Source organism: Astatotilapia calliptera, chromosome 18, assembly GCF_900246225.1.
Source record: "Astatotilapia calliptera chromosome 18, fAstCal1.2, whole genome shotgun sequence".
Taxonomy (NCBI): domain Eukaryota; kingdom Metazoa; phylum Chordata; class Actinopteri; order Cichliformes; family Cichlidae; genus Astatotilapia; species Astatotilapia calliptera.
The window spans coordinates 23,345,341-23,489,519 of record NC_039319.1 but is presented as its reverse complement, the minus strand read 5'-3'; the positions used below and the strand labels follow the sequence as shown (position 1 = coordinate 23,489,519).

General features: G+C 39.9%; 6 protein-coding genes and 1 non-coding gene across 23 annotated transcripts; 2 read left to right on the top strand and 5 right to left on the bottom strand.

Annotated features, from left to right (window-relative positions):
- Positions 1 to 1,969: 1,969 nt before the first annotated feature.
- Positions 1,970 to 53,182, bottom strand: st3gal3b (ST3 beta-galactoside alpha-2,3-sialyltransferase 3b). 11 transcript variants are annotated; one of them, XM_026150917.1, is made up of 14 exons: positions 39,175 to 39,594; positions 39,039 to 39,068; positions 37,237 to 37,384; positions 31,830 to 31,916; positions 31,326 to 31,367; positions 30,056 to 30,098; positions 28,716 to 28,808; positions 25,383 to 25,477; positions 20,370 to 20,433; positions 20,178 to 20,273; positions 19,224 to 19,410; positions 8,359 to 8,505; positions 6,343 to 6,489; positions 1,970 to 3,524 (listed from the first exon to the last, which is right to left on the bottom strand). In XM_026150917.1, the coding sequence occupies exons 3-14, from the start codon at positions 37,343 to 37,345 to the stop codon at positions 3,435 to 3,437; spliced, it is 1,200 nt and encodes a 399-aa protein (XP_026006702.1). In that variant the 5' UTR covers positions 37,346 to 37,384; positions 39,039 to 39,068; positions 39,175 to 39,594; the 3' UTR covers positions 1,970 to 3,434. The 11 variants fall into 11 exon arrangements, with proteins under 11 accessions (XP_026006702.1, XP_026006705.1, XP_026006706.1 ...); XM_026150920.1 differs by lacking the exons at positions 39,039 to 39,068; positions 39,175 to 39,594 and adding an exon at positions 53,127 to 53,182; XM_026150921.1 differs by lacking the exons at positions 39,039 to 39,068; positions 39,175 to 39,594 and adding an exon at positions 53,103 to 53,144.
- Positions 53,183 to 76,498: 23,316 nt separating this feature from the next.
- kdm4ab (lysine (K)-specific demethylase 4A, genome duplicate b) lies at positions 76,499 to 101,114 on the bottom strand. Of its 4 annotated transcripts, none has more exons than XM_026149432.1 (23): positions 100,917 to 101,114; positions 95,922 to 96,066; positions 95,649 to 95,824; positions 95,382 to 95,496; positions 95,064 to 95,257; positions 94,626 to 94,675; positions 94,394 to 94,497; positions 94,161 to 94,298; positions 93,822 to 94,048; positions 92,696 to 92,862; positions 91,910 to 92,577; positions 88,634 to 88,741; positions 88,321 to 88,432; positions 87,866 to 88,041; positions 87,222 to 87,435; positions 86,624 to 86,703; positions 84,436 to 84,491; positions 83,145 to 83,253; positions 82,105 to 82,296; positions 80,366 to 80,536; positions 80,139 to 80,258; positions 79,334 to 79,426; positions 76,499 to 77,989 (listed from the first exon to the last, which is right to left on the bottom strand). In XM_026149432.1, the coding sequence occupies exons 2-23, from the start codon at positions 96,042 to 96,044 to the stop codon at positions 77,852 to 77,854; spliced, it is 3,531 nt and encodes a 1,176-aa protein (XP_026005217.1). In that variant the 5' UTR covers positions 96,045 to 96,066; positions 100,917 to 101,114; the 3' UTR covers positions 76,499 to 77,851. The 4 variants fall into 4 exon arrangements, with proteins under 4 accessions (XP_026005217.1, XP_026005219.1, XP_026005218.1 ...); XM_026149434.1 differs by having other exon boundaries at positions 88,321 to 88,429; XM_026149433.1 differs by having other exon boundaries at positions 100,921 to 101,114.
- Positions 101,115 to 104,338: 3,224 nt separating this feature from the next.
- abhd8a (abhydrolase domain containing 8a) lies at positions 104,339 to 110,611 on the bottom strand. Its single transcript, XM_026150792.1, has 5 exons — positions 110,233 to 110,611; positions 106,828 to 107,657; positions 106,558 to 106,728; positions 106,189 to 106,405; positions 104,339 to 106,074 (listed from the first exon to the last, which is right to left on the bottom strand). The coding sequence occupies exons 2-5, from the start codon at positions 107,646 to 107,648 to the stop codon at positions 105,862 to 105,864; spliced, it is 1,422 nt and encodes a 473-aa protein (XP_026006577.1). The 5' UTR covers positions 107,649 to 107,657; positions 110,233 to 110,611; the 3' UTR covers positions 104,339 to 105,861.
- Positions 110,612 to 112,763: 2,152 nt separating this feature from the next.
- Positions 112,764 to 114,568, top strand: mrpl34 (mitochondrial ribosomal protein L34). The gene is made up of 2 exons (XM_026149669.1): positions 112,764 to 112,946; positions 113,961 to 114,568. Exons 1-2 carry the CDS (start codon positions 112,891 to 112,893, stop codon positions 114,274 to 114,276), a joined length of 372 nt encoding a protein of 123 aa, XP_026005454.1. The 5' UTR covers positions 112,764 to 112,890; the 3' UTR covers positions 114,277 to 114,568.
- A 4,236-nt stretch (positions 114,569 to 118,804) lies between these two features.
- Positions 118,805 to 123,681, top strand: LOC113010154 (DET1- and DDB1-associated protein 1-like). Its single transcript, XM_026149071.1, has 5 exons — positions 118,805 to 119,155; positions 119,401 to 119,481; positions 119,646 to 119,697; positions 121,366 to 121,427; positions 121,553 to 123,681. Exons 1-5 carry the CDS (start codon positions 119,147 to 119,149, stop codon positions 121,655 to 121,657), a joined length of 309 nt encoding a protein of 102 aa, XP_026004856.1. The 5' UTR covers positions 118,805 to 119,146; the 3' UTR covers positions 121,658 to 123,681.
- On the bottom strand, positions 123,666 to 143,894 carry ano8a (anoctamin 8a). 4 transcript variants are annotated; one of them, XM_026149067.1, is made up of 18 exons: positions 142,923 to 143,894; positions 140,262 to 140,372; positions 137,143 to 137,275; positions 134,191 to 134,329; positions 133,987 to 134,083; positions 133,579 to 133,695; positions 133,303 to 133,430; positions 131,301 to 131,462; positions 130,450 to 130,602; positions 129,898 to 130,024; positions 129,667 to 129,722; positions 129,489 to 129,563; positions 127,310 to 127,807; positions 126,917 to 127,072; positions 126,647 to 126,838; positions 126,408 to 126,539; positions 126,087 to 126,197; positions 123,666 to 125,677 (listed from the first exon to the last, which is right to left on the bottom strand). In XM_026149067.1, exons 1-18 carry the CDS (start codon positions 143,119 to 143,121, stop codon positions 125,015 to 125,017), a joined length of 3,249 nt encoding a protein of 1,082 aa, XP_026004852.1. In that variant the 5' UTR covers positions 143,122 to 143,894; the 3' UTR covers positions 123,666 to 125,014. The 4 variants fall into 4 exon arrangements, with proteins under 4 accessions (XP_026004852.1, XP_026004853.1, XP_026004854.1 ...); XM_026149068.1 differs by having other exon boundaries at positions 126,917 to 127,069; XM_026149069.1 differs by lacking the exon at positions 126,087 to 126,197.
- On the bottom strand, positions 130,839 to 130,911 carry trnak-cuu (transfer RNA lysine (anticodon CUU)). The gene has a single exon. It is a non-coding gene; the product is annotated as a tRNA-Lys (tRNA).
- Positions 143,895 to 144,179: the final 285 nt, after the last annotated feature.

Below are 144,179 nucleotides of genomic sequence, written 5' to 3'. Positions count from 1 at the left end.
TGGAGGCGCTTTAAGGGCCCTCGGCGTCTTGTCTTCCTTCACCTCACAGCTGTGGTTTATGATCACGTTTGTAGGGAAGTGAAAGTTTGTGTGCGGCAGCTGAATAGTACCGTGTATTCATTGTGTGTCTCAAATGAGTCCCTCGTGACTTCCAGTGAAATTTGATCCCTGTTAGCAACGAGCAGGTGAAGAGGGAGAAGTGAACAGTGCAGCAGAGCACAACATGGGAAACGAGTAACAGAGGGAGCGAGATAAACACACAAGAGAAAAAGGAGTGAATTAGAGAGGAAGCCTGGTCGCTGGAGGATTGAAAAATGATTTCCCCTGGCTCTGCAGGTTGGAGATACAGAGCACAGATCAGCGGAGGAAATCCCCTTCTCCGCACTGCTCCATCCCATCCCTCCTTCATCTCCACTGGGTTTCCTGCACTCTGTATCCCCTGAAACGGGAGGAGGCAGACGGTGTTCCAACCTGCTGCACATTTCATGAGGACTGCTCCACTATCAGCATGCCAGACTAAGACACCGAGGGCCACGCCGCAGACATATTTGAGCCCAGAGCTGGCACTTTGTGATAAAAGCTAGATTAAAAGCAGAAGGTGGACCAACCACATCAAATTAATTTCCTGCACAAACAATCAGTTTGGACACTCATGCATGTCTCCAATAAGGTCATTTACAATAAAATGAAAAGACCACACGCACAAAGTTCCATTACAAACCTTTTTATTAGGTAACAGAAAGCCTTTTGTAACTGTGTGTGTGTGTGCGCGTGTGTGTAAAAAAAAGAATTAACACGTTCAATCACTTTGACCTCCTGTTAATGCTTCAAAATTAAAGATTTATAAATACCACGAACAACAAAAGCAAATACATTCTGCTTTATTTTGAACAGATTAGAAGAAAAGAAAAAAGGCAATTTGGACGTAACACATGTGAACTTATCCAGCATTCGTTTAAAAATTAAAATTAAAAACCTAAAAAGTAAGACAGAAATGGGCTCCTTTCCAATTAAGGATCTGCTTAGACTGGTAGCTTTGAAGACTATACTAGTAGTTTTCTGTGTTTTAGGGTTCAAACAGCAAATATTTGATTTTTTTTTTTTTAAATCATAGTTTTCAAATGATTTAATGTAAGTAGCCATCTTGTTTATTAAAGTACAATATATACATCATTTCCCCCTAAAACACAAAACAAAACAGTATAGGGCTTCAACTTGACCTTGGATTGTATACAATGTACATACAGTACATACATGAAGTGGACCGGTCCCAAACCCCAGGAATGAGACCTGTCCTGACCCGGAGCTGGAGCTGCGCCTACATACCGGAATCAGCTGCCTTTGTTCTCTTTCACAGCAGTCACACTCCTCGCTACAGCTTCCAGGTGATGAGGTGTAAGGCACTGACAGTGCCTCATGATAGTGCAATGCTCAGATGTTCCCTGTACCTTTTGCTCTCAGACAAAGGCCCAAACGGGGCCCAGTTTTCCAAAAAAGAAAAAAGTATCCATTTTCAAACCCAGGAGAACCATTCCGAAAGGAACTGTGCATGGCGTGACGATGCACGACCCTGGCAGCGTGTGGAAACTAATGAGCATGAAGGAAACAAAAATAGCAATGCATCACGCGCGTGTGTGTATGTGTATACAATCTACACTTCCAATAGAAGAGTTAAAAAGACAGAAAACTGGAGAAAACCCTATTCACAAAAAAAGTAAAATAAACCCTGCTTTGGTAAAGCAGTTTTTAAAATGCACCATCACTATATAAAGCTGATTATCGCATTCATATAATATGATGAACATATGCATCTTCTCGCTCTCCCTCACTGTTTGAAGGAGATTGCGCGCGTGTGTGTGTGTGTGTGTGTGAGAGATCACGAATATGTTCAATGTTAAAATACAGAGAAGCCTGCAACAGGATCTCCATGTGAGAAGTGCAAAGGCCTCAGCAGCACATTAATTTCAAACTGAAGGTGGCATTTATCACCTGTGGAACTTTTTTTTTCCTTTCCTTCTTAACGCCCGCTGTCACAGAAGGTCACATGTGTTGTGTTAACAAACGCTGCATAAAACAAAGAAAATGAAGAGGTGCAGACATTTAACACCCATCCAGTTTAAAGCAGATTCAGCCGCACGGTTACTTCTGCCACAAGCCTAGATGATGCTGCAGTCTCTGGGGAAGCACATGGTGCTGAAGTTTAAAGCACAAATGCAAACTTTTGTTTAGAACAGAAAGCAGGCCTGCCTGTGACCAAAACACTGGGACTTTGGAACAAAATAAATAAACAAAAAACAATAATATATATTCCACAATCTAAGAGTTCACCATTTAGTGAAGAACAAAACCTCTGCAGCAACAGGAGAATGGAAAAGGGATGCCATAAAACACCCTGGATCACTTTATGTCTCATGAACAAAGATAGGATTAAGTAAGAGGAGACTGCAGTGTCTTACTTTCTCTCTTACAGGTGGTCAACTTTAAAAACTACAAAAGATAGCATCTTTATTGAAAAAAAGAAGATGTAGAGTTTTAAAATACCTCACATAAACTTCAATTTTAAATACCTCAAAGAGCTTCAGTCTTCATTAATATTTAGCTTTTTGGTGGCTTCTTACCTGATGCAAACAGCATGAGGAGCCGCAAGCTTATATTAGTGTGTCAAAGCAACACCAGTCTTTGTGACAGGTGGGGGGTGTCAGGGATCATCTGGTGGAGCACGTGTTAGTTTTTAAGTCAGGACAGAATGGGGGGAAAAAAATGAATGACTGAAGTAGTGACAGACGAGAATCAGGGCAGCTGCTGCAGCGCTTTAAAAAGCACAGTAAAAATTATTTTTGATATTTACAATGAGGAACAAGAATACATTCAGGCAGCAGAAGGAGAGGGGGGTGGCCTCTTCTCTCTACGAGGTACATTTGGCACTGCTAATATTCAACCATCCCCACACATTCTAATAGTCCTTCTCCATCCCTTTGTCTTCTGTCTCTTCACCAGACTGACCGGAACATCAAGCTAAACTCTGACTTCTGTGGGTCATAAAGTGTCACCTCTGCTCTTACTGTTCATTCATGTAATACTCGGGGCTTTGAAGTGGTAAACACTGCAGTGTGGGGCCGGCGGAGCGTTCCTGCGAATGTCTTTTGATAAGACGCAAAACTATGCAGATCCAGTGCTCCCCCCATGCTCGTTTCCCCCCGCTTCAATCAGCAAGAGTCTTTGGTTCAGAAGGCACGTGTGTGCGCGTCTCTCCACAGAATCCCTCCTGTATTTTATTCTTTTTTAAATATCCTTTGATATAAAAACCCCGGCAGTGTGCAGGCCACCCGGACTCGAGGGTTTTTTTTTCCTTCTTCAAAAAGTCAATCCATTTCCCAGCTTCCTGCTAGTAGTCTTTTGGGAATGGCGGAGGGAGACTGTGGGCGGGTGTAAACTTAGATACCATTGGTCAGATCTTTGATGACGTTTGCCTTCACCAGCTTACGAAGGAACTCCTTTTCCTTGGATATGTTGTGTGTCCATGACTGCAGGATAATCAAAGGAAAGGACATGTTCAGAAAGATACAACATCACAGATGAAACACGAGGATAAGTGGTGGGAGGAGGCATATTAAACAGCACATTTTCCAACAGTGCCAGACAAAACTGTATGTTAAGTTTAGGGTTACTATATCCCCAGTGTCTATACATGTGGGTGTTCAAGTGTACAACAATGGAGCATGTGTTAAGCCATGGTGGTCAGTCTTCTGTCCTGCTGTGCTATAAGAATTCAGTCCAGTGGGATAGTTAGGGATAAAAGGAGAAGGAATATATAGAGAAAGGAGGCACAGGGTGGAGGAAGAGACCTATGAGAGAGAATGAAAAAAAGTGGAGAGCTTCAAGACTCTCTTATAAGGTCTGGCTGTGTGTCTGTCTGGGTCAAGCCTCCTACAATTACATGATGGGAAACGCCACAGCCTGAAAGAACAATAACCTGCAGTTTTCGCAGAAGTCAACAGCAAAATTACAATGACATTTAAAATACAATAACAACAATAACAACCTGCTGGCAACCACTGGTTGGGAGAGAAAAGCGTGTATTCCGCGACCAGTTGGCAAATATTTACTTAAGGTTACGTGCAATCGCTAGCATTAAAAAGGTCCACCATGAAAAGCTCCTTCCAGCTGCTTTGGTCGCTAGCAGATTTGGTTGCCAGTAATTTGTGAATATTTGCACACAAGTTGGCGTTTTTCATGTAAACTACTCAGAGGTAGCGAAACTGAAAAGTGCACCTTGTGGGGTCGTCATCTAATATGGAATCCAGCATGTAAGCACTCGAGACAGTTTGCTCTATTTGCTTTTAGCTTCCACTCTGGCTGGTTTTATGGTGTTTCATTAGCTTTAATGACAATCCGCTGTGGTGACCCCTATAGGAAGCAGCTAAAAGACGAGGAGGAGCAGGGTAGAAAAAAACCCCAATGCCTTCCCAGCTTCACTAAAAGTCTGTCCGTATCCACTTTGCACACATGACACGGGACAGACAGGGCAACATATGCATTGGTTGCAATCATGTCTTTGGGTAACTTCCAAATAATAACTGTAAGACTTTATTCCTCTTCGACTTCTTTCTTTAGTGAAACTCCACATGACAAAAATGTTAAAGTTGCGACCATAAAATCAAAACTGGAAGATGAGCAGAAAGATGCCAATGGCTCCACAGCCTCAGGTCATCATTCTCTGTGGGTTTTCACAGTCATTTCATCAACTATTGATCCGATCAGTTTAAATTAGATCATTTCCAAGCACAGCTTTGAGATGACAAAAATGAGGATGCATAGATAGACATGTATTGTGGATTTTAATCCTCCACCCAGACAGTTAAAGAACAGGCCTAAGTTCTAAAGTTCCAGAAAAATCAAAACCTCAGGCGCTGGTTAAGCTTTCCAAACAACAGAGATAAAAAAAATGAAAGGCTAAAAACATTAACATTAATTAGCCATGTATGGCTGATGATGACAATGCTGATGAAGATGATGACAATAAATGCCAAAGGTTTACTGGGAGTTTAGACAAAGGTTATCATCATACTGAGCTCATGGTTTACACATGTCAGCGCAGGGGTGACATCTCTGATTCAGCTCGGTTTCAGTGTAAACACAGAGATCCAGACGTGATGGAGCAGAGAGAGCTCCGTCATGAGGACGTTTAGAAAACGATCGTTTAAGTGACTGATGAAAGACCGTTCCCACTTCAATCTAAAAATTTAGTTCGACGATTTTCATTTTTCATCTTTCATGAATTTATGTTTTAATTTATCAGGAAGTTTCACCAATCTTTCATTTTGTTTATGGTTTAATATACGTACGGGTTTGTTTCCCTTTTTTTTTCCCCCAGACATTTTCTCTGGTTTCCACTAATCTGTGCTCTTAATCTTTCATGAAAGCAGCTCTGACTTAATTTTCCAAGTCAAATGGGACGTAAAGTTACAGACAGGTGACAAATTAAGAGAATTGCCTGAGCTCTTAAACCTCAGTATCGAGGTGGCCGTTACTCTCTTGTGGCCATGTGGCTGGCATGCTTTTCCTCTTTGAAGCATCACTCCACAACAAGCTGTTTAGTGATTGCTTTCATCTTACAATGTAGCATTTCCTGATTCTGATGGGCGTAGTCTACATCCATCTGAAGGGCACGAGGGGTCACTGAATGGTTTAAAAAGTATTGAAATACTGTGTATTGCATACTATGGCATTTACACATCTTAACTATAGAAGATATTGGATCAGTGAAGGGATATTTTTTGGAAAGTTAATCCTTTCACAAAACATCCAGAGACTTTGAGCTGATGGCGCAGTTATCAGACAAAATGTTCCTGACACCTCTGCAGCTTTAACAGTCCCTTGTAATCTTAAATATTTGTAGAACAACCATTAGCTAACTGCAAAGAGCTGTTTAGCACTCCGGAGCACCTCCAAGCATTTTTTCTTCCCATAAGCTCATAACGGTTATAATTTTGGCTTTAAAGAAGAAAAAAAATGGGAGAAGTTCAACCCCAAAAGAATTCTTGGACTAATATTACCATAAGTCCAAACAGTGACTGCTTTGTAGTGAATGTATTTTGGCTGTAGGCCAGTTCACGTCCCCCTCGCACTCCTTCACAGGAGTGGTGGTCCCTCCTAATCAAAGTCTACAGTTGTTACTTTGGTTATTCTACTGTGGCCAAAGGGTAAGGAGCAGCTAGAATATATTGTTCTCATTAGGAATGAGCCCACGTCGTTCCGCATTTCATTTAAAGAAATCTTAAAGAGTGCCTCCAATGCTGGATTACCCTGTAGTGAAATAAGTGCTGATGTGCGAACGCTCACCTCTTTAATGGCGGACATCTTGACAGACTCGTAGTAGTGCAGAGGTGCGTAGGGCTTGTTCATGTCGTAACCAAAACCAGCCACCGCCACCTCGTCGCAGTTGTGCAGTGCCATTGTTATAGCAACAGTCCCCAAAGTTGGAATGTTCTGTGGCAGAAACACAGGTGTGGGCAACACACACACACACACACACACACACACACACACACACACACACACACACACACACACACACACACACACACACACACACACACACACACACACACACACACACACACACACACACACTATTAAAATGAAAAACAGGTATGACAAAAGAAAATCTACCCAATTATTATTATAATTTTCTCATTGCATCTGACACAGATGTATTCTACCACTCTCGTATCTGCTTCCCTCCCTCCGTCTTCGGTACTTCTGTCTTTGTTCTACTTCACTGCTGCTAACTGACTCTGAACACTTGGTGATTAACTATTACCTTTGAGATGTGATGCCTGTAAACCCCTGCTACGACACGCTGAGCTACAGGGTTGAAGCTGTGCTTCCTAACCGCCCTGGGGTGCCAGAGATCTGGGATTTGGGGGGGTAGGTAAAAGGGCCTCTGTGTGTTTGATTGTGTGTGAGGATGTTGCAGAACAACAGAGGGTGTGTGTGTGTGTGTGTGTGTGTGTGGGGGGGGGGAATGCAGGGTGCAGAAGAAAGCAGAGGGAGGGAGGCCCTATTTAAATCATTACCCTGATTTGCAGCCCTCAGGGTAGGTGGAGCTGAACCAGCAGCTGGCCAACCCCCCACTGCATGTTCTAATAAGAGATTATTTTACACACATGCAGCCACACACACTCAACATAAACACCAGTATAACAAATAGTCCTCCTCATTAATTTCCATGTACATAAACATACACTGTGATGGTCAGAGGAGAAACGGTAAAGTGTTTCTAGGGAAAGAATGTGCCAAATCATACAACTCTGCAGCCAGACAGCCCTGCAAACACCCAGACACAAACACAAACGTGCACACAGATCATCATGCACTCGCTCTCTTACGCACAAACACACACATATATAATGTGATGCCCACATGTTCAACACATGTTGCAGAGCTGAGTTCATGCAGGGGTGTTCTTGGTGGCCCCCAGAGGGTGGTGTTAGGGTGATACACTCCTCATGTCCCCTCCAATTCCCCCTATCCCCCCTTTACTTGCCAAGTGTACACAGACACATACACACACACACTATATACACTTGCACACCAGTATTTAATTTCAAACAGTCTGATGTTTAGTTTGTAATTTTTCTGCTCTGCAATCGATTTGATAGCCACCAATTTAAATTTCATCACTTTACTTCTTAAACAAAATATTCTCTGGTTAAAGGGATGACACGGCAGAGGGATCCACCCTGGCGCCGGGTTACAGCGAGTATTCACTAGTTTTTAATGTACCGAAGTAAAATGCAGTGAAAGATCGGAACGCTTTAGATCCGTGGCTCCCTAATCGCAGCTCCTGTTCCAAGAATGAACTCTGCTCATAACTTACAGCAAAATAAGCCCCTAAATGGCTCCAGAATCAGCAGATTATATAACATGTGTATATTTTCTTCAATTAGTTACTTAAAAAAGAAAAAGGAAAAAGACTCTTGTGTAAGCAGGGCGCAGACGAGTGGGACTGTAATTATTCTGCATTTCATTTGGAAACACAGTCCAATCCCCTCCCCATTCTTTCTGGATATCGAGCTCTCATTCTCTTACAAAAACAGATGAACGTCTCATCTATGCATACAAAGTCGATATCTGATGTAGCCTACGTAACTGGCCGACGCCGTTGCCAGCATTTATCCTTGTCTGGACTGCACAGTTACATTTCAAGGGGGGTGCACATCAGGTTACACCACTGGACACAGTGCAGGTTTTTTTTTTTTTTTGTTTGTTTGTTTTTTTTTTAAGAAGGGTGTGCAGTTACAACATACCTACAGTGAAGGTTTAAAACAAAAGTAAAGTTCCACTGTTACTTACTCCTTTGCCCATTAGGCCATTGTTGAATGGCAGGCCAATGAACTGGAAGGCAGCCTCCTGGATGAAGTAGGGGTTGAGGATTCTCATCTCTGTCGGCTCCCGAGGCACAGACTGAGCCACAGACTTCCAAAAGCCATCTGTGCCCCTCTGAAAAGTAAAAAGATGGAGGACAGCAGAAAAAGGTCAGTTTGTGTATGGTAAAGAATTTATTTTACACTGTCAGATTAGAGACATGTCACAGAGGCACAAATGGGAAAAAACAAAAAACAACAACTAAAGGTTTCAATTGATGGCATTGGTGATAGGCAACTAAAATTTACCAACCAAACATCAACAAAAGATTATCCTCCTTAAACAAAGAAGCAAACCAGAAGCCAGGCTCCGTCTACCACTGATTGGGGAAATTACTTCTGGACCTTTAATGAATGAAGGGGAGGTTGGGGGTTGCTGTTTGCAGGACACCAGCAATTTTGACCCATCAGAAGGAAAGTCTAGCAGTTTGTGAGAGATGCAGTTGCCCTAGAGTGGTAACGAGAGGCTGCACTAAAGTCCTCATCAAAGTTTTAGAAGATTTAGATAAGACAATAGTGCGACACACAGTTGAACCTTTAAGGCTTTAGTGCCATTTTCCTTCTGAGAAAGAATACTTCATAAAGTGAACACCAAATAAGGAGAATGATTATAGGTGCTGATAATAGTGCTGCCGTGTTAATATGCACTGACTCTGGAGCAAAACTGCTCCATTACCGTGCGGAGACTTTCTGTTTCCTACAATTTTCTCAGGCTTCTGGAAATATCAATATTAGTGAAATAATTGATTTTGACAAAAAATCTTTTGTAGACCCACTTTTGTCTGAAGTCAGACACCCTGCTGGGAACCTATCCATACTCAACATCTCTGGGTAAATATTGCATTAGAAAGAAAATCACAAAATCACACCTTGACCCGAGGGTGTTCCGAGAGACCTCGGGTCTTTTTACACAAGGCAATCTTCATCAGTCGCAAGCACAACCCGTCAGACATGCTAGTAACACCACCTGAATAAAATTATGCAACTCTAATGAAAGGCACTTGCCCAACTTGGTCCTTCCAGAACAGCCGACTGATATTAATAAACTGAGACAGACAAAAAGCTCCCCCTTGGAGAAGTTTATACATAATGCAAGTGAATCCTGAGTCCTAGCTTCCTTTACTGCATTCAATTCAAATGTTACACTAAATTAACAAGTAACAAATTAACAGTGTGTGATTGACTTGTCTCCTCAGATCCATGAAGCCAATGTGAATCACCTGTTCAAACAGTCAAACACTCGCCTGGGTGCCTTTGATACAGCAATGTGTGTGTGTGTGTGTTTGTGTGTTGGCAGAGGCAGTAGCAACAAGTCTGATGGCTTTGTGGGTTCAACAGTGGCGGCTCTTTTTGAACGCAGGCCCAGCTCTGTGCCCTCGGCAAGCCGCGACAGGAACAGCAGCTCATCTCTCCTGTCAACACAGCTTGTGTTTGCCAGAAATCTATTTAGCCGAGCTGTTTGGATGTGTGCAGGTCTGTGTATGCTGAATAAAGAGTGATGCATTTTTTTCTTTATTCTAGGAAGGAGAGCAGCTAATGACACAACACACACACACACACACACACACACACACACACACACACACAAATGTCACAGGGTGGGGATCTCTTTGAAGATCAGACAAGTACAGGTGGTTTTGAGAAATGTATGAGCAATTAGTATGTAAGGATTTGGGATTGTTAGGAAGGATGGGAACGGTGGGTATGTTTATGAGTTCAGGAATGTGGGAAGCTGCTCACAACCCTGTTTTCCAAAACGCTGTAACACTTTGTAACATGTAAACAAAAAACAGACAGCAATGATTTACTTGATCCCAAACTTTGAGAAGGAAAGATATGGTGGATTTCAAAATGCTGTGAAAACTTGGTGAGCAAATGGTTTAGAAAAAAAAAACAACAAAACAAAACATAAAACTACAAATGTTTTAGTGATCATAAAAAATATTCAGAGAATTCAGTGGGATTCCTGTGCACAAGAACAAGACTGAAAACAAGTCATGAATGGCTGTGATGTTCAGCCTCGGGCTGCACTGCATTAAAACCAGACAGTTCTGTACAGAGTCAACGCACAGGCTCAGGAACACATCACAGGAGCAGGAAATAAATGTTAAAATACCAAAAGAAAATTATTAATTCCACAGACTTCCTTGTACCTGAGAGATAATTTAAGGTGAATTAAGGGGAAGTGGAAAACTGATCTATTTTTATGGCCAACTTGCGCTTCTACAGAGGCACATTTAGGGCTTGAACATTATATACAGTTTACCAAACCACATCCTGCATGTACTACATTAATATGGCTTTGTAGCAAAATAATCTTGGTGCTTAACTAGCTAGCGTGCAGTAAACACCTGCCACCCACTGGAAACATTTGGTACATTACAAATGAAACATATGCGAGAAGGACGACAAACCGCTGAGCAGAATGAGAAAGAACTTCACTTTCAAACAATAAGCCCTGTTTTGGATGTGTCATTGAAGGTTAAACACACAGCAAAGAACAATGAACATCAAAATGACATAAGATAGGTATCCAGTAAATAAAGAGTAAAAGAAACTGCTTTAAAGCAGCACTGAAAAGGCTGCACTTCCAGCGATGAGTAGCGTACAATCTGTACTTAAAGCTCCTACAAATAGCCTTAAGGGAACAGGATGTGGCTCCCACTGTGGACTAACTGCTAACCTCTGTGTGAGCACGCATTTGTTTCTCAAAACAAAGCGCTGTAACTTTGCCCTAGACACGATAGGAAGCTACGGAAAGAGTCTTTCACACCACTTGCTAATGACGGACGCACACATGCTCAAAGGTGAACACACGTGTACTGCATTGGCTGGCTGGGCTGTCACTGAGCTGTGTTCAAAGAGGAAATGACTGTTTCCGTTCTCCTGTGACAGCTTTATGGTTAAATTGGTTTAGATTATTAGATTTAAGTGTGTGCACAAGGCAGTGCGCTCCAATAAAGCACCTGTTAAAACAAACCTGAACTGGGTGAGTTAATTATTTGCAATGCAAGGAGATAGATCCTAGAGGGGGTCAACATTACTTAGTTACAAAAACTTAAAAATCAGCTTAGTGCCAGTCAACCGTGTTGAGGAAAAGATGATACAACTCCTTGCCGTCTTGTCAGAAGGTGGATCTCAAAGCATAACGAGCCTGAACTGAGCGCAGATGAGCAGAAATGATGAGTTCACAGATTCAACAATTCTCCAAATAACAGGAACAGCAAGCTTATACAGCTACATCAAAGCACAGCATACAGCTCGGGCTGGCTTAACCTCAAACTCTGAATTACACACATTTGTCCACTACAGCCAACATTCATGGCATTTCTTGAGAGCTAATTATAAACATTGTTTACCACACAGTGCAGAGAGCTGGAAATGCAGTTCTAAATGTATGCACTGTGTGAGACAATCCCCAGCACTATATCAATGCAGTGATGTTGCGATAATATCTGTGCAATACTGATTTTTCTGTGCTGAGGATGAAGAGGATGTACCAACAGAGCAGTAAGGCTGTTGAGATTAGAAAAGGACTATTATTGATTCCTCGGAAACCACAAACAAAAGCATGTACGATTAAAGTAGATGGCAGAGTACAGGTAACTTGTCAGCTTGAGCTGAAGCCTTACAAAGGCTAAGTGTATTTGTTTTGTGATTTCAAAGCTGCTGGAAAAAAAAAAATCACAATTACATAAACCATTAAAGAAGAAAAAAAAAAAAAAGGGATCTTGAATCAGAGGATTAAAGCGTGCCACAGGATGAGGAGAAGTCCTACTGTAAGCCTAAAGATGGAAAGGATCAAACAAATGGAAAAAGTGAAGCAAAAAGGAATGGTACAAGGAAAAAGGTCGTTAAAATCTCGAAAAAGGTAACTAAGATCATGTGCTGGTGAGATACCTAAATTAGACTGTCCATAAACATAATGGTATGTATCCTGTGTCCTTGCATAAAAAGGCTCAAATAAGCAACAGCTTTGGTTTAGAGCCTTGCATTGAGAGTTTTTAGCGTGCTTTGGTTTCATTGTGGTTTCCAGCCCAAACCAAAACTGAACTCACCTTAAAACTAAAGTGGTCCGCTGTGTTAAGTGAAACAGCCAGCTCAGTCTATAGCTTCTGGGGGTCCGAGCAAAAAGTGCAGACACACGGAACAACAATGAAATATGGGGGATAAAGGGAAAAAGGTTTCACATTTGCAGGATTACTACAAGTGGCTTTAAATGCCTTCAGCGTAAACCATCTGCCACAAGCAGTGAAACCAAACAATCTCGTCACCAGAAGCGGTTTTCAGTTTTAGCTTACATGTGACTACTCTTCAGATTGATCTCAGAGTATTGCTTCAATAGCAACGAATGGCCTTACTTCCCTGATTGACAACCGTAACACTTTTTGGAGTTTTTCAATCCTGTAAACTTACCGAGCGAGAATGTGGTTGCGTTTGATGTTTGTGCCGTGGAGCTGCACGGCTCAGACGAGGTGGACCGAATTTCCGGAGGGCCGACTTAAAGCAATTTTGAAAACGAAACGGCAGCCCCAAACTGCGAACAATCACAATTACAGCTGCCTGGAGGTCATTAGCACTGTGTACATGTCAGGTCTCTGAGTTTACAAGTGGTAGTGTCTTACCACTTAAGTGCTCCTCTGAAGAGGAGCCATTTGTGCAAGAATGTCTGAATGGAGGGAGGTAGCAGTAAAACTTGGAGGTGCGCAGCAGGGGATTACAGTTACTAAAGGTCCACTTATAATATTCCCCCTCTTTGTTTTTAGGAGGGAATCTGAAGCGGTCCCCGATTTGTGTTTTTTGTTTTCTTGACACATACCACAACCTCTCCTCCCATTGAGGTCACAGTGATTGATCGATTCCTGGTCTCTCTGAGGTTATTCGGTATGGGAAGCACAAATCTTCAAACTTCCACGATTGCAAAGATGAAAATCGTGCCAATGCTTCACCGCTTCACAACACTACAACCTTTAAAACCAGCAGGTGCAGCAAAGTCTCTGGGAAATAACAGGTGACGTGTTGAAAGATCACAAGCAGTGTCACAAGGATCTGCTTGTATCTCATTATATATATATATTAAAAAAACAACAACAAATGAATAAAAAACTAAACAAAAACACAACAACACAAACATTGGTTCTTTTGGTGACCTTTTGACAATTAATAGGTCGCCTTAAACTCTCATAAATACATCATTAATCAACATCCACTCTATTGGAACACAGCACCAAAGGAACCCAGTGTACAGGTCCCAGTGTAAATCACAGCAGGCTATGTAGGTGAAGCACTTCTGAAACACAACACTCGTGGCAATCAGTGACATCCGGACACCACGTTAGTCACTTGGTTCACGTTCAGAATCCATGTTTACAAGTATGTAAATGTTTATGAATGCATGTATGCATGCAACTGGGGGATTCTCCACAGATGTTTGGGCTTAAAAGAAGAGCCATATACCTTCCTGCAGTTCATCCACAGTGAAAGGGTTGCAATAAACTTTTTTGGGATAAAATGACAAGTATGTAAACCCAAAAATCTGGGCACCACACGGGGTGACACAGCTCACTGGCTCACACCAGTATTCCAGCCATCGGGAATTTACATTTAAATTTCTCAATAATGTGGAGACCCTTGCCATTCTAGAGACTCGATATTTTAGCTACACTCGATCTTTTTGGCATTACCAAAAGACAGAAATATTGGCTACACTATAGTATTTTGTTACTTTGGAATAAGAACCCCTGGCGGCATTTCTATTAAAGGAGAAGTACTTTCTTCGACAAATTGTCTGCATCCATCATTTATCTCTCTGCCCTGCAGCCAGCAGCGAAAGCTCCTGTAAACAAACAGGAGAGATAGAACACCGACACTCCACCTTCAAACCCCGTGTTTACCACCGGCTGTATATCTTTCACTGGATCTGTTTAAAAATATCCCCACATATACAAACACATGCAGGCTGTGTGTGCATGAACTGTGAGTGCACACTGTGCATGAAGGAGAAAAAAAAAATTTGCAAATTAGACCCAGGAGAGAAAAAAAACTATATCAGCAATCGTGGAAATCGCGTTTGAGCACATGTGTAAACAGCATGTAATGTGGCAATCAACCAGCCTGTTGCCGTTGTGGGGTCCAATTTTAAGGCAGAGTGAGAAAGTTAGCTTGTAATCAGGTAGACAATGAGGGATAAGGGAAATTGGAAGCTTTGTGATGCTTTGGGACTGTGTATGTATTAAAAAGGACAGGCACAATTAGGAAGAAGGATTAGATGTGATCACGACTGGATTTCTTTGCGTGAGTCTGCGTGTTTGTGGAAGTGTCCGAAACTCTAAATAACAGATTGGGAAACTGTCTTGCTAATTTGTATTCTGGCCAGCTTTCCAAGACTGCACTCTAGGCTCATGAAAATCTGCAATAAATGAAGGATAGTCCGGCACATTTACCACCGGCTAGCTGAGTCATTCGGAACTGCGCAAGTGTGTACCACCCACTAACCTTTCAGGGAAAAAAAAAAATTACACTTGCTTTCATAACCACAGAAGGCAAGTAAAAAAGGTTTTTCATCCCTTCCAGCTCCAAGTATGCAGGTTACACAAAGAAATTCCCGGCCGTGAAAGCTCCCGAAGGACAACTGTCCAGAGTTACATTATGTTACCCTCTAGCACGAACAAAATGGATCGAGTAAAGGGGTGCAGGGGGGGGGGGGGGGCTTGCTGCTACATGATGAGGATTTCCTGCAAATAGTTCTTTACCAAAAGTATGATTGTTTTATTCCATTAAATACCTGTTTGTGTGGTAAGAAGTAAAGGAAAATAGTTTTAAAATAATGAGCACGCATATATTTAAAAAAATTCATTATTACAATTATTTTTTTTAGGAACGTTTTTCCTGAGATCACGGGAGGTGAAATCAAACGTGCAGATAAAAACATCTTGGTGTTTACTCTGCATTTTTCCTGCTGCTAGTGAATGAGATACAATGAAGACAGGATATCAGTCTTTTGACGGGTTTCTTTCATGTTGCTGCCAAGGCAGAAAATCCAACAGCAAACAGATATTGCTCTCCTAGTAACACAAGCAGCTTCATGCTTCACTAAAGGTATATGCTGCATCTTCTTACCAAATAGTTTAATGTGAGCAAACAAATTAAATGCCTGTGTGATGCATTTTTAAATAAGCACATAAAAGCTCGCTGCAGACAGTTCATTTATCATTTAAACCAACGTGACGTGCTACTTATTATACACAACTTTCGAAACTAGTGTCAAATTAAAGCATTCCCTAAACACATCGGCTTACAGTCATAACAACACCTACCACCACTGAGACTTTACCGGGGAGCAACGGTCAGCACTAATGAGGAAGGCAGCCCATTTAACATCTGGACCAAAGCAGTTTAAACCGACAGATTGCACAACTGACCGACTCTGCTATTCTAGGACTGTAGACTCTTAGCAACAAGCCTGAACAGTTAGAGGGGCTTTTTTTTTGGATTGTAATTCTATAAACCACCTCACTACACTGATATCCATTAATGGATTACTTTTACACTGAAAGAGTTTCAAGGGCACAAGCTGCCAAAATAAAAATGGAGCAAACTGTTTAGAATAGCAGTACAGATGAATTGCATTCGATTTCCTGCCATATAAATAGCGTGTCCCATTATGTTCCTGTTTTCTGGAGGTCAAACCTGGGTGTCTGCACATGTGTCAGTTTTATTCTGCCATGCTGTCATCGAGCCTCAAAACAGAAGACACTGATGATATTTCTGTTTCCTGATAATTAACGCATGAGTTGCATTCCTCCTTCCTCAGCAGATCAAAGAGGACTGAGTCAGACGCCGGGGGCCAGATCAATTATCCAGGCAGCCATTTTCACTGTCCTCTCCATCTGACACGCCACAAAAATCTGGGCACTATCAAAGGCTGAAGACGCCATAAGCCAGCCAAGAAAGCAGTTTTATTTTATTTTACCGTCAACTTCCACTACTCACTCTTTCCTCAGCTGTTAACCCTTTACTCCATTTGACATTATCCTTTCCACCTATCCATTTTCTTTTGTCCTTTAACCAAAATTCACACTACTACTTTGTTTCAGTTTGTTATGCCATACCCTAACTGTATTGTCCATTCCCACCCACCCACCCTTATTCTGTTTTTTTCCACTTGTGACTTTCTATTTTGACAAAAGCCGCCTTGTAAAAATTCCAGCTGGGATACGGTCTCTGAAATTCACTCGGCTGTGTCAGAAAATAAAGCAGGTTTCCCAAATCCTGTGTTTTCTGATGAGACTTTTTTCCCAAAACAAAACAAAACAACAAAAATAAATGATTATTCTGCCTGCTTAAAAATACACTCCCTACTCTGATTTTTAATAAAATTACAAATGTGAGTTTTACAACACCAACATTAACAACAACAAAAAACCAAAACCCACACAAACAAACATCTGCTTTAAATTCAACACTCCTCCCCACGCAGGAGACCTCTGTGTGCACCTTTGCACCACTTCCTGTGTTCACAGTTTGATTGCTCACTGGAAATCCAAATATGACCACCTGCATGTGCTCTTTTTAGATTTCACCACAGACAAACATCAACTTCTGTGTCAAACTGATGCAGCTTTCATGTCGAGGATGATCACTGGAGCCAGACACTAAAGCTACGACCTGAACACCAAACTGTAGTTTAGAGAAAGCACACAGAGTCCAAACCCAAAGGTCAGTAGTGTGACCAGAAGCATGCTAACCACTCACACCTCTGTATGTCTGTCCTTTCTCACAAATCCATTTAAATTTTACTTATTCAGCGCCAAAATCTCAACAACAGTTGCCTCAAGACGCTTTGTATTGTAAGGTAAAGACCCTACAATAAAAGAGAATAGAACCCCCAAAGTGAGACCAGGCAGGGAGACACGATAAAAGGCACACTGTGGAAGAAAGCCATGGATTAATAATAACTAATGACTATTTTCAAAGTGGTGTATAAGCACCACTTTGGAAATTCCAAGTGGAAGTGTTGCTGTTTTGACAACTGAAATTTCAGTGTGCATGCAAGTGGCCAGGGAGCGATTCAAACCTAGGAAGAGTGCTCGAAGTGATGCAACGGTGCACAGAATGGCCTTAAAGGGGAAATCGTCCAAATTTAAAATCAAGTCAAGTTATTGCCCTTTATGGGTGAATTTGTGACCTCCACTCACAGAAGGAGGGAGGACTGGTTTTGCTTAACACTGCATATGTTGAGCTTTATAGAAGCACTCAGCAATAATGTAAATCCATAAAGATATAAAACATGCTACAACTTAAAAAAAAAAAAAAAAGGGGGGGGGGGGGGGGGGGGGGAAGGGGGAAAAAAAAAAAAAGGAAAAGAAAGGGAGGCTCTAGTATGTTCCCTTAAATACTTTGAGGCAGGCCCTTTGACCTTAAGCTAAGTGGATTCAAAATAATCCCAGTCAAAGATATATTATAGACTGCTCAACAAGAACAGAATGAAAGTGCCAAGAGAGCTTTTTTCTAACAAAAGGACAAAACGAGAAGAGGAGGTATTAAAAGACTGCCATGTTCGGTAATACTTTCATAGATAACGTAGACACAATTGGGCCATTCAGTCTGACCCTGTGAGATTAATAGGGCAACTCATAACCTGTCAATTAACTGTGCCAATACTAATATTCCATGGGACATGTGATAGGCTTGTTACATGGCAAAGCAAAGGGAAAAAATAAGGTCATTTTTCCTTGAATGTCCTTTCCACATTAAGCATTTAAATCAAATTCAAATTTTATTTGTCACGTACACAGTCATACACAGTACGATATGTAGTGAAATGCTTGGACAACTGCTCGTGACCTAAAGAAAACAAAAAAGGAAAGGCTATGAATAAGATAGGAAATAAATATGAAAAATTAAAAAGGGTAAATTTAACTAGGAAGGAATAAAATATAAATTAAGGTTAAAAATGAAATAACTGTACAACACAAATTAGAATGAAGGGTAAATTTAACTGGGAAGAATAAGATAAAATATATAAATTAAAGTTGAAAATAAAATAACTGTACAACAAAATACACAATACACAATATAGAACTATATAAGAATGTATGAAGAAATCTAAATATAAATAAATATATACACAATAACAGCAGCTGTACAAGTATTAACCGACAATGAAGAATATATCATTCATCTAAAACATTCCCAATATTAATTTAGTATATGGCATAGTTCTGTGTATTCTTATTTATTCTTTTACAAAGTGGTTTAGATTTCCACAGAAGGTAATCAGGAGGATGTGATTATAGATTATACTGCTCTGATATAGATGTTCAAAGGAGGACAAAATTGTTGCGCAATAATTCAGCTGAGTGCTGATCAAACCAACAAATACAGAGTGAGGAATGTAAGTTCATACATTCTTATATAGTTCTATATTGTGTATTTGGTTGTACAGTTATTTTATTTTCAACTTTAATTTATATATTTTATCTTATTCTTTCCCAGTTAAATTTACCCTTCATTCTAATTTGTGTTGTACAGTTATTTCATTTTTAACCTTAATTTATTTGAATGTAAGTGAATGCAAGCATAAGCAGGAATCTTGTTCTATGAAAACTGCTTGCATTTTGGATCCATTTATATTTTAATACTCAAGTAGTTCAAATATCTTCCAGGTTTTGTGTTTGTAAGTTCAAGATTTCAACCTTCATTCATTGGAAGAAAAAACAAAAACAAACAAACAAACAAAAAAAAAAACACCAAAAAACAAAACAACCCACCCCCCTTCAAATATGTCCTTACCATTTTCTCCTTGTAGACCATTTGTCTGAGCCACTTGAAATCAAGTGGTTTGAAAGCAGATAGAACAAAAAGTGAGTCTTGTTCGTAGTTTTCTGGGTTCTGGATCGCACCCTCTGGATATGTAATCCTTATGGTGGTTTTGGTTCCTACATCTTTTCCATAACCTTTTACTAGAGCTTCATTCAACCTGTCAACGCAAGAAAGACAACAAAGGGTGGAATCAGGAATTTAAGAAAAGCATAGTGAAAAGCACAGGATTATTATTTTCGATATTTAGATAAAACAGCACGTCTGCAAACAGAAAGACAAAGCAAAACCTCCACATGAAGGTTCAGCTGAAGCATAAGCTGGGTCTATGCATAAAGACTGGCCAGAGGAAAACCCAGCTTGCAACCTCATCACAAGAGCTAACATCTGACAACATCTGGGTAAGCCACAGTCATTCTGGAAACGAGTGGAATGTTAAGTGAGCTCTCAGACACAGTCACTAAAGGTAACAGTACATCCAGTTTTATTTTGGAGTTTCCCGTTTTCATCTTTAGCTCGTTTAGTTGAATAGTGGGCTGCTGTGCTCGCCTGTGGGCTGATGAGAGTTCACAGTCCGCTCCACTCCAGGGAATGCCCGTCTGCCTGCAGTGAGCTCTGATGTCAGGTGGAGGCAGTGTATAAAGTATGCATAACAAAAGGTCATAACAAAGTATGTTACTGAGTCCCCCCCAAATAACAAAAAACAGAACCAGAGACTTCTCGATATTCCACAATACCGATTCCCAGCTCACTGAAGCAACCATGCATTCCTATTTGGTCACGTGTTGATGATGCAGAAGACATTTTCTTCCCCTCAACTAAAAATTCAAGCTGTCCAAGCCCCCCCCCCCCAAAAAAAACTTCACACTATTTAACTTATACAGAACACTGCTGTTATACAGAATCCCTTTTATTTTGGTATCTTACCTGACCACCACATCGTATTCGTCTATTCGGGACCCCAGAGACTTGTTGGATAAGATCCCACCATTACCCACGACGATGCATCGTTTACAGCTGAGACTGGAAGGCAGGACAGCCAGACATTAGTCATATTAAGAAGAAACAAAGAAGCAAAAAGAGACTTCATGTTGACGCTGACGAGTAGGGTGCAGGTACCTGTCAAGCTCCTCTCCCAGCCCGTAATTTTTTGTTATAGTCAAAATGCTGTCTATTATTCTCTCTGCAGAGAAAGAAGAAAACAAAACAGGATTTTAAAGACAGGACAGAACCTCCATACTACAATAAATCCCCATTAAAAATTCATCCACAAGTACATTAAATGCAAAATGTGGGTGAAATTCATTGCCAAGCTTATAATTTTTACCTCGGCAGTGAATGATGCTCCAAGTATCAAACATTAAAATACTCCATCTACTAATCTGGCACTAGAAATGGAGCTCTGTCATCAGAGTCAGTCACTTTAAGCGCTCAGAACGTCCCTTTAGCTCCAAAGACGAGTTGATGTTCTCAAATAATGAAAATGACATATTTGAAAAGCTCAAACTGGGGGAAATCACACTTTTAAAGGCCAAACAGACTGCCAAAGATTTCAACATACCACCCGAGATATAACAATCTAGGTGGTCTTCAAACAGGAAGAGAGAACACCACCCTCCGTTTATTCACTCATAGATAAGGAGTGACCAGTGAACCTCAGGAATAGTGGTGATGGGGATTACAGGAGGGGAAGCTGTTGTATTCTGGAGAGGAGTGAATCTGAGAGAAACACCCATACGGAGTTAAGGATGGTATGCGTGTGTATGTAAAAACTCTGCCATAAAAGCACTCAGAGTGGAATGCTGTTTTCAAACAATCACATTCTCCTGGTTAAGTGGCCGGTGTTGTACTCGTCTCCTTGCATGGCTAGCACCCCTCTGATCACAGGTTGAGAAACGGCGATGTTTAGCCATAGCGTGCATTCCTGCCATGTTCTACGGACTATTGTGCTGGAGTCATAGCTCCAGCATTAGATCTTGCATGCATTTCTTCCTCCTGACCATTTTTAGACCTCTTATATTTATAACTCATCTTCTTCAACATCCCAAATGTGCAGATTCCATTAGAGTTGCACCTATTTTTGTTCCATCTTACATTTGCAGGAATTTGTAACTACGTGGATTTAACAGCTGTGATTTAAAATAAATAAATAAATAAATAAATAAAATCCTCAATTTGCATCTCCATCGTTTAAATTTTTTTTTAAAAGACACACAAAAAGTCTGGCATTATTTTATAGCATTCTATTTCATTTATTATATTCATAATGCAGCACACCGTCTGCCTTTACTCTCACTCTTGTTGTTTCTCTTGGCCTCTTTTTGCAGACTGAGCGTTTAGACTGGGGCCTCAAACCAGGTTGTAAGACATATTATAGTCCATCCACCCTGTCTAACAATCCTAATGATTAACCTAGTGAAGAGAGGCGAGCAGAGCCACAGCTTATTGTTTGGATGTGGTGTCAATGTCTGGCGTCAAGTATCACCCTGAGCAGCATAAACACAAGGCCGAGGACCACACCTGGATCCGAGCGGGTGAAAAATGAAAAATCACAATGGGTAGTGTGCTCTTTCAGAGGACAACATGGAAGCTAATTGCTCTAAGTACCTGCGGTAAACCCTTTCAGCAAAGCATGTCTTGTGGTAGTGCCAAAAGACAAATTGCTGCAAGTGCAGACATTAGTCCAATGTGGAACTCTTGAAATGTTAAAAATCTTTACTGGCAACACCGGCGAATAGCAGAAGCATCACATAACACATAAACACAGACACTTTGCTGGAAAGAGTGGAGACTAAACACTACAACAAATCCTGTGATGAAAGAAAGATGATTGCAAAAAACAAAAAGGCCAAAAATTTATCTGCAGTACAAAGATAAAGTATCACTATCCTTGATAAATTAGTTAACAACTGTGAAAAAAAAGAAGAAAAAAAAACTGCTAATGACTGCAAATGTGAGATGTGTTCAAGTCTTTGGCAGCAGCTCACAGTCTGGCTGCCTTAATTGTGCTTCCTCCTAACTAAGTGTAAAGTTGCATAACGGTCGGTGTGATTTCATTTGGTGGACATGCTGAGAATGAAAACAGCATCAATAGTGCAGGGACATCACTCCTTTACTTGTAAAACTGTGGAGCTGCCTGATGAGGACACAGTTTTTAAATAGTCTGCTGTAGCTTTCTAACCCTGGATCAGTATTTGCAAAGATAGATTAGCTTCTCTGATCAAAAAGTTCATCCCTACACACATACACAAAAAAAAAAAAGTTAATGCCCCAAACTAAATATAACAGCTGGAAACAAGCATGGATACGTACAGAAGCAACTAACAACAAATCACATCCTTTCCTCCCAACAGGTTCTCCAAAAATAGCACTGCAAAGAATTTATAAACTTATGGTTCAACACCCTCACACCACAAAATTCCTCCAGTCTGTTAACAGTTTAAAAAGAAGTCCACTTTAGACTGCAGGAATAAGATATTTAAAACGATTTTCATTTAAAATTTAAATTAATCCTGAATTTTGAGCGATCACTGGCAGCGTAGCTTTATTCCCCCCGGAAACCAAATCAGGGCAGCTTAACGTTTACTTTTCCTTCTTCAGGCTATAGCTGATGTGTCCCAAAGATACTTCTTGGCAGAATAAAAAGTAAAAATAAAACTCCCACCCACCAGCGCTACTCCGTGGTCTCAATTTGGAATCCTTTGTGGAGTTCTATTCAAGATCCACACGTATCATCTCTCCACATGAATACCACTAAAAGGGAAACCCCACTGCCATCACAGTCCGTGGAGAAAACAGAAACCAGGTGTAACACTCACACAGGGAGCGCTCTATTGATAGCCGTGGCTGTGTGTGTACATGAGTACACGTTTAATTGACGGTGGAGAACTTGCCAGAGCACAAAGGTAACATTCCCTTTACCTTCTGCTTGTAAGTATTGGAAAATGTGACAGAGCATGCCAGTGAAGACAGATTAATGTTATCTCTTAGGTTCCCATGGTACTGTGTACTTGTTCGATATCTGAAGTGCTGGAGTGTGTTAAGGTCAGTTAACAAGTGCAAACACTGTGTGCGGACATGCTAACGTTGGAGTGTTAGAAGACATCAAATTTTCCGGTCCCAAGATAGAGTTCATCCAGCAAATAAATGTAAATCACTTGAAAGGTTACGACAAACACAGAAGTCTGCGGAGGTTGGACTGACTGCCTGAGAATACTTAAAAAAGTTAATTAATTAAAAAAATCTATCCTATACTTATGAATGTTATACCGTGAGAGCATTACCAGTATTACCATGTTGTGCTTCGCTGGCTGTGAAGGCAGTAAAGCAAGTATTCTTTAATTTCAGGGTATAGGTACTAGACTTTCCCAGCTGTCAGGGGGCAAAAAGTGGGGTACATCCTGGACAGGTTGCCAGTCCATTTCAGGGCAAAAACCTAGGGATAGCAACCATTCAGTCACATTTACACCTACAGACAATTTAGAATCACCAGGTAAATAACCAAGTCTGTGGACTGTTAGCTAGAGTGCTGGGAGAGAACCCATGTAGGTAGAGTCAAATTTTGGATTTGATTGGCAATTCCATAACTACAGCTTGGTGAGTGCAGTTTTGACACACTCTCCACCTCCGGCAATGGCTCAGAAGGTAGAGTTGGCCATCTGTCAGTCGGAAGGTTGTTGGTTTCCTTCACTCCAGTCTGCATGTCAAAGTATCCTTGGGCATTATGTTAAAGTTGTCCTGATGCATCCATCAGAGAGACAGGTCGGCATAGAAAGAAAAAAAAAAAACTGCCTGTGATTGGGTGAAAGAGGCTTGTAGTAAAAGACTTTCGAGTGCTTCGAATAGAAAAGCACTTTATACGTGCCAGTCTATTTATAGGGGCTTGGTCTCAAATTAACTGTCCATCTACATCTGCAAGCTAGAAGACTTGCTTCCAAAAAGACTTTAATCACTCAAAGTGATTAAAGTGACCAGTTACATATTTTTTCACCTTCAAGAGAAAGAAGACTGTTGTTGGAGATTAGCTTTAACTAAACAAAGGTTGATATGAGACCAATTAGCATCAGAGCTAAAAGCATGACCTGGGAGCCCCAAATAATTTCTGTCAGTTTCTTGTGTCTATTGTAAATGAACTTCTGCAACCCTTTTGGGAATTTGTAAACACTCTGTGCTTGCATTATTATTTGGAGACTATAATTATTAATAATTATCCATTTTTCAAAAAATAATATGCAACAAACAAACATGCAAAGGAAAAATACATTATTTCCATATTATATATATATTATGTCCAAAATACAAACTTTGCAACAAATGGCAAAAAGAAATTCTTTAAGTCACAGAGGAAATAATGAGCCTTATTTTTCTTAGATCTCAGATTTTCTCAACAACTCATACAAAACAAACCAAGTGGAAATTCAGTCTGAACTGTTAAAATAACTTCTTAGGAGACATTTTGAAATTGTTGGTTGGTATGTACTGACTGTAGCCAAGTACAAACAGTATGAGGAGCCAAGTGATAAAACCCCGATAAATAAAGAATGCCATTGCTTCTACTGAACAAAATAAAATATTGGCAAGCTAGAATATGATGTTGATTAATACTGAAAACACGCAAAGCTTGTTGGCTCATATCTGAGATACCAGGCACTACAGGCACAAAACTGCACTACATCAGGCATCAATCTCCCACACAGCCTCTAAACGTAACAGTGGCAAACGAACACATGCTCAGTCTTACTTTAAATGAGCACTCCACCAATCTTTATGGCTTAAGCTTGGTGTCTAATTTAAAGAGGGGGGGGAAACATGTGAAAATAGCTGTCCTGTGTGGCTTTGCCCCCCCCCCCCCCACACACACACACACACAAAACAAAGAAATAGAAAATTACACCAAAACTTGTAGAGCTAGAAATGAAGATATTTAGAAGACAATGGTCTAATGAAGGACTGACATGCATCAGGGAAAACATGAGAGAAGCATGAACCACAAAAAAAAAAAAAAAGTCGGGATCTCGAAGCTTCTTTCTGTTTTTATGGGCAACTCCTTCTAAAACCCCAGAACATATAATTACTATAATCCACAATAAACATACAAACTAGTGGAGGGTGAACTGTGATGAATGGCTTTACCTTGCGTTTTAAAGCCGAATGGAGGTAAGTAGTTGTTGACTTTTGATAGCCGTTTGAAGTTTCGATCAAGAAACATTGGCGCCAATTTCGTAAACCTGTAAGAGAGATGAAACAAAAGTGGAGATGGTTCTCATTAGCCGAGATACAGAAGATAAAAACACCAATGCTGTAATATCCAGTATTCTTAGTATAACAGCTCCTGTTACAAACTTTCAACAATTACTTATTGTGTGCTGAATCTATCCCGGCAGGTTCTCGTAAAGTTTATGTTACCAAGGAGGTGATAACTGAATTTTTATGTCCCATCATCATTAAACCTAGCATCCCCACACCCTGTAAAAGCTTCCTAAAATGAGCAAAGCCTCCACACACCTTAGCACAACAGCTCAAATCTAAGCAGGTGATAGAAATTAAGAGGTTGCAGTGCATAACCCGTCAACATAACCTCTCCTCCAGGGCCTAAATCACATCTGACACATGAGGTTGTCTGAAACAACACTCATGTCACAATGTTTTTTTCCTCTAACGATCTGAAGCAAGACTGAATTAGAGTGGAGGATGTTGTTCTCAATGAAGAGACACGATAAAACTTCAGGGGTTGATAAAAAAGTTTTTTACCCACGACAGAATACACAGTTGAAATGGCTAGAACAAAATGTCAGTCCCATTAGAAAACAAATTAGGCCTGATAGTCAAAAACACCACAGTGGCCAATGTTTTTAATGGCCCACGACCCGCTACTTCCGCCATCGCCTCTTCCTTATCCTGTGTGGCTATAGAAGTGTGCGTGTGTGTCTCTCTTTGATTAACTGCAGCTCCGATATCAAAAAGGAGTCATTTCCTCTTAGTAACGCCTGTGACCCTAGCGCTGGGTTATGTGCCACTTCTGCAAGTGTAGCTTCGGGATGGATGTGTGTTTTTATAACCCTCTGTCAAGCTCGAGGGATGCGAGGCAAGAGGGAAAAAGGAGCAAGGAGCCGTTCGTGTCGTTTCTCCTCTGATGTTTACATGGATGGAGCTCTATGGATGTGCTGTTCTTTAACAAGCTGCCTAACATTTTGTGTCTAACTTAAAAGCATCGTGACACCCCTACAGAAAAGACAAAGTTAAGGAGATTTATCAAACTGGTGTACATCTTTAGTTAATTTCTAAAGAAATACAGAGATTACATTACAGAGTGCTTATTGCACCCCTTCCCTAGAACTAGACCACCAGCAATATAAGTGTTGCATTTTGCTGATGCACCTGTCCAATAAACACACAGAGCTGCAAATTATTCCTCCTGCAGCCGACAAACAGCATTCAAACTATGGAAGCACGAAAAGACTCACAAGCTCGATTACACCTCTGTTTCTCAGCAGGACCCTTGAATGCTTGTTCCCATAACATAACACTGCCACTGGTTGACAAGAAATATGTGAGACACAATGACCAAACATGGCTGACATTATTGGGAGACCTTCCGGTTAAGCTTCAGCCTCTTCCAAGCACGGTAATCATTCTTTGAAATCCTCATTATTCTCCAGCGAGCGACTAGAGGTAGTTATGTATGGCTCTCTCTCCACCTTGACTCACCTCGCCTGACAGGGGCATGCACACTCAGAGACTTGTGTCCAGGCAAAACAAATGGAGATTCATTAAACCTGGGCCTTCTGAGGCCACATGGGGCTATAAATAACACGGGACCATTACAAGTCAGTGAGCCCTGACCAACAGTCAGTCACTGACATCCTGACCAAGCAGAGAGACAGGGGGCTGCTTGTTGTTAAATAAGTAGTGAGGGCTCCCAAAAACAGCCAACAGGCAGGGATGCATTGTGCTCATTTCCTTTGCTGGGTCCATCTCTCACAGGCAATATTTTCATAACCGTGCCACTTCGAGTTCACTGCCAACACTTGATTTAGGGCTCTAATACAAACAGTTTTGGGGGAAAGGAGAGGGTGAGGGGAGGGGCGTAAAATAAATTGGAGACTGCAGGGCAAGGAGCTTCAGAAGAAGACAAACATGGAGGAAGCAGATGATGATTAGATGGAGAGCCATAGGACCTCACTGCTAGAGGTTAAGTAGGTTTTCTTTAACTGTCGAACTGTCGTCCACACCAATTCACACAAACTGTTAACGAGAATATTTTAATGGTAAATGTACAAAGCAGGCAGAAATAAAGAACGCTAACAGATAAGATGTTAAACAGCCGACTTCCCTTCCACACAGGAGACAAATCACGACCAAACACACACACAGCACAACTGTGTACATTTGGCTGTACACTTACACTTATTTATACAAATGAGCATACAGACAAACTTATACTAAGTGCAGCATTAATTGTGCTTATTGACCTGTGAGAGACTGGGTTGAAGGTGGTAGTAATCAGTGGGCTCCCAGGGGTTTTCTGTGTTGAACAGAACTTTGATCCGACACGTGCGGCTGATGAGAGGAAGTCATTACCAGGGAGGACATTGCTAAATCATAGCCTCTCATATAGGTAGAGGGCAGTGGCACAAAGTGCTTTGTCCATCTTATTTAAAAAAAAAAAAAAAAAGTTGCACTTTATAGTCCACAGGGCAGCTGATAGTGTTATTTAGAGCATTTGGAGCCACTGTAGGTCATATACCTTTAATAGACTCAATTAAATACTACTACTTTTAATTTAAAATTTAAAACTTGGTGCTTCAGGCGATACATAAAGGAGGTTCAATATATTCCTTTGCCCAATAGCTAGGTCAAGTAGTTACTTTAGTGTCACAGCCTATTATTTAGCAACATGAAAACTACCCTTGCGCAAGAACGCTAAAAGGACAATGTCCAATAGACTAAGCTGAAACGGACGACAAAGTGGAGACAGTGAAAAATCAAAAGAACCAATGACATCAGGAGGACTGTTGGGGATTGTATAGACTGTGTAGGCTGGGTATTAGAGACCCCTTGATGAGTCAAGGCAGGAAGCTGGTTGGTGGCGTTCGCAGAACGCCTCTAAGGCTCTTTAACACGATAGGGAAGTGATGTGAGACCTTCTACTCAGGCGACAAAAGTTCTTTTGTGTAATGGGGGATCACAAGGACACAGTTGAGGTTTTGTGGTGGGGAGAAGATGATAGAAACATGATTGAAACTGGGGGAGACTGTATAGGAATGTAGGGGCTTCTCTGTTACTGACTCAAAACCCTTAAGGCCTAGTTGGTTTGAGGAGTGACATCATGCAAGTTTGCATGCTTGAGTAAAAGCTTTTCTCTTGCTGACATCCAGTTAACATTATCTATGCGTAAAGATCTTGATTTTGCATTAAAAGTTAGTTCTTCACATGCAAAAAAAAAGTCCAAAAGAAATGTCTCACTTAGGATAGATGGTGGCCATCTTAGCTGCTGCATATCCTGGCTTGCACACTCCTTCGCTGAGGTTGCCATACTTGTATTCTAACTCCTGCGATCTGTACATTAAAAAGAAGAAAGCGAGAGCTTAATTAGACACATCGTGATAACTGATTGCCAATTAAAATGACAAATTCAAAGCTTCAAAAACTTTGTTTGACAAACAATCTGCAGGAGAGATGGGGCTGTGGAATTAGCTGGGAACTCGGCAACAAGTCAGCATATCACCTGTGTGTGTGGCAAGACGAAGCAGAGAAGCCTTGTTTAAATAATCATGCTGGCAGTGGTAAAGCTTGAACCTCCCGATTACTACCAGGATCATTAATAATGTGATGTATGCCATGATTCTACTTCAAATAAACAACGGGAAAAGAGAGGGGGGCCCGTGTCTTTGCACTATGTGAGGTCCAAAAATCAAAGTTGGCTGGAGAAACTGTTTGACTGGGGCCTTCTTGCACATAATCTGAAGCTCATCTATGCTAACAGACTTTATTTCAATCCTCTTCAATCACTTGCAGTAGAGTGGAATTAAAATCTCTGGGGTATTTCCATCAGTTTGCCTACCCCGCATTAAGATATGACCCGAGTCACAAAACTAATTCTGAGCTACAAGATGAATTGCAATAAAATAAAGAAAGCGGCTGCATTACATGAAGTGATCCCGTGTGAATTCCACTTTAAAGCATGTGCTGACATTATGGTTGCAGTGGATGTGGACTGTGATGGCAGCATCTCATTCATTCCTGTGCGGTAACGTAGGGCCAGAGAAAAGGACCTTGCCATGGTGGTTTAGAGCCAATGTGTCAAACCAATTCAGGGAATTATACACACATCAACAAACACAGTGACACAATGACAGCTGCATAATGATCTATTGTAACATGTTCTTACTCTGACAAACCACAGCCAGTCTAAACACAAAACACTAACTGACCTACATCTCAAGTCACACTTGTTTCAAAAGTTATTACTCAGACCACCTATCGTATCTGTGCTCGTGTCACCATCTGTGTTTCCTACACTGTGTGTTTATTTAAAAAGAGGAGGGGGGAGGGGGAAAGAAATAAGGCTAGATTAATTAGCCAAACGTTTACATTTTCATGTTTCGTGTTTTCCCATTGATCAAGCCTGACTGCAGTATTCTGTGATAACAGATGTAAAACACGGCTGAATTAATGGAGTCAAAGTCTAAAAGGGAATTCGGTTTTGGGAATCCATCATGTGTAATGTGGCAAACGATGATGGAGAATAGCTAAATGTGTTATAATAGATGACATAAGTGTTTACTAGAAAGAGATGTACTCACAATTTTGTGTCCAGCTGTAGCAGAAAGCCCTGCTTATCATACACTGGGGACAGAGATGGAAAAAGAAATGGAAATTATCCATCACCACAAGAGCCCACAAACCACTTTGATTTAAGAAAAAACACAAAAAAACAAAAAACAAAAAAAACAAAACAAAACAGAACAACAACAAAGGTATGGCATCTTAATGCAGTCATCCAGCTATTCAACTAACAGCTCAGCAGCTGTAGTTGTAAACAACCTGTGTGGCTTTCACGGGGGAAACAATATGGCAGATGTAAACATAAGCATTAGGATCAAGGACTTGTGACAAACAAGCAAGGTTAGGGAGAAGCCAGCCAAAACAATCTGTTGAGTTTAAAATAAAAGTTAGAAAAACAAGTCAGAGATCACCTATGGACAACCAAAGGGACAGCCAGTAGGTGCCTAGTGAAGCGTTGAGGTAGAAAAGAGAGAGAGAGCACAGAAAACCAGGAGGAACATATTTAAGGTGAAATGGGAGCTTTGTTTCCATTGCAGGCCGACTCTTTGCAATAAAGCTGATTGGGTCTGCAAAATACTTGCTATGATCATTTCTGGCCAAAAACATAAATAAATAAAAATCTGTAACTACATTAGCATGGAGGAAATTAGGAATAGTGCAGCATTACACCTGCAGTTGTGGATCTTGTCAAAGAGAAGCTGGAGAATAAAAGAAAATAAAGATAAAGAAAAAGGGTAATGGGAATGTCTGACAGTTTGAAAGGGAAGGATCCAAGCACTGCCCAGGAGGAAGGGAACTTAGCCTTAGCAGCCAAGATGGGTGACACATCTGTAGAATAGCAGCCAGAGGGCAGAGTCAAAGCAACTTAGTGGTTTATCTTAACCTGCAGTAAGTAAATCTTACGTCTTCTAACCCTTTACACCAAAATTCCTTTACACCACCAAAATTCATGCAGACCGTTTCACTGCTGTTTGTTACCAAACTGAGACAACAGAGGGCAGTGTTGTATTGTCCTTCATAAGAGAATGATGGCTGAGCACATGTTCATTTCCCCTGCAGTTGTTATGAGTGTTTCATCAATTTAGCAAAGATACTTCTAAAATCAAAGTACTTTTTTTGTCAGGAATAGATCAGACTGGAAAAAGCAAACAAAGCTCTCTGACTTCTTTGAAAATGCCACGTGTTTCCCAACCTAACAGGGCTGTTGGTTCCCAGGGTTTTCTTTAAAATGGTGTCTGGGACAACAATGATGGGTAAAAGTTTGGGCTGGGGGGGCTGCAGCTGTACCTGAGCCTACTATTTGTCCCACGTTGTTGTCCATTTCCAACTCTGAAACAGAAAAGGGTCAGTTAGCACCTTTTGAAGTCATTCTGTCATGGCAGCATTGGACTTGAAAATAAAGCCAAGTAGAATTGTCAGAAGTTACGGAGTAAGAAAGAGGAGGGGTTAGTGGCTTTAATCCCAGTGGGCTGAATTATGACTGTGAATTCCAATCTTTATTCAAAAGACAGAAAGCCCAGTGAAGTAGAAAATTAAAAGCAAGACTCCATTGTGGTTATATGACCGTTTGGACACTGGAACATTGAGAGTATGATGAATGAATAAGCACAAACGGTTTAAAACCGTTTTGAGACATAAAAAAGGGTTATGGAAAGCGATGTGAAGTTAGCAGATATTTATATTCAAACCCCTCAACAACTCAACCATTAAGAACAAAAAAAAAGAGAAATAGAAAAAAAATGCTTCATAACTGTAACCCAGTATATGTGGGCAGAGTCCCAGTGCCTCTACCTGTAATTCTTTTCACTTCAGCACCTTTAGTCTGGGCTCTACTGTGGGCTCTAGTCTGGGCTAGAGTCGGCTCTTCTGCATCTTTGTCTGTAAACAAAAGGGGTTAAACTGAAATAAGATCATGAGGATAAAGCTGTGAAGGCAACTATTAACCAAACAACCAATATACAAGGTCCTAAATATTTATTAATAAATGCTTTTACTTCAGCAGAAAAGACAACAGTGGCCACAAACAAGAACAGATGCGCACAAACAAGAGGCAGCGACAGAAATGAAAGGAAACGGAAATATAACCCGGTCCTTCAGTAGTGGCTTACACGGAATATAGATAAGAATATAAATAGGTTTTAAGGAAGTTTACTTTAAAGACGGGGCTTGCAATATTGATAAGCCTGCAGTGAAGATCACTTTGACTTTAATATACTTTCACATTTCTTCCTCTTACAGAAAAGTGATTTCAATCTGTTTGGCAGATCAGATAAAGTCTGAGGACCTTTAACAAGGTTTTCAACCAAACAGAAGTAAACTGCTGCGCAGAAATGTTTTCTTTTACGAAACAGGCTGTATGCAAAACCGAGCTGCTGCCTTTCACGACTGTTCAGACTCGCCAATTAGTGAATTTCAGGCTCTGTTCCGGCTGAAACTGTATAGGTGTATCACTATAGCGCTGAGACAAGAGAAGTTGATCTCTGAGGCTGAAAATCAAGCTGGGGATATTTAGAGCATGCTCTTTGAGCTGCTGTTGAGCTCAATGTTAATGAAGCACTGAGAGTGACAGAGAGAATCCCATTTTAAAATAAATATACTGGACTGCCTTTTGCCATCTGAACTGCCACGTTCACCTCTCTTCTCCATTCTGATGCTCAGTTTGAATTCTTCTTGACCACATCTACTACATGTGTAGTGATTAATTTTATATTGAACAGGTGAGTGCATGGGTTTACAGATTTGTGAGCAAAGTTTAAAGAAATTCTTATGAATGCCTCGGACAAACAGGGTTAAATTCAAGACAACATTTTCAATTCATCTAATGGAGTTTAGGCTTTAAGTAATCTGGATTAAAAGCTGTGGCATGTTGGCTACCGCAATTACAGAGAAACTGTTAGCAGCTCAGTTGGTGCTGTACACATTCTTTTCTCACCCTACAGACGTTAATTTCAAGTGTGATTTAGCACCCTAAAGTAGTGTTTTTGTTACTAGCAAGGAACCCAATAATAAGTGACCCTGCTGTTGGTAAGCTTGAAAACAAAGTTGGCTGTAAGTAGATTATCCATAAAATTGAGATAAGTTTAGCATGAACACTCTTAGAGGGACAGTCTCTTTTCAATTCCTGTTAGAAAACAGGTGGACAACTGAGTGTAAAATGTCATGCTGACCCTCTGCAGTCTGCATACTGACTACGTTGGGGAATGGATGGGCGCTTACTCCCATCTATATAGTAACAGCTTCTTTGTTTTCTCAAGTGCATTTAAGACTACTCAGCCACTGCTATTGAGAAATAAATGTTAGGAAATGTCAGTGAACGTGTCCACCATCTCATTCATTACAGACTACATGACAGGTGGCGATGTGCGAGACTGGTTTGGTGGTGTGCAGTATAGGATTTCCACAGGGGACTGATGTCTCTGTTCAGACGGTCAGTACAATGCCTGCCGATGGTATCCACAGAAATGCACTGTGGAGTGGTTGGAACTTGGATGTGTTAGTGATAGCCGTGCTCTTCCTTCTGAAGTCTACAGACCTGTGTCTATCCCGGGACAGGATGGGTAAAAAAAATACCTGAGCAAATGAACATTTTCTAGCACTCAGCTGTGGTGAGTGCAGTGTACTTTGCGGTAGTCTGTAAGGGGAGCGGCATCAGAGCTGATGGCTTAAGCAGACTACACAAAGTGATTAGCACAGCTGGCTCTGTGATTGGCTGCAAACTGGACACTTTGGAGGCTGTGGTGAAGAAGGGGTATTTGAATAACCCGTTATCCATCAGGGATAATCTGGGTACCCTCTGTGCCATTTTCTGGACAGGCAGCAATGTACCTCCTCTAAGAGACTAAATCAACCCCACTGCTGCAAGAACAGATACAAGAATTCAAACAGAGGACACAAACTTTTGGATTTCCACAGAGCGCCACAATTACAAGCATAACAAGGTGATAAAGCTATGGTTACTGGCTCTGCTGCAGACCTAACCTGCTCTGATGAAGGTGACGCTCAAGTAAACAGATCCACGTGTACAAAACTACCACCTAATGAACTATTTTGTGAACATAAGTATTACTTGCAAGCCATCATTAACCTTTGTGCAGTTATTGAGTATTACAAATTTATGGGAGCAGCTTTATTATTTTACTTTGTAATCGCTAGATGTGCTACCAAATGCCATTTTACTGTTTTATAACCTTTAATACAAATTCCCAAGATAGAACACGCAAGCCTTGTGCTTCTCTGACATATGCAAAACAAAGAGTTTAGAAATAGGCCTGCTGTTTGATATGGGGTTTTTTTTTTAAGTTCTTTACCTTGTCTGGAATTGGAACTGAAAAAAAATACAGCTAAAATGCTTGCAAATTATTATGTAACAGAACACACAGGTATAAATAGCAGTTAGACCTCACTATCTCTTGCCATTAGGGCTGTGACACTGACAGTCTTAACAGAAAACCTTTTCATTTCCTTCCTGGTTTCAGATAGACCTCAGCGCTTTTCCAGTCTTACTGATCACACAAAGCACACAACATATATTCATACAGTCCTTTTTAATATGTTTATTAAGCCTTTAATGTTTCTGTATTCTTCTAATATACGAATAACATTTCTAATATTTCTCAGATTGTATTTGTGTCCTGGTTTGTCAAATATGCTGCTCTCTTTGCCAATCCACCCTTCTGCTTGTGGTTGCCTATATGCTTTTTTTATATTTTTGCATGCATAACTAGGTAGAACAGCTCTGTGCTGACTTACTAAGTTAAATACACCATTATGTGACCACTTAGGGATCGTGCATGCTTGGATAAGTGAAACCAGACAAGGAAAAGCTTTCCCTGCTTTATGAACCTCAATTACCAGTACAGGCTCCACCTCAGCTGAAGAAGCGTGTTAAAATACCGACTAGAAACCATCTCACAATAGAAGCACATGAGCTGACATAAAAAGAAATTGAATACAATGATCACACACCCATGTTCAAAACCAGCCTTCACTTTGATTTCAAATTCCCACGGTCAAAACAGCAGAGGCAAACTGGTAAAAGAACAGATTCTTAATAAATGTAAACAAATGTAACCAATAAAAATTTCCCAGTATTTCCCAGCTGAAATCCCAAAAAGAGTGCACAGCAATGCCACAAATCAGTGAATGCATGACACTGTACAATAAACAAACAAAATAAATGATGGTATTAATGATGTTTATAATCAAGTCTCCATATAACACTTGCCCCTGGAGCACTAAGTCCTGCACTGTAAGACAATAATGGTGAAGAGAGAGATCACTCTTGCGACAGCACAGCTTAGCTGACCAGGCCAGAGGGCGGGAGGGACAAGCCACATGTTCTTCTTTCCCCTTTGACCTTCTTTAAGCCAAACATCTGGTATCACAGCACTACGGAAAGCCAATATTTCCCCCTGCAATCTTCTTTTGGTGTGCTGCTGAAGTGTGTTCACTCTCTTCACATCATGCACCCTTATATGTAACCTATTAGAGGACACTGCTGCTGTACAATTTCAAACCTACAAAGGTAACTGTACAAAGCTGAACGCCTTTGTATTTCACACTTTAAGATGATGAATGTTGAATTTCAAGAAAATGTGAGATGTTGCAACAGAACACAAGAGCCTGGTTAAAAAAGAGGGAGCAAAAAGCACTGTGACAACCAGGACCATTGACTGATCACGTGATCTGTCAGTAATGAAACATAAGAGAGATGAGTTTTTTACTTTTATTTAAAGTTATTACTTTTAAGTCATATTTGGACTCAGGGAGTTAGCCACTGTCACATGGCAACTAGACAAACTTAAAAAAAGAAAAGCAGAGGTACCAAACAAGGTTCAGACCATTAAAAAAACAAAACAAAAAAAAGGTTGTATCATCAATGATTCACGGACAAGACATTGATAGTGAGAGTGCTGAGTGATCCAAGAACAAACAAGGCCAAGTTAAAACAATGAGGGCAAGGCAAGAAATTAGGTCATAATGTATGAAAAATGTGAACAGAATCTATGCGTGGCTTCCTACTGAAACACTTTCCTTTTGGAATCAGTACAAAAACAAATTTAGCTGCATGGCTAGAAACATGGCACAAATGTCAGGGGAAAAGCTGATGCCCTTTTTGTTACTCACCATTTCTTTAGGAGGGCAATTCTGGGGAATGGTGATAAGTTAAAAAAAAAATGAAGGAAATAAAAAGATTATTCTCTCACTTCTGCTACAGGGTTTTTAAGCAGTTTGCTGCACTGTAGTTAGTTAATGGGATCAATTATTGAGGTAAACAGTTTTATCTTGATGGGAATAAAAGCAGAGTGCATCAGTTAATAGCTTGTAATGATAAAGAGCTGCAAACTAACTGGAAAAAACTTACACTTGTGGTTTCTGTGTCAAAACACTGCTCCCTGAGAAACCCTTCTTCAGAAAACTTCCAACTTTCTACCAGAAATCTTCTAGCCCCCTCTGCTGGACACAAGCAGCTGTGTTTTGGAGAGGCCAGGGGCTTTAACAAGTTGGTTGTTAAGCACTTAGCCAAACAGAAATTGGTTTTCATCATTACTTCTCTAAATAAATACAATTCAATTTACAAATGCCTACTCATGACCAACACCCAGCAGGTGTGCTCTCTGTCTACATTATTATGTGCTAATTTTAACTAACTAATTTTCAGTTTCAGTGGCCGGTGCAGTCGTACTGTGAAACTAACTGCCAGCCTCATGTCAAAAGCATAAAGGAAAAGGGGTGAGGCCACTTGATCAGTTGTACACAAAGTTTGTTTTGTTTTTTAAACTGTAGTCTAGGTGGAGGCAGTTAAATATCCATTTCTGAGACAATCCACATGGGTGTGTCCACTGCTTTTATACTTGATGTACAAGCAGATCCAATTAAAATGTCCCCTCCACATTCAGTGCTCCTCTGAAGTAAATGAAAAACTAACTTTCACATCACAAAGTTTTGAGACATAAACACAAAGCTTGGCCTTCTGGCCTGTCAAATAAATAAGAAAAACAAAAACAAAAAAATGAGCATGCAACTAGCTGACAGTGAGCGCAGAGAAGCAGACAGAAAAACAGATTTAAAAAAATAAAAAATAAAAAAGACTTGCTCTCTCTAAAAACAGATAAAACATGCAATGTTTCGAACAGCTACGACAGATGGACGATGAGGTGATGGAATAAATGTTAGTCATACTGGAGATGTCACTTACGAGACTTCTGTCCCCACATGGGTAGATGCAGCTTCCCGGAGGAGTAGTAAATAAAGCCCAGGACCAGCATGGGGCACAGGATGAACAGCAGCTTGTGTGCAGGCTTCATTGTCTTCAGTCATTCACATGGCACTATTCAGGTCATCACCTGGAATCACAGGAGGAGAGTGGGATATTTTATTTACACATCTGTAAAGACTAAAGAAATCTGTCAGCAGCACAAGAAAAAAAAAACTGATACAAACAAAACACAGTGATTAGAGGAGGGGGGAAATGAGGCATAGCAAAAGATCGGCTGGCAAGAAAGATAAGAAGAAGAAGAAAAAAAAGAGGGTAAAAATGTTTTTTTTAGGTCAAATGTGTGGGATGAAAGGTAGTTTTATCAAGACAGATCTTAGATTTCTCATTTAACTCTACAGAATTGTGATTGTTGATCTCTTCTGTTGGTTACAACAGGAAAATAAAAGTCACTAAAAATAAGAAGAAGAAAAACACATTGATTTGATTCATGCAGGGAACCTTGACAAGAATTCCAAATGCAAGAAGTTACAATAACTGAGAGGCAGAAGAAGTCATTTTGTTTTTTAGCACGTCTTTAAGACATGAGTACAGCAATACTGAAATGTATCAGCATGTGCTGCTAAAGGCCTCACTCAAGCAAACTTTTTCTATAGTTTAACAGGAAACCCCACGCCCTGTGTTCATGGTTTGACACCTGCAGAGCGCTCATAATCTGGGCTCCCTGTTTAAAACGAACAAAAACTAAGTTACTGCTGTATTTAGTCACTGTTATAGCTCAGTTAACCTCGATCTACTTGCCTCAGGCAAACAAACGTGAATCAACATGCCATAATGCAGTGAATTATGCAGTCTAGAGGTTACCTGGCAGAAGACAAAACAACCCAGTCAGTGATCTGTGTGACCTTGTCCCTGATTGGAACAAACTGCTAAATACAGGTCTGTTGTCTACAGATTCTTTCAACCCCTGACACCATTGGAGATTTTAGTTCGGTCTTTGGGTGCCTAGAAAAGCGCTATATAAATGCAATCCATTATTTAAAAAATATATAAATAAAAAAAATTAAAATATGAGGAGACCCTGCTGAAAAAGCATGCTGCAGAAATTCTCAGATCTGACATGCTTCAAAATATTGATATCAAATATCAAGTGGACTGTCTCTGATCCTGGAAATTGAAGGCAAACTGCCGAGAAGGACTCAGCAGCTTTAGCACAGGGAGGTGGCGAAGCACAGCTGAGCACAGAAAAGAGTAATGCCTCTGCCTGACACTTTAACAAAAAAAAAAAGAAAAAAGTTAATAATATGCATGAGCCAACAGATGTTGTCCTCTATATTTAAAACGCAAGCACCAACCTGCGCAGTTGTTGACACTGCGCTGACCATCTCGCGTAAAAATGAACTTATTCATCCAGTTTTGTTGTTGCCTGCAATCTGTGAAAAGTTTGCCCAATAGACAGTTAGGCAGACACACTCCTCGGTCGGTGCCTTTGACTACAGACTCGCAAACAAAACGCAGACACCTAATTTTAAAAGAAAAAAGATTTAAACATAATAAAAATAAAGAGTAGGTAGGTAGGCCGAAAAGGGTAACCGCTGCAGCAGAAACGAACCCGAGGCGGTTGGAAGGTATCACAGGGTACAAGTCTAGAAGCAACAGTCGCTCACCTCACCTCACCTCACCTCACTGCTCATTTCATACACACGGTTCCTAAAGTGTTGTATCAGAGGCCACATTTAAGGTCAGGTCTCTATATTCAGGTGTAAGTCACGTTATTCGCCTACCTTCAGCTGAGACCGCAGGGAGGTCCTTGGCTAGCAAGAACAAACATAACGGAACTTTGAGTGGTCAAAAGTTGTGTCCCAGTCTTTCATAAAACGGCCGTTTTAACAAGGGTTTGCCTTAGTCAAGTCCGCTTACCCTGACGTCGTCGTAGCAAATGATTACCCAGATATTTACTGAGAGAGAGTGAGAGAGAGCTGTGGAAAAGACGACAGATGACATGAACGGCTAGCTATTGTAGCCTCGGCTAGCCACTCGTTATGCTAACAACGCTGCGTTGGCACAGGGGGAGTTTTGCCTTCATCCTGTCGGCAGGCCTACAGTTTAGCGCGGCGCTGCTCCAGACATTTTTGAGGTACAACAGCGAGCTTGGTGAAACGGTCCACGGAGGCAGTACGGATAAAAAGGCTCATAACAACAGCGAGTATGCCAGAGCCCGCAGTACAATACTGCGATAATACAGCTGTTGGTGGTAGAATGAGAGACTACCAGTTTGGCTGAATTACCCACCGCGATCACAGCCGAATAAAGAAAACACGGTTTAGCCACGTCTCATTGCCATTCCCAGCGGACTGTTATAAATTTAGTCTTTACCTTTTCTGTTTCCTTCCGAGTCCCCCCGTGAGAAACAGTACCTCTCTTAGAATAAACAGAGGTTTGGCCGATAAAATGACAGTGTTCTCCCTCCTCTCCAAGCCATCTTGATAAAATCTGCGAAAGTCAGTGGATCAGTAAGCAGAAGACGAACGGCTCGAGTCTGTGTGTGTGTGTGTGTGTGTGGCTGCTGAGACAGGAGAGCTCCCTGCCTCCCCGGGCTCTAGTGTGCATCAAGAGTGACTAAAGAAAAACGCACTCCCTCCATCAACATGATGATGATCAACAGCGGCTTGCTTGTCCACAGCAACACAGTTTGCCTGCAACGGTCACATGAGGCTTTCAGTGAATTACGATGCCCCCGCTTCCTGTTTTAGTAGGGCCAGGATGAATGCACCTTTTCATGTGGATCTTCACGTGGTGCTTCTCTTTGCTTTTCTGCTGTTGTAGTACTGTTGTAGCTGGGTTTCCATCAATAGCTCACATATACACGAACCGTCCTTGTTCTGCAGCAATAATAGAGATCCTGTAACGCACAGAGCATGTTGTCCTGCCTGTCCTGTTAGTGTAATGCTATGTGCTTGGCCAGCACAGCTTTAATTGGGGAGTATGTTTTGATCCCACAGTTGGGAGGATTAGTATTAGTTGACTTGAAGCCATTTTTGTTTTCCCTTTAGGAGGATTTTGTAGGAAGCCTTTGAGGAGAACATTCTCCTTCAGTCAATCCTGTCTTACTCGATTAGACACAGATAATGAGACGATCAGTTGTATGGGCAGAAATCTGTGCCATCAGAAACTGAATTTGAATAAGTTAAATTCGAATCTGAATTGTAACTTAAATAAATGCTTTTAAAAACTGAATATGAATTATCCTAATTTGAAATTCAATTTATTGGTTTGAAAATGATCATCACTAAATAGAAATTGAATTTTATATTTTGAAAATGAATTAATTTTCTTTGAAACCGTATTTTATCCTTTAAAAGTTTAGCTCTCGAATAATTTCAGATTCACTTCTCACCATTCAATTTCAGTTCTACAATTCAATTTCAGTTCTACAATTCAATTTCAGTTCCAAAATTCAGTTTTTGGGGACTTACGTCCAGTTCAAGAGTAATCGAGCGCAGATTAATAGAACTACGTTTTACTAGCGGACCGAAAGTGTTACTGACTGGAATCTACAGCATCTTGAGCTGAATTAAGACTTCAGAAGTCATTCGTCATGTCGAATCACCAGCGGATAAACTCTCAGGTTGGTAATAAATGTATAACATGTATAAGAACAAGTCAAAGGAGCTTGCAAAGAAAAGCGTCTGGACTTCTTTAAGTTGCTTGAAGACGTTTCACCTCTCTTCCGAGAAGCTTCTTCAGTTCTAAGGTCAAATGGTGGGGAGTCCCAGATTTAAACCTAGTGGGAGAATATCCCCCCACAGAGGGACAAAAGGACCCCCTGATGATCCTCTAATCACATGAGCCAAGGTATGAAAATGGGTGTGGGTCCCAATCAGCCAGGGTTTCGGGTGAGCTCATTGTGAAACCTGGCCCCACCTTATCACGCGAATTCCTGAGGTCAGATGGCCCAGGATGTGAGTGGGCGTTCAGGGGTCCTTTTGTCCCTCTGTGAGGGGATATTCTCCCACTAGGTTTAAATCTGGGACTCCCCACCATTTGACCTTAGAACTGAAGAAGCTTCTCGGATGAGAGGTGAAATGTCTTCAAGCAACTTAAAGAAGTCCAGACGCTTTTCTTTGCAAGCTCCTTTGACTACGATGACCTGGATGACTGAGAACCTTCACAGACAAAAATAGGAAATACTTCCTTTTAAAACTACACATATAATACATTCATCACTTCAGTATTCGTAAAGAGGAGGTAATAATATGCAAAGGTAACCCAACCATTGTGTCAACTTCAACCAGTTTTTAAAAAAGAAGAAGATTGCACTGTATTGTGCAAGTCTTGGACCGCCCTAGATTTCTTCATATTTTCCTTACAAGAAGCGAGACTATCTAGTAACTGTTTGATCTTGAGCGTTAACATTTAGATTTCTGAATTTGTGATTTGTGTTAAGCTACTTAACACTGACCAAACTGCATGCATTAAAAAAGGCACCTAACCCAGGGGATGAACATGTGTTGTGTCTACACATAAAGGACTACTTAGCACAAAGCTAATTTTAAACTGTATCTTCAGGCCCTTTGTTACTAGCTACAGGCATAAATTAGTATTTTTGCAACAACAACAATGCAATTCCCAAGGCTATTAAAAAATTACTAACAAAAAAACAAAACAAATAAGCAAAATCTTAAGTCAAGTCCTTGAAATAGAAAAGAAAAATCAGCAAAGACCTGATGCAGGACCAGAGAGATATATCTGCATTTGCATTTGAAATGCAAACTATCATCAGTATGTATGGGAGAGGTCAGTTGAGAGGTACAACTTGGTGTCTTTTTTTTGTTTTAGATTACATTTTTACACTCCGACCCTTAAACCGCACAGAGTATGGAGCTGAGAATTAAAAGTAAAACTATCGGGAGCAGGTTGTACTCCAACTTTGGGCGGTACATTACCAGAACCACAGAATGAAGATCACAGTGTGCACTGCATTACCGCAGATATGTGTGTTTTCATTTGGTTATTTAGAAAATCCATAAATTTTTGTTACACTTCATTCTAATCTGCTGCCAAATCTTTTTTTACTAACTGCAATTACACAGAACACACCAAGAATACCTGTTAAATTAATTTCACTTGTATCTGCTGGCATACCAAAGCTATTTCCACACCTCCTTTATTAGGCTGTGAGACTGTAAGCTTTAATGTTTAAACAAAACCAGTTTACTGTCACCCTAAAAATAAACGGCAGCTCTGAGAGCGCACTCAGTGATTAAACTAAATTTGAATTAAACTGCATCTACAGTTCACCAAATTCATAGAATTAAAAAAAAAGTAGTATTAATTGCGTGTCCTTTTTGCAAAAGTTTGTTATTTATTTTAGATTTTTAATCATCATGTCTGATAAAGTCTCTGGAGTAGGGGGTGATGATGACAATAATTCTGTGGAAGAAGAGTCACATGACATGTGAAACTTCCTTTTCAGATTAGTCAAATGCTGCTAACACCATGCCTTATATGAAAAGGAAACTCTGGGTTAACTTGGACAGCTGATTCATGTAACTGCTTATACCAACTATATATGTTGGAATAAGTGAATCCAGATAGCAGAAAGGTATTCTGGTTGAACTTGCTTTGTAGTATAGGGATCGGATCTGAGCTCTATCCTTAACATAAAATGGTTTGTCTTTAAATGGTTGACTTACTCTACATGGTGTAAGTATGATTGATTATGAGATAACGACACACTTTAGATTTAGTTCTCCAGGCTTTCTGAAGGTTATTGACTGCTGTTCAATACTTTTCACTCCAGTCCTTGTACCTGACACTTTTCAGAAATTTTTTTTTTTTAACTTTTATTTAACTTTTTTCCCCAACAAATATAAGACTGGTTCACATCCAAAATAATAACACTACACAGCACTAGAATATTACAACATTATGTCCATAACTGTTGTCCACTAGGATCCAGTTTACAGGTTACTCCCAGTGCTTCCAGTGGTTTCTTCCATTTGTTCACAAAAATTCGGGAGCTCCCATCAATATAGTGTCCCGGCCTGATCAGAGTCATAACTTCAATGATGAGCGACTTCCATAGAGAAATGGAGGGAGGCTCAGCCCCCACCCATCTCAACATAATGTTTTTCCTGGCCAACATTAACAGTGACTGAATTACATGCTCATGTTGTACCAGTGAGACAGGAATATATCCCAATATACACATTAATGGGTTTTCTGTCACCTGATGACCAATGGCTGTACTAATATTGGCGCAGACCTCTTTCCAAAATGACTGGATAATAGCACATTCCCACAAGCAGTGGAATCTAGTGCCCACTCTGACCTTACACTTGAGACAGTTTGGAGATGTTCCCATATAATACTTATTATAAATATACAGAGAAATATACACGTTGTGCAAAATTTAGTACTGTAGTTCTTTAAATCAGTTACAAACAGAGATTTTAGATGGAAGGAGCAAGATTTTGTCCCATCCTTGTATATCTATTTCACATTTAAGCAGCGTCCCCCAATATTTTCTCAATCATGCCAGTTTATCCACAATTAGGGCATAAATCTCGGAATAAAACTTTGATACAAAATGTTTATGCTCCCTATTATCCAGAAAAAAATTCTCCAACCGAAAAGAGGCAGTTGAGATTTGTAATGATTTAGCATTTTTTAACACATAATTTCTCAATTGCAAATACTTATAAAACTCAGTCTTTGACATAGAATACTGGGACTTCAAGGATTCAAATGATTTAAACTCACCATGTTTAAAGAGGTCATAAAACCTCTTTACACCTACTTTATGCCATCCCACAAAGCTTGACCCTATGTTTTGCGGCAGAAGGTCTGGATTATTTATAAACGTTGACAAGATATTAAACGGAAGACTACTGTTAAAAATTTTCTCAGTTTTCCCCACGTCCACATAGCATTATATATCAGTGGGTTATGCTTTATTACGTGAGGTAAGTCATTTAGATGTTTCCCTAAAAAGTTAACAGGTGAGGATGGTTTACATAATACTTCCTCAATATTTAGCCATGGCAGATCAGAATGTTCATGTATCCAGGAAGAAAGAATCCTCACTTGTATTGAGAGGACATAATTTTCTATGTTTGGCACTCCCCACCCGCCCAGATCTTTCGGTAACTGTAGTGTCTCCAATTTAATTTTGGGTTTTCTTCCTGCCCAAATGAAATCCACCATAGCCTTGTTAATTACTTTAATATCTTCTGATTTCAAAATTGCAAACAACATGCCTGTGGGATATAATATTTTTGGTAGGATTACCATTTTAATGAGATTTATTCTTCCCAAAAATTATATCGGAAGTGACCTCCATCTTGTCAGCATCTCTCGAAGATCTTGAACCATTCCATTAATATTTTCTCTATATACAGTGATCAACATTTGGTGTAACTTTAACTCCCAAATATACAAAACCTGATGGTGCCCAATGAAAGGGTTTAACATGTAAAGGTTCATTATCCCCTCCACTACACAAAGTCATTATAACAGATTTATCAAAATTTACTTTGTATCCAGATATAAGATCAAAGTCCTTGATAGACCTAGTAAGAACGGGTAAAGAGTTAACCGGGTCAGTCAGTGTCAGAAGAATATCGTCTGCATAGAGCAGAATTTTATGTTGTCTAACCCCAATTTTAACTCCAGGAACACTTGGATTTTGTCTAATGGCCATGGCCAAAGGCTCGATGGCCAAAGCAAATAATAGTGGTGACAATGGGCTACCTTGTGCTGTACCTCTGCTCAATAAAAATGGGGAAGATAACAAGCCGTTAGTTAACACAGATGCTATTGGTGATTTGTATATAATTTTGATCCACCCCAGAAAGTTTTTTCCAAACCCAAATCTTCTCATTATTTCAAACATATATTCCCATTCAATTCTATCGAATGCCTTTTCAGCATCCATAGAAACAACAACCCCAGGGATCTGATGAAAATTTAAAAAATGAATAATATTAAATAGGCGTCGAGTATTATTATAAGAATTCCTCCCCTTAATAAAGCCTGTCTGATCAGCATGCACGATAGAGCACATTACTTTTTCTAGCCTAAGAGCCAGTATCTTTGAAAGTATTTTATTATCAGCACCAAGAAGGCTAATAGGCCTGTAAGATGAGCATGACTCCGGATTTTTATCTTTTTTAGCTATCAATGTTATATTAGCCTGGTACATAGATTCTGGGAGTTTCGATTCTTCAAATGCTTTATTAAAAACCCTTAATAATAAACTATTTAACTTCATTTTCATTACCTTAAAAAATTCTACTGGGAAGCCATCTGCCCCAGGACATTTCCCTGACTGGAGTGCAGATATAGCTTTATCCACCTATATCAATGTTACGGGTGACTCCAGCAGGCTAACCTGATCTTCAGAAAGCTGAGGGAATACTAAGTCGTTTAGGAAAAAGCCTGAGTTAAGCCTTGTTATGTCCATCTCAGATTGATATAAGTTTGTATAGAATTCTCTGAAGCACTCATTAATCTGACGGTTTCCTACTTGTCTTTCACCATTCACATCCACAATAGCTGTGATAAAGGAACTTGATGGAGTATTCCTTGCAAGACGAGCCAGAAAGCGGTTAAGATAAGATAAGATAAGATAACTCTTTATTGTCATTGCACAGTCATACATAGTACAGTAGTACAATGAAATTGGAAAAACTGTCCTACGTCGGCACTACATATAACACAACACGACACGATATGACACATCACAACGTAACAAACAACACAACACAGTATATTAACTTAGTATAAAAAAGAAGAATAAGTGTATGTGTATTGCACACTGTTATTATTGCACATTAATTATTAGTGCACCTTGTTATAAATATAAATATTATTGTTATTGTTTTAAACATTGTTACCTCCCCCTAAAAAGTCCAGGGAGGTATCCAGTCAGGTCAGCTATTTACATTGATCAGGGCTATTGCCCTGTTGTAAAAGCTGTCCTTGAGTCTATTTGTTCGGGACCTCAGCAGCCTGAACCTCCTGCCAGACGGCAGCAGCTTAAACACCCGGTGTCCTGGGTGTGTGCAGTCCCGTAGGATGCTGCGTGCCCTCTTGAGACAGCGAGTGCTGTACAGGTCCTTCAGGGAGGGAAGAGGATGTCCAATGATTTTTTTGGGCCATGTTGATGACCCTCTGGAGTGCCTTTCTGTGTGCTGTGGTGCAGCTGGAGAACCACACACCGATGCAATATGTCAGCACACTTTCAATGGAGCAGCGGTAGAAGACGGTCAGCAGCTCCTTCTTCAGGTCCATTTTTCTGAGGATTCTCAGAAAGTGGAGACGCTGTTGGGCCTTCTTTAAGACCGCAGAGGTGTTAGAGCTCCATTGGAGGTCTGTGTCTATGTGCACACCCAGAAACTTGAAACTGGAGACCCTTTCCACGCACTCCCCGTTGATGCTGACAGGCTGCAGCTCGGACTTCCTCCTTCTGAAGTCAACTACCAGTTCTTTTGTTTTGGTGGTATTGAGGTCCAGGTTGTTGTCTGCACACCAATCTGACAGCCTCTGAACTTCAGCTCTGTATGCAGTCTCATCTCCCCCTGAGATGAGCCCCACCACAGTGGTATCATCTGCAAACTTGATGACTGTGTTGTCTGGGTGGGAACTAACACAGTCATGTGTGTACAGAGTGTACAGTAGGGGACTCAGTACACAGCCTTGTGGAGAGCCGGTGTTGAGGCTGAGGGCTGAGGAAAGATGAGGCCCCACTCTAACTCTCTGTACACGGTCTGAGAGGAAGTCTCTGATCCAGCGGCAGGTGGTGGAAGGAAGTCCAATTTCCAGCAGTTTTGGGCTTACTAGCTGATTCAAAAAGCCGTCGTCTAGCAAGAAGGACATCTCTTTCAGCCTTTCGCATTATCAAATTACACAAAGATGTCCTGGCAATATTAAGCTCACTTAATGTTTCAGCTGATTTTGTTACATAGTATTGTTTCTCCAGCTTTTTTATATTATTCTCGATCTCTAACTGCCTTGTTAATCGTTGCTTCCTTTTATGACTTGTGTATGAAATAATCATCCCTCTCATGTAAGCCTTATAGCTATCCCATAAAGTTCTCGTGTCTATCTCCTCTTTATCATTTATTTCTAAGAATACTGTTGTTTGCTCTGTTATGAAATGTATAAATTTCTCATCCAAAAGAGACGGTGTACTCATCTTCCAAGACCTAAAGCGCTCAATATGTCTCATGGGTTGAATGGTTAAGACCACAGGAGCATGGTCAGAGAGACCTATATGACCAATATTTACCTGCTGAACTAAGAATATTTTTCATTTTTAATTTATTTTTTTGCTTGAGCCACTTAATACTGACTTAATACTTCAGTATTCAAACATAAAAAGGCATCGAACTCAAGTTAAGCTGTTTATCATTTGGTCTCATTGTTTTAGTTAAATCTACAAAAGGCCAAAGATTAAGTCTGACAAGCATAAAATGCTGTATTTGCACTAACAAAGAGCTATTAGCTGAAAGTGTGGCATATCATAGCATGGTGTGTAGTGTCCTTAAAAAATCTGAAGTAAGTGGACAGTGGAGAAAAGAAGCAATGTGAGGCCTAACTTATCCACAGCAGATGAACAGTATCTGAAAGTTAAGACCTTAAGAAATAAGACAAAAATCCAGCAGATACAAAATAGTTTTAGTGGAAGGGTGGCTGTCAAGGAGCCATTCTTAAGGATGGGAAATGCAGAGAAAGGGGTGAGGTATGCTGAACTACACAAGAACTGGAATGAAAGATCAGAGAAAAACAAAGGTCTGGGAAGCTTAATCTAAAAATTGAAATGTTTTGTTTTAAATCTTCAATATGTAAGTAGGAGGACAGGAGAGGGGTATAGCAGTGAGACTGCACAGCCATCTGTAAAACACAGTGGAGGCTGTGTCATGATTTGGGGCTGAATTTCAGTCAGGGGTGTCGGAGATCTTGTTAAAATTAATAAAATGCAGAAAAGCACCATCAGATTTTGATTCACCATTGAGTACTCTTTGAAAACCATCTGTTCCAACTTCTGCAATCTGGTAGAAGGTTCTGCATCTTCTGGGCAAGGACAGAGAGACTCAAGAGGAGCTTCTATCCCCAAGCCATCCGTGCCCTAAACATACACACCCGCCCTCTCACATCATCTATAATTGACTGAGACAGGACTCTCTTCCAAACACTCTAAACCAAGGCACAATGTACATTTCAAATTCCTTTAATTTTAAATATGCTTATATTGTCTATCCTGTAAAATAGTCAGATGTCTATTCATATTAATGTACAGAATTCACCTGCTTGCTGCTACTACTGCACATTCACCCAGTGTATATACTATATGTAGATATATATAATGTTCTTCCTCTACCCCCCCCCAATTTTTGCACATGTCGAGGAGCGTGTCAGGCTACATTTCACTGTGTGTTATACTTGTATAACTATGCATGTGACAAATAAAGAACCTTGAACCTTGAACCTGAATCTAATTGGCAACAGCTTCATTTTTCAGAATGACAATGATCCGGCACACACTGCCAGTGCAGCAAAAGCATTCATGGATAGAAAAACACACAATGGATCCCTATCAGTCCCGATTGGCCTCCCCAGAGCCGGACTCAACATTATTGAAGCTATGTAGATCATGTTGACAGAGAACAGAACAAAAGGCAGCCAACATCCAAAGAAGATCTTTGAATGTTCTCGAAGAAGCCTGGAGAACTCTTCCTGAAGACTACTTAAAGAAACAAGAAGAAAGCTGCCTGAGAGAGCTCAAGCTATGAGGGTTTTTACCTTATATATGCATGTTTGCATGCGTCTTTATAATCCACTGCACCTGTTTCCTAGCTAAATGTAAAGAAAAGATAAATTGCTCAAGACTTTTCCACAGTACTGTATACTTAGCATATAAATAAGTAAATAAAATTTCTCAGTTCCAACAGTTGATATGTCGATTTTGGATTAAATTCAAGTGAACACAACAAACTATTTGCAAATTGTGTTGATTCCTGGACATAGACCCGTATCATCCTCTGCATCAGCATGGCCCCTGTAGACTTTGTATGCTGTATGCTTTCAATCCCAGCTAGACTTTTACCCCATCACATAGCTGCTTACAGCACATTATGTTGCAGTAAATCCATAGTCCTGTCCTTCTCACCTGCTCAGGTTACTCACTTTATTCAGTTTTCCTTGTGCTTCTTGTTTCTTATTTATGACACGACATTCACATGGTCTCATTTCCTACATAACCAGTTGTTGGGCTGAGAGCCAAGGCAGGAGGCAGCAGTCTTCCGTTTTTTGCCCAGCAAAGAGTGTGGCAGAGTAGCACACCGATCTATTAATATTGAATCAAGCAGGAAATAGAATCTGCTCACCCACTGTTCTCCATCTGGGGTCAGGAGATTAGCAGGAGCCAGGAGAAAAAAACACGAGCAAACTCACGCACGCACACACTTACCCTATTGAGAATCACAAGCCCTTTCAAGAGCTGGTGTGGGATTCCCTTATGAGTTGGCACGGGAGTCATTCATTGCTATGGTCTTGCAAGAAGGAAGAATCAAGAATTTTTCAGATCTCTAACCACATCTGTGTAGTGCACCATTATTTATTCGTCTGGCTTACTGAAGGGAAAATGTACCATTTCTCCTATACAATTCTGTTCTGTCTATCCCAAGTTCAGTCCCTGAGATGAAAGCACGTGGAAATTAATTTGATCATTTGGGGGTTGTGGCTTAGCACTTTTACAGCTGTGGTTTCCCTCCTTCTACTGATACACTCCACTGCTCTGATGAATTATTTTCAGACTTGCAAACAAGAACAAACCAGAGCAGTATAGCCTTGACTGACTATTTGGTCATGTTAACAGAAATACACGTGCTGGTGAAAATGCTATCCTACTCCCTGCTTCTTAATTGCTTTCTATTAGCAGTGATACCATCCGGTTACAGATATTTAAGTTTTCTCTCCACAGTGCAGACGGTTTCTGTCGTGCATAAGCTCACACTTTTGCCTAACCAAGGAGCTTTTATTTTATTCTTCTAACAATGAAGTTATTATTTTTTTTACAACATAGTACCTTAAATCGGCTTGTATTACAGTTTTTCTCAGTTACTTTGGCATGTTTCTTGCTCAGCTCTGATTGTGTATTCCCCAAAAGATGCAGCCATATAGTCTAGCAGCAGAAGGCTTCAACTCATCCAGAATAATTTATTCAGGTTTCACAATCTCACAACTAAATGACAGCAGCAACCTGGCCAGGGTGTACCCCACCTTTTGCCCTATGACAGCTGGATGAGGCTCCAGTACTCCTGCAAACCTAAATTAGATAGACAATTGAGGAAGTAGATGGAACTAAAGGGAATTTTCCTTGATATCTTCCTAAAACTGGGCTGATCTGCAAGTATGCCTTGGCCATCCAGTCATACGGGTTAGAAGTGATGTCATTCAGGTTAAAATTATGTTGCAAAGTTTACAAGTAAATGTGACTCACTGCAGTTTACAAACCTAATGACGCGTGCTCCTGTTGCAACCTCGAACAGTCGGTATCCACAACGTAATCTCTCTCTCTCTCTCTTCTTTTTTGCCTTAATTGTCAGGTATGCACATGACCAAATGTACTATGCAAATGCAGTGATATTAACAGAAGTATTTTTTGTTTTAGATATGTCAAAAAGTATCAATTTGAATGAATTAATTGTGGAACAGGATTATTAACATCCTTTCTATGTCTGTCCTCATCGCAAATCTGAGTTAAAATAATACACGACTACAGCCAAAGTGAACGGTGGGCAAAATTAATACTCCAGTGTTCTGCCATGTGAATCATCAGACCACTTCCTTAGTGGTGTGTGTGGCTTTTACTCTAGCAAACAGTTCTGCATTTATTTGCTGATTTGCTGACAGATATCTTACATTTACTAACAACATCAACATCAACAGTTCCAGCAGCATTTCTTTATCATTTTGAAAAAATGACATGTACTGTTGAACTTGCACTTAAGATGTGGTTAAGCATCTTTATGGTGACAGAAATAGTTTCACTGGTTCTGCTCACTTAAGACCAAACTATTAAAAATAACAACCTGGAATTTTTACTGGCCTTTGTCACCATCAAAATGAACAAGGATCTGTAATTAATCTAAATTAATTAATTAATTAATTATTAATTTGGATGTGGACAAATATATCAACAAAGGACTGAGTATTGGCTAGATAAACTATGGGAAAAAAAATCACACACAATTTCATAATAATACATAATAAAGAATGTAGAACTATTTGAAACATGAAAGTCTTTGTCACAAAAATTGAAGCAAATACTATTTTCATCCAAATTTCATGCTGAAACACTAAAGCATAAATGTCAGTAGCCTGAACAGAACACGATTCTTGTGTCTCAAGATGCAACTGACTGAGAAAAGTTTTCTTTTAGGTTTTTGAGATATTCATATTCAAACCTCAAATTTTCAAGAGAGGAACAAAATTCTGTGGGTATGGGTTCTGATGGACCATTACAACAAAAAAAAGATCATGTCTACAGAATTGATTCTGGAAATTAATTATTCAGACGTTAAAATTCATATTACACTGTGATTAATTCAGTGTTTGGTGTAATATGTTTAACTTTTGGCTCCTGTCACAGTTCAAATCAATTTGGAAACATCCCTATCCGGTTGTTCAGTCTGACGTCACTAGCCGTGTCTGGACCTAAACTCCGCTGCAGGTCCATATATCAAACGATCACTATGGCATTACTGAGAGTTGAAAAACTGTCTAAAGTCTTTCATCTTTAATAAAATGATCAGCGTTCTGCTCTACCAGGTGTAACAATTGAGTTTAACATCCAGGCATCCATGAAAACGGAATTTATGACATTTAACGGAGTTAGAAGTCAGCAGGGAGTTAGCTCGCTAGCTTCTATCTAAATATAATATAGCATGTCCTGACTGCGGGGTTTTGGAAACAAATTAAAACGTACAGCTCTGTTATCACTTCCAGCATAAATGAAGACAGAAAACTAAACAGCAGTGACGTTTGTAGGGTTACTGAAGCTTGGCTAGCTGGTATATAATGATGTGCTACATGACCGCTAGCGACACAGCTATGTTAGCATAATATAAACAAGCTAACTTTTTTTCCACTCGATAAAAGTTAACGTGAGTGTTCTCGGTGGTCAGGAACAAATGTAATCGCATGGCAGGATGCTGTAAAAGGACCAAACTTCAGCCAGGAGAATAACTGAGATAATCCATCCACAATACGAGGTTAGTCATTCATACTGCTGCATGGGCTGGGCTGTAGTTACATCCTAAGGTTTTAAAAACTGAGCTTAAATAAATGATTAGCGGTAAAAAAAAAAGCCGAGGGAGGTCAACAGTGATCACTGACTGTTTTAGGAGCTTTTTGAGATCAAATAGAAGAAAATACATAACATTAAACATGTTAACAACACAAAAGCCATAAACGCAGACTACTTTAGGCCCGGAAGTAGGATTCGTCGCGTCATCACTGAACAACCGGATTAGAGTATAACCTAGATCTCAGAGTGCTTATAAATAGTTTTATCTCTCACCGAAGTTTAAAACAATTGTAAGAACACTGTAAAAGTCTGAAGCGCATGTTTATGTGTATGGGGTCAATTTGGCATAATAAAAAGGAATTGTTATGGCGACATACACAAATACAGAAACAATATCCCGATGGAGGACATAATTTTGCGAATGAATAGATTATTAATGTATCACTTACAGAACTGTTCTTGGCTTTTTAAAGTTGTGTAACATATAGGGGGGAAAAAATCTGATTAATGCATCTGAGTTTTATAAACTTACATTAAAGGTAGAAAGAAACATCACCTTTTCAGCTGCTGCCGTCAAGTCCTTTAGCCAGAGTATTAAAACTAGACAAGAACTAAGAACTAAGAACAGATGAATCACGGAGGTTTCCAAAAAAAAAAAAAGGACCATATTGATTTGGAGACTTCCTTTTTAGGTCACCGTAAACAGTAGTTAATCAGTAACAGAAATAATGGGGAAAATAAGACTCTAGAAATCCAATAAAATACTGGCTGTACATTGTGGCTGGGCTCTGTACACAGCTGTTAATTAATTACAAGGTTGGAATTCATTATTTCATACAATACAGTATAATAATGTTTGGGGACTGGATGAAGCAGGAACTGATAAAAGCAGAGGGAGATATTTGGTGCGACCTTCATACTAGATGTTAACAAACATCGCACAAGCTTGTTTAAATAAGATCCTGTTGTGACAGATATTTCATGGAATTTGGATCCTTTGTACATTTATAAACAGCAGGATTTCATGAACAAGAAGCCATAACACAGTAACTGTGAGTTATTTTAAGGTTTTATATTTGAGGACATAAAATAAATCTTGTCCTTAACAGGAATTAAAATGAAATAACTACAACCTGAGATGATCTACAGTGCATATAATATTCAATTTTATCATTTACTTAACAAAAATAAAGCCAAAGTGCTGCTGATCAAAATACACTTGATTTATTAATCAACAGCAAGTGTGAAAAGCAAAGGGTTTTTTTTAGTTTGCTGGCCTGGAGCATTCAGGTGTGTCTTGATAATGAGAAAGGACATCAGCTCCAAGGTTAGATCGTGCAATACTCAGACAAATTGCCAAAAACCCAAGAGCTACATCCCAGTCTCTACAGGCCTCGGTTAGCATGTTAAATGTTAGAGCTCATGACAGTACATTAAGAGAAAGACAGAACAAGTACAGGTTGCTTAGAAGGATTACCAAGAGAAAGTCTCTTCTCTCTAAAAAGAACCTGGCAGCATGGCTTAACTTTGAAAATTTACATCAGAGCAAACTACAAGACTTCTGGATGTCATCTGGATAGATGAGACCAAACTGCAGATATTTCTCCATAATGCGCATAACGCCTCATTTGGCTAAAAGAAAAGGGGTGATTGGGGTAAAGGGGATGCCCTTTTTTGCAGCCACTGGACCTGAGTATCTTATATTGTTATATTGTTATGTTATATTCTTTTGTGAGGCCAACTGTCCGACAGCTAAAGACCCAAACTGGGTCAACAGGTCAATGATCCCAAGCACAGCAGCGAATCTAGAACAGAATGGCTGAAAAGGAGAAGAATCAACATGTTACAATGGCCCAGTCAAAAGTCCAGACCAATGACTGTAAAAACATATTATATATTATATGTATCATTCATATATTATTGAAAGTCATTGGTCCAGACTTTAACATGACTGAAATGCTATGGTAGAAAGAAGTCTAATTCAGACTATGGCAATTAATGTTCCCAAGGCGTACATGTGAAACTGGAATTATTGTAGAGGGTCACACCAATAAGCTTATAATACAATACAATACAATACAACTTTATTTGTATAGCACATTTAAAACCAGAGGTAGCCAGTAAAACAGTAGCAAAGTACAAAAGCAGATAAGCTAGCAGGTGGGAGGCAATGATTAACCAAGCATACAAGAACGTAGATGAGCAAGTAAGATTTAAAGCAGGGGTGGCAAACTCCAGGCCTCGAGAGCCGATGTCCTGCAGGTTTTAGATAACACCCTGGGTAAACACACCTGAGTCAAATGATTAGTTCATAACCGGGCTCCTGGAGAACTACAAGAAATGTTGGGGAGGTAATTTAGCCATTTAAATCAGCTGTGATGAATCAAGGACACATCTAAAACCTGCAGGACACCGGCTCTTGAGGCCTGGAGTTTGCCACCCCTGATTTAAAGATAAAATCCATAAAACAATCTAAACAAAAGAGAAGAAAAGGGGAGGGCGAGAAAGTACACTTAAAAGGCATGCTCTAGGAGGCCGGGAAGACTAAGCTAAAAAGGTGGATTTTCAATCGAGACTTGAGGGTCTGGATCGAGTCAGATGCGCGAATAGTATGAAGGAGGTTATTCCAGAGGTTAGGTGCGACTGAAGCTAAGGCACTGTCACCTCTGGTTTTCAGCCGTGACCTAGGTTGCACCAAGAGCAATTTGTCAGACGATCTCAGTGTTCTACTGGGAGTATACACGCTAAGGAGATCAATAAGGTAGCAAGGTGCGATATTATTTATGATTTTATAGGTAAGCAGCAGGATATTTAAATCAATGTCGTATTTAATTGGAAGCCAGGGGATAAAATTATAAAATAAATCACTGAATCATTGAACTTTATTTTTTTGAGGCAACAAGCATTTACTTTTAAGTACATATATACACCATTAAGATAGCATTTACTCAGCATGGACGTCCAGAGCTGGGGGCTCGAACTCAGAATGTTGGCACGTGTATGCACTGTGCATACACAAGATTGCTCAGGTGATTAGGGGATTGATCTGTCATGTGATAAAGTGACTCGGACAAAGTAGACCCTTGGAGAAACCACTATGCTGCAGTTTGCTGCATAGTGATGAGGCACCAACTGGAAGAAGAATGAAACAGAAAAACTGCTGTAGAGGATCACCGTAACAGCATATAATCTCAATATGATTTAATATCTGTAATAAAGCCAAAATAACAAGAACCATAAACAATTTGACAAAGTATACTTGAAAACCATTTAAAACCATTTAAAAATATTTAGTATTGGAAGTCAAAATTAACCCATGGCTCCCTGTTTTGTTCTCTAGCAGCTTCGTTCACAAAACTAGTTGTCAGATAGACGGCCACTTTCACATCCTGTAATGGGACTTACACATGCTTACATACATATGAAATCTAGACTTTCTGTCTCTGGTATCCTCCTATCCCCACCCCGTTTCTGAGTACACAACCACATACGTGATATTTCTGGTCCCCTGCTCTGCAGCTGCAGAAATGCAGCTAAGCTTTTTCTGTGAGGGAGTTTGAAAAAATATGAAATGGCAACATTGGGCAAGTTGTGGCAAGGACTGAACATGATGTACTTGTAAGACAAAGGACCTGATCGGATCATGTTTTGCTTGGCATTGTTTCAGTTCAGAAACTTGGAGCATTATGGCACGTAGGCTTCTCACAGAAAAGTTCCTAAATGTTGAAACAGAGCATCAGTGGGAAAGAAATGTGTCATGGTTGTTGCTGCCAGATGGGTTGGTCTGAATATTTCAGGTACTGCTGATGTACTGGGAGTTTCCCACACTAACACCTCTATGGTTCAGTGAGTGGCCGTGCTGAATGAAAATGCATCGTTGATGCCACAGATCACTTGTTACAACCAAGGTTTGCAGAAAAGCATATCTGAATGCACAACACTTTGAACCATGAAGTAGACAGTAGTGATGTGCGGATCGATCCTGAAATATCGATTCCTCCGATACCAATCATTTATGTTCTAGAATCGATTCTCACATTAAAATATCGATATTTTAGTAATTTAGAGTAAATTTGTAGTTTGTCATTAACAGGAACACAGTGGAAAGAAACTATAACATTCGGATTGCCTACATTCAAAGGAACTACTTCCTCTTCCGCCTTTCATAGTCATGTGCGAAATACGGCTGTATAAATGTCTCGCAGCCCCTTGGCGTGCGCACTCACAACAATGGCTGAGCGTAATTGTGCGGATGTATTTTACCTCCACAAACAGCTGAGCCGTGGTTTGCAATAAATGTGGCAAAAAAAGGGAGGTGTTGTGGCCATACTTGCCAACCTTGAGACCTCAGAATTAGGGAGACATTCAAAAGGGCTGTTTGGGCGGATAAATATATTTTACAGGGTTTATTTATCGGATAAAATACGTTAAATGTCACCGTTATTATTGGCCGGCCCGGAAACAGCGGGGGTGTCCAAATTCAGAGGCTGCTTCCACCTGAGGACCCGCCCTTCGCGGTCTAAAGAAAGCCGGGTAGTACGTCACGAGCTCCCTCGGTGGAGTGAAACTCTGCAGTCTGCTCCTTGCTGTCTAAAATATAACCGGACACTGACGTAAACTCTTCTGTTTAATCAGTTTTCTGTTTGACGTTTATTCAGCTGTGTGAAAACCCCGGAGGAACCCTCCCGAGGGAATAATAAAGTTTAATTTAATTTAATCTAATCTAATAACTTTAATCTCAGCCAAACCGATTTACTCACGAACAAATAAAACACTGAAAAAGCCAAACAAGAACATTTTTAAGTTATCAAAGTGACTTGTACATCATGTTTAACCCGAGTGGTGAAAGACCGCGGGGGTTTGAAGACGATGTGTCGGTCGGCTCAGATATTTGAAGTTTACACAGCTACATTCTCACCTGAAAATATGTTAAAAGTTTTTTTGCGACCCAGAAAGAGAAATAAGAGTGATATTAAAACTAAGTCGCTGCCGTCATTGTTGGAAACTGGAATTGGCTGGGCCGCGCTATGAACTCTGCGATATGGTTTTTCAACTTTGTTGTCCGGGTGGAAAATCTGGAGAAAGGTGGGATTCTCCCGGAAAAATCGGGAGGGTTGGCATGTATGGTTGTGGCAACATCACTAACCTTGTCAAACACCTCAGAGTAAATCATATCACAAAATATGACGAGCGTATGTTGAGGCGAACTGAAGAGGAGGAGAGGGACAGGTGCTGCTAGGGTCACGGAGTCCTTTAGTCCTCCAGGCAGGCAAGGTGTTCAAATAGCACACAACTTTAGTTTTTTTATTTCTATATGATGAACTCTGCATTATTAAGTGATAAGAAGAAGGTATTCTGATGTCCTGTAATCATTATGACGCTATAATTTGAGATACAATAAATAAAATCCGTTTTGTACAAAGTATCGGTATCGGATCAGTATCGTCGATACCACCCTGAATATTACTTGGTATCGGATCGGAAAGGAAATCAGTGGTATCGCACATCACTAGTAGACAGGCAACAACAGCAGAAGACCATTCCTGTCAGATAAGAACAAGAAACAGAGTCTCGATTTCTGCTGAGAGATTCTGGTGGTAGGCTCCGAATGTGGTGTAAACAACATCAACATCGACAGTTCAGGCTGCTTGTTGTGTAACGACGTGGAGGACAGCAGTGTTGATGATCATGTCCATCCTTTTATAAGCACAGTGGGCCCATCTTCTGATGTGTACCTCCAGCAGGATAACGCACCAAGTTGCAAAACTCAAATCACCTCAAACTGCTTTCTTGAATATGACAGTGAGTTCACTGTACCTCTAAAGCCACAAGAAAACAATGCTTGCTCTTATAGACTTGTGTAATGGGACTGAAAACCCTTGAGTTAAAAAAAAAAAAAGGAAGTGATACTTTAATCCAAATGGTGCATGTCTGATACAGACATGCAGGCAACTATTCAGAAAGAAAACAAGACACTGACTCATATTTTTAGTAACCATGTGAAGCCACCTGCAGTTTAGCTTTAAAACACTAAACGCGTGAAAGGCGTTTAGTGTAACTTGGTTGAAAACCCTTTGCCTGAACTCTTTAACTCTTGAACTCGTTGACATCACAGATGCTGGGTTTCCTCCTTTTTAATGCTCTGCCAGGCCTTTTATACAGCGGCTTTCAGTTGCTATTTGTTTGTGGGTCTTTCTGTCTGAAGTTTAGTCTGCAACAGTTAAAATGCATGCACAGTTGGGTTACGATCTGTTTTCACAGCTTAAGGATGATTTGTTTCACCTGCATATAGAGCTCATTTCACTGCATGTTGTCTGTTCACAGCAAAATCTTCCAAATACAAGCACCACACCTCAACTCATCTCCACGCCTTTTATCTACTTAACTGATAATGACAATAACAAAGGAATTGCACACGTCTCCTCACGACATAGCATTTGAGTCAATTGTCCAATTACTTTTCATTTAAAAAGAGGGTGGCATACAATTAGAAGCTGAGACTCCTAAACCCTTCATCTAATTTGAATGTGGATGCCCTCAAATGAAAACTAAGACACTATACATTATGTCCATGTCCATTATATAACTATAATTGGAATATGTTTCTGCAAACAGGTAAAAAAAAAAAACTGTGTCAGTGTCCAGAAATAAAATGCTGAACATTAAGCAGGACCAATATAGTATATCACGCCAAATACAACAAGGTGCCATTTCTGAGTAAAACATTTTCCTCTCCCTATAAAGCATGAACTATTGAATAATTGCCGCAATGACTGGTTTGAAAAGATAAGACCACTGTAGAGATCTCCCCCCCCCCCCCCCCCCCCAACAACAAACAAACAAACACCAACAAAAACCTGTGTCAAATATGATACAGTTGGCATTACAGGGTTTTACAGAGGCATTTAATTACAAGTTGTGCAAGAGAATTCTTAATTTAAAGTTAACTCACAGTAAAGAGCATCCTACCTTCAAACAGTTTCAGAGAGGAAGAATAAGGTTTCCTGTTTGTGCAATATATCCTGTGACAGTGCTAAAGCTATTTTTATGAGGTGTGTCTGTTCTCAGACATGTGAAGCTAGAGACACCGGCAACCATAGTCAATTGTCTTCCAGGGGCCAGAGCAGGCGACATTGAAGGAAATTTAAAACTGCTGGCTAAGGGTAAACGTAAATTCAGTAAAATCATAATTCACGTTGGCAGTAATGACACCCGGTTACGCCAATCGGAGGTCACTAAAATCAATATTGAATCGGTGTGTAACTTTGCCAAAACAATGTCGGACTCTGTAGTTTTCTCTGGTCCCCTCCCCAATCAGACCAGGAGTGACATGTTTAGCCGCATGTTCTCCTTAAATTGCTGGCTGTCTGAGTGGTGTCCCAGAAACGAGGTGGGCTTCATAGATAATTGGCAAACCTTCTGGAGCAAACCTGGTCTTGTTAGGAGAGACGGCATCCATCCCACTTTGGATGGAGCAGCTCTCATTTCTAGAAATATGGACAAATTTATTAAACCCCCCAAAATATGACTATCCAGAGTTGGGACCAGGAAGCAGAGTTGCAGTCTTACACGCCCCTCTGCAGCTTCTCTCCTCCTGCTACCCCCCCAAAAACCCATCTCCATAGAGATTGTGTCAGCTCCCAAACAGACAAAAAACAAACTAAAAACCAGCAACAAACAACTTAAACATAAAAAAAATCACAAAGAAAGATCAATACAGTATCCACATCCTAACCAAAGAGTAAAACAGTGAAATGTGGATTATTAAATATTAGGTCTCTCTCCTCCAAGTCTCTGTTAGTACATGACTTAATAATTGATCAACAAATTGATTTACTCTGCCTTACAGAAACCTGGTTGCAGCAGGATGATTATGTTAGTTTAAATGAATCAACACCCCCGAGTCATTCTAACTACCAGAAATCTCGAAGCACAGGCCAAGGGGGCGGTGTGGCAGCAATTTTTCACACCAGCCTATTAATTAATGAAAGACCAAGACAGACTTTTAATTCATTTGAAAGCCTGATGCTTAGCCTCGTCCACCCCAGCAGTAAAACTCAGAAACCAGTCTTACTTGTTATCATCTATCGTCCACCTGGGCCTTACACAGAGTTTCTGTCTGATTTCTCAGACTTTATATCTAATTTAGTTCTGAGCTCAGATAAAATAATTATTGTGGGTGATTTTAACATCCATGTAGATGCTAAAAATGACAGCCTCAACATGGCATTTAATCTGTTATTAGACTCAATTGGCTTCTCTCAAAATGTAAAAGAACCCACCCACCACTTTAATCACACTCTAGATCTTGTTTTAACATATGGCATAGAAACTGAACATTTAACAGTGTTTCCTGAAAACCCTCTCATGTCTGATCATTTCCTGATAACATTTACATTTACAATAATTGATTGCACAGCAGTGGAGAGTAGACTTTATCAAAGTAGATGTCTTTCTGAAAGCGCTGTAACTAAGTTTAAGAACATAATCCACCCACTGTTATCATCTTCAATGCCCTGTACCAACATAGAGCAGAGCAGCTACCTGAACGCTACTCCAACAGAGGTCGATTATCTTGTTAATAATTTTACCTCCTCACTACGTACGACTCTGGATACTGTAGCTCCAGTGAAAACTAAGGCCTCAAATCAGAAGTACCTGAATCCGTGGTATAATTCTCAAACACGTACCCTAAAGCAGATGACTCGTAAGCTGGAGAGGAAATGGCGTGTCACAAATTTAGAGGATCATCATTTAGCCTGGAGAAATAGTTTGTTGCTTTATAAGAAAGCCCTCCGCAAAGCCAGAACATCTTACTATTCATCACTGATTGAAGAAAATAAGAACAACCCCAGGTTTCTCTTCAGCACTGTAGCCAGGCTGACAAAAAGTCAGAGCTCTACTGAGCCAACAATCCCTTTAACGTTAACTAGTAATGACTTCATGAACTTCTTCACAAATAAAATTTTTATCATTAGAGAAAAAATTACCAATAATCATCCCACAGATGTAATATTAATCTTTTAATCTTATAATCTTTTAGACCCCATTCCTACAAAACTGCTCAAAGAAGTTCTGCCATTAATTAATTCTTCGATCTTAAATATGATCAACCTATCTCTAATGATCGGCTATGTACCACAGGCCTTCAAGCTGGCTGTAGTTAAATCTTTACTCAAAAAGCATCTCTAGACCCAGCAGTCTTAGCTAATTATAGGCCAATCTCCAACCTTCCTTTCATATCAAAATCCTTGAAAGAGTAGTTGTCAAACAGCTAACAGATCATCTGCAGAGGAATGGTTTATTTGAAGAGTTTCAGTCAGGTTTCAGAGCTCATCACAGCACAGAAACAGCTTTAGTGACGGTTACAAATGATCTTCTTATGGCCTCTGACAGTGGACTCATCTCTGTGCTTGTCCTGCTAGACCTTAGTGCTGCGTTCGATACTGTTGACCATAATATCCTTTTAAAGCAATTAGAACATGCTGTAGGTATTACAGGTACTGCACTGCAGTGGTTTGTATCATATCTATCTAATAGACTCCAATTTGTTCATGTAAATGGAGAGTCCTCTTCACACACTGAGGTTAATTATGGAGTTTCACAGGGTTCAGTGCTAGGACCAATTCTGTTTACATTATACATGCTTCCCTTAGGCAGTATCATTAGAAGACATAGCATACATTTTCACTGCCATGCAGATGACATCTATGAAGCCAGATAGCACACACCAATCAGTTAAACTGCAGGAATGTCTTAAAGACATAAAGACCTGGATGGCCGCTAACTTTCTGCTTCTGAATTCAGATAAAACTGAGGTTATTGTACTCGGCCCTGAAAATCTTAGAAATATGGTATCTAAGCAGATTCTTACTCTGGATGGCATTACCTTGGCCTCCAGTAACACTGTGAGGAACCTTGGAGTCATTTTTGACCAGGATATGTCCTTCAAAGCACATATTAAACAAATATGTAAGACTGCTTTCTTCCATTTGCGCAACATCTCTAAGGTTAGAAATATCCTGTCTCAGAGTGACGCTGAAAAACTAGTTCATGCATTTATTACTTCCAGGCTGGACGACTGTAATTCATTATTATCAGGATGTCCAAAAAACTCACTGAAAAGCCTTCAGCTAATCCAAAATGCTGCAGCAAGAGTACTGACAGGGACTAGAAAGAGAGAGCAGATTTCTCCTGTTTTGGCTTCCCTTCATTGGCTTCCTGTTAAATCCAGAATTGAATTCAAAATCCTGCTCCTCACATACAAGGTCTTAAATAATCAGGCCCCATCTTATCATAAGGACCTTGTAGTACCATATCACCCTATTAGAGCACTTCGCTCTCGCTCTGCAGGCGTACTTGTTGTTCCTAGAGTATTTAAAAGTAGAATGGGAGGCAGAGCCTTCAGTTTTCAGGCCCCTCTTCTGTGGAACCAGCTTCCAGTTTAGATTCGGGAGACAGACACTATCTCTACTTTTAAGATTAGGCTTAAAACTTTCCTTTTTGCTAAAGCATATAGTTAGGGCTGGACCAGGTGACCCTGAATCCTCCCTTAGTTATGCTGCAAGAGACGTAGGCTGCCGGGGGATTCCCATGATGCATTGAGTTTTTCCTTTCCAGTCAACTTTCTCACTCACTATGTGTTAATAGACCTCTCTGCATTGAATCATACCTGTTATTAATCTCTGTCTCTCTTCCACAGCATGGCTTTATCCTGTTTTCCTTCTCTCACCCCAACCGGTCGCAGCAGATGGCCGCCCCTCCCTGAGCCTGGTTCTGCTGGAGGTTTCTTTCTGTTAAAAAGGAGTTTTTCCTTCCCACTGTCGCCAAAGTGCTTGCTCATAGAGGGTCATATGATTGTTGGGTTTTTCTCTGTGTCTATTATTGTGCGATCTACGCATAGAAGGGAAAACAGAGCAAGGAGAAGTATTAAATAGTTAGACACAGTTGGAAAAGACAACAGCCACAAACAAAACTGATTGGAACACTAAGCCAAGCAGCCAATCAAATGGTAGAAATAGCGTGCATAACGAATTATGAAACTTTATATTTGTACTTTTAACGGTAGCTAGAGTAGGTCAGCAAAATAAATTCAAACTATTTATCGTTCACAGCCTTTTTTTGGTGTTCTTCATTCTTTCATACATTCACATGATAGAGATTGGTAAGATGAATGTGTTGAAGTATGCTGGTGGTCATTAGGCTAATCCTCTTTTCCATCTTTTAGGCTAGCTGTCCGGATGCTAGCTCCAAGATAATCCTGAATTTTACCCCTTTATTGGTGGACAAAGAAATCCCACTAAAACCAACTAGCGTCTTGTTTTTAATCCTTTATAGTGAAAGGGTTTAATCTTCTTTCCCTGATCTAATGGCCCTGCACCATTCACTTTATCAGAAAGTGCCATGATTGTGATCTGGGATTGGAATATTACAGCACGACATTTATAATACATTTTTTAAACGCACAAATACTGACTACAGAATCTCACATCTCACAGACACAGCAGTCTCTTCACCCTCTATAAGAGACGAAAATGATCTACTTCATTTATGTGCATTTGTTACTTCTCAGCCATACACGCTATTTAAAAGATGGCCATACCTTTAAAATCTAAAAAATTGGTAACACTAATATGACACTTTATAAGATAACTAGTGGTGTACTTGGCCTAGTTTAATATTGAGTTTCCATGTATTTTACCTGAAATTAAAACGCAAAACAATTTACCTACTTAATTTAGCCAAGAAAGAATTACACTGTAGGTAATTTTAATAAGTATGTAAGTATAAGTTTTGGGTATCGCAAGTATTTTATAGGAAAGGAGACAAATTGTACTGCAAGTAGTGTAGAAGTGGAGTCTTTTCATTCACGATAGTTTGGGTTGATGGTTGACATGGTTGTCACACTTGAAAACTAATGCCGTATAAAAATGTAAAAGTCAAGGCAAAAAAGGGCCGCTCACTCGTGGGTCGTGCATTTCTTTTGTGTAGCAGGTGATAAGTTTAGCTGCCTTTATGTGAAACACATTAAGTTAGAAGTTGTACATAATCAAATAATGCAGTAGGGACACTTAAAAATAAGGTCAGTATGAAATACATATCAACTACAAAGCCACTTTTAATCATTTAAAAAAGTAAATCTTCATTTAAGATAGAAAAACTTGATGGATGTGGGTAAAGCCCTATAACGTGACAAATCATGAACCACATGAAGTAAATATACTCAGAACAGGAAGTCATTAAAGATTAAACTCGTTTCAAAATATGGAAATTTATTGTGTGAAGGCATTCACACTATTGAGTTCCTGTTCCTGTATCTCTTTATACTTTATACTTTATTCTAGTTGCTCCATTTTTTTCTTCGCCGTGGAACTACTTCTGCAGTTTTTATCAGATTTTTTCAGCTAACACTTAAACTTTTTTTTTAAACTTTTCTCAACACAAATATCAGCTTCTTCACCCCTTTTCAGCAGAATCGGTAATCGTGGCTGTAGGTATCGTCCGTAGTACTGCATTAACATCATCTAGCAGACCAAGATTACATGAAGTACCCTCAGGTACTTCACGTAATCTTGGTAACCGGCTACGGAGGGGGGTCCAGGTTTCAAGCTTGGCCATGATCCTATCTTTCAGGTCAGTTCCTATCGCACTCAACGATCCTTTTCCTATCGCACTTGGTACCCAATCTCGGGTGGGGGGGATGATATCTCCCCCCTGACCTGGCGTTCTGGCTCCCCCTTGCCGTAGCATTTATGTTGTACCTCGTCAATCTCTAGCTGTGAGAGCAGTCCCTTCTTTCGAATGTTGGAGCACTGAGCTACTAGTTGTTTTGCTGTCATTGTGGATGTTGGGTATTGAAGAATCCATAGATCCCTCATCCTATTCATATAACGGTTATATGAATAAGATATTATAACCCCTTCCGCCAGGGTTACTTGCATAGTATATATATATATATATATATATATATATATATATATATATATATATATATATATAAAGCTCTGACTTGTATTATGAGTCTGTAACTCGCTGTCTGCAAAATACAGTATATAATGACCAATGTCGGGCAATTAATTATATCGTTACTTCTTCAAAAAAGTAACCGAGTTATGCAAACAAAGTTTTTTGCAGCTGTTTACCTAAAAATGCAGCCAAGGCTGTCAGGAAGTGCTGTGTGGCAGGCACGAGTTGGAACCAAGAGGCACTCAGACTCGAGGGATGAACCCAAAAAACTCAGCTTTATTTGCTGACAGGGGAAAAGCATACAAAACTAAACTAAACTAGGAAAATATAAACTGAGGGACAACACGAAAATGACTCAGAGAAACAGGATTTAAATACACTGGGAAGTAACGAGGGGAATGAGACACAGAAGGAGGGCACAGCTGGGAGAAATCAGAACTGACGAGACAAGGAAGCAAAGCAGGACACATTCACATAAGACACGGACCTTCAAAGTAAAACAGGAAGTATAACACAGAGACGCGAACTTGACACAGTAGAGACAGCAACAAAGAAACACAGAGACATAACCATAAGGCAAAGAACCAAAAGACTAGAGATGATAAATAATACACAGAGGGAAATCCTGAAACACAAGAAGCTCAAAACATGCGAAGACACAGACCAAGAAACGCGGACTTTACACAGAACAAAGGGGGCACAGGGAAACATGAGGGGCAAGGGATCAAAACTAGAAACCATAAAATAAATCACTCAAGTACTCGACAAAATACAAAAATTACAAAAGAACTAAAAACACTGGGTCAGGAGACCCAGGATCCTGACAAAGGCGTTTTTTAAAATAAAAAAATTTCAAACTATTTACAGAACAATCAGGTGTTCTGCATCAAATTTGATGCCACACAAATTATTTGTGCCACTCCAAAAATAATTTCTGTCCACTATGAGATAAAGGAGAACAACAGCCTGATACCTACGGTGGCTCCTAGAGACAAAGCACGTACAAACTCCAAAACACATGCAAACTCCAAAACACTTGCAAACTCCAAAGCACTTGCAAACTCCAAAACACTTGCAAAATCCAAAACACTTGCAAAATCCAAAACACTTGCAAACTCCAAAACACTTGCAAACTCCAAAGCACTTGCAAACTCCAAAACACTTGCAAACTCCAAAACACTTGCAAACTCCAAAACACTTGCAAACTCCAAAACACTTGCAAACTCCAAAGCACTTGCAAACTCCAAAACACTTGCAAACTCCAAAACACTTGCAAACTTCAAAGCACTTGCAAACTCCAAAACACTTGCAAACTCCAAAGCACATGCAAACCCCAAAACACAACGGAAGTGCTCCAGGACGCTAGGGGCAGTGTTGAGCTCGATTTGCAAAATAAATGGCAAGTTTGTCTGTATGGGACGGTCTAGTCTCCGTCGCGCTTCCCTCTGAGACTAAAGTCATATCACTTTGGTAATGTAAATATAATATGGCCAATATTATAGTTATTATATTAATCATTATTAGCTATTACAACAGTGAACATGAACTATGTGTCAAATACTGAGCCTCAGTACAGATTCAAGTTGCAGTTATTTATATGTCTTATCACCTTAAATCTTCACTCAAAGACAAGTATCTTTGACAGTGCATATATAGGTGTATCATATATAAGAGACAAATGTTGTTCCTTCAGTATGTTGGCATTACTAAATTTGGCTCATTGCTTACATATATTTATAAAAAGAAAATGTACAAGCTGTGATAACTGTTTCTGATAAAATGACTGGTATATTGAATATTCCTTTATTGGGTGAGAAAATCAGACCATGTCATAACTGCTTTAAGTCATACAGAATAGATATCAGAGCCTTAAACAGGCTGACTTCTGCTAAATGGGTCAAACTGGGCAGAAAGTATACAAACACATAACATCCTTATAGAATATGATGTAACACTATAGATCAACTTACCTCAGAATATATAAAGCATATAAACAATTACAGCAATATGATGCAACAAACACAGCAGTGCTACTAATCCAAAATACTCAAAGCTTCATAGAACTGAAACAAACATTTATTTTTAGGTCCATTCTGCTGCTGATACATACAGTACTTTAGGTTTCTGAATATTACACTTGTTGCTGCCTTTCATAGTGTGTAACTTGAAGGCCCTGAGTACTTTCTCCCACACTGAAAACACTGGGATGATCAAATTATTTACCTAATAAGACTGATTCAGGACAGACAATTAGTTATGTTAAACTTTCCTAGCAGTCCTTCACAAACAGGGAACAGTCTGTCTATTCTCTCCATCTGTCAGCTGCTGCTGGCTCTTCCTCCTCCTCTTCCTCACACACTGCTGAGTTTGTCCTGGTGGATCATCAGGTTCAAGGTTCAAGGTTCTTTATTATTTGTCACATGCATAGTTATACAAGTATAACACACAGTGAAATGTAGCCTGACACGCACCTCGACATGTGTAAAAATTGGGGGGGGGGGGGGGGGGGGGGGTGTAGAGGAAGAACATTATATATATATATATATATACACACACACACACATATAGTATATACACTGGGTGAATGTGCAGTAGTAGCAGCAAGCAGGTGAATTCTGTACATTAATATGAATAGATATCTGACTATTTTACAGGATAGTCAATATAAACATATTTAAAATTAAAGGAATTGAAATGGACATTGTGCCTTGGTTTAGTGTCTGGAAGAGTCCTGTCTCAGTCAATTATAGATTATAGATGATGTGAGAGGGCGGGTGTGTGTGTTTAGGGCACGGATGGCTTGGGGATAGAAGCTCCTCTTGAGTCTCTCTGTCCTTGCCCGGAAGATGCGGAACCTTCTACCAGATTGCAGAAGTTGGAACAGTTTGTTGCCAGGATGGGACGGGTCCTTCAGTATCTGCGCTGCTCTAGTCCGGCATCTCCTGGTGTAGGTGTCCTGAAGCGGGGGGAGAGCAATCCTGCAGCAGCGTTCTGCTGTACGGATCACTCTCTGGAAAGCTTTTTGGTCCTTCACACAGCTGTTCCCGAACCACGATGTCATGTTCTGTGTGAGGGGTGCAAAGCCTCACAGATGATGTGCAGCAGTGGGTCCCTCAGTCTGTCCTCACTCTGGACACTTGCAGTTGTCACACATGGAAATCAAATGTGTGATAAGCTGCAGGATTCAAACACAAGTGTGACTTATAAATGAATGTTCATACTTTTATTACACAATCAGAGAGAAAGAAAAAGAGAGAGAGTGCAGGACAGACAGACAGGTGACAGTCTCAGGCGTATACACTGCTACAAAACAGCACAAAAGAAGGAGGATTGTGTTATTACGAAACAAGAAGAGTTCCCAGATGGTACAGTGGACACGTGTGACTCCTGTGATTAAAGCATCTTTCTTTCAGCTTAACGAGTGAACCGTCAGCTCGTTCAAACACACGTTAAAGTCCGTTTGGCTCGACACCACCGAACAGAGGCAGCAATATAACATAGCTAACATTAACAGTGCAGTGAATCCTGCTTGTGCTGTGATATTCAGGACTGCAAACCGAGCAGCATCACTAACTTTCAGCTTGTTGTGTTTGTGGATATATGACTGACTTTAATTATCCATAAAATCATCACATTCTCTGTAAGATTAAAGTCAACTATTGAACGGCGTATATTTTGAAGTAAAGGCTTTAAAACCAAGTTAGTACAAACATCGCTAATGTCACATAACTTTCCCGACATGTGGCCAACAGTAATGTTTTAATGGTCTTCATTATAAAAACATTTGCGCATAAATAAGTGACATAATATTCAGTACTTCTGAAAGTTTACTCTTCGGCGGCTCCGCTTCTGCCTTTTTTTCCGGCAAAATTATCCACACCACCGCCGCGCTATGAAATCTGGGATATGTTGGGCCATGAAGGCTACACCGACCCATCCTTAAAATTCAGGGAAATTAAGGACGCATTTGAGGGCCGCATTTCGAGCAGCCTTTGAATTGGGACAGCCTTCGTCGTGTCGCTGTGACGTAATCGGCCTTAAAATGCGGCCTTTAAGGCTGCAGCCCAAATCCGGTCCTTGGTACTTCCTGGCTTGTGTAGTTACTAGGTAACAAAAGCTCAACACTGCCCCTAGCGTCCTGGAGCACTTCCATTGTGTTTTGGAATTTGCATGTGTTTTGGGGTTTGCAAGTGTTTTGGAGTTCGCATGTGTTTTGGAGTTTGCAAGTGTTTTGGAGTTTGTACACGTTGTCATTAACGTGGCTTCACTCCGCAGCCACGCCGCTTTGCTAGCTAAAACACAGGTGTCGGCATATAAAGACGCTGTCATAGCCTGTCAACCACGTTGATTAGCTGCGTATATACAAATGTGAATCGCATTATTGGCTGGACTATGGGATAAGGTGGCATCGTTCTAATCCCATACGGGAGCATCCAGTCACTTACTGACTAACACTGCAAAACAGAATTGTTAAAGTATTGATTTTAATTTCAATTCAGGTTGGATTTTTTTTGTGCGCAACACAGATTTTTTGTGCGCAGAGACCGTGCCAGCAGTGCGCAATTGCGCACGCGCGCAGCTTAGAGGGAACGTTGGCCTCCACTGTGTTTTACAGATGGCTGTGCAGTCTCACTGCTATACCCCTCTCCTGTCCTACTTACATATTGAAGATTTGAAACAAAAAATTCCAATTTTTAGATTAATCTTCCCAGACCTTTGTTTTTCTCTGATCTTTCATTCCAGTTCTTGTGTAGTTCAGCATACCTCACCCCTTTCTCTGCATTTCCCATCCTTAAGAATGGTTTCTTTACAGTCAGCCTCCCATTAAAACCATTTCGTCTCTGACAAGACCCGAACTCTTTCATACCCAGCATTTTTTATTTTATTTCTCTTTGCTCTTTGGTTTCTGAGAAAAAAGATATCCACATATGTGGACATTCATTTTTAAATTTCAGTAGAACACCATAAAGTCACAATTGAGTAATGATGTGCAACTCATCTTTATCTGGTGTCTGAACACAGCAGCATTTTCCCAAGTACAAAACCAAAATGGGAAACAACAATTGTGCCCCTTTGAGCAATATGGCTCATTTGAAGTGCTGCTAAGAGTTGCAGGAAGACGTATGTCTGCAACAAAGTACAAAAAAAGTAAAAGATTTCTGAACATCGCATGAAACACAAAACGTTTCACTCCAAAACTGCTACTTCAACTTTTTCCCCCCAGTGAGAACATGTTTGTAAAATTTAGTATTGTGGTCTAGACAACCCACATACAGTATGTGAACGCCAGGTCCTACGAGGTTAACGTCTTAACTTTCAGATACTGTTCATCTGCTGTGGATAATTTAGGCCTCACATTGCTTCTTTTCTCCACTGTCCTCTTTCCTTAGATTTTTTTAAGGACACCACACACCATGCTATGATATGCCACACTTTCAGCTAATAGCTCTTTGTTAGTGCAAATACAGCATTTTATGCTTTTCAAACTTTATCTTTGGCCTTTCGTAGATTCAGCTAAAGACACGAGAACAAATGATAAACAGCTTAACTTGAGTTCGATGCCTTTTTATGTTTGAATACTTCAAGTCAGTATTAAGTGGCTCAAGCAAAAACAAATAATTTAAAAAAAAATCCCGAAAATGTGTCAGGTACAAGGACTGGACTTAAAATGATTGAACAGCAGTCAATAACCTTCAGAAACCCGTGAGAACTAAATCTAAAGTGTGTCGTTATCTCATAATCAATCATACTTACGCCATGTAGAGTAAGTCAACCATTTAAAGACAAACCATTTTATGTTAAAAATAGAGCTCCGATCTGATCCCTACACCACAAAGCAAGTTCAACCAGAATACCTTTCTGCTATCTGGATTCACTTATCCCAACATTTACAGCTGAGATAAGCAGTTACATAAATCAACCAAGTTAACTCAGTGTTTCCTTTTCATGAAAGACATCGTGTTAGCAGCATTTGACTCATCTAAAAGGGAAGTTTCACATGTCACGTGACTCTTCTTTCACAGAATTATTGTTATCATTGCCCCCTACTCCAGAGACTTTATCAGACACGATGATTAAAAATCTAAAATAAATTAAAAAACATTTGCAAAAAGGACACACAATTAATCCTGCAATTAAAATAAATCAATCAATCTATATCGTGATTTAGCACACAGAACTGTAGTCACAACCTTATTCAAGATTAGTTTAATCACTGAGTGCGCTCTCAGAGCTGTTTTTTATTTCTTAGGTGACAGTAAACCGGTTTCATTTAAAAATGAAAGCTTACAGTCCCACAGCCTGATAAAGGAGATGTGAAAATAGCTTTGGTATGCCGGCAGATACAAGTGAAATTAATTTGAACATTGTATTTTTGGTGTGCTCTGTGTAATTGCAGTTCAAGTAAAAAGGACTACACAAATCTCTAGTATAAGAAATATTTTTGCATCTAGGTAATCTAAAAGCATTGCTCTTCTGACAAAGGAAATATGGCTTCATGTGTTATCTGCCAAAACTGATCTCAGAAATAGTAGGATAGAGCAAGTTTGGTTCTCACACTGTACTCTTGCATGAATTGCTGATCAGTGAAGGGTCTTTCAACAACAACTGCTTCATTAAATCGAGGTTTAAGGTGCTGCCATACGATTGGTTTCCTTTTTTTAACAAAAAGTAATGAACCATCAATGACACGCTGACATTTTGTGATGACCAACTCCAGTCTACCCTACTGCTGGCAATCCAAGGTTATACATTTGTCATAAGTGATGTGTGTTACTGTGAATAAGTTAGAGGGCTGCTAAATCAAGGCTAGCAACCTTAAAAAGGAAGATCCCAGAGACTTTCAAACTGACAGTTCAGAGTCAGGTTGATATGACTGTAGTTCATTTTTCTTCTCACGTGTTTACATAGACTTGCTCACTACTGCACGAATTACTTGTTGGAAAATAGTAAAAGATACAGTGAAATTCTGGCCTTTAATGACATCAGTAACTCAGTTCAAAATACAGTCATGGGAATCTCACTTCTTTTATGGCTTTAAAACAGGATACATTATTAAAGTATGGGACGATCGTGGCTCAAGAGTTGGGAGTTTGCCTTGTAATCGGAAGGTTGCGGGTTCGAACCCGGCTTGGACAGTCTCTGTCGTTATGTCCTTGGGCAAGACACTTCACCCGTTGCCTACTGGTGGTGCCAGCGTCCGGCAGCCTCGCCTCTGTCAGTCTGCCCCAGGGTGGCTGTGGCTACAATGTAGCTTGCCATCACCAGTGTGTGAATGTGTGTGTGAATGGGTGGATGACAGGTTGTGTAAAGCGCTTTGGGGTCCTTAGGGACTGGAAAAAAAGCGCTATACAAATACAGACCATTTACCATTTACCATGTAAAGTCCTGAATTTCACTGCTCACATGTAGAATCATTCACAAAAATGATCGCTGGTGTTAAATACACTAGGCATTAGGTGGTGTCTATTACAAACATTACTGATGTTTACTACTTTTTAAACCCATTGATAACTACCTTTAGTTGTCTAAGAGTCTTATTGATAGTTAATTACTTTTTTGTTGCAATTATGCAATTATTGCAATAAAGGAAGACAACACACAGCACAACATAGAGGCAAAAGTGTGACAATCAATCGCCCGTTTACCCTATTGGAATAATCTGGTTACACAGGTTTGAGATGTTTCCCAGGAATAGTAAGTAAGTTACATAAGTCACCAGCATTTGTTGTGTTGTCAGCCAGCATAAGTTACCATGGCGTTATACGTGAACCACGTTTCTACAACAGAAACCTCAGTGTTAACTCTGAGATTACCTGGATCAGACGAAATCCGGCTTTTTTTATTTGGCACCAAATCGCAACTGTGACGTCAAGGTGTGGCCAGCAAAGTTCCCCTCTCTTTTATTGTAAAGAAGTTTGACCACATATTTAATCTGTGAAATAGCTTACCAGAAAACCCAACATGTGCAATTTTAACTGTACATCTCAGTTTTTCTACATGATAAAGAAATACTGTTGTAGTGATTTAAACAAAAAAACAAAACAAAAACAAGCTGTGAGCATGACTTTTTGGGCTCGAATTGTAAGAAATAACTTTTTCAAGACAGACTGTCTTGTAATTATAAAACTGAAAATTTTTGTCAAATCGTTTTTTCCCCTTGACAACAAAAAATCAAAAGAAATCAAAAGAAATAGTGAAAAACATTTTTTGAAAAGAAATCCTCTGGGTCAAATCGGACACCCTTCGACACCCCTTCCCCTTAGCTAGCGGAAAAGACAAAGTATCTTGTCATCAGGATTGTGTATCTGGGAACAATGAATGACAAATATTTTATCAGGTATAGTATGACAATGCTATTACCAGGTAGCTTACCATAGATTCCAGCAATAAATAGTGTTTCTGATGATCTGGAAATAATTTCACCCTGGTGCAAACAGAAAGATTTGGAAATCACCAATTTAGAAAAGAAGCAATACAACACAGGAAGCTATGATTATCTTGACTTCCTTAATGACGATAGAAAGCGATGCATGAGTATGATGTAACAAAACCAAAGGTGCCACCTCAGAAAGTCCTGAAACCAAAGAGGGGTTTCTTGTTACGTGTCTTTTAGATAAAAAAACAGTAGGGAAAGCACAGCACAAAAGTGAAATAGGCAGGATGTTGGTATTCAGCCTATACGTGGATAACCACATCTTGCCCGTCTTTCATTGAAACGTAAGCGGAGTTTTATGGTCTCACTCACGTCATCAGGAATTCACCTAACAAGAAGTCAAATAGTACTCCTTGATTAGTAAGTAAACCAAACGCTGAATCAGACTATAAAATTCCCAGAAACATGTGATGGAAACCTTAGGGTGTGTCTGTGTCACAGCAGGGTAGGTACTCAGCTTTGTGTGCCAAGGTATTCTGCTAATACACACCAGCCTGTGTCATCAGGTGTGTTCATGAAAACTGGGTACTATTACAGACATGTACAAAATTGTACATAAAAACACAGGTCTTACAGCTCTATATTAGTATTTTATAAACCATTTGCTAATATTTCCCAGGTGTTTCAGTTATTTATAGGAAAAGGTTCAGTAGCATTAAATCCACATAGATTCTTCTTCTGGTGGGGACTGTGGTGAACAAAATGACGTATGCTGGGAGTAGATAAAATGAAGCAATTAAAAAAAACCGGTATGTACCGGTATGCTCTGCTATGCAGTTGCATCAGATTCTCTCAGGCAGTTCAATACATCTGATGTGTTGTGCCTGGTCTGGGGTGCAGTGTGTCAGTGGCAGTGAATCGTAGATTATAAAAGAGATTCAAAGACCTTGGGCACCCTTTACTGAGCAACCAGTTTAGGTAAAGGATCTTTAATGTTGGTGATTGACAAAGTTAACTATGAAATTTCACAATGCAGATAACAGATGAGCAGCACGGGTCCGTACTTTACAGGATTTGTATTTTCTTTAAAAAAATCAGTTTTTTTGAACACTTGTTGATTTTATAAGCTATGTCTGAGTTCTAGTTTGCACTCTAACTTCCTGTATCTAAATTGAGATAAAGCTGAGGTTATTGTACTCAGCCCTAAAAACATCGTAGACACATGATGTCCAACCAGGTGCTTACTCCAGATGGCATTACCTTGGCATTCAGTAACCCTGTAAGGAATCTTGGGAGTTATTTTTGACTAGGCACATGTTTCAGTGCACATATTAAACAAATATGTACTGTTTTCTTGCATTTGATCATTATCTCTAAAATTAGAAACATCCTGTCATGTGATGCTAAAAAGCTAGTTTGTGTATTTATCACTTCTAGGCTGGACTATTGCAGGTTGTTCTAAAAACTCCCTGAAAAGCCTTCTGTTGATCACAAAATGCTGTAGCGAGAGTACTGACGGGGACCGAAAGAGAGATTCATATTTCTCTCAGACTGGCTTCCCTTCATTGGCTCTCTGTTAAACCCTTTTCCTTACATGGGCTGGATCAGGTGACTCTGAATCCTCCTTTAGTTATGCTGCAGTAGGCCTAAGGTGCTAATGCACTAAGTGTTACTCCTTCTCTCACCTCTTTTCACTCACTATGTGTTTACACCACTTTGCATTTAATCATTAGTTATTACTAATCTCCGGCTCCCTTCTACAGTCTATGTTTTGTCCTGTTTCCCTCCCCTCACCTCCAACTGGTCACCACAGATTGGCTGCCTCTCCCCGAGTCTGGTTTTGGGAGGTTTCTGTTAAAAGGGAGTTTTTCCTTCCCACTATCACCAAGTGCTTGCTCATAGGGGGGGGTCATGTAATTATTTTCTCTGTATTATTGTAGGGTCTTTGCCTTACAGTATAAAGTGCTGTTGTAATTATTACTCTATAAACAAAACAGAATCAAATCTTACACAATTTCTTTTCTTAAATAGTCAAATGCACCATCACCCCCTCCAAATAATTTTGCCAATATTAATGTCAGTATGATAATGCAATGTGAACAATCACAATTCAAAGTGGGGATAAGTTCTTGAGAATAAGCTGTTTTTCTGCAATGTGCATATTAGAATTGCAAATATGCTGATTTTAAAAGAGATTGTAATCATGTGCACTTGTTTACTAAAATTAACACTTCACTTACGGTCAACTCACAGCTTATTGTTAACTATAGTGTGATTATTTATGTTGTCCGAGAAGATATATGCAAATAGAATTATCTATCTGTACATATATTTACCCCAGTGCTGGTACCGGTTGTTAAATTTTTCTAACATGTGATATGATTTAACTTACAGAGATGTATACATATATTTTGCATTTTGAATACAGTTATTACCACTATCTGACAGCAGGAGTGGGCAAGCCAAGCAGAGCAGACTTATTCATGTAATGATTTTCTGTTTTCCTTTAAAGAAAGAAAAGTTTGATTTATAGTTGCTACATGCTAGTACATGCCAGGATTTTGTAGAGAAAATAAATTACACAAGGGTATTTTTCGTATTCAAAACTTTACTCAAACAGTTGGTGTTTACAAAGAGTGCACAGACTTAATGCTGCTGTGGAGACAGACCCAAAGGAAACCCAACAGTAGCCAAGATCATAGCTAAAAAGTATCTGCAAAGGTCATCCTACAGAGGTTCGTAATTCTCTGCACAAGTCTGTTTTAAAGCAGGTTCAAGGAACTGCAAATGAAAGCAAACTCACTTAAATCCATAAATGAGCTGTCGTGGAGTTTGTTGTCATCAGGGATTGAACTATCATCTGAAACTACAATCTCTAAAGCTAGCATTTATCAGAAACACAAAAACTCCACTTGGTTGAGGCAATAAGTCGAAAACAAAACGAAAATAAAAAAATAAAATAAAAAACACCAAAAAAAAATGCTCAGAAAGAAGATAACAATAAGCTATTTGAACAACTTTAGCAATAATAATCTTTACCTCCCGAATTCACTGCAGAGCAAACGCGAGCCTCAGTTTAAACAGCATGTCTGAAAACCAGTCAATATAATAAATATAAATACATCTGAGGTTTTCTACAGACTGTGAAAAGGACATGACAAAAATAGCTTTGTTTTCAAACTTGATGCACTTGCATAAATAAAAGTATAGTAATAACATTAATTACAATAATTATAATAAACCAAGGTATTGTAGGCCCTCTGAAGTGTAAGGCTTGGGCCTGTAAAACATGTCAAACGTCCTCTGTCTTCACAGTAGATGCACAATGACAACTATGTATGGGTGAACTACATACTCGTATACGTATTTCTCAACCACAAAATGTAACGCAATAAGCAACAAGATCAACCGTTGTTAAAACGGTGACAGAGAATTTTAGTTCTTTGGGGTTTATGATTTGACACAATTCTTCATAACTCAAACTGTCAACAGTCAACGGCTACAGTGTGTCTGCATCAGTGGAGAAAACAGAGTTGAGAAAACCTCCATCAACAAGTTTCTGTATGGCAAAAATTGTGAAAACATCAGTCTGAATCAGTGAATTGTGATTTAAATGAGAAATATGTTTCTGCTGTAGAACATGTAGTTTTTTAGTCAACAGTTGCTAATCAGGGTGGCAGAGAACAAAGAAAATATCAAATCTTTTTCACATTTAATTCATTAATGGCTTCTTCCTGAAAGAAAGAAAAAAACGATGAAATGGGGGAAAGCAAACAATCTCCAGACTGCAATGGGACATGAATGTCGATGAATATTATTCAAAGCACACAAGAGTCAGTTAAAGTCCCAGCCGTAGTTTATAAATATGGAGCCTGACAGGCCGTGGAAGAGCAGGAGGGGCGGTCAATCCTTTAAGCAGTACCCTCAGAAAGAAAAGGATGTCACTCCATGATGGCTCGATAGATGACCGGCTCAATGTAGTCCTCTCTATATCGAGAATTGATGACCCGCTGCCTTTTGGTGTTCTGCTTGACATCGTTTTGCGCGAAGAGCTCGAAACGCATGTCTGATGCCACCGACTGAAAACCGAAAAGGAGATACAAAAGTTACTGCTTAGTTCTACAGTTGTGATGCAAACATACAGCTGCAATTGCACAACAAAGTTGGCTAGCTGTGAAGAAAAGAAGTAAAAAAGAATACGGTCACCAGTCCCACCCTGCAGCCTTCAAAGTAGATGCACCTATGGGACCAATTTGAAAATCCTACGTCACCTCATTCTCAAGCTATCGTGTTCACAAAGTTTGGTGTCCATGTCATCCACCAAGCAGGGTGATGACAATACCCTATTAGCCTTTTAGAGCTGAGAGGTAATAAAAGCAGACTGCAAAGTTCTGCAAAGCTCATAAACCCGTTATTACTCATAACAGAACAGATAAATAGTTAAAGATTAATCGTCCCCTCATAAATTACCAACGGTCTACACTTTGAGAACTGACTGCTGTCCTGTTCTTGTCTGACAAAGGATTCTAGTTGCTCAACAGTCTCGGCTCTTTGTTGAACTTTTCACTTCATGATACTCAATGTTTTCAGTTGGTGAAGGCCAGATTCTTTATGTATGAAACCACGCTGTTGCAATAGCTGCAGTACGTGGATTTGCATTATTTAGTGGAAATATACAAAGTCTTCCCTGAAAAGGTGTCATCTGGATGGGGCACTTGTTGCTCTAACACCTGTAATACCTTTCAGTTGTCACGCTACCTTTCCAAATATGCAAACTGTCAATTCCACGTGCACTTATGCACCTCCCATACCAGCGGAGTGCTGATTATAAGCTCCTCTTCAGTCTGGAGGGTGTAATGTTCATGTTTTCCAAAAAGAATTTCAAATTTTAACCACAGAACTGTTTCCCAGTATGTGTCAGCCAATTTTAAATGAGCTCTGGCTCAGAGAAGAGAGCAGTGATGATGGCTTCTTTTGCTATAACCTGCATTTGTGGATGGCACGGTCAACAGTGTTCACAGACAGTGATTTCTGGAAGTTTTCCTGAGCCCATGGAGTGATTTTAATGCAGTGCTGCCTGACGGTCTGAAGATCCCAGGCATCCAATACTGATTTTGAACCTTTTCTCCTGGAAATTGGGAAAAGGTCTGAAGACCATTTCTCCAGATTCCCTGAATCTGTTGGTATTATGTACCATAGATAAGCGGTTCCCAACCCCCGGGCCATACTGGTCTATGAGTCGTTTAGTACCAGGCCGCGAGAGTTGAGGCTTGGGCGTGTGTGCTTTCTATGTTCTATTGTAAATAAAATATGAGTTTAAGTTATTCATTCCACTGTTTTTAGTTACATTTTACACAGCATCCCCAACAACTGGTGTCATATTTATTTCCACATAACATAAAGCATTGAGACTTTTAGCTCACCATCCTTGACTTGACCCGTTTAGGCAGATCCTCATCTAGAGTGTAGATGTCTTCCCGCTTGACAGAGATTTGCGAGCCATCCTCAAATTCCACCTACACACACACACACACACACACACACAGGAAGTGCTTAAATTAAAGCGTATTTGAATATTTCTACTCCTCATACTGTATTGTATGTGTCACATAATAATTTTCTTCATAGCCAGAGTAGAATTCCCATTTATTCCCACCTAGGGCAACAAAGATTAACATCATCAAGTAAGTGTAACAAAAAGTGAAATGTCTGACTCTGCTCCTGACTGATGTAAAAGGAAAGTTCGCTTCCCTCAGGCATTAAATGTCCTCGCTCTGATATTTTATCCTGTTGGATATTAAAGTGAATTTTTCTCATCACGACCACATTAATTCTTGTTTTAAAAGTATAATTGTATTAAAGAAAAACATTTTATCTACATTAAGCTTGACAAATTTTTATGTGATTCTTCTTTGTGCCAAGAAATTCTTTAAAGATATTCAAACACACTGGATTCATGAGAATGCGACAAACTGATCTACCATCAACACTCGCATAAAGGCTCCTATTTTCTGTTTAGAACTTAAAAAACATGACTGATAAAGACCCTTCATCTTAAAGTATTACAAAACTGGTTAGCAACCATCTGTTTAACATGACAAAATGTTAATTTTTAAACCAGACAACCAAGACTTTACAATCATCCTAACCCAGCATTTTATGTGTTGATGGAGTCTAATCAAACAGAGTTGAAGCTGATGAGGATCAGAGGGATAAATGCATGTTTACCAGGTACATGGGGATGGAGTGGGAAGCTACAAACTTGGCTCCATATATCAACCCATCTGTCCATCGAACTTGAACAGTGTCACCTTTGGCAGGTGGGCCGAGGCGGACGCAGTCCCGGTTCTACAAACACATTTAAACAAATATTGACCTCAGGCCATCTGAAAAGGGAGGGCATTTAGAAATGGAAAATTTGAGATCAGCTTTAGCTATCTGAGAGGTTTATTAACCTCAATATCCTCAGGGAAGAGGTTGTCGCTGAATGAGCCGTCGTCAAACACCACTTCATAAAACGTAGCCGTGGTTAGCTCCAGCAATTCGCTCTGGTAGTAACGGCCATTCTTGTATTTACAGATCACCTTTTGGCCCACTACCAGTTCCTGCATGGCAGCTTTGCTGCGCTGTGGAAGACAAACATACTGAGTGTTAATCAAATGTTATTACTTTAAAGTAAATTTTTTCCCATAGTCCCAAGATAAAGGGTAAGACGGTGGCTGTAGTGCAATAAAGATAACTCAGAGAAATGGATTAGCAGGTTACAGCAATGTTTAAACACTATCCCTGCCCCATTGTTCAAAAAAAGATATGAACACTACACATGAGAACCAACACAAACTGGTAGTCACAACAATACCATGGAGACTGTCAGAGCAGGTTTATTGTGTTATTCTTCTCCAGTTAGTGAATCAAAGCTTCAACGTGCAAAAGCAGAAATCCCTGTGGTAGCTTCCAGCTGTTATGGTGCTGCACAGCTGACTAAGCTTGTGCTGGAAGCTACAACGGGAGGCAAGACAGTCCTCACTTTATAAAAGCATCTTGTTGCAAAGACACTTCATCAACTGATAACATAAACCAAAAAAAAAAGAAAAAAAAAAGAGAGGAATTTTAAATGCTACACAACTCATGCCACAGTTCCCAACAGTAGTGTAAACAACATCAACTATTTTAATGGGTATATGGACACAATGAGCTGGAGACTGAACCACTTAAGCAGCGGTGCAGCGTGGGGCAAAGAGTTACATTAAAGAAGTCATTTCATCATATCTATTGAGCACTCTGGCTGAATTTTCTTTGTGTACAGGCTGTGATCAGCTGACCTGTGCGCCTACTCTGATATTTACCGCTCTTTTGTGGATCTAGCAAACTGAATTCCACAAGATACAGGCAGAGGGCTATATGGCTGATTTCCAACCCTCTAAACATTATGAAGCTAGTACAAAAGGTAGAATTTAATGTGTGAAGCTAAACGAAATCATAACCTTGAATTTATATTGACGTCTGCTACCCTTAATGAAACCAAACATGACCACAGCTTCACCTGCACCAGTCCAACACAGCACATCACTGTAAACTGTAAACACCACTGCAAATTAGCAGCTTAGCTTCCAACTGCCTAGTACATATTTTTCTTCAATTCAGCAACAAATCTGATGTGTGATTTAGGATGTGATGAGTAAGTGTCTCTAACAGTACGATGTTTAGACATGTTGCTAGACTGCAACTTTACACCTGAACTTAGAATGTATCACAGGGATGAGACGGAAAAAAAGATGTGTTGAAGGTGTAAGGAGACCATGGGATGGCATTATGTTCTTATTATGACCCAGTATCTCTATACATTCAGCTGGAAGCGCATGAAAAAAATAATTAATTTAACAGTATTCATTAACCTGCACATCAAACTTAATTGCTCTTTAAATCAAAGTCCCAGACAGCTATTCAGGGTCATTTTAAAGCTTGCTGATAATGTGGAACTAACACTTCTTTACAGTGAGGAACTGAAAACGTTTCTCTGAAACAATTTTAAGACAAAATTCACAGAAAAAGCAGTGTAAGCTCATGCTGAGAAAAAGGCAAATTTGTTTGTCGTTTCCTTTCACTGGTAATCTGTTTTACACCTTAAACACATCTTCACAGGACAGTGTCTTCAGAAATTATTACTGGCCGGACTGGGACTCTCCACGATTACCTCAGGTATGGCTGGTGCTCTATGCCTGTGGCAAGTGATGAAGACAATAAATGGCCAGTCATCTGGGTGCATGAGGACACCAGCTGCCTGAGCACATGTGGGGTGAAATGCCGTGGAGCAACGCCCATGGGAGCACTGAACACAGCAGCCTTTCACTTCCCTCTTTATCCGTTTCCTGCAGTACACACATTTCTACGGGAGAAACAAAGACAAAAGAGTGAAATAAGGGGGTGAAATTAAGTGTTCCATATTGTAAGTGGGAGGCTAGGAAAAGGAAAAACATGAGAAGCAAAGAAGGAGAAAAGAAATCGTCTAAGCCAAGCAGGGAGGATGAGAGGAAGGAAGTCAGAAATGAATTATAAAAGGCACACAAACTGAGATGCAGACATGCTGGAGGAAATTACACAGCTTCCTGTTGACAATTTAGTGACATCATATATCTTATTTAAACACACGTAAAAGTAGATCCTTTGACAAAGGTTCCTTTGTGTTACAGACGCGTAACAATGCCAACAAGGCCAACTGTCGTAACTGAATTCCTGCATCGTTTCCTTCAGAATGCTTAGATCTCAAACAAACTACAAGATAAGGATAGTGCAATCCTTTTACATTATTTTGAAATTTACTTCGGTGAGCTGACAGGAAGCTAAAAAAGTGTGTGTGTGTGTGTGTGTGTGTGTGTCTGCGCGCGCGTGTGTGCGTGCCATTACACAGTTAAGCGGTACTTTTTCTTTATTTTTAGAACATACAAAAACAAGAAGTAAAACTGTGGTGACAGTACAACAGGCACCACAGTAGTTAAACAGAAGTGATGTGTGAACTCATGACATTCCAAGTGCCTTTGTGCTCGGAAGTGGAAAACAAACACACACACACACACACACACACACACACACACACACACCTTACTGTGTCATTTGCATTCCATGGCAGATGCATTCCACATTCACAGGAATATCCCCAAATCTACAAAACGCGTGGCCTTGTGTGGGTCACCGCACTCATGTGTAACCCTACAGTACACAGCTGTACTGACTTACCAGTCTGAAACGTGGCAGTGGGATGGCAGAGAGGTCAACGGGGCTCCGCTCAGTGATGTTGACAAAGCGAGCTTCCAGCACAGTTATGGCACACAACACATGAACCCACCTGTGTGAAAGGCAACATGAATTGGATTTCACAGAAAGAGTATGTTACACCCAGAGGGCATTATACAGCAGTTGTTTTGTTTGCGCTCAATTTTGACAGCCCTATTAAAGATTAATATCAGTTTGTACATGCTCCAGATAGCGTTTCTACAAATTCTTTAATTCTCACTCGCTTTTGCAACTTTGTACTTTTGTGTTACATGCAGCAAGAACTCCTCATTGTTAATCCATTTAAAAAACTCGGTGCTTTTCCTCGACCTTTTGCCGTGATGTTTCAAAGAGCCGGAAAGTAAATAAACAGCAGACAGAAATTATGCAGGTCGAATTGTCTCACGATTCACACATGCGCAGAAAAGTGTTTTCAGGCGTTTCAGTGGATGAAAAACTGTTCTGAAACGATTGAAAACGATAGTGTGGACGCGGAGCGTTTTTAGACGAAAACGCCGTTTTCAACTTTATCCGGATTAGTGTAGACAAAGCCTTAGGGATACATGTTATTGTCTACACATATTCAATACTAAATAAATGAATGAAACTGTAAAAAAAATTAAATCATGTATTTTCAAAAATCTAAAGATAAACTAGTTTCTCCAGTTGGGCTGAACTCAAGATGACTTTTGAATGATATCACTTTGACAGTGTGAGGAAAATCTGCTATTTGAACTTCAGCACACTGAGAACGCTCTACTCTCAAACAGGGTGTGACTAACATCATCTGGGCTAAAGGATTTTGCCTTCAGGCGCTCTCAACATAAATTCAGTACAGCTCCTGGACTCGGGTGCGTGTGAAAATGCATGTAGTCAATATAGTCAAGATAGTCAATCTTTTCTATTTGGGTAACCACAGATGTTTGTTTGTTTGCACAACACACATATGAATTTGAAAAATTTGATTAGTTTAAAGGTCTAATGGATGAGATGATTTCAGAGGTAAGAGGTTAAAGGAAGCAAAAATTACAGCAGTCAAAGAGAATGACAACAATTTTATGACATAATGTCACGACTGAGCGTGATTGACTGAATCCAAGAAGCAGGGAAATGTTTTCCTGACTGAAGTTCTTACAACTTCAAACAAGTGAACAAAGGTGGAGGCAGAGCCCCAGTTTCAACCTCAACATTACTGTGTGTAAATGACAAAGTTGTGCTTAGAATATCATCACTTGTTTATTTCAGTACTTCTTACTTGTCATTGTTGGCTCTCTGTAAAGCTCCTCCTCTCAGGGAACACAGGCAGCAGTCCTGCAAAAAGAAACATGCATCATATATTTTTAGCTGTAGTATATGATTCATTTCTCTTATTACACCAAACTGAATGTTTTGATTAGGACAGTATGTTGTTCTTAGTCTACACTGGAGGAAAACCACAATTATGTAAAAGATTTGCATGAAAAAAAAAAAAAATCAATCATATGAAGCTTAATCTTGTCTGATCATTTGTTTGTCCTACAAACCCAACAGACATGTGCTAGAACACGAAAAACCACTTCTGCCGGTTTCAAGTAAATAAACCGCTGAGTGTCGCCAATAAACAAAAAGCTGCACAACATTCATGAAAGAATCACATGCAGGAAAAAAAATTCTGTTTATTTTGCTTCTAAAAATTTGGACAAAAAGACTTGAATGTATCAAGTCTCTTAAAGCCATTTAAAGCTATGCTAGGCAGTAATATTCACATTTTATTATCTTGTTAATATTTACTTTTCTGTGAATAAATATAAAAATTATTGCAAGCTATTTTTAATAGCTTTCTATACACTTTCTATACACCTTTTTTAGAAACCTTTATACAAGATATAAACCAGAAAAGCACTGACACAAGATCTGTGAATCATGGGGAAGTAACAGCTTAATGTGGACACCCTGAATCCTGATTAAAGCCCTAAAATTCGCTAAAAACAGAACAAGGAAATCTGTAGCAATAACATTTTAAGTAAACCTACCAAAAAAAAAACAAAAAAACCCTTTTTAGTCTACTTAAACCATGACATCAAGTTAGATAAGACCGAAAACTTCCACAAGTAAAAAACACATAAACACAAAACTACATAACATCGTCTCAGGCTTAATGAAGTGTACAGTGGAGCACTGCCCACTAGTGGTCAGAGGGATTTAGACTATCTTCAGGAGACATTCCCAGAATAGTTCCCTATTGTTTTGAGCTGATGGGAATGCTGAGAGCAAAGGAAATTTTCAGATAATCTTTTAAAACAAAAGGTGGAAAAAAAATACATGTCCACCAAGAGGAAGGGGCCACTAACGCTATCTCTGCAGAGAGGAAGCGACGTCATACAGAGCCAAGTTTTAATGATGCGGCTCTCAGTTCTGTTTACCCCCCAAAAAACAACAAGCCAATTCTGTAGTGCTGACGTGAACAGTTATGCCTTATTCTGTATCATGAAATATGTTGTCGTTATTATTATTATTATTATTATTATTATTATTATTATTATTATCATCAGTAGTAGTACAATGTTTTGACAGAGAGAAAGAGCTGGCATGTGGACATATGCAGACACCTTTGTTTAAAAAAAAAAAAAAAAAAGTATCTTCACACTCACAAAAATTGCCAAGAGATTTTTTGCAGTCGGAGCTGCAAATCATTTCAACTTCAGTCAATTAAATTCACAATTGAAGTTTATCTGTTATACAAGTTCTGAAATTCTAGTTATTGGGGAACAGTACCAATGATTCATTCCTCTGAGGAAGGTAGCCGTGAACACAGCATGTCTTTACTGGTAATCCTTTTATGTTACCTTCCGATTTTTTGTTTCAGGTACTTTCAGGTAGCGAGCTATTCACATCTTTTTGTGTGGGTATAACCACCCCATGTTTATATATTTTAAGTAAGGAGTACATGTATTGGTTTCAATGCAACCACAGAAACTGATATTTCAATGCCAATGGCCCCACAGTGTGTGTTACCATCCTATATGGTGAATGTGGCTCAGCACAAATTTATTCTTGGCCTGTAATACAGTAGCTTTGTTTACATCTTACCTCATCTAATTTTACTTTACATTTAACACTTAATTAAAGACATACACACATGTTTTTTGTGTGTTTTAACAGACATTCCTCCGTTTCTTTTAGCAGACAACAGAACCGCTATGAAAGAGTGACACAAATGGGGCCCATTAAGATTCCAGTGGTAAGCTGCTTCCATTTATGAGCCTTTCCAAGCAGCAGGCTACACTGCTAAACACTTGATTTTACTGTAACATAATCAACATACACAAGCTAACACTAATGGATGTGATGCCATTTAGACTAAATACATGTACTAAATTATTCATTTAGATACAAGTTTACAACTAAGCAGGGCTAAAGACTTATTTAAAAAAAAAACGAAGGACATGCCTTCATTAACTAACCTCAGTGATGGCGTCAGCCTCACAGCGGGCACACAGCCATTCATCTAGCTCTGCATCATCCCTGGAAATGCCATAGCAACCTAAAACAAAACCAGAAATAAACAAACTCAGACATTTCAAAGCTTAAAAGGGCAGAGATGTTAAAATCAACTTTTTGCTTATTCTTATTTTGCTTTTCTAAGTATAATATTTTTAAACCATCAACTGTTAGCAGTGCAGAAGGTATTTAAAAAACCAAACTGAGGGCTACTGTTTGCAGCAAATTTTCCACTTTCATTACTCCCCATTTATGTTCTCTGTGAAGCAAATAACTCTAGCACGTCATTCAGCAAAACCATTCACTTGAGACTTTGTGCAGCAGCTGCTAGAGGAACTGGCTGAATCGTTTTAAGCGTCAAAGGGGTGTTTATGTATTCATCTTTGATGTGCCTGAATTATGGTTTATTAAAGTAGCTTAAGAAAAAAAGCAGCTGAGTGCTAGTTTCCTAAAGAAAAACAAACAGGTCTGGATGTACTAAATGTAATTACGATTTAATTTAATAATCCCTCAGCCTTCTTCTAACTATTTTAATAGATGCATCAGAGAAAATAGGCTTACTTGTATGTACACGTACGCAGCACTGAGTGCAGCTCACCAGGCGGCTGGTACCATCCTCAGCTACATTAGGGTTAGACAGCTGCCCCTCCCCGCTGTCAGTAATCTTACTGGACTGGGTGTTAAAACACATTTCAGGGATCAGTGGTTTAGACCACTGTTGGCCCCCTGGACGGTTCACCAGTGTCACACTAGAACTCCCAGTATTGGATTCAGACTTAAAAGAGAAAAAGTTTAGAGGTTTGTTAGCATCATTGTTCTCCTCAAATTCTGATTAATCCAGTACTATGGTAACTGTAGGAAACATGCAGCATATTTATTGCAATCTTTATTTAAAGAGGTATATTAATATATCTAACACATTATATTATTTGCAAATGCATAGTTGCTCTTTCTACAACAGAAGCAAGGATATAATATAGATGAATACAAGACAAACCGATTTACTAATGTTTGCGACACACAGTTCACTGCTAACTGTGACAATACCTAACAGCAAAAAAACATGTCTTTTTTCCTCCTTGACATTTAAATGAACTGAGTGTGTCTGTGTTTAGAAAACAAGAACTTTTGTGAACCACTTGTAAAACTAACCACACCTACATAGACTACACATGGTTTTGTTAATTTAGGCCCTTAGTTCCTACCTGATGGTGAGTGTAGAAGAGCAGGCAGATAGAGCAGTAGGGAGCCTGTTGGCCCATGCGTTTGTTATATTCCCTCTCTGCAGCAGGGCTAAATGGCAGACACTGCCATAACTGGGTTAGTGGCTTTGCCCACTCCTCTTTCTCCTCTTGGATGACCTGCACATCTACATATAAATCTATGGATAACAGGTGTGGCATAAATGAAGGAAGGAGATGGTGAATCCATTATGTTTTAGGAAGACAAGGTGAAGTGATAAAACAAAAACATTAACCACCTTAGTCTTAGAAATTTACAAAACTTGAGTTCATTTATTAGCAGATATAGCAAGAAAAAGATATGGAAAAAAAATTTAAGCCTAAAACAAGACATAAAATCATTGTGGTAAACACAGTACTTGGTAATCTGGCGAACTACACACCACACAATTACACAGAGGATCTAAAATACTACGTACCATCATCACTGTGTGCCTCCCTGAACAGAGGATGATGACGAGGCAGCTTACACAGCTGTGCTTCCTGCTGGTTCTTGACAGGCTTGCAGTACGACTGCTCGTCTGACACCTGCTGTAGAAAGAAGTGCATAGCAAGACATAACTAAAGGACACATAATGCATGTTGTAATAAACACATACAAAATTAATTTGCAGTGAGGTCTCCCTACAATCAGGCATAATGGAAGCTCTGTACTGATATGCACACTTTTCCAGATAAAAATCTGATCCAACCGTGCCTTTAAGCTTCTGGTCTCAGGTATTAAATACTTACATGATGAATCTGAGGAATCACCTTCAGCTCATCGCGCACTGGTTTCATGACAGGAATGGTGTCTTTCAGGATGACAATGCCATTATCCACGAGGGGGGATTGGATATTCTGTAGTTTAAACAGCATGAATTACATTGAACATCTCAGATTTTAGAATAATGGCTATTAAAATTCAACACGCCAACGAGAGAGATTATAAAAAGACTATGATGTTAATAGAGATTAGTGTGCAAACATCATACACAGAAAGATGCACCAGTACAGAGCAACCAGACAGTCCTGTGGCTGTTTTAGTTTGGACACTCACATGCGTATTACCAAAGCAAGCGCTTTTAGTGAAACCTAAGATTGTTCATCGCACGGTGAGACAATTCCCTTTTTGGATGTTAGTTTGTTAGCCTACAAATATACACCCGTTCCCCATCACTTCCTAAATTTGTTAATCAATCTGCATGAATGTCTTAGAGTTAAAGATGTGTGCCCTTCCGCTAGCTAACTTTTGTTCATGTAATAAAAATTATTTTTACCAAAACTGCTATTAAATAAATCTAAACAATATCGTAACATTGCATTGCATGCATCATCTGGTGATCAAGCTAGACCCAATTTCCACTACAATCAGGATTACCAACATCTGGAGAGCTTTTCTGAGTTATTTTACAACACTCAGATCCTGACAAATTATATTTAACTCATCTCAAAACAAACTGCAACAGCATGCCTGTGTTACGTGTACGCTATTGACATAACTTGCACATTTACATTGCTGCTTTTTTTTATTAAATACATTTTGCTCAACAATTTTTCATGCAGTGACACTCTGGGGTAGTTAAAATGTCCTGTTAGCCACATCTGTAAATAAGTGTTCATCAAGCTAATAGTGCCTGTAATTAATTACTTGCAAATAAGAAAAACAGTAAATATTAGTGCTGTCAAAATTAACGCATTAACGCAAATTAATCCGCGATTAAAGTTTTTTTAACGCAATTAACGCATCTGGAGTGCAGAATGACTCAAAATCCCTGAAATGTTTCTGTCAACGCAATTCGGGCAGTTTGATGAAGCATACGTTAGTCGGGGATGCTGGTAGGACTTTGGGTAGTGTGTCACCCAGCTTGCAACAAACCACTCACGGAGCATCGGGGACTCAGTAAGTCTACCTCAGAAATATTAACTGACATAATTGCCAAGTGGATTGCAACAAAATGCATATGCATATGTATTAATATCGTTAAGAACACGCGCTTTACATAGCTTTAGTTCCTCATTTCAAGGACTTGAAGTGCCTCACCAAGAGTGACAGAGTGGATAAATGTTTCAAATCAAATCAAAATGTATTTCTATAGCACATAATAATACAACAAAGTTGACTAAAGTGCTTCACAGTTAGTCAGAGCAATAGCATAAGAAAGAATAAAAAGAAACAGTTAAAAGAAACAATATGAACAATATGGGTAAAACAAACAAAAAAAGCCAAAACATAACTAGCTTGAATCAAAAGCCAGATTAAAATAATACGTTTTAAGACGCAATTTAAAAGACTGGATGACTCGGAGGAACGAATAAAAGGAGGGAGGCTATTCCAGAATCTGGGAGCTACGACAGCAAAGGCCCGATCACCTCTGGACTTCTGACGAGACCTCGGTTGCATCAGGAGCTTTTGATTGGAAGATCTAAGTGTCTTATTAGGGATATACAAATGGAGGAGTTTGCATAGATAGCTGGGAGCCAAATTGTTTAAAATTGTAAAGGTAAGCAAGAGAATTTTGAAATTGATACGATATTCAACAAGGAGCCAATGTAGGTTGGCTAAAACCGGTGTGATGTGGGCATAATTTCTAGTACCAGTTAAGAGACGCACAGCTGCGTTTTGAACTAACTGGAGCCAGTGAATAGAGGAAGATGGGAGGTCCGAGTACAGGGAATTACAGAAGTCTAATTTGGAAGTGATAAGAGCGTGAATGAGCTTTTCAAGGTCCTTCAAAGGGAGTTATGGCTTTGCTTTAGATATCTGACGCAGCTGGTAGAAACTGTTTTTTTACCACAGAGGAGATCTGTTTCTCAAGTTTAAAAAAAGCTGTGCAAGAAAACACCAAGGTTTATAACAGTGAGCGAGAGATGGCTGGCAAGGGGCCCTAAGGCATCAGTTAGTTGTTCCAGTGGGGTGCGATTATCAAAAAATATAACTTCTGTCTTATCCTCGTTCAATGTTTACAAAGGTTTTTGTGAACATAAATGTTCAAGATGTTCAATAAACATTTTAAGTGCATATATTTTCCCTTTTTTCCTCGAGTCTGTTTGCTCATGCAAAATGAAATGCGATTAATATAGAATGAAAATGGATGATATTTAATCATGATTAATCGACAGTAACCCTGTGATGAATCTGATTAAACATTGTAATTGTTTGACAGAACTAATATATATTATATGTTAGTGTACACTTACCAATTAGTATATAGGTTTTTTAAAAAGTTGTATTTCACAGGAGAGAACCTGTGCTAAAAGATTGAAGAAAACTATTCAAACTCTCTTTGAATACATTATTTGTATTTATTCGCCATTTACTTCATTATATTGCATAAATGTCAGTTACAAACTTAAATATGAAGTTGCAAAAAATGTAATTGCAACCAGGCTAGCGATCAACTAACTGCGATTAATTATAGAAAAATGTGAGATTAATTAGTTAATTTTTTTAAATCTATTGACAGCACTAATAAATATGTTTTTATTATTAGTTTGTTTGGCGTTTATGAACAGCCGTTTTTGCCATATGACTATATACAGTGCTACAGTGAAGATACATGTCTGTGTTCTTATATGAGTGAACAAGCAGAGAAGGCCTGAAGAGGAAGAAAAATAAATGAATTGAAATAAATCAGCCATAGCGCAGATTTTTGCCTGTCAGTTTAATATAATCTGAGGGAGGATCTGCACTAATCCATGAATCATCATTTCTCATGCTGGGGTTAGTCTACTCAGAGGGAAACTTATGTTTTGAGTTGTCACATCTGCTTTCTAGGAACAGGCGTCAGTACTAGAGAGCAAAGATGTGATTAAAAGCTGCTTTGGCCAGCCTGCTGGTACCTAGACAAAGATAACAATGCATGCACTGTGGCCCGTGTTCAAACATGCATACAACACAACACTGACCAAATGAACAAATATAACAACTGACATCTTTCTCCCATTACATCTTTAATGTATTTGTCTATTATAAAAACATAATTTTTGTAATTTTCATAATAAAGAAATATAAAAACAAAGTCAAACCTTTCTCTTGTTACTCTTGGGAGCCTCAGTTTCCACTTTGTTCACATCTTGTGGCTGTGTGTGAACCAGCGGGGAAGCAGGCTTGCTTATGGGCTCAACTTGAGGCTTCTTGACTTCAGCCAGAGCTTCGACAGGCACGGACGTTTTGGGTTCATGTTCTTCTTTCTCCGTCACCACAATGTTTTGTGCTTCTTGTTCATTCTGTGCTACTTTGGTCATAGTGATTTCAAATTGAGGCCGTGCCTTCATTTGCTCACAGTGCGGCACTTGAGATGAAGATGGAACCGGCGTTAAGGTTTTGTGCTGGAGATGGCGGGCCTGGTGCTCTCTGGCATAGCTGTGCACATGTAGCTGTGTGGTGGGTTGCCGCTGCGTCTCTTGACTGTAGCTCTGCACCTGAAGAATATCTTTAGGACTCAGAGTCCTGTGGAATAGCAGACTGGCAACACCCATTTTGCGGGCAGGCTGAGTTCCAACTTCTGTCCACATAGAGGCTGCTGAGACTGAGAGATGCCCGTTTCTGGACCTGGACTGAGATGAGATTGCAGGTGCACGAGTCTTGGTATAATGAGGAGGGCAGCCACTGTCACCCTTACTTTGAGACAGGCCCCTATGAAATGGATCCATTAGCGTGAGCTTGGTTGGAGTGACAACCAACTTTGGTGGGCCTGTAAATTAAATGAAACAGAAAATAAGTTTTGCTACACTGTTTAACTCCACCATCAAGCAGTAATTGTTATTGGACTCTTGGTTGCCATACAGGAATCAGTGAGACGGTATTAATACCTTTATTTCTTTTGCCATCTTGTGCCACAGCCCGTGGAGGTATAAGACTGAGTCTAGGACGCTTTCCATACTGCTCTTCATCGTCTTCATCTTCAACCTGAGGCACAACTTCTTCGGGCACTTCCAGACACACCCGGTGTCTTTTGGTCTCTATTCTTTGTTTAGTGCTGAGATTCAACAAAACAGATGTGGGATTTGTGAATACTATATCAGATTTGCCCAGTTTCATCAATGTTTTTCTACCATTTAATTTGAAGTAATGTGAAGACATATTCTAAACATATGTTGTAAAAACAAGATACCTATTATTACATCAGTGAGATTAACCCATGAACACCATATGTAACAGTAAAACACATGTGAAGAACATGCAGAATGAATACTTTTGATACCTTAAGGTAAATTTGCTAATAAAGCACACTTGTGAAGTACTTAATTGCTACTGTTACAAAAGGGGAAAGGAACTAAATATCTTAATATTCTGCTAAAGCTGGTTTTATGGTCCCACAATAGGTGGCACCCCCGCTGTCAGCTCAACTCCAGCGACTGCCCATCTTCCTACAGTGTGCACTGTTGCCAAACAGAGGCAGTGTACAAAGTATGTATTAGAACCAGTCTATGAACCACTCTTGCTTGTACTCTTATAGCCAGCCGTGGACAAGAGTAAAGTTATGACATACAATGAGATAAAGTGAAACCACGTGTAAAAATACTGGCAGCAGCCACTGGTACCCCTAAGCCCCCCCATAGCTACAGCCATGGTATCAATTTCAAAATTCTATGTCGCATTGTTCTCAAGCTATCACATGACGAGTTTGAACCCAAAGGTCAGAGGTCACATGGTATCAATTTCAAAATTCTATGTCGCATTGTTCTCAAGCTATCACATGACGAGTTTGAACCCAAAGGTCAGAGGTCACATGGTATCAATTTCAAAATTCTATGTCGCATTGCTCTCAAGCTATCAACATGACGAGTTTGAACCCAAAGGTCAGAGGTCACTGAGACCAAAACTCGTCCAAGATTGTTAGTAGATACACCTATAATGTCAATTTGATGCTCGTTGTCTTCATAGAGGAAAAGTTCATTTTCACGAGGAGATTCATTTGTACAGTAAATGGCCCACCTCTTCCACTGTCCGTCCTCCCCACAGCTCTTGATGGAGCTAGTCTCACTGCTGCTGGTGATGTCATTAAATGACTCATCCAAGAACTCCTTAGCTTCTGGGGTGGGTCGTGAATGGTCAATGGGCACCAGGTCTCGGCCTTCCAGCCACTGTTCGTAGCGATCTGGCTGGTATTTTTTCACAAAGACATCCATGGAAATCTTCACCATGTCTCTACGGCATGAGCACTAAAAGGGAAAAATGCATACACAGACTCTCTTTTAAGTAATAATAAAACGTATTTCTTTCCACTAAGATAAGAATCAAATTGGTTCTCCGACACTGAATGACTCTCCTCACCAAAACTGCCTGCTTGCCATATTCAATCCATCTCTCTGTAGCAAAGTTGGTGGACTCTGCACAGTTGAAGCCGTGGTTGAAACCAGCATGATAGGAATAGGGGAAAGTGATCATGAACTCCCCAGCCTCCTGAGTAATCTAATGAACAGATAATAAAACAATAAGCAAGTGCAGTTCTTGCATTTAGCCTGTGTCGTGGCTAAAAATACAATAAATTGTTACAAAAAAGTTACCCTTTCGAATGGAATGCTGTATTTCTTTAGTACAAAAGGAGAGATCAGTGTCATCTTGTGCCTTAGAAAGGCATCACAATTCTGAGCGCTATTGGGAAAGAAGCCTAGAAGGAAAGAGATCAAATCTCTTGTGAAATATGAAATATTACAGTACAAGAATCCATGACTGTGATGTATTCATTGTATAGCTATATAACACATATCTACAGAAAATATCCTACTGGCCACCTACCTTGAGCCAGACGCTCAAATCTTTTCCCATGCTCTGGAGGAATACAATACCTGCAGACAGTCAAATGCTGAAAATTACTTTGTGCATGTATCCATCTGCCCTAGATCTTTTCAGCCTGGTTTCTATGCACAAGTTAAGTTGAATGCTTTCTTTCGTTTTAACACTGTGTACACACATAACAGTTAACTGCTTTTTCTGCCTCTTCTTTAACACCTTGAGAGACAAAACTGTCTAATGTAAATGAAAACCATCAAAGGCCTCAGCAGCCACGCATGAAACAGCACTCATGCCCAACCCGCAACCCCCAAGTTTCAAGCAGACATGAGAAACCACTATTTAACAGAACAACAACAACAAAAACAACACTATGTGCAAGTTACCATTAGATAAAACAAATTACAGTTGTAAATCAATTAACTAACTAGCATGCATCTTTACCATGATTTAGGTTCTCCAAAGTGCAAATAATTGATACTGTAGAGGTCCATGTCCTCTGTGTGCCATGGAAAGGTGGTCTTCCACATGCCAAAATACAAGTAGGGTGTATTAACACCCTCAATAGTGATGCCGTTGTCACGCTCCACAGTATCCAAAATGGTGTCCAGATGGCAAATATTCCACTCCCTGACATCCTACCAGTAAACAGAAAGGAAACAAGATATTTTTTTAAAATGAGACTCAGAAACAGAATCAGTCAGTACAGTATGATCAGTGATGTCATCAGCTTGTGTGCCGGGTGAAATAATGCTAACTCACTGGATCATACAATGTTCCATTAACATCTGCTCCATATAAAGGAGCATTAAAGGTCACGTTCTTCCAGTACTTCCTTTCCAGCTCCTCAAAGTTATCATAATGTGGACTACAGTACCTGTAAAAGAAGAAAAAGAAAAAAAAAACAGTTTATTAACATTGACCCCGTACACAGATTTAAAGCATGAAAATATTGAATATGTTAGTATTAGTACTCAAGACACATCAGAAAATAAAAATCTTCAACCTCTTTAATTTTGCGCTTCTCACCTGTTGCTGTTGGCAACCCTGCGAAACTCTCTCACCGTCATGGATCTCCTCTGTATGTTGTACTGCGTGAAGAGACCTGACACACCTGTCACAACCTGCTGAATGGGTGCAGGTATCACCAAGTCATCTATGTCGTCATAAGAATGTCTGGGCTTCCATTCTTTTGGTGGGACAATCTTGGAAGAAGACATTAGACAGTGAAGCTTTGAAAATGGCTAGATAAAAATATCAAATAATGGCCCAAGTGTTAGCATATGTTGTGTTAGCACTTACTTTAGCCAGGCCTGCTTTATGTGCTCCCTTCGACTCCATATATGCAACATAGCGCCTGAAATCCTTGAATTCCTCAGCAGTGGGATAAAAAGTCATAATCCCTTTGGAAGCGTCCGAAGCCATTTCCAAAACTTGATGGCAGCGCCTGCAAATGTAAATGGTCAAAGTATTTTGTGGCATGCAAAATGAAACACATTTAAGTGGAACTTACATGTCGCTCTTCACACATAAAGAGTAAACAAATAATTTTATTTTTTTCAATGTAAAGTAAGGTACTGTGCAAACGTCTTGAGCCACAGCTTTTATATAATATTTTTTTGCTAGGAAAATGAGAAAGATCTGCAAACATACATGGAAATACAGTAGAAGGCAAAAAGAGTCTGACAGTCAATATTTGACCACCTTTATCCATCAACACAGCCTGAACTCTCTTAGCCAAGTCTTCTTATAATTTCTTTATATTTATATAATGTCTTCATTGTTATTCTCTTGTGACTCAGCCTTGGGCTGGTTCTTATATAGCGCTTTTCTACTCTGAGCACTCAGTGCTTTACACAACTTGTCTCATTCACCCAGTCACACAAGCACTTCTATGTTTTTTGTGATGATGATTTGAGCTAAAACTTTCAAAAAACAATTTCTACTCGATAAAACCTGTTGACACTGATTTTCAGACCAGTTCTTGGCTAGTCTGGCATACCTCAGCCTTTCCTCCCCATTCCTCTTCCTTAAGAATGGCTTCTTCACAGCCATTGTTCATTGAGACCATTTCTGATAAGGCTTCAGTGAACAATAGATGGATCTACTTAAGGGATATGACTTTTGAGATAGTGTTCATCTGTGTAGATTGTTTGTTTGTTTTTCTTTTGGGTCTGCCACTTCTTCAGTCCTCCAGTGTTCATACACACTATAGACCACACTAAGATATACGTAGATATAACATAGATATAAGTAAGCTTGTTGGTGTGAAAATACTGTAATATACATGTCAATCTGTGCTACATTTAGGCTTTTTTATGGATTCACCAAAACAAATAGAGCTCGAAAATTTGACGTCAAAACCGCAAAGGATTGTAGGTACGAGTGGCAAGTGGTACTAGTGCACGCAGGCTTTCACAAGAAAACAGTCACACAGTGATAAAAAGAAGCACAAAGAATGGCAAGAAGCTGTTGCATTATTAACTGCAATACCCGGTCCCATGACAGCCACAGGAAGCTGACGGGTAAAAAGATCGGTTTTTATCGGATTCCGCCATGGAAGAAAAATTGTTCAAGCCGTGTTTCCGAAGTAACAAAGAGCCGACTGATGGCCTGGATTGCAGTGATTCGAAGACAAAATATAACGTTCCAGAACACTACAGCTTACATGTTAGTCTGCTCCAAGCATTTCCACAAAGGTGAGTCTTTTGTTGTAGTTATTACATAATTTATCATAACATAATTGTTGATGTAGGTTACAAATAAGTCTTATATTGATTTGAATTGAATTCGCTGCGCTGTGCTGCTTTGTTTGCTGTTGCTTTGTAGGAAAACCAGCCTACAAAATGCTGAAATGCAATCCAAACTGGGCACCTTCTATCAACATGGGTCATACAGAGTTTAAAGCTGCTACCACAGCGAGATTTGATCGGTTAAAAGGGAGCGCGAAATCAAAACAGCCACGAAAAGTCCTGCACATATGTGCCCAAGCGTTGTATAGTTGGGTTGCGGTCACGTGGTTCTGATGACGTGCGGAGGCAGCGCGATTTTTGAGTGGAGGGCGGAAGTAAACATGGAGGACACTGTGGAGAGTCAGGAGAGCAGCTATTGTGCAACTTTAGACCCCGTTTCTCGGGAGAGATATAAACAGATAGTTAAAAAATATATCGGACGTGATCCGTATTCTTTGAAAATGTCCGAATACACCACAGAAGTAAAGGATTTGCCTACTATCGAGGCTGTGGATATCACCAACTACTTGGTCCTCCAGACTTCTTACTACACTAGGCAGCAAATGAAAGCTTTCAAGAGTCTGGAGGCGTACAATTTTTTTGTCAGCGGGTGGGTCCACAACCTTGGAACAAAACGTCTCCGTGATTGGATACAGTTTGGTGTTTGCAAGGGTGAGTGTTTGTTCTTATATTGCTTTATCTTAAACACGCTAACAGTTAGCGGTAGCGGCTTTAACGTCAACAAACATGCCACATCCTTAGGACTTCGTTAGAGTGACAGTTGTTTGTTTCAAGGTAAACCATTCTCAGCCGTCTGTTGCATATCCAAAATCGCCTCTGCACATCGATGCTGTTCTGCCTTAAGCTTCATTCTTTTCTCTCGTTTGAGAACTGATTCCGATCTGGGTTTTCGTTCGTAGCCGAGATTGACCGTCGGAGCCCAGTCCTCCGACTCTTCGTCATCCAAAGCACTTGGGCAGCCTATAGTCCCAATCAAGTCAATATTAGACTACTAACTTAAAAGCACTAAGTAAACGAGAATTTAACGACAACCTAATGCTAATAAGTTCGTTTGCAAACATAACATTACCTCTGACGAAGTGGTTGCTGCAGACACGGGCATTGGCAGACTCTGCTCCTCCCGACTGTAAACGTAAATTTAAAATCCATTTTTTCCTACGTTTTTCGGTTAGAATTTTCCATTTTTCTCCTCTTCGTTGGGCTATTTTTGGTACCCTAAAATAACGTTTATCAGTTTCTCTGGTCGACCTACTGGAGCATCCGTAAACACAACAGGACATAGGCATTTTGCGTACTGTCTGTCTGTGATTTTGCGCTTATCTTTTTCACTTCCGACCGCCAGTCAAATTTCGCGCTTTACGTCGACGTCACGTCTACGTCAAATGAAACCTAGCTATTGAAGCAATCAAGTGGTTCAAGGTTCAAAGTTACCTTGAACCTTGTATTGAAGCAATCAAGTGATGAATAACTGTTTTACAGTATGTTGATTTGTTTCTCACTGAAGTAGCTAATAAAGCACAATGGAATACAGTTTTGCCTCCTTCCTGTAGGATTCTATAATAGAATGAAACAATGATGCCAGTTATAAACAAAGACAATAAATTGAATGAATTATGAAACACTTGTTTTATTTCTATTGGAAACCCTTTCACTCCTTTGATTTTTTTCCTCGTACTTTTTTGGGTTTTTTGCCCTTTTCGTCAAGTCTGTCTTTGTACGGACCTGCCGTGTTCTCCTTCATTTTGTACATAACTGTTTTTGGGGCAAATAAAATGTAAGTAGGGATTAAAACCGCAGAATTACTTACTTAACAAATCAAACCCTCTGAAAATGTGCAGGTAAAAGAACTGGACTGAAAATAAGTGAAAAAGCAGCCAATGTCTAAAGAAAAACTATGAAAGACCTTCAAAAAACAGTCAGAAATTATTGCTTGAGACCAATTTTAAAAATGATAAGTCTGGCTCCTTGGAAGCGAAATATATAGAAACAAGTAGTGGCTCAAGACTTATGCACAGTATTTGATTTATATTTATGATTTTATTGATATTATTCATAGTGCAACTCAACTAAATCTTTACGCTGCAGTAAGCCGCCGTCAAAATATAGTGTTATAAATACTAGTAGTTTCAGTTGTTATGCCAAAAAGTGATTGCCTGCCAAAAAGTGATTTCCAATGTTTCTGTGTATTTTTTATGTGTAATATCTTTATGTACGTTCGTAAACAGACTTCGGTGAACAGGGTTTACAAAGGGGTTACATATAGAATTTAAAAAATTATCTGTTTTTCAAGTATCTTTACAATTCTGTGTTATTGTACTTACATTATAACCAATCCAGTCCTTTATCCCCACTTAAAATATTTTTACAGAACTCTTGTAATATTTGCTGGAATTTCTGCTGTGCTGTTGGCCAGCTTACTCTTACAAAAGACATTTTTAATGTTAATGACATTTTTTAACTGCATAAATAAAGGTTATATAAAAGTCACTGCCAAAAACTGATTGCGGCTTCTACCTTGTTACACGAATGTTGTTTGTGGCTCAAGATGACTTTATGTCATCCATAAGGGATGCATTTGACATATGTTTACCATATTATAGCCCAACAAGTTACTTATAGCAGTTTAAATATGAGCAATCAGTTTTTGCCACAACACCGTCAAGACCGTCACAGCGCCTCAGTACTCAATACGTCCTGTAGTGGGCGCACACCACGTAAACGTTTACCATTGAATTAAAACGCTCCCACGGTCTTGCACAGAAAACATAACCTTATTTAATGCGAAATTGTCCTTAAATGTCCTTGTTGTCTGTTCGCACTTGCACACTTGTAAGTTTCAGCATTGCATTAACGTGGAACAAGCTAGCCTGTTAAGTACTGTGACCGCCCCCGAAAAACCTGCGGCCATTTATCCGTCTCTTTAATTCGGACTCGCAGATGAAGTCCACGAAACAAATATTTGCTCATTTACAAACTTGCTAAACAAACAGGAAACGATTCATGTAACGGCACTTAATGTTAGCATTAGCCACTATGATAGCATAGCACTGGTGTCCGATTTAGCTCTGGTGACGTCCGCAACACTGCAAACTAGGACATAGTACTGAAAGTGAACTGTGTGACTAAACCTTAATTCCAAAGTGACAGGCAACAGATTCGAGAAGGCTTTCGTTAACTAACCTAACCTTAGTTCACGTTAACACCGACATGGGTTGAGACTATGCTCCGTATTACAATTTCAACCAATGCTAGTATACACTATCCAGCGAATTCGTATAGTGTCCTCTTTGCAAACTTGCACAGCGGTAGCTTGAGTTCTTACATCACAGGTATATAAAATTATTCCAAAAAGCATCGTTTGAAATGACTATTCGGGTTGAATTACACAGACAACAATAAAAGTGAAACTACCATTTGTCAAGTCAATGATGTTTTGTCAGGAAATAGACTGCACCCTGAAAGGGCTAGCATCGCCCTCTACATATTAGCATCGTAAGTTCAGAAGTTCACATTCTACGACGAAGACAGCTCGACATGCACGTACCTACCACCGCTGCTTAATTCTCTCAGAAGCAGTCCCTCGCGTTGTTGATATCGTCGTAATCAATACAAGCGGCCACCTGGAACATAACAGACAAAACACAGCTTGCTAACTAAGCCCCCTGTGAGTAGACCAGTATCCTCCATTACCAGCTCTACGCATGTACACGCTCCTCGGATTTTGTTTACCACAACACGCATGGGAGACGCTTAGCCAATCATAAAGCCACTCTGAGTCACGTCATAAGACCGCAAAAACCGTCTTTCTGTAACCATAAGATTTGACTTGACAGTATCGGTCAAGGGAATAGTTCACTTTTTACCTATAAACGATGGATATCATTGTATTTTATTTTTTAACACATGTTGCTAAGATGTTCATATTACAGTTTTTAATATAGAAAAAGGTAGGCTATTCATTCAGTAGGTTATAGAAAGTTTTGTTAAAGGGGTCCAGCTCTTCAAATGCAGGTAGACAGATTTCTGCAGTATCCACAAACATGCTAAACATACAATAAATGCTAATAAAAGCACTAATACATAAATACTACGAATAAATACACATTTATTACGACAGAAAACTATACTGTAACCTGGTGAACAGTGTACAAGAGTGCATTACAGTACAGAACAGTGGAGAAAGTTCCACACTGACCTCTGGACAGCAAGGACAGGGCCAGTTGCAACATCTGATGATCAGAGGTATTTCTAGTGAAACATTTTAATGTTTTTCTCTGCAATTTAAATCCTATAGTCAACGACAATACAGCAAAGACATCATACGAAGTGCTGAAAATTTTTTTTAGTGTCAGCCGTCTATTTCACAAGTTGAAATAGCAGCAAACAAAAGCTGAATAGGTTAAAAAAAGTTTTAAAATAATGTTCCTCAATTCAACAACAGCAACTCAGAGAAACAGGACATGGCCTCACCTTATTTAAACTCAAGTGAGTTCCTTTCTAATGTTAGAAAATTGCCACTTTTTTCAGTAGATAGTAACTCAAAAGTTATATTCAGACTGTATCATCTGTTTAGTTTAGTGTCTCCTTTTTTGAAATTGTAAATGCCGTGGTTGACTGAGCTTTCTTTTGTATCACCCTGACAGGATTAACATGTTTTCACACCATCTCAGTGGGGAGTGCTTACGCTTCCTGAAGTGGGAAAACCCCCATACTTTTGTTCTGAATTAGAACATGCCTGCTGTCTTGTATAGAAAGCATAAAATTGTATGATGTAAAAATGTGTAATAAAATCCTTTACAGCTGCTTAACAGACAATGCTGCAGGACAAGCTAGCCTGAAAGATTCTGGGATTGGCTCTAACTGCACCCAAATTAACTATCTATGTAATTCTGCCCCACTGTTCCATCTCAGCCAGCAAGTACCTGCATATTTGCAGAAATAAAAGACAAGACCACATGGTGAAAATAACTGGTGTATAACCTAACTGGTTATGTGCAGAGCAGCCCAGAGAGGCTGTGTCTCTCAGAAAAAAAGATGGAGAAAGTTTTTAGAATATTATCAGAATATTTGGTGCAGAAAACTAGTTTATGTTTGATTTTTTGTGCTGTTGTTGTTGTTGTTTTTTTTTAGTGAATCAGAGTTGTAAATGTAGTATCTGAATAGCTCAGAATTCAAGACTGCTGCCGTTATCCAGCTGGAGCTGGCACCTACCCTGCTTTGACCTCTCAGTGATGCAAATCAGCTCGTCCAGAAAACTGTTCCTAACCTATGCAAATAGGAAATAAAAGGAAGCGACTGCCTTTTCTTCCTAATTCAAATAGTTTTTCCTGCTCTTGTAGCAAATGAGTTGCGTAAAGCTTCACCCCATTCAGATAAAGCATTTGAGCCAAAGAGGCGCAAGTAAATTTGATACGATTAACTGTCAAAAAAAGAAGAAGCTGAGACCCAGTGTATGAAATTTTGCTAAATTAAAGATTGTTTTTGCTTGAAAAATAGAAAATAATCTTTTTATTTTGATGCCAGTCTGCAGTTTCACAAAAGTGACAGAAACACCAGAGGAGCGACAAAACATTTTAAAATAAGATTTTTTTCATGACTGCTTATAAAAAGTGCTGTCCAGAGATAAGAAATGCATTTCTATGGTCATTTAAGAAAAAGAATAGGATTGAGCTAATATGTGTCCATTCAGTATATTGCCTTAGGAATATTTGCAGGCCCCTATTTAATAAACTTGATGAAAAAAATATAATTTTTTTTCATCAAGAAAAAAAACATGATTTTTTCTTCAGTAAAATGCAAATTGCCCACTTCCATTTTCGAATTTGTAATGAATTCTTATAGGACAAGTTTGTGATTGAGCAAAGTAGAAAGGTTGAAAAGATTAAAAAAGTACAGTAGAGGTGGATGAGTTTAAATTCCTGGCGTCAACAATTCAAAGTGATGGACAGTGCCAAAGAGAAATGAAGAAGAGTGTGCAGGCAGGGTGGAGACGAGTTTAGGAGTCATTTGAGACAAAAGGATCACAGCAAGAGCTAAAGAGGCGGTTTGCAAGGTCATGTGGAGGAAATGCAGAGGGTTTGGTGTGACAGAGGAGGATACTAAGCAGAGGGTGAGGTGTAGTCAGATGTTCAGTGACCCCTAAAGGGCGCCGCAGGAAAAAGAAGAAGAAGATGAGAAGGAAGAATCATATCCAGCACTCAACAGAGAAAACAAACACCTTTTAACTGGGAACATCTGATTTATTTCATGCCAGGAAAGGCACATTCATACACTGAATTCAATTGTTTTAATAGGCTATATAATGTTATATGCATCTACATTCAGGCAGTGCATATAATATGATTCCCTTGAATAAATGCCACAATAACATTAACATATTTTGTTAACCACAAAAAGATATAGCACATATGAGCACTGACAATTTATATATGCACACTTTTAGCATAAGGAGAAGTACATGTGCACCCTGTAGTCCATACAGTTTTACTGACCTTTTACACCAAAAGAGACATACAGTACTTTGCATCAGCAGCACTTGTTGGTTTTTATAAAGTCCATAGAGAATATATAATGTTTTAGAGCCGGTTCCATTTATTCCCAAACTATTTCTGTTCATTTGTTCCTGTTGCATAAATCCAGTCATCTCGCATCTGCACTCTCTCTTAAAATGCATATATAACAGACCAGCATGAAGAGCACAAAAGTCCCTTTTTTTGTTGTTTTTTTTCTTAACCTCCTAGGACCCTGCGTCCACATATGTGGACATCACATTTTGGGTTATTTAGACCAAAATACTCAATTTTGCTTTACAAGGTCCTGATATCCACTTACGAGAAAATTTTAAATGAATGTGCTCATATGTGGCTCTTATTTTTCTTAAAAACAAAAATAAGGTAAAAAAAAAATAAATCTAGTAATTCTTTGTTTTTACGTTCATCGGGCCCCAATATGTCCAAATATCAAAGAGAAACTAAAAATGCATGCCGTGGAAGAGTTCAGGTCTTAGGAGGTTAAGGGGATTTTTCGCCTTTGGCAGATTCATATTTGGGCTTCCTCTGACTTACATCCTCTGTTACACATAACAGTAATCTATCCAGTCAACAGATAAGCACTGTCAGGGAGAATCAGACTGTGCTTTTATTCACACTTTACTGTCCCACTATGAGACAAAGCAACATTCACGAATGAATGTCTAACAGCGAGCAGCACGTCCTGCTCATTCCTTCAGTCCGACATGAGTAGATATACAGTGTAGGGTGGACGGGGAGCAGCAGGGTTAGGTAACGCACACGTGTTTCGCGATCAGTTATTAGCTTAAGACAACATTTTATCAGTTTGCTGCTGTAACGCCAAGATAAAAACAGAAATAAATAAACAATAATAATACTTACACACTGAGAGGAACCATTTCATTAAAAGACAATTGTGCTGGGAATTTATGGCAATATATTGCAACTGTCTGAAACAACCCTTGTGTATATATCTTTCCATACTCTGAACTCATGCAGGCTCTCAGTACTTTTTATCCTTAGGATAATATATATATATGTGTATATATATGTATGGTATCGAGGCAATGGCTGTTAATCTGGAAGAGAATCTCTCTCGGCTTTGATGTTTGTTTTATGTTTTAATATTAACTATGAAATCGTTATACTTTAATACTGACGCATAGCATTTTTGATTTTGAGTTTAGTGCAAGGAAAGTTACTTGCTTCTGTCATTTGTTAATCAGTCAGATTGTGTGTCTGAGATGCTGTACACTGCATATTGTGTGAATGTGGTTCCAAAACAATATGGTACAAATATTTTTGTATGTGTGTGTTTCTCCTTCAATCATATTGTCATTTATGTAAGCATGTGACACAGTTATTATCCACATTTTACATGGACAGTGTAGTATATTTAATGCATTTAATCTATTTTTCCACTGTCTGCATTTAATCAAACACAATTATTCTGTTATAAATTGCTCTTCACCCTCCCTGATTCCTCGGTTGACTATGTTTGATGTTTTTTTTCTTCTCTTCCACTGAAAGCAGAGTTAAAATGGATAAATTAGCCATTTTATTAAGGTAGAACAGGAGCTCTTTTCTGCAGTACTTTACAGAATATATATGATGGAGGCGAGACGATTCCAACAGCGTTTCACGCCTTTTATGCCTCGTCGGTCAGTTCTTCACCACAAACATTTCATACACAAATCATGGTGCCTTTTACCTCCAGACTTTGTGTTGGTTTGCAAACATGGTGAGATGGAGGACAAACTGGTATCAAAAAGCGTAGCAGAAACTGACTGTGTATCGGCGTCCGCCCCTCTCATCATACGTCCTTTCCCGCTTCATCTCGGAGCACCAGTGGTCATCTACATCCATAAGATGTGACCCTGTTTTAAACAGCTCTCAGCCTGGGAGCCTTAGGAATACATGCCAACTGCCGAAGAATAGGCCTTCTCCTTTGCTCTTTAATAAAACTTTATGCCTTGATGGTTATTTGTTCACAGGTTTACTGTTTTTCAGCGTGTGAAGAGTGTCACTGGCAGCGATCGCCTTCTCTGTGTCTGTCTTGCTGCTGCCTTTTCTTGACATGTCAGGCTCCCATAGAAAGAACTCATGCAGGAGGGTGTTGACAGTTTCAGGACACTCCATCATGACCATGTGACTTCCCTCTTCGATTACTTTTAAGAAAGCGAACAGGAGGATCTAAAAACCAGAGCCAAAATGGATAATCTTACAACAGATCCGAATCCAAAGCTATGAGACAATAACTAATAAATGAAACAAAATAGCTCTTGTTTGGATAAAGGTGTGATATACCTCTGCCATCCGCTGGTCCTCATCCATGGGCACAAACTTGTCACACATGCCATGAACCAGAAGAATGGGCACAGTGAGCTCGGCATGGTATACCTCGTCCCCCTCGGGCCAGTACTGACCGCTCATCATGGCTCGCAAAACGAACGGAGACACATTGAAGGCATTGCCCTGCTTCAAAAGCTGCTTTTCTTTGGCACCCTGACGGGCAAATCCAGCTCTGAAGATTAGAAAAAGAAAGAAAAAAACTTTACCAAAATCTCTTTCCTGTACATTTTAAAGATAGTTAACATTTTAAGCAAGCTATTATTTATCTATTACATCTGTCTGTCACAGTGTGTCACTACTGTTTGCAGCATCACAGCATCTTACTTGAGGAAGCTCCAGGCCAGACAAGGTGACAGACAGTGAAGGACACAAGATGGCAGTTGGAAGATGGAGCAGAGGCTGGGCTCCAGAGCTGTGGGACCCCCTCCATTGATCATTACTACCTTATGGACCAGATCGGGATATTCGTGCGCCAGGAAGGTACAAAATGACACTCTGGAAGAGATATAATGGGGTAGGTACAGCATGTTAATCACTGTACGCCACTGACTTTTCTAAGCTGACCCGTAACACAAGCATCTCACAAATCCTCACCCATATGAGTGGCCAATAAGAATGTTGCGTTTACGAGCATATCTCTTGAAGATGGCTCGCAGGTCCTCCGCGAGGGCATAAAAGGTATAAGCTGCTGCAATCTGTGGCGCTGTGCTTGCTCCGTGACCTGCCAAATCTGGCGCAATGACCTCGTAGCCCAGGCGGGAGAAGAAGTCCAGCTGGCTGCTCCAGATGTCAAGAGATCCTCCGACGCCATGCACGAAGAACAGTGCTACATCCGAGTGCGTTCCTTTGCAGCTCGAGATCATCCTCTTGGAGTCTATTAAAACTGTGCGCTTGGGTTTGCGACGGCGGCGGCGTGGAGGCGGAGCAGGTTTATGTTCCCCAGGTGGTGGAGGAACTGGAGGAGGAACAGGGTTGGGGTCTGGAGAAGAGGCTATGTCTTTGTAGTCAGCAAGCTCCACCTCTACAGTGCTGCAAGGCTCTAAATCCCCATCCTGACACTGCAGAATCTCAGAGTGCAAAACATCCCCGAGATTTTCGATCACCAGCTGGCCATTTCGGTAGACTGTGATCTTCCTCTTGCAGTGGACAATGCTGCCACTGTCGCCGTCATTATTAGATATGGGAGAATCTTTATCATAACAGTCAACATCTGCATTGTTCTTTTCAGCAACTTGTTTTTCTGTTTCTATGGGTTGGCGCTCGGGGACGATATGCCGCACTCTCAGGACTCTCCCAGGTTTCACCTCCACATACTCAAAACCATCAGAGGGTTCTGATGACTCCAGGGGCAAGACTAGATTGGCAGTCTTCCCAGTCAGGCAGCACAGTATCCCTTCAGTGATGCTAGTCAGCATGGTGTTTCCCTGCAGGAACAACATCACACAGACACAAATAAAACATATCAGTACTCTGATGCTTCCTTTGAAATGTGGGAAAAAAATATTTTTCATGTCTTGCCCTACTTTTCACAGCTCATTTAGTGTCACAGTTTCAAACATTCAAGCATTCTAACTTGTTCCATTTGCAGTGCTTTGCCAATGGCATTGGCTGCACTGCAAGAAATTGGACCCAGCTTGATTCCTACAAAACTGAACCCAAGCTGTTTCCTAGCAACAGAGACACAATGAAAAGGCTTTCTTTATCCTTCATCAGTCCAGAGCCAGAAAGAAAGTACGCCAAAATAAAGGGTACTTTAACACATTTCCGCTCCAGTCCATTCGCACCAGAACCTCTCGCCATAAGAACAGTTTCTTCCCCTCTGCTGTTGGACACATGAACAATAAACGTACGACTGTTCCCACCACTAACACATGACCCTACGCTGTGTTCACTGCATCATTCCATGTTTGGCACTGATCACCACCTGCACTCATGCATATATCTTTCTACGTAGCACTTTTAATTCTTATTCTTACTTTTATTTTTTCATGTCTATTTAAGTGCAATTTATGACAGTATGTTTGCACTGAAGCACCGCAGCAATTTCCTAATGTTGTAAACCTGCTCAACATTTGGCAATAAAACCCTTTCTGATTCTGATTCTGATTTCAAAATCAATAGCCATATTATATCCAACAGAGCTGTTGAAGTCTCTACTAACACACTCACCTCAGTGACTCACCTGGCTTGACATTCTGATGCATTCAACAAACAACTGCAAAGCAGTATTTGCACCATACACCATGTAAAAAACCTAGGCCAAGCTAGATGTCTGCTATTAATAACCCCTCCATTTCACAGGGTCAGAATCAGGATATATATAAATAGAGAACTCCAGTCAGAGGGCATGACTGTACACATGTCTGCGGACTGTGTGTCTCACGACAACGTGATAGCAGTTTTCCAAACTGCGTTCTTTCCAGCGGGAGATGAGAGCTGGTTTCTATGTTTCCGTTCAGGTCCAGCCACTGCTTGACAGTCTGCTGTCAGCAGCACAAACACACATGTTAGTGTCCCCACTTTTGATACAAAACACAGTTATCTCTAGGAAACACACAAGGCTGAGTCACATCTTCAGTAGCTGGTGAGACTTTATTGTTTACTTGTTTGTTTCCTTGTTTAAGGAACTGCTGTTGTGTCTATGCACTATGTATGCATTATCTGCACTATCATTCAGCACACTTTTGTGTGAATGCAAAGTGATCTCACTGGATGCAAAATGAACCCTTATTTTTACACACAAATTGAAAACCCTTGTAACATTTGAGTTGAGCTGCATTCGCAACTCATCACCATTTAGCATTATGTGCATTATTGTAGGATATTTGTGCATTCCCCTATATTATTGTGCGTTTTGGCAAAGTATACTGAGAAGTACAAAATAGTACATGTTGTTTACATCTTTATTGTCTTCCAATCATGCTGGGTGCTTAGTATATTTAATGATTGGTACCTTGACAGGTTTAAAGAAATATAAAAACAAAATGTAAATAGTGGGAATGATTATTTGTTGGTGGATGTCTGTGGAAATCTGACAAAAACAAATCCTTTAGGTATATTTTTGTATATTGTGCACGTGCCAGTTTTTCACCTTACATTAAAACAGAACATCAACACAAGAAGCAAAATCCTCCCCAAAGAGCAAGGTTATTACCATGCTAGTCTGCAAAAATAAAATAAAACAAAACAAAAAACCCAAAAACACATAGATAAAAAATATTCTACATGGCCACCGACAATCAACAGATCGGCACAAAATAAACTACAGCAGCACAAACCCAACAGTCCTCCCACTTAAATCTGGGCCTCTCTTCCTGACCTACAATTCTCCAATCCCACCAGCAGGTCTGGAACATGGCTGTGGGGAGCAATGTAATGGTTTCCGCGACATCCAACCTCGACCAAAGTCAGGGCTGAAGGTTACTCAGCCATGTTGAAGTTGTTTGTTTTGTGTGTCTGCATTGCAGAATATTTAGGTTGACAGGCCTGCCAACTCTTACAGTAACACACATTCGGTACACTGTGTGCTGCTGCATTTCCATAACAAGAGTCTAGCAGAGTGAGGCGCAGTCTGTCAAGATGCACGTGAAGTGAGTGGCCTATATTTTCAACATGAGACCGTTATGTTAAAAACGCCTGATTCACAAACATTTAGCGGCTTGGCTCCTACAACAACACATTATTATTATTATTTTAAACAATTTATACATCGCAATAAGATTCAAATACTCACAAATATACGCACCAAAAATGTTTATATAAATATTTATATATATAACAGCTTTAGGCTTCACAAATAGTGCGCTTTGAATGATACTGCTTGTATTATTCATAATCTGTTATTATTTTAATCCTGTCTCAGGCGAAATGCATGCATGCATCATGCGTGCAGCCGTTTATTGGCGCTGATATGCTGCACAGTAAACATCAGGTATCCAGATGCCACAGAGCAATACAAAAAAAGCTAAAACAAAAACAAAACTAAAAGATTTGCATTACCTGCAGAAGTACTGATGATTAAGGTGATGAGAAACCTGCACCCAAAGATGACAGTCAAGGGCCGACCACACAGTATCGAGAACGGCGTTGCATCTGGCGCAACAATTTGTCTACGCTAGAGATGCTGCAAAACAGTAAAAGCTCCTTATTGGCCCAATTAGACCGTCATTACAGACCGCAGGGGGGCATGGAGTGAAGATAAAGCATGCATCCATAAAAGAGTGCCACTGGTAGTTTAATGATATACCCATTACGAAAACAGACGCCCGTGTTTTTCTCGCTTCCTCTGCATCCACTGCGCACTCGGGCCAGACCCTACCCAGCCCTGCTGCCCTTGAATCCGCAGCACCAGCAGCAATCTTCGGGTATTTTCGCTGCTGAGTGGCGGTGGGGAGGGCGAATAGAAAGCAGTTGTATATTGAGGAGGCCAATGAGAGGCGCCTGTTTGCTTGTTGCTAGGGCTGACAGGCCAGCAAAAAAAGAAAGAAAAAAAAGGGGAAAGACTGTGTGGTCCTGCCTGGGCGCTGAAAAGGAGACAAATGATAAAAATGACTGTCCGGCTAATTTATCTAAATTAATTGGGCTGGCACGTGACCACAGTCGGGGCTCTGCGTGGGGTCTTATTTCAAATCCCACATCTGATTGCGGACTATGATCATAAAGTGTCACCTGAGAACGAGTTATTGTTGCCTCACCACCAAGGACAGACGTGACCTTTCAGTTTTAATCTAACACATTTCGAGCAGTGCCCCCTTCTTGAACTCACATAGCAAATTGGTAGGCCTGCTGCTGTGACAGTCCAGTGCCAGTCACTGGAAAGCAATCTGTGACGTTTATTGGGCGGATAGCCCGTGAGCCAACTGGGTGCTTTGTTTTATTGCTTGGCGTAAATAATCATTGGTTTATCTGTTTGTATCTGTGTTTTGGACAATTAAAATTCAATTTTAAAAAATTAGGCCTTTATCACTGATACCGGCCTAAAAACAAAACGTGCGTCAGTTCTTTTCAGGATTCCTACCGTGTGCAGATTATTCACGAAACATCATCACTGTAATCATAATGTACTGCACAAAGGGATGACTTTAAGCAACAGCTTGGTTATGGAAAAGTACTGAAACCGACTGTCAGTAGAGAGACCTTCAGAATTTGTGTTTGCACATCTCTGCTTCTGTGTGTATTGTCTTATCACAGGGTGGTCTTTTACATCAAAGGCTAGCCTGAAGTTAATGTTAAATGACTAAAGTTTTAGATTAAAATATAGCAACAATGCAAAAAGCAGACCCTCCAAAATGCAGGTGAATTACACATATAACATTCTAGATGGCCACCAGAGCACTCAACAGCAATTACACTTCCAGCTCAAGGAGTCCTCAGTCAGCATGCCAGGATAGACTATACAGAAACTTTATTATAAAAACATCTTCTCACATCTAAAGCTCACAAGCTCAAACTGAGCGTTAGAGTGAGGAAGAAAGGTCATTTAAGTGACTTTGAAAGTAGAATGGTTGCTATTGTCAGACAGAGTATTTCAGAAACTGCTGATCTACTGGGATTTCCAAAACATGGAAGAATGGCCTGAAAATGAAAAAATATCTAATAAGCGGCAGCTCTCTTAGAGAAAATGCTTTGTTGATGTGAGAGGTCAGGGGAGAATGGCTGAACTGCTTTGAGCTAATTGGAAGGCAATGGTAACTCAAATCCCTACTCTTTATAACCAAGGTATGAAGGAGAGCACTATTGAATGCACAATATGCCAAGATTTGAAGCAGTTAAGCTACAGAAGACTGCAGATTCAGCTAAGAACAGGAAAATGAGGACATAGTTTACACATGTTACCAAATCTTGACCAAAGCATGGACCCACCCTGCCTGGTATCAACAATTCAGGCTGGTGTTGGTACGATGGTGTTTTCTGGGCACATTTTATGCTGCTTAGTAAGAACTGAGCACACAGCCTAGATGACTGTTGTTGATCACTATGCCCATCTCATTGCTATGACCACTGTGTATCCATCTTCAGGCTGCACCCAGCAGAATAATACACCCTAAAGTCAAATAATCTCAAATGGCTTTCTTGAACATGACAGTGTGTTCACTGTACTCCATAATCACCACATCTCAATCCAAAAGAGCATCTTTGAGATGTGGTAGAACAGGAGATTAGGATCATGGATGTGAAAACAACAGATATGCAGCAACTGTGTAATGCGCATGCCAACATGGACCAGAAAAATGTTTCCAACACCTTGTTGAATTTATGCCATGAAGAATTAAGGCTGAATTAAGGCGATAGGGGGTTCAACCTGGCACAAGCAATGTAAAACTCATAACATGTCTGGTGGGTCATTCACCCTATTAGAGCAGTTAGAATATACAAATGCTAAATACCTTACACCAACGTAAATGTTGTGTAAAAACTTAAAAAAAAAAAAAAGTCAGTCCAACGGGACCAAAAGCAGTTGTACCGTGACTCAGAGTAATATCCAAAAATACCTCATTTTAATGTAACCATTTCTGTGGATCTTACACGCTGGGATCAGTAGGTGGCAGCATTCACTTTTGCAGTCTTTCAACAAAACCAAAGAAGAAGAAGCAGACCTGCCTGTGACATTCACTGCTCTCATGTCGGTGTCATCTGTACATTCCTAAATATCTCAAAATGAACATTATGCTGTCCTCATTTTCCCGACTGCGTGGTCTAACTCACGTGCGTAGGTAAGCGACTTAAGTTATTTGCACGCGAGGTTAACCCCGAAGCAAACAGTGTTTCTTTATGAGGCTAACATTGAAAAGCTAGCTTGGTAATCAGTTAGCAGCATGGCTAGTTGCAGTTAACCTGGATAGATACTCATGGGAACTTCTATTTAGTCAAGCAATGGCTAAACCAAACACTACTGATTTACATTTATAGGCAATGTTACGTTTAATTGCTAATAAGCAGTGTGGGCATGGGGAAAAACACAGAGTAATAATGTTTGCTATAAAGAACTTTTGAAAAACAGTTTTGGGGGGTGACTGAAACACTTTTCTGCTCTAATTTTTGCACAAGTTATTTTATCCGTACAGTATTCTGCTTGCATATGTTATGTAGAGGAGACCGGGGCCAGTTGTAGCGATCTGTTATTCAAAGCGGGACCAACTTTCTTTGATCATGCTCATTATGGTTGATCAGCCTACTCTAAATATAGGTGTTGTTTGCTATAATGCAAGATTTTAACATGGAACCTTTTTATTGTCCCAGGTAAATATCGTATTCAAGTAAAATGCACTTATAACTCAACACAAAGACTTAAAACCTATTTTGTAGAAGCTAGAACTGTTGTAAAGTTTCTGGAAAAACAGAAATGGATGTCTTGAATGTATACTCTACAATAACACACACACACACGAGTGTGTGTGTTTCTTTTATGAAAATATGACCAGTATATTTCACGTAGTCTGTGAGCTATCAAGGAAAATGTAAAAGATGTTATAATTGCCCCCGGTCCACCACTCTTTAAGACAACCTGCACTAAATTTTGTTTGCAAATTCTTAATTAGCCCCTTTATTGTAAATATTGAAGCAGTACAACTGATATAATGCTGTTGTGAAAAAATGAAACCGTACACATAAACTTCATTATGATAAATGGATTTACAACTTGCACGACGTTACTGTATTATTGTGGCATAATTTTGAAATTAGAGTAACATATTTCAACAACATTTTAATCTTTGTTCTTCCAACAGCATTCCCACAGCAGACCTTACTGGAACCTCTTACCTTAGATCGTTCAGCAGCTGGATTGGTCCTGGAGCAGCTGCTAGAACACAGGTTTTCAAAGCTTCAGATACAATTTCTTCACAAGCTGAAGGTTCAGGAGTGTTTCAGCAGGTTCCCTGGCAGTACCAGCAGGTACGGACCCGGAAAAGAGGCACCGAGTATCAGCCCAAAAACATCAAACGAAAGAGAACCCACGGCTGGATCAAAAGGATCAGCTCACAAGGAGGCATCGAAGTGATTCTGCGGCGGATGTTGAAAGGACGGAAATCGCTCACACACTGAAAGTTCCCAATGGAAGATTTGACTTTAAAGAAACAGACCTTGGTTCTTATATGCTGAAGGTGCTCAGCATGCAGCAAAGAACTTGTGTATTGGGTTAACTGGTGTGATACTGGGTGTGGTCTGGGTCTGGCAGTTCCACAGTATTGGTCTTGAGAGTGTAAATGTGCCCTGTAGTTTTGCCCACCTTCTCTGGTCAGGGCGGTTTTGGTCAAAGTCATTAGGTGTTAGCACATTTGTGTGACTTCATTTCTTTTTCTTTTTGAGTAAACATTGTTGACTTAAAGAAAAATGTTCCTATAATAAAATTATTTTCCAGAATCAGCATGGTTGGCCTGAAAATGAAAATACCACCTTCACTTCTGTTAGTTTTGTCCTGTTTAGAATGGCTTTTGTAGAGTCGCTGTGCTCATGAGCATGATCAGTTCATTTGCAGCAAAAAAATAAGTCTGTGTTACCTTAGTTGACACAAAAAGGTATATACATTATTTATTCTGCATATCTGATAAATGTGTATTGTGCTTGAGTAAATGAAACATCACAACAGTGGCCTAAAAAAACTAAAGATTGCCCTTTGGTTTGTACCAAAAAGCTCCTTTTTTGATATTTGACAGATACAGAGGCTCAGAATTAACTGGACGATTGACTAACAATCAGTTTTGTGGCCAGATTGGCCCTGTTTCGTCATTAGTCCGTGACAAAATCACTAAAAAGTGATCAGATAACACTTCAGTGCAAATGAATAATGACCCAAAGCATACTGCAAAAGCAAGGCAAGAGTTTGTCAAAAGGAAACAGTGTGGTATTCTTTAATGGCCAACCCGACAGAGCATGCTTTCAGGTATTATATACAAAACCAAAGGCAGGGAGACCCACAAACAAGTGGCAACTGAAGGCGGCTGCCATCAAGACCTAGCAGAACATCCCAACAAATCAGAACCAGAAGTACTTTACTCTTTTGTACTCCTTGGTATAACTCTCAAACATGCATCTAATTTAGAAGGTCTTCATTTAGGCTGTACAAATAGTTTGTTGCTCTAAAAAAGTCCTCCCTAAAGCTAGGACATCTTACTATTTATCAAATAAGAACAACCCTAGGTTTCTCTTCAGCACTGCATTCAGGCGAACAGAATCCAAGCTCTGTTCAAACATTTCCCTTAACCTTAACTAGTAATGACTTCATGAGTTATTTACAAATAAAAATGTAACCATTACAAAAATAGTCACAGCCATGCCACAGATGCATTTTTAAGAACAGCAACTGCTGATATATCTTAGTTTACTTCAATAATGTCTTCCCCTTAACCATCAATCTGTTGACCCCTCTTGAAACAGTAGTTGTTAAAGAGCTTGCTGCAGAGTTAGAGTTTGTGCCAAGATTTAGTGCATCATAGCACAGCACTAGTGAAAGTTATGAATGATTTTCTGGCCTCTGGCAGGGAACTTTATTTCTATGTTTTCCTATTAGACCTCAGTATTTTACTACAGAGAGATTTTACTACACACTGTTGCTTTTACACTGCACTGATAGACTACAGTTTGGTTATGTAAATGGGGAGTCTTCACACACAAGTTAATCATGTATAACATTGACCAGTACTTTTTACATTGTACATGCTTCCCCTAGGCAACATGATTAGAAAACACTGCAAAAGTGTCCATATTTTCATTCATATACAGATGACACTCAGCTTTAAGCAACAGAGCTAGATGACACGATTCTAGTTAAAGACATAAAGGTCTGGATGATTTCTGATTTCCTGCTTCTAAATGCAGATAAAACTGAGGTTGTAGTACTTGGCCCTAAAAATCTTAGAAATATGGTCTGTTATCAGATACCTACTCTGGATGGCATTACCTTGGCCTCCAGTAACAAGGTGGTTTCATTTTTGACCACAACATGTTCTAGAGTGAGCGCATCAAACAAATATATAGGACTGCCTTCATTCATTTGTGCAACATCTCTAAAATTAGAAAAATCTTTTGTCAGAGTGACACTAAAACAAGTTCAACCATTTTCAAAATCAAGATTGCTACATATCACTTAAAATCCAGAAAATCCCATTAGGCTCCACCCAATCTTAAATCATTACACTAATCAAAATATAAGAGAAGGTCATTTATTTCCTTGAAAAATGCAATCAAAAAACATTCATGACCAACACAGACTGTTGGTTATAAATTGTTAATGCTACCCAGTCACATGCAAAGTGTTAAGGCCAGTGCGTGACCCACTTGCCACTGGGACACAAACTTCAATACAAGAGCAGTAAATGTCAGAGTAATGACTAATGTCACAAACTAACTATGTACCATTACCAATTTTAATTCATACTAAATATAAATATGCAGTGTTGGGAAGGTTACTTTTAAAATGTATTCCATTACAGAATACAGAATACATGCCCCAAAATGTATTCTGTAACGTATTCCGTTACGTTACTCAATGACAGTAACGTATTCTGAATACTTTGGATTACTTAATAGATTATCATGCTTTTTACAACAATGTGAATGTACTATTGCTGTGTGATTTATTACTATTACTGAAGGTCCGCGACTCCGAACTGTAGTAAAGGGACCTCTGACTAATACGGCGGGGTCCCTGTCGGCTCGTAGCCGAAAACTAGCTTTACTTTGTTGTGTGGGTCAACTTTTCTTGCGAGAGACAGAGAGAGGTGTTGAAAGACTGCTCCAACGGAACTTATTGTTTTCGGAGGAAAACACGAACACGGTGTACAGTCGAGTCTTAATAGCTTACTTACAACTGGGCTCGTCAGGCACTCTTCTTGGCTGAAGTGGTTATTATTATATTTACATGCTTCCAGCTCCCGTTTTTCCTCGATGACAACTCCAACCTTTCCACTCCCCTTTTTCTCTCTCCCTCCTCGCGCTCACAGACCCATAATGTGTATGGCAGTCCATTCTCCCTGCAACACGGACTACACTGGCCATGATGCTACATTCTTTAGAGCTATGCTTGTAGCATTCTGCCTGTTAGCTTAGCACAACAACAACAACAACGAAAAGGCGCTCTCTCACCCAGGAAACACACAGTCGCAGAGAGAGAGAGAGAGAGAGCGTCGCCCTGTAACCATGGCAACCGTAGCGCTGCCGCCTGGAACAACAGAACGTAGCTGTCAAACAAAACCCAAACAGTCCTGACCCGCGACAAAATGAAACAGGAAAGTACCGCAGTGTAATCCATTTATTTCAACAAAGTAACTGTATTCTGAATACCACCTTTTTAAACGGTAACTGTAACGGAATACAGTTACTCATATTTTGTATTTTAAATACGTAACGGCGGTACATGTATTCCGTTACTCCCCAATACTGTAAATATGAAGCTGTAGGTAGTGATTTAATTTCAAACTGAACTTGTTATTGCTGCCGACCACCTGCAGTACCTTCGCAGCCCACCAGGGGTCCCCAGCCCAAACTTTGAGAATCACTTCATACATTTATGAAGACAGCGCTTCACAGTGCAAATGAATAATGAGCCAAAGAGTTCCTCAAAAGAAAATGATGTGGTATTATTCAATAGTCAACCCAACAGAACATGCTTTCAGGTATTATATACAAAACTGTTGGCAGAGAGACCCACAAATAAGTGGCAACTGAAGGTGGCTGCAGCCAAGACCTAGCAGAACATCCCAAGGTAGGCTGGACTGTCATACATTATTCTCAGGCTGTCCTAAAAACTCCCTGAAAAGCCTTCATTTAATCCCAAATAGTCTGTATGTTTATTGTCCACTACTGTATTTAATCATTAGTTATTTTTAAACTCTGGCTCTTTCTCCCATAGTGTGTCTTTTGTCCTGTCTCTCTGCTTTCTTCTCTTTCCACTTACACTTAACTGGTCTTGGCAGATGGCTGGCCCTTCCTGAACCTGGTTCTGTCAGAGGTTTCTTCCTGTAAAAAAGAGTTCTTCCATGAAGTGCTTGCTCTTAGGGGGATATCTGATTGTTAGGGTTTCTTTCTAATATTCTAATATAAAACATATTGAGGCGACTATTATTGTGAATTAGTGCTATTTAAAAGAAAACTGAAATGAATTCAAATGTTTAAATGTTTTAAATCAATTAAATTGTGTTGTAGCTCTTCAAATATGAGTTTAAAGGTAGGCTTTGTCTTGTTTTTTTTTGGGGGGGGGGGGGGGGGGGGGGCTGAACATTTACAGTTTAACACCCTTGCAATATTCTTAAACCATTATTGTAATTCATTTTAACTGAATATACACGACAGGAATCAGTCCGATCACTAAATTAATGTTATTATTATTATAGCTTGTTTTATGCTGCTGTATAATCTGCGTTTTTAACACTCCCTCCCTCTGTGTGCAGATCCCCAGAAGCTGATAAACGGTGTACGTGCGGGAGGAATAGTGGAGAAAGTAGTGTTGTTTTTATGAGCACCCTCGTCCATAACCTGCGTCGTATTGGGGAATTTGTCTTCTACGTCATGACTTTCTGGCCAATCGGCTTCTTGCTCTTTCTCTCTTTTCCCAGACCTGTCACTGCTCAGCCAATGAGATAGGCTGGGTATTAGAAGATAGCCGCCCATAAGAGACGAACAACAAATATGGAGTTTTAAAATAGTAGCAAGTTGGCGGCCAAAAAGACCCTAAAACTCGGCGTTTTTGTAGTTACACGAGTGGTAGTTTTCTACCTGACTGAAGTGACGCGATGCAATCATATCAAACGTAGTTTATGTTTTGTAGCAGGCGCCGTTGAACGGGTAAACAGTTCGGTATCTTGGCTTCGACAAAAACAAGGCTTAGTAGCTAGCTAGCTAAAGCAGTAGCATTTGCTGGTTTTCACCCTCACCGTGCTTTGCTCAATAAGAGACGAAGAGCACGACCCGGGCAGAAATGGAGAAGGTTGGTTCATAGATACTTCATTCCTGAACTGTTTAAGTTGCTATTGCGTCGAATTGCTTGTTGTAGCAAGTGCGACGTGCTGTAAATAGTCTGTCACGTTACAAATACGTCACCTTGATAAATGTGAAGGGCAGGAGTTGTTTGTGCAACCTGCCTGAGTGTGTTTTACATCTGGTAGTGTATGTGTGTCGCAGCTGTAGTTACACTTAAGTGTTTATCGTCTTATTTTTCTGTTGTGTATACAGAGAGATTTCTTGAAGGGACTGCCCGTCTACAACAAAAACAACTTCAGCAGGTTCCATGCAGACTCGGTGTGCAAAGCCTCAGTGAGTGATGCTTGTGTTTCTCATCATGCTCAGATGTTTTCATTTCTAATCTGAGCTCAAGAACGTTTTGTCATGTTGTGATGCCTTTATTGATGTCTGAAGCAGTTTAAACAATAATAGACTAACTTGGGCCTCTGTCTTATTCTTTCTTTTTCTTTTGGTAGAACCGTCGACCATCTGTGTATCTTCCAACTCGGGATTATCCCTCAGAGCAGAGTAAGTACACACCCAGTGAATGGCCTCTAGGCTTTTACGTTCTTTCTCACAGATTGCTAAACTTTGGACTGATGTCAACTTGTCATAGGCTTATCATTATCACCTTACAGTGTTGTGAAAAAGCATTTGCCCCTTCTTTGTTTCATATTCTTTCTTTTTGCATATTTGGCACACTTTCATGTTTCAGATCATTAAACTAATTTTAATATTAGTCAAAGTAAATGACTGAGTAAATACAATATCCACTTAATTAACTGATCATTTGTCAGGGGACGCCTGCTTAGCCCTGTGTGGAAAAAGTAATTGCCCCAACCCCTGTGCAGGCATAAAAATCTCAAAAAGGAACACATTATAAAACAATCTAAAGAAACAGCAGAGAAACAAAGTCACTGACCTCTATCAGTCTTTGGTTACAAGCTGTTTCTAAGGCTGGGACTCCACTGAACCACAATGACAGCCATTGTCCACAATTTGGGAAAACAGTGGTGAACCTTCCCAGGAGTGTCCCATTACGTATGGCATAAAACTAACACAGCATTTAATAAAAGCAGCATCATACCGGCAGTCAAACATGGTTGTGGTAGTGTCACGGTCTGATGTTGCTTTGCTTCTTCAGGACAACTTGCTGTAACAGATGGAACATGAATTCTGCTCTATACCAGAAAACGCTGAAGGATAATGTCCTGCTATAACTTTGTTCTGAAGCTCAAGCTTACTTGATTTATACAGCAGGACAATGATCCAAAACATACACCTCTGAAAGGCTCAAAAAAAGGTGTTGGAGTGGAGTGGACTAGTCAAAGTCTAGACTTACTGTAAATCCAGTTGAGATGCTTTGGCATGATGTTAAACAGGTCGTTCATGGTAGAAACCCCTTCAATATGGCTGAATTAAAACAATTCTGCAAAGAAGAGTGGGCCAAATTACTCAGCAAGTTCACAGCAATGTGAAAGACTCATTACCAATTGTCACAGAGATTTGATTGTAGTTCTTGCTGAACACAGCTGAGACTGAGGAGGTCACTCATCCAAGTGACGAAACGTTCTCTCATTGAAAATGCTACGTCCAGATGAACAGAATCAACCTTTTGGGATGTACTTACCTGGATGATTGAGCATGCATCAAGACAGGGAAAGGTGTTTTTGGATAGCTTTTTTCCTTAAAAAATGAAATCATAATTTTAAAAACAGGCAGTTAGTCAGGTTGTCTCTGTCTAACATTAAAATTTGTTTGATCCAAAACATGTAAGTTTGACAAACACGGGGGGAAAAAACAAACAAACAAAGAAATCAGGAAGCTGGCAAATACATTTTCACATCACTGTATATGATGTCTCATATTGTTACTCTCAGCAGTAGGCATTAGATGTGTGCAGTCAAGTAAAATCATTTATAAAATGCTCTATATGGTTGGAGATGGCTCATCATTTAACATATTCACTTTGACTCAAATATATTGTCTACCTATTTATGCATTCAGAGATTATTGGCTGATTCATTGATATCACAATTCTTTTTATTCCCTAAACATTGATGTCTGCATCTTCACCAAAAGTCACTCTACATAAACACTCTGCATCTATTATGCATTTCTACATTTGTTTTCTCTTTTTGCATTGTGTGCTTTTGTGTTTCTCATGATCAGATCATCTCTGTTTTTGTTCCTCAGTCATAGTCACAGAGAAGACAAACATCTTATTACGTTATCTACATCAACAGTGGGATAAGAAGGTAAAGGCTTTTAAATATCGTTCATCTAATGGAGGAAGCAGTTTCTGCTAACTATATTGTCTATGATGGCACGTCTCCATTATGTTGTAGTTCAATGGTTAACATCCTTTTCCTTACTCCATCAGAATGGGCCAAAAAAGCGAGAACAGGAACCAACAGAAGGGGAGAACACGGCACCTCCACGAAAAATTGCAAGAACAGACAACAGAGAGCCGAATGAAGCTTCATAAACTGCTGCGCCATCGATTCTCTGAGTAGAGACTGACCCACTCAGACAAAATGCACGAGCCGCTGCAAAATACATGTTTGCAAACAAGTTCGCCACAGCTGCACAAGCAGTTTGATTTCAGACCACAGCTGTCAAGTTGTTCTTAATGTTTGGACTTGACTTTAGAGCTCCTCCTTAACCAAATACCCTTTTCCTCAGTTTATTCACTGCTTTCATGCATTGTTTTCTTCACTTTGAGGAGGCCATACTTCTACTTCAGAGGTTTGTTTTTTCTTTTCATAGTAGTCTTAAAATGATCAAACATCTACCTCCTTATTGCTCAGTCCCTGTGGTTTTATTCCACTTACACCCATGTAGTTTTTATTTAAAGATGCCAGGGATTTATAAAAAAAACAAAACTTTTGGGCTGACCCTTTAAAGGTTTACAGTTGCAGTAATTCACACATATCTGAAATGTGCATGTGCTGTGAGATGACCTTGTGGATATTTTTCAATCAGGAACTTACATTTTTGAATTATGAACAATTTCTGTTGTTACTTATGTCATTTTAGGTAATCTTTTTAAAGATTACTGCTATTACAATAAGTGGAAATAATTATTTTAATAGTGGTTCAGGTTTAGCGTTAGATTCAGGGTTTGTTTTTTATGAGCTGTGTTGCAGAAACAAGACGAGTGATTGAAGAAATGTTTGTTTTCTCCCGATGAATAATAACTATAATGATTTATTGCCTTATGTGGAAGTGAGTGTGTTTCCACTTGCGTCTTAGGGTGCCCCTTGGTTTACATTGTGTTTCAGGAAGATTAAGCACTGCAGAATTGGATGGACTTTGGTGTAAGAAAACATCCAAGCCAATATTTATACTAGAGGATGCAATTTTTACTTGTACATATTTTGTAGCTAAAATCTCAGCTTCTTAATACTTCAGCAGTTGGATCTTTGTAATGGCACCATCAGCACAGTATTTGACTGAATATGTGTAAATTTACACTTTAGCCATACTGTTGTTTTGAGGGACTACTGAGCATCCTAGATGTAAATGTGCTGTTCTCATGTGCTTAAACACGTCAGTCATTTGAGCCATGTTGAGGAAATATATTTGGATCAACAAGGTTCAACAACAACATTGCGAAGAGTGAAGCTGCTCCCATGGCTCTGCGAATCTTGTATATTTGTACAGTATGTGTATTGTGATTGCCCTCACCTTTTTATCAGGTAACAAGACTCACTCCAATTTTGTCTTTCCCAAGCTAGCTGTAGTTATCCTCAAATTGTTAAGACAACTTTTATGCTGTAGGGAGTTTCTGTAAATGAAACAAAAGCATTTAACTAATTTGCTGAGTTTTTGCACCTTAGGTAAGAAATACCTTTTGAAAAGTTTAACCTGCTACAGTGTACACGAGCCAGCCACAAATTAAAACTGACCTTATGTCATGTCGATCCCCCCTCGTGCAAGAGCTTTGAGTGTGTGGAATTTAAGGGATGGGTCAGTGCTTTGGGCTCTTTGTGTTGGTTGAGCTGTTCCTGGGCAGTTTGATGTTTGGCCAGAAGCAAGTGCTGTCCTTAGTCCACTTATGTACTTTGTTTAAACGCCCACTTTATTTAAGAGAAAGTGGGTGATAGACTTGTGTATTTCATCTTTCAGAGGTTTTATCAGTGTGTCTGACTCATGAATGTTCACTTTCGTCGCTTGTGCAGGTCAGTGGAATGAGAGTACACGTAGATTTCACAAGTACTACTTTAAACCTGAAAGAGGCAGTGTATTTTCTTTAGCTTCATATAAGAGTCACCCATTTCTCCTGATGTCTTATGGTTTGTATTCCATCACTTGATTAAGTTTGTTGTTTTGCTTTGAGTTGATTGTATAGCTGTATTGTCAGTTTTGGATGTTCTTGTATAGATTGCTCTGTGACATGCAGTAAAGATGACTCTGTAATCAGCAGCCAGTCTTTGGGTGAAACTGAAGAAAGATCCTTCTTTCTGATTGCATGTGCAAATATGCAGGTAATATACAACACTTTAAACACTTGTTTATTTTTTTATAGCTTGGCACCTGAAAGCTTTAATACCATGTTTATATAAGAGAATACACCAATGACCACTTAAGTACAGTTCTTTTAATAATTGGTTGGACCCACTTGTACCCTCAGAAATGCCTGAATTCTCCACAGCATAGATCCAACCAAGGGCTGGAAGCATATTTCAGAGGTTTTGGTCCATATTGACATGATAGGATCACACAATTATTGCAAAATGGAAATTGCTCAAATTTTCTATTGTCCAGTTTTGGTTAACCTTTGCAAATTGTAGCCTCACTTTCCTGTTCTTTTCTTGACAACAATCACACCTGCTTTGGTCTTCTGCTGTGTAGCCCATCAGCTTCAAGGTTTGATATGTTGTGCATTCAGAGATCCTGATAATTTGAGTTACTATTGCCTACCTATCAGCTCAGTTTCCAAAATACTTAAGACCAACCTCTCTAGCACCAACAACCATGTGTTCCTTCTTTTCCCGTTCTGATGCTCAGTTTGAACTACAGCAGTTCATCTGGACTATGTCTGCATGGCTAAACAAGCAGTTGAACAGATATACCTAATAAACTGGCCTCTGAATGTATATGAGCGTTTTAATTCAAGCCCTACATCCAGCAAAGAAATTGATCCAGCAGCGCGGTCAGTCATACAGTGAGTGTTTTATTTCTCGATGGGCGTTTATTAAAGTGAGATTTATTTGCATCAAGGAAGTACATTCACTAATTTATGTAGTAAAATAATTCATAGAAAATCAAAGTTAAGAAAAATAGAATATTTTTTTATGGTCACAGTGAATAAATCTGACCTATTGCGGAGGAATACAATGGCTTTGAAAGTGCTTCACAACTAAAAAGACATAATGGAGAAGTAATGCATGCACATAATGCAACATGCATTTTATACAGGCATCAAAATGAAGGAGAAATAAACACAGAATGGCAAGTTGCTGCTCGTGACCTCTGACAAAAGGGCTCATTGGTGATAAAGTCCTGGAAATTGAGGGGGGGAGCTATCGTTCACATCAATACAGTGTTTGGTGCTGTTGAAAACCACTCATGCAGTAATTGAACCTTCATTAAAGGTTACTCAAGCTCCATTCAAGGAGTTATGCTTACTGTACATTTTTACATGGAAGTTAGATAGTCGAGTGTTAATAGATACAGTTTAATGTTTTGTGAGAAGTAAGTTGCATGAAGTGTGAAAGTCTAATCCTCGCTGACTTTACATGTGGTCCTCATGACTAATATTCTGCAGTGCAGGTGCATCAATGTCACTTGTATTCTGCTCTCCACTTTATAATAATACACTGGTTTGGCTGATCATTTATTAAGTCTTTGAGTTGGAGCTTTCTAAATCAGTCAGTTGTTTCGATTCAGCTTTATCTGACTCATTCGAGGGTAATTCCTCTGAGGATGTGTTTAACTCAACCCTACTGGGTTGAGTGTTAGCAGCCTGGGTGGTCAGCTGTGTCCCATTTGCGCACACCACAGTACCCTCTGACTTGCTGAAGCTGAACAGTTTCCCAGGACTGAATGTCCGGTTGGGGGATTGTGACCTCTCCTGGCCACTAGGGGGAACTGAAGAGGTCACTGTTGACCCCTGCGTGGCTCCAACTGCCACTGCTGGCTCTTTTTTCACCTCAGGTGACTTCAAGAACTTCAGAAATCCCGGGAGCTTTGCTTCGCCTCCCGTTGGGGACTGAGCCGGTGAGCGTGACGTGCCGGAGGAGAACTTCCCCTGAAGAGGAATGATCTGCTTAAGCTTCATCACATTGTTGTTTCCCAGCAGAGAGCTTGGTCTCTTGGGCTTGTCCCCTGGCTTGCTTACTTGTGTTTTGTCATGGTGATGCTGGTGCTGGGTGTCTGCCTTATGGCAGTCACTCTCCTGACGGGCTTCGGCCTGCAGCTCAGCATGACGCTGAAGCTCTTCTTCTTCACGCCGGCGCCTGAGCTGCTGCTGGAAGTGTTGTTGGGCCTGCAGCTCATGCTTCTAAAGAGGGAGAAGTTTGACATTAAAGAGAGAAGATGAGGGATAAATACATATAGAAATATACATTGAAATATTATCCATTTAAAATATATATATACTAACAGTGATGAAATGCAAACATAAATACAAATATCTAGATTTTTTTTCCATTTTGGCTCATAGTTGTGTTGCTATCTCTATAATGAGACTTATCATCACGACAAGATGCCAACAAGACTATACAGACAAACACAAACAGTTACTTCTTCATTACAATCAGAAAAGGCTTCACTGGTGTGCATTGTTGGATAATGCACACCATGAGGCACCAAGGGGCACAAATGTAGAGATATACAAAGACATGACACAGTATGCAGCCAACAGCAAGCCTTACGTTGGCCGAAGGTCTTTCAAGCTATCACAGTTATACCTTGAAAGCTTCCCTTCGTCGGTACTCTAGCTTGGCCATCTCTTCTGCTACCCAGCCAGGGATATCAGGGATGGCAACATGGATGATGTACTTTAGGAGGATTGCAAAGTGCTGTAAACCACCAAGACCACAAAGGGACACTCAACACACAGTTCCACCAAGGCACAATGGCATTCTCCCACTCCCGCCTGTCTTTAATATTTCTATTGAACATGTCATACAAATACCAAAAATCACAATAAATATAAGAAAATATCATTTTCCACATTTACAGAAAACAAACAAAGGTCTTCCCTGCCAAATTTACACGACTGCAAATACCTCCAATAGGACGATGGAGATGATGGTCATTTCAGGACTAAGCCAGGGGAACAGACGTTGAAGCTGCCCGCACTGACCAATAAGGTAGCAGTTAACTATAATGGCTATCAAGCCCATGGCCTCCATCGCAGTCTGGTGACACACAGGGAGAGATATTTACATATTATCAGATGCCCCTGCTGTGCACACTGGAGCCTGGAGGCTTTTCTGACATTTTTCAAAGCATGACACACACTGACCTGCCATTGTCCTATGTTCTCCACCCTCTGCCCAAACGGTCTCTGCAGGCCGGTACAGAGCTTCAGGGCATCGCTGCGTATTTCGATGATGTTGTTGATAAGGGCGCACATGGCCGCCAGCGGAAATGCAGAAGAGAAAAGCACCACATAGCCAAACTGAATGAACATCTCCTGGTAGTCCTGAAGTGTGTCCTGTCAGGGTCAAGTTGTCGTTAAGCAACAAAATTTCTATTAAATGTTAAATTATTTTCAATTTAAGTGTAGTCCTACCTCGTATGTCTGCATACAACTCTCAATCTCGGCCTGGGTCAGAGTGACAGTTTTTGGCTCTTCCGGTGGATCGATCCATGATTTCTTGTCATCATTGCCCTCCCCCACATTCCTTCTTCTCTGACAGACAGAGGTGGTATTGTCTTTGGTGTCCTGCTAAAGTAAATATTAGACTGCTAATGTAGTAACAGGAGCTTTAATTCTATAGCTTTGCATTGCATACTTTAGTTGTGATATTGTGAGATAAATGACTCTCAAACAGCACAGTGTAATATTGAGACCTTTGATACCTATTAAAGCAAAGGACGTCAATTTTGCATCTTAAAGACATACGGCAAGAATACGAAGCAGCAATAGAATCTGATACACAGTTCAATTAAGAAAACCACATACTTGAGGCAGCACTTCACAATCACTGTCCTCATCGCAGCTATCAAAAATACTGGAAGGATCCATGCCCTCCTCCACCAGCGTGGGACTGTCCTCTAGGGATCTGTCATCCGCTGCCTGCGTGTCCATTGTGACATCCTGGTAGTCGACCTTCTCGGTGAAGCTGACTTTACGTTGCTTCATGGCACTGTCTGTCATGTCCCACTCTTCCTCTGTCAGCCTGAATCCTGCTTTCAGATCTCCTCTTCTCTTTGGCTCTGGGTTACCGTTTGCACTGTGACTCACAGGAATTCCTCTGGGACTCAGAAAGGAATAGGATGTCATTGAAGCTTGAGCCTTTCCCAGAGCCAGGCGGCCATATTTGAGCACGATGGCTTGGAGAAGCTCCCACAGCACCTTTGGAGTGAACACACCGAGCTTGTTTTGCTCATACAGGTAAGGCTGAAGGACCTCTTTGATGTTCTGTAAGAACTGGCGGAAAATCAGTAGAGTAGCTAGCATCTGTGAAGAGAAGGACGGGATCTGTTACTATGCTGAATGTAAGAATGACATCAAAGCAAGACCCAGTGATTGTTGAGTAAAAGAAAAAACAGACTCTGGGATTCATAATAAACTGGTGCTTAGTTCAAGAAATTGTGGGTGTTGCTGTTAAAGCTTTGATCTTGTATGATTTAAAGTTTAGGGCAACAAATGCAGTGTTTCATTATTATGCCATGCTGTGCAATAGTCTTGAGCAACCCTCAATTCTTTAAATTTACTTCTGCACCGTGCATCGTTTGCACTGTGACTGACAGGGATCCCTCTGGGACTCAGAATGGAATAGACTTGTTTCTAATTTTTGTTTTAAACTGGTGTGGATCAGTAGTTCTCCAGGCTTTCTAAAGGTCTTCCAAAGCTTTTCTTTAGACATTGGCTGCTTTTTCACTCAGTCCTTGTACCTGACCAATTTCTTTTTGTGTGCCAAGTTGCAGGCTTAAAAACAATCTACTGCAGACAGACCGTTTCAGAATCATTATCATTTTGACAGATAATGGAACAAAAGGCACCCTACATCAGAAGATCTTTGAAGGTCCTTCAAGAAGCCTGGAGAACTACTCCTGATGACTGCTTGAAGAAAGCTTTCTTAGGAGAGTTCAGGCTGTACTGAAAAATAAAGTGGTCATATCAAATATTGACTTTTGAGGTTGTTGGAACAAACTGGTTTTTGCTTCATCTACTGTACTTTCATTGTTGTTTGCAAGTTTAAAGAAATCACAGCATCTATTGTATTGGCAAAATACAAAAAAATGAGGGATAGCTGAAGACCTTTATACGGTATTACACAACTAACATTAAATCTCTCACCTAAACAGTGACATTGGATTGTAGCCTTACACTTTGCCACGTGACTCTATGTTCACTCACTCAGAATTTGTAGACTCAAACAAAATACCTGCCTTAATGTAACCTTTGCACATTTGAAAAAATGGTTCACCTATAAGACAGCAGTAATATTTACTATAATATAACATAGCATACTATTGTCATATTGTATTTATAAGAATTTTGGGGATAAAATACCTTTTTTGGGTGTGTAGTGCTTTTTTAATAAAAAATAAGTATTTCTACTAATGCTGCATTCATGTGCTGTTGGCATAATTAGTTTCCAGTTGGGAAAAACACCCCTTCAAAAGGAAACAACAATAAAAATTCAAGTTGCTTAGCTGTTGACATCACACAGTGTGTATATATATATATACACACACACACACATAATAGGGACCTTATGAATTTGAATATTCAAGTCATTTTTGTCATGTGATCATATGGTTTGAGGTTGTTAGTTTATGTCTTTGTAGCTGAACCTGAATTAGATATAAAGTTAATATCAACAACCATTAATGTAATGTTTTATTTCCACTTCCTGACTTGAATGGAAATGAACTCATGTGAAAAGCCCCCAAATACTAAATAAAATATGGCGCTCATTTTAACTTAATAACCAAGCTGTCTGCAGCTGAAAAAAATCCTTTGGTTAATCAGTTTGGTTGATAAAATTGCAGACAACAACAAGGTTAGTACTGCAAACTGCCAAGTTTCAGGTGTAGAGTCGCTACTTTGGGCCACGGTGCCCAGTGTTCAGCAAAGTGACATTTGGGCATTTGAAGATAAAATTACTTTTAATAAATAAAACTGTGGTTACCTCCTTTAGTCTCTCCATGTCCTTGAGGTAGAATCCAATGTAGAAAAGGCTAAGGTAAGAATTGATGAATTCAAACTGCAAAACAAGAAGAAAGCATTGCAGAAATGCAAACGCTCACTCACTCACTCGTTCATGGTAAACTGTTTTTATCCCCAAATGAGGGGAAATAATGACTTACAAAAACCATCTTGATGATGAGATTATTCTCATAGGCACTCTGGAGTCTGTAGTTTTCTAGGCAAAGAAATGCAAATAAGAATAGTGTTATTCAGTGTGCAGGAGTTTTTCCTCTAACAAAAAGTAAAAATGCAGACTAGGACATAGGACAGCCTTCTACATACCAAAGAGTTACATAATCTAAATCACAGTCATGGGCAAGTACGCTTCATTAAATTTAATTTCTTCTTACCCATGTCATTGAGCCAGTAGGCGATCTTCTTATACACTTCATCACATACAGTTACTGTCATGGCCAGAAGTATCTTCGGAATGAATCTTGTAATACTAGGCAGCTCCTGAATCTCCATCACCACTTCCTGCAAAGTGAAATAGAAGTATGATACATTTTTAATGGCCTGTTCATTCATGTCTCAAATCCCTGGGCTATTTTTAAAAGGCCGTTAAATGAATGTGAGCAGGTAGGAGGTGTAGTTGATTATGGTCTGTTTAACCTGTTTTAGAAAATAACACATTACTCAGGACTACCAGTTGACATGGATCTTACATTCTTCATAGCTTTTATTAAAAAAACAAAACATGGTAACGTTATGACAGAGTAAAGATAGACTTTATTGGTCTGAAGCAAATTTGTTCTCACTTTTTACCTCTCTTGTTAAACTCCTTATATACTGTATTTATTTCATTAAGAGTAGAATTAAACACAGATATACATAATCTCCATGACTATATTAAATTCATTTTGTCTCACTGAACCTGCACACGGTTGTTCTGGGTGTCAAACCTGCAGTTCTAGGCAGAGGAGCATAGCAAGGAAGACGAAGCAGAGACAGAGGAGGCAGATGGGCAGGCTGACCAGCCATCTGAACAGAGCTCTCTTCCAGGGTGGGTAGTAGAACTCCTCACAGCCAGTTATAGGACTGCAACGCTTCACTCCCTGCAGAGACAGCAGAGGAGGAGGGAACAGACGGGGCAGGCTGAATATGAGATTGGAGGCTATTTTGGGATTTTTGTCATCATTCGAAGTGTAAAAATGAAATGAGGTGTCTTATCACAGCAAACAGCTAATTCTCTCTATATAATTTGTTACATGAAACTCGTGCCATCAGTAAAATTTGCAACATTGCCTGCCAAGAAGTCAGATCTTCCTAATAGCTTCTTTAAAAGCTATCACGCCCAACGTGGGGCTCGAACCCACGACCCTGAGATTAAGAGTCTCATGCTCTACCGACTGAGCTAGCCGGGCTTGTGCTGAGGAGTTCCCACACTCCCCTTTTGAGGCATTAACCCCCCCTTGCAGTTTTCTATTCATTCCTCACAGCAGGACACAGTGAGTTGGACACCTCCACCCCCCGCGCAGACACACTCACACTCACACAATACTCTTAGAAACACGTTGATCACATTTCCTGGAATTGTGACGCAACTGAGTTGCTGCAGAACTGAGTAACTGATCCCTTGCATCATGCAAAGACAGCGATATAGCTTTTTACTTTGATAAAAATGGAAATGCTGAATAAAAGAATTCAAAGTCTGCGTGTAAATCCATTAATTAAAAAAAAAAAAAGCTTTAGAAGTTTATTATCATTATCACTGAAAAATTCTTGGTGGTATAAGATCTGAAACAGTGCTCACCCTGAACTGAGGTCTGGGCTCCTCTAAGGACTCTGTGGGGGTATCCAGAGTGCCCCACCTGTAAGCCAGCTCTGCCTCTCGCCTCTTCCAGCGCTCCAGAAACAAAGTCGCCCACACAACGTTGAAGAGGGCAAAAACCACACAGCAGATATCCTGACTGGTCTGAGCAGGAGCATTAGAGAACCAAAGACAAAATGCTGTAACATGTGATGATAAAGTTATACCATGCAGTGCCACTGATTAGATTATTTAGTTTGTATCATGTGTTGCTTTAACTTATAAACAGTTTAAGCATTTTATGAAAAACATTAGAGGCAATTCAGTGGAAATTTCATATTTACTTTCATGCATACTACCCCAGTGTTTACTCCTTACATGTTACATAGCGACTGTGCGATCGTGAAGAGGGATTTTTGTCTGTTCGGCTTTCACCGTGCCAGCACGTCAGCTTGACCATAAATCAAAGCTGCCTACTTCCTGTCGGGGACTGCTATCTTTTCAATCTCACACATTCAAATTAAAAGCCTCTGTGCCAGAGTATTTATAGTGTCAGGAGAGCCAAACCAGAAAACGATACGCTGAAACGAATACGATTATTTCCGTGTAGATCAACTATCATCTATTTGAATATTTAGTGGTCCACAGCCATATGTTTGATGACATAATACTCTGAATTTGCTTTATACAAATACATTTTTTTCAATTTCCACAACAAGCTAAAGAAAAAATTTAATATTTTCCTGAGATTAATATGCTTTTTTTTTTGTTGTTGTTATTTTGCCCCTGTACACCACCACAGTGGATTTTAAATCAATGAAGGTGTGACTGAAGTGCAGACTTTCATGTTTAATTTAAGGCCTTTTACAAAGGTTTGGCTTGACCTGCTTTGAAATTAAAGCTGGTTTTATACACAGGCATCCATTTCAAAGGAAATTGGACAAACTGGCATAATTTTAATTGTAAAGATTTTTTATTTATTTATTTTTAAATCCTGAAAATCCTTTCAGGCTGTCCAGGATCTGTGTTCAGTTGCTGCTTGTTTGTGGGTCTCTACATTCAGTTTTGTATTTAATACCTGAAAAGCATGCTCTGTTGGATGACAGACCCAGCCAGTGAAGTATATCCGATTTCTTTGCTTTGTAAATGCACCGTGAAGCAATGTCTGATCAGTTTTGTAATATTTGTCTGAGGCTGAGTAGAGAGTATAGCCTTGTACACTTCCAATTCATCCCATTACTTCTATCAGAAAACACTAGTGAACCGGTTCCACTGCAGTCATACCATGACGCTGCCACCAACATGTTTTAATAGATAATGTGGCATGCTTCATGAGCTGTTTCTCTACTTCTTCTTGCTTTTCTTTTCACTCGTTAATTTTGGTTTCACCTGTTCAGAACTGTGCAGGCTTTTGTGTTATAGGTGTTGTCTGGGGAAGCATAATCTGGCCTCCTTGTTACTGAGTGTATCCAGTGTTTTGCACCTTGTTGCAACAAGGAAATACAAGAGGAACAAGGAAATACAGTGTTTACAAACCCTTCCACACATGAAGGCAACTGTTGATTGTAGACTTGATGTAGAGTTGTTTAAATTCTGTACATTACCGATTGTTGACAATGACATGCCTACATCCTCAAGGGTGTTTTTGACTTGGCTACATGTTGTGAAGTTGTGTTTCCTGGAAATAATTTTTTCATCAAACACTCTTTTTTTCTAATTAATGATGACCTGCATTTGCATCAACATCTATTTGGACCTCATAGTGAGAACAGAAGAAATACCAAATACAAGCTGAACACTTGGAATCAGCTCTAGAGCTTTGATCTTTTCCTAATTAATCAAGAAATAATGAGGGAACGTGCTTTTTCTGTTTGTAGTCAATTGTCCAGTTACTTCTGAGTATTTGAAACCCACTGTGGTTGTGTACAGAGGCAAATTTACTGTCAAAAATCTGTGTCCAAAAATTACAAATGTTTTCAAGAAAGAAAAAAAATGGTCCAAGTACCTGGTCAGCCTCTGCTAGCATCCAGAGGAGAAAACCAATGACAGCAGGATAAAGCATGGAGTTGGTGTAGAAACCCAGCCAAGAAAAATACATGGCAATCTTCACCCCAAAGTAGTCACAGATGTCATCTACAAAGTAGAAAAATTGAAAATGTTGAGGGTTTAGGATTTGAAGGCATCACATAATGTTTTACAGTGTCATTTAATATTCCTTATAACTGTATGTAGGCCTAATGGAGGCCTTCTGTTTACTGCCCTCCAAAGTAAATGTTCCTACCGAGGGGCTGCCTCTCACATACAGCCTGGACCCAAGATGTCATCAGCTGGTTGAGTATCCTCTGCTCATGAAGAGGAAACATTTGCTGGATCACCCCCCGAGCTATCAGCTCTGGAACTAAAGAGACACATCAAGTTGGGAAAAACATGGATTCTAAAATCTCATGTAATCAAGCAAAAAAACAATACATTAAGTTTATCTTAGTGAAACAAGTAAAACTCTAACAGTGGATGTCCTGATAGTTTTCAGTGAGGGTTCTTGTGTTAGAACAACAGATGTTCATGATGAACTTGGCATCTATTTGTACTTCGGATAAAATATGAAATATTGCATTTAAAAGCAAATGAATTTGTGGAGTGTTTAAGGAATGCCTCAATATAAAGTGCTCATAAAAAACCCCCAGCATACTGATTGGCTGTCCCTCCAGGAAGTGAATGTTGTGAAGCACCTCCCCGTGCTTGGCTCGCAGGTTATCGAGCCAGTACTTAATGATGCTCTGGCGCTCCTGAACAAAACCACGAACACGAAGCAGGAAAAAAAAGGAACACATACATTTTAATCCGTTTATACTGTTTAAGATATTCAAACATGACCCAGGGTTTGGCTTCTAACCTGAGAGGTAAAAAAGCAGAGCTCGCTCTCAATGTTCTCATAGATGTTGTCCTCCTCACAGGAAAAGCGCCGCATGCCACCACCAAACTGTGGTTTAACGTTCTTGTGCATGCCCATCTGCTCCGCTCCTTGCAGTAAGCTGAGGGTGAATGAACAGCAGCATAAACCCTGATGGAGAACTGACACTGCACAGACGCGGCACTGAAAATGTTTCATTATTTAGGTACATTAAGGGCCGGTGAATATCAAACTGCAGTGAATACAAGTGGAGGTGGAGGATGACTTGTCACATGTGTTCAAAATAATTTTACTCTAATACTCTAATTACATTTCTTGCTTAGAGTTTGTTCATTGACTGTGACATTTTACACTTAGTACTCCATTTTCAGAGCCACAAAATTATTATTGGAACAATTGACTAAATACCAATTTTTTTGGGCTGGGTAAGACCTGGTCTTTTGTAACACAGCTGGTCATCTGCCTCTGACTCCCTTTCTCTCAGGCATCGTCCTCTGTCACACCAAATTACTGCATGTCCTCCTTCACATCCATGAATCTCGTTTGTGGTCTTCATCTTTTCCTTCTTCCTGGCAGCTGGCACAGTCTTTTTCCAATATATCCACTACGTTCTCTGCACATGTCCAAATCATCTCCTTGCTTCTCTAACTTTGTCTCCATACCACTAAACCTGAGCTGTTCGTCTAATGTACTAATTTCTAATCTTTTCCACTCTGGTCCCTCCCAATGAAAATCTTAACATCTTCAACTCTACTACCTCCTGTCTTTGTGTTCATGCCACTGTATCCAAAACATAAATCATAGCAGGTCTCACCCGTCTTTCACTCTTGCTGCAATTCTAGAGTCACAAATCAACCCTAATTCTCACCTCCACCCACTCCACCTTGGTACATTGTTAAAATGAATGAATGTACTTGCTAGATCTTCAACACCAATAAAAAAAAAAAATGACCACAGAGGACAACTAAAGCGGATGAATTGTGAATTTTTTTCCTTGGTTAACAAAAACACTTCAGACCAAGTCAAGAACACTTTGGAGGAGGTATCATTGTCAAGATCTCCAATCAACAGACATCTTCATGAGTGTAAATAATGAGAGAAAACCACCAGTTAAACTCAAGAACTAGAAGATCAGATTAAACTTTGCCAGAAAACATCTAAAAAGCCTCCACAGTTCTTGAAAAAGAAGAGATGAAACCAAGATGAGCTTATATCAGAATGATGGGAAGAGAAAAGTCTGAAGAAAAATCGAAACAGTTGATGAAATAAAGTACACCACATCATCTGTCAAACATGGTGGAGGTAGTGTTATGGCATGGGCATGTATCACTGGCATGTTTATCGATGATGATGATGCTGATAGAAGCAGCAGGATGAACTGTGATGTGTACAGCTCTGACTCAGACAAATTAAATGGTGCAAACTGATCAGACAGAGCTATCCCAAATTGCAAGGAGGTCTGGCCCAGATCTGGTATTAAGCCGGCAATGTATCATGCCGACATCTGCACTATTATGCACATGTTCTTATTACATGGCTTAATTAAGGTACACATTAGGCTGACATCTGGGGCCAGAGCTGAAACTGTTCTGGGCCAGCACAGGGCCAGTAGTGTGTCTGTAACTGGCCCGTGGCTGCACTCAACCAGTAGCAGTTTTTGATACAGGCGACACGGGCGGTTACCCGGGGCGGCATCGTGGTGGGGGGCGGCATCATAGGCATCGGCAAAAAATAAAAATAAAAAATGCTCGTTCTGATGCGGCCCCGACGTCATGCCAGCGCATATTGGGAATGGCAGAGGCACTGATCGGTTTTCTATTTGCTGGGAGTAAGGGTGCCCTCTGTTTGTGAGGTGCACCTGCTGACTGCAGTACAGGGAGAAGAGGGTGGGGCAGCGGGGGATTCTCTGGCTGGCTGGAGTAGCATCTAATAACCAACTCGCAAAATAAAACAAAATAAAAACAAAACAACAAACACGAAAACACCAGACATCATGATACAGACTTATAATTTGCACCGATGTTTTTTCGAAATTCTATACGCGAAAAGTGAGCGCGAGAGCCCTTGGTGCGCCTGCTCGCTGCTGAAGTCAAAGTAAACTTTCTTGTCATCTCCGCTGCATACAGTCCAGTATATAGAGAGATGCCCCAGAGGGAGTGTTTGCCCAGGGCGCCAAACAGGCTAGAACCGCCTCTACACACAACTTACACATGGCCCACATAGGTAATCCACACATGGGCCAGCAAAGGACCACCAGTGTGTCTGCAATTGGCCTTGTGCTGGCCCATGTGTGGGCCACCTTTGGCAAACCAGATCCTGGCCACCAAAGGGCTGTCATTCTTTGCGGTATGCGGGCCATGTCTAAGCACATTGTGTGGGCCAGATTCGGACCATACCAATTTTGCTATGTGGGACAAAGTGCAAACACAGCATTCAAAGCCTTTGGTAATGTCCATGAGTTCAAGACCTGAGGCAGTCATTGATTACAAAGGATTTTCAAATATTAAAAACAGTCCTCGTATTTAAAATTATGTTAGTTTAAAAAAAAAAACTTTTTTTTTTAAAAACTCTTTAATTAAAGCTGAAACTCTGGGCTTTAATCTTAAAATCCACTGTGACGGTGCACACAAGATCACGTAACGGAAAAACAAAAATAACTGTCTACAAACAGTAGACAGTTATGGGCCTAACTGTATATGCCAAAACCATCTAATCATATATGTAAAATTAATACTTCACATTTTTGTATCTAACTGCACCTAACTGAATCGGAGCTGTAAACACACAGTTCTTTCATACCAAAACACATTTATTTGCCACGACCCAACACTAAGTCCGGGTATTTGTTTGTGGCTAAGATGAAGCAGGTGTAAATCAATAATGGTATAAAATGTCAAAATGGCCTAACACACAGACAGAGTTTGAGTTACCTACTTCTCAAACGTTGTTGTGATGAAGAAGGCGTTTGCCTGGGTGTGTTTATGCTGTCGAACCTGGATGCTGACTTGTGGGATTCCAACCCGAATCTGATTAAGAAGCCACAGCAGAGTGTGGTCATCTATTGTGTCTGTAGGGGAAAATGTTGACATTTTTTATCAATCGCATTAATGTCATTTACATGTAGTTTTATTACAGTCTACATTAACTTGGCAGGTTTAGAGTCTCGTTTCTCAAAATTATAAGGAAATTACATGTTTGATGCTGTGTAAGGAGGCTGAACCAAAGCCAGTTTTTCACAGCTCTGACTGAAGTGTCATGAAGCAGGGAGGTAGGTGGGAGGTGGAGGCGGCAGTAACAGGCCTTTCCAGTTAAATACTTGTCTCCATTTACCACAAAGATTTTTTTAAAAGCTATTGAGGAAGGACTGTAACCAATCAATCTTTTTCAGCTGACTATGAAAAATTTGAACCAGTAATGAAACTGTTATAGACCTTACTAACACTAAACATCACACTGAAAAGCATTTACAACGTTAAGTTCATCTAACGTGGAAACGCTTTAAAACAGGTGCAATTTATATATAAACATGTGCCGTCTGTGTTTCTTTCTATCAGATTCAGCTCTGACTGTTGCACATTGTTGAGTTACAATTTTGTAACAGCTGCTGTCTTTGATTGCTTAGAATAAACTCATACTGAGCCATTTATGGTTGATTAAAAACTGCTTCAGCTGACTCGATAAGACTACATTTTCTGGTTAAAATTCAAGCGTGCCTGCCTTGATTAAAAACTGCAGGTACGCAAGATAAGACAGTTAAGGTGCAATTCTGTGCGTCATGTGTGCACTTTCAGATGAATGACTTAAAACATCAAAGCGTAAATAGGTGGAAACAGTTGAACTCTAAACAATCAAAGCAGCCGATGTTTCTGCTGAAGGTCGGCTCAAAAGGAAGTGTGTGCAGTGAAAAGATTTTTCAGAGTGGTCATAAAAACCAGACGCGCATTCTTCAGATTTGTTTTCTTAATCATAAAAAATCTTCACAGTAATCGTAAGATCCAATGTCGAAGAGTTTACATTTCAATTCCTGTTTTACCACTAAACATCTTAACAGTCTCAACCATCCCTTTACTCTAATTAAGTTAAATGAAATTCATTTTACATTATATATATAAGACATTATATATATGAGACATTATATATATGAGACATTATATATATAAGAACTGAGGTTATATATATATATATAACCTCAGTTCTTAATAATGAGGATAATAAAATTGCATAAACACATTTTATTGACAAGAAGACATTTCAAATACATATTAAATACTTAAGCTGAGAAAATGTACCATTTTATAATGATTACATGTCTCATAAAAAGGTTGGGACAGGGTCGTGTAAACCACCGTGTAACATCCCCTCTCCTTTTAACAGCAGCCTGTAAAAATCCGGTGACTGAGGAGAGCAGTTACTGGAAATTTGGGAGAGGAATTTTGTCAAATTCCTGCCACCATTTACAAATCATACATCATAGCAGGTCTCACTACCATCCCTTTCACTCTTGGTGCCATTCTTCTGTCAGAGTTCACCCTTGACAACCGTGTCCTGCCTGGACTCTCTTCTTCACCTTTATTGTCCTTTGACTGTTGCATTATTTAATCCTTATATCTGCCTTCACTTATCCTACAGACATCTGATGTTCCCTATAACTACATTCCTGACACCACCTTACTGCCTCCTATCTCTTTAAGGCTGCACGTTCTGCACAAGATGTCATCCACCTGTGTGCACCTTCCTCCAATCTTATATGTCATGCCATGGTCCTTCCTCTTACCTCCCTACCAAAGCCATTTCTATAGTTTTGGCAAAAATCCACCCCCATCTGTCCTTCTGTGTTTCTCTCCTTAACACCATACCCACTTAACACCTCTGTTTCTGTCGCGCAAATGTCCATTGACGTCTGCTCCAATCACCACCCTCTTCCCCCTTCAGACACTCTCTTGCATGTCATCCAACTTACTCCAGAGTTCCTCTTTCTCTTTTTATTCACATCTACCCTTTTGGGCACTTTGAAAATCTCTTCACCTCAGTAACACTGTTCACACACTCTTCCAACAAGATTACCCCTACTTCATTTCTCTTCCTACTTACAGCATGGTAAAACAGCTTGAATCCACCTACAATGTTCCATTCTACCTGGTCTCCTGCACACGTAATATATTTAGTTTCCTTCTCTCCATCATATCAGCCAGCTCTCTTTCTTTACCAGTTATAGTCCCTAGATTTGCTACTTTCCCCTGCCTTTCCTTCTCTCTCCTTACCTTCAAACATGCCTTCCCCTTTCCTCTTTCTTTATCTTTCAACAACAGTAGCACAGATTCCTCCAGCACCCTGTTGGCCAACGGCACCCGATGCAGTCCTTGTTAACCCAGGCCCTGACCGGACATGGTTATCTCATTCTTTATGATGCACATGTTTGATTTGGTTAAGATTTTACACTGGTTGGAGGATTAGGAGTCCCCCTGCAGTCTTGGTCAAAGGTCTCACTTTAAACATTTGATGTTTTCCGTATTCCACTGTAAGTACAATATGTATTTATGAGATCAGCAAATAATTGTATTCTGTTTTTACACAGCATCCCACCTTTTTGGGAATTCAGGTCGCAAAATGTACACCTCAAAACCAGGACACACTGTCTTGAAAATGAAGAGTAGAAATACCAGACAGATGCAGTAAACTGAACATATATGCTGCAGGATTTCATGTCACCAAAGATTATTTACAAAAGCAGTCTAACATAGACCCCACACAAACGGTGTCATGTTAAAATGCAACATAATGTATAGGATGGGACTTTCGTGTTGTATATGTGAAGGTTTGGCCAACGAATTCACAGCTTCATTAAAATACACTGCAGAAGGGGATGGTGTGCAAATACAAGCACAGTAAATGGAAGATTTCTAATTGTCCCCAGAGCCCATCTGATAGTCACAATCATCTGACTAAGTGGGTGGCTGATCATCACTGATATTAAATGAACACTGTTCTCTCTGCAGCAAGGGCTTCAGCACAGGACAGACAAAACAAACAGGACACGTCTGAGCTTACTGTACCTGGGAATGTCATCAGTATATCACAGTTCTCTGTGGGAACCATCTTTAACCAGGACTTCCGTGACATAATAAAGTGCCTGGCCTGTAGAAGTCGCTTCCCAAACAGTTTATCTAAGAAAGACAGGTAATATAGAGAAAGGATGAGACTGGGTCAAACTGGGGTTAACAAAGTTTAAGGAGAAAAAAGACAGATGCTAACCACAACTGACCAGTTTTTCATTGATATCAGTTTAATCACAACATTTTCCATTCACTATTAACTGTTTGCTCTGTCATGGTGACATAGGGACTGAAATGTAGAAAATAATGAGTCATCTCCAGTGAAGGTTAATAGTGCTGTGACTGAGCAAATGTTCTGAGAGGCAAACAAACAAACCATCTGCAAACTGGTCGGTGAGTAAATACTCACTAACAAGCTACTTTTTCAAGCCTCTCTAGATAAAAATTAAGTGCTGACAAACCAACAGGCCTCGGTTGTACTCAGCAGCGTCATCCCACTTGTGCATTATAACGACACGCTGAAGTCTGAAGTCATCATTTTTATTGCTGTGCCTTTCACACGTTGGTTTTCAGTGGCTCACGCTCAGGAGCGACAGCCACGGTGATGGGCGAATCGCTTCATAGTTCACTGAATTATACTGTAACACTCTTTCAGTGTGTGCCTGTCTTCTGGATGTCACATTCTGCAATATCACATCACCTACTTACAGCACGTATTAGCCCTCTTTCTGAGGGCCTTCGGTGCTGCTGTCATCTTCTGTGTTACAGTATTTTGTGGCTCACTGCATTCAATACATAACTAATAAACTCCAACATCAATCACACCTAACCAGAAATGCGATGAATAAATTCATAAAGATCTGACGTTTTGTATGACATAATGATGCGATCCAAGCCAAGCTACAGACACTGGCCGGTTCTACTCCATGCTCTGTGTGTTTCAGAGTACTGCACACCGATGTTCTCGCTGGTTCCCCATGACAGAAATGCTCATTAAAGCCATGAAGAATCCTCTACTTGAACGTGTGTCTGACATGCAAATTTCTCTCCCGGGAAGAAGCATTTTATCAAATTAGGGTCAAATTATCTTTAAATGATGAGCTTATTTAATAGCCTATAAGAATGCAATGGAGCAGGTGCACACCATGAGACATAATTATCATATTAATTATAGATAAATTAATACATAACATGACAAACAAAATTACACTTACTAAGCACTGGCTATCGGATATTTTTTTTCACAGCTGCGTTTTTATATCAGTCCAGGTTTTGCAGTTTGTTTTGCTTTTCTGATCATTAATTGTGATTTTAACATCTAGTTTACTGATACAAACGTGAGAGGTTTCACATAACGAATGAGAATGATGATATTTATCAAGCGCAATGGGACTCTAAAAAACAAGTCTAACAGTAAATATTAAATATTAGATCAAATATGAGACTGTGTCTTAGTTTACTCTGTGTCATATTTTTGTTGGGATTCATCAGACAGCAAGTTATAGCTCAAGAATGCTTTTAGAAAGTTACTTCTCAACATGTTTTTTCCGTTTGATTTTACTACTAAGTTAAATATTTATTGAGGAGTAAGCCTAAATATTGTTTACATACTCTGTTGCCAAGTCAAGTTGGGATGGGGTGGTTTCCCAGCATGCAATGGTCAAACAGCAGGCAAGAATCCATGAAGTGCAAAGTCTTCAACAAACAGGCTACACACAAACCAGAAAGGCGGAAGCTTTGATAATCTGCTGTAGCCTCCAGATTGACAGAGCAATGGGAAATGGTAGGATATCTTTCCAAACCTTTGAAAGTTTAAAGTTCTTTTTTATGTATGTATATATATTATGTGACACCAAAGTTCCCCCCAGTGTGGTTTACGCTGGCTGGTTGAAGTCAGATCGTAAATGAAAGCAGTATCGTGACACTGTTCAGGCCTGGACTGTAAGGGTTATACAGTAAGAGGCCCAGACTATTACCCGAGTCTTTAATAAAGGCAAGGTATCTATGCGTCCTGAAACATGCCACCACAGAGCAAACCCCCATGAATTGTCACAGAAGAGTGGAGTAAAAGATGACAGCGCATATAGTTCTCACTGCTTTTTATAATCTTCATAATCCATCCATCCATCCATCCATCCATCCATCCATCCACCTCTTGCTTACTCACTACTGTAGCATGCTATTTCTCCGTGTAAAGTCACAGCTGACATCTGAGCTCGCAGCGCATTATTTAGTGTCTTCGGAGTATAGCGCACAGTATCCGACAGCCCGCCGGGACACACACCTCCGTTGCATATCAGCCCTTCATGCACCTGTGGACCAGAAAGCCTGCCTCGGACTCTTCCCGGGCCTGCCTGAATCGGAATGCGCACCGTGTAGCGGCGAAATTAAAGGACACGGAAACCTCAACCCAGTCACAGACGGATCCCTCCTGTCTCCCCAGTGAGTCATTCAGTAAAGTCTGTTCAGCACCAGTGACTGCACCATATCGTTTGTGCATTATCCCCATTCTCTCACTCATTTCTTTTTTTCTTTTTTCTTTTTTCTTGGTAAAGGCACACAAACACTCGCTTTCTGTGACCACAGAGAAAGCGAGTCCACACACACATTTTGCAGTTCACCCCTCTCCCCACCCCCTCAATCTTTCTCTGCGATACTCACTCAACACTCCAGACGGGGTTGAGGACGTCTGTTGATGCTGCTGCTGGTTGTTGGTCCTGTCCTGCTGCTGTTCGCTTGGCACCGTCCTCTCCATCCTCTCCCCTGCCCCGTCTCTGTCGCTTATGGCTGCGGCGCTGCTGCTGCTGCCACTGTTTACAGTAGCATCGGCATCAGCTGCCGCGGTGCCCGCCGCTTGCATGGTGGTGCACAAATACTCCAGTTGGTGAATTGGCTGGAAGACCGCACCGCACGGAGGACTCTGATTTTTTTTGTTTATTTCATGGCTGTTGCGTGCAAAGGGAAACCCTAATGTATGTGAAAGATGAGGAGGAGGAGGAGGAAGAGGAGGAGGAACATGATCATGGCATGTACACGTTACGCGCACCAGTCGTGACTGTGTGACGACAGAGTTTTAGGGGAACACCTAGCAGACTGCAGGTCCACTGGCGGTATGAAGGTGCACTTTATGTTTTGGTTTTTTTGAAAAAATATATTTATTGAAAATCTACAAAGTGAACAGGATTGTATTGAGTCCCTTCAGGATTGGAAGTTCTCGCATATTAAATTAAGTCAGTGCTCAAGCTTAATAGCCTGTTATCACCAGGACTTAATGGCCTGTATCTGTAACTAATATACTTTTGATTGTAAACTCGTAACCAATGGTTTTTAAATCAGTCTTCTTTCTGCCCAGGATATCATCGGAGTCTTTTGCGAATTAAAAAAATTAATTCAGACTAGTTTGCTTTTTAAATCATCTTCTGAGGTTGCAAGCAGGAGAATGCAGCCAAGGAAGTGGTTACCATGGCTTACCAGGGGTCTAGTGGTGACAGCAGCTTCTATACAAGTCTGTATGCACATGGCACTCAGTAGTTTGCTTATTACACAGCAGTAAATTAAGAAACCTGACAGTCTGACATGGTCATGTTTTTAATAATCCCTGAGTCATATCTCATTATTTTGGCATCTATAAAATGTGGCTCTGGACTGCATATGGAAGCCTTTTCATTTCACTGTATTTTTTTTTCTGTGTGACTTGCTGGCCTAGTTACATATTCCAAATTTGCTCACTCAACTAAAAATATAGCGAGCAAATGCGACTATGGTTAGACACAACTAACAAGTTGGTTTTAGGAAGGGTCATGTATTTGGTCATAATGAAGTTGAGTTTTACACGTTTGTTCATGTACAAAACAAGACAAACAAAACCAAAAAAAATGATGTCACATTTTAATTAGGTCAAGCCACACTAACCATTTC

Coding starts and splice junctions, on each gene's coding strand:
- LOC113010154 (XM_026149071.1), top strand. Junction 119,482..119,645: donor ACTCGGTGTGCAAAGCCTCA/GTGAGTGATGCT, acceptor TTCTTTTGGTAG/AACCGTCGACCATCTGTGTA. Junction 119,698..121,365: donor GGATTATCCCTCAGAGCAGA/GTAAGTACACAC, acceptor TTTGTTCCTCAG/TCATAGTCACAGAGAAGACA.
- abhd8a (XM_026150792.1), bottom strand. CDS start 107,648: ATGCTGACTAGCATCACTGAAGGGATACTGTGCTGCCTGACTGGGAAG. Junction 106,729..106,827: donor CTTATTGGCCACTCATATGG/GTGAGGATTTGT, acceptor TATCTCTTCCAG/AGTGTCATTTTGTACCTTCC. Junction 106,406..106,557: donor CTGGCCTGGAGCTTCCTCAA/GTAAGATGCTGT, acceptor TCTAATCTTCAG/AGCTGGATTTGCCCGTCAGG.
- mrpl34 (XM_026149669.1), top strand. CDS start 112,891: ATGAACATTATGCTGTCCTCATTTTCCCGACTGCGTGGTCTAACTCAC. Junction 112,947..113,960: donor GGTCTAACTCACGTGCGTAG/GTAAGCGACTTA, acceptor TTCTTCCAACAG/CATTCCCACAGCAGACCTTA.
- ano8a (XM_026149067.1), bottom strand. CDS start 143,121: ATGCAAGCGGCGGGCACCGCGGCAGCTGATGCCGATGCTACTGTAAAC. Junction 131,463..133,302: donor TGCTAGCAGAGGCTGACCAG/GTACTTGGACCA, acceptor GCTCCTGCTCAG/ACCAGTCAGGATATCTGCTG. Junction 125,678..126,086: donor GACGAAGGGAAGCTTTCAAG/GTATAACTGTGA, acceptor CTCCCTCTTTAG/AAGCATGAGCTGCAGGCCCA.
- st3gal3b (XM_026150920.1), bottom strand. CDS start 37,345: ATGAAGCCTGCACACAAGCTGCTGTTCATCCTGTGCCCCATGCTGGTC. Junction 31,917..37,236: donor CATGTGGGGACAGAAGTCTC/GTAAGTGACATC, acceptor TTTTGTTTACAG/ACAAAGATGCAGAAGAGCCG. Junction 19,411..20,177: donor GAATACGATGTGGTGGTCAG/GTAAGATACCAA, acceptor TTGCGTTGACAG/GTTGAATGAAGCTCTAGTAA.
- kdm4ab (XM_026149432.1), bottom strand. CDS start 96,044: ATGGCTTCGGACGCTTCCAAAGGGATTATGACTTTTTATCCCACTGCT. Junction 88,433..88,633: donor TGATTCCTCAGATTCATCAT/GTAAGTATTTAA, acceptor TTCTTTCTACAG/CAGGTGTCAGACGAGCAGTC. Junction 77,990..79,333: donor AACGGGTCAAGTCAAGGATG/GTGAGCTAAAAG, acceptor TTCGGTTTTCAG/TCGGTGGCATCAGACATGCG.